This window comes from Puma concolor, chromosome E1 (genome assembly GCF_028749965.1).
Source record: "Puma concolor isolate L17-30 chromosome E1, mPumCon1.1.hap2, whole genome shotgun sequence".
Taxonomy (NCBI): Eukaryota; Metazoa; Chordata; class Mammalia; order Carnivora; family Felidae; genus Puma; species Puma concolor.
The window spans coordinates 18,394,270-18,516,165 of NC_141680.1; the positions used below are offsets into that span (position 1 = coordinate 18,394,270).

General features: G+C 52.3%; 4 protein-coding genes across 13 annotated transcripts; all 4 read left to right on the forward strand.

Annotated features, from left to right (window-relative positions):
• Positions 1-4,659: 4,659 nt before the first annotated feature.
• On the forward strand, positions 4,660-50,586 carry SEZ6 (seizure related 6 homolog). 4 transcript variants are annotated; one of them, XM_086686476.1, is made up of 17 exons: positions 4,660-4,896; positions 26,071-26,718; positions 27,170-27,303; positions 37,363-37,558; positions 41,810-41,995; positions 44,834-45,002; positions 45,145-45,311; positions 45,888-46,082; positions 46,330-46,468; positions 46,579-46,775; positions 47,368-47,562; positions 47,969-48,160; positions 48,266-48,463; positions 48,732-48,770; positions 49,021-49,138; positions 49,223-49,325; positions 49,489-50,586. In XM_086686476.1, exons 1-17 carry the CDS (start codon positions 4,842-4,844, stop codon positions 49,519-49,521), a joined length of 2,964 nt encoding a protein of 987 aa, XP_086542602.1. In that variant the 5' UTR covers positions 4,660-4,841; the 3' UTR covers positions 49,522-50,586. The 4 variants fall into 4 exon arrangements, with proteins under 4 accessions (XP_086542602.1, XP_086542603.1, XP_086542605.1 ...); XM_086686477.1 differs by having other exon boundaries at positions 49,505-50,586; XM_086686479.1 differs by lacking the exon at positions 48,732-48,770.
• Positions 50,587-53,727: 3,141 nt separating this feature from the next.
• Positions 53,728-94,797, forward strand: PHF12 (PHD finger protein 12). 2 transcript variants are annotated; one of them, XM_025916634.2, is made up of 15 exons: positions 53,728-54,364; positions 55,009-55,190; positions 75,889-75,961; positions 78,523-78,916; positions 80,210-80,330; positions 81,579-81,711; positions 83,585-83,749; positions 86,749-86,907; positions 87,482-88,277; positions 89,529-89,654; positions 90,309-90,452; positions 91,532-91,630; positions 92,375-92,457; positions 93,041-93,179; positions 93,526-94,797. In XM_025916634.2, exons 1-15 carry the CDS (start codon positions 54,299-54,301, stop codon positions 93,858-93,860), a joined length of 3,015 nt encoding a protein of 1,004 aa, XP_025772419.1. In that variant the 5' UTR covers positions 53,728-54,298; the 3' UTR covers positions 93,861-94,797. The 2 variants fall into 2 exon arrangements, with proteins under 2 accessions (XP_025772419.1, XP_086542601.1); XM_086686475.1 differs by having other exon boundaries at positions 53,770-53,789.
• Positions 94,798-97,134: 2,337 nt separating this feature from the next.
• DHRS13 (dehydrogenase/reductase 13) lies at positions 97,135-101,687 on the forward strand. Of its 2 annotated transcripts, none has more exons than XM_086686483.1 (5): positions 97,135-97,420; positions 97,518-97,636; positions 98,653-98,776; positions 98,946-99,269; positions 100,864-101,687. In XM_086686483.1, the coding sequence occupies exons 1-5, from the start codon at positions 97,294-97,296 to the stop codon at positions 101,304-101,306; spliced, it is 1,137 nt and encodes a 378-aa protein (XP_086542609.1). In that variant the 5' UTR covers positions 97,135-97,293; the 3' UTR covers positions 101,307-101,687. The 2 variants fall into 2 exon arrangements, with proteins under 2 accessions (XP_086542609.1, XP_025773156.1); XM_025917371.2 differs by having other exon boundaries at positions 97,139-97,420; positions 98,958-99,269.
• A 236-nt stretch (positions 101,688-101,923) lies between these two features.
• Positions 101,924-119,104, forward strand: FLOT2 (flotillin 2). 5 transcript variants are annotated; one of them, XM_025917377.2, is made up of 11 exons: positions 101,924-102,202; positions 108,549-108,630; positions 111,579-111,669; positions 115,292-115,415; positions 115,828-115,946; positions 116,064-116,177; positions 116,279-116,398; positions 116,488-116,702; positions 117,112-117,295; positions 117,595-117,744; positions 117,822-119,104. In XM_025917377.2, exons 1-11 carry the CDS (start codon positions 102,154-102,156, stop codon positions 117,858-117,860), a joined length of 1,287 nt encoding a protein of 428 aa, XP_025773162.1. In that variant the 5' UTR covers positions 101,924-102,153; the 3' UTR covers positions 117,861-119,104. The 5 variants fall into 5 exon arrangements, with proteins under 5 accessions (XP_025773162.1, XP_025773161.1, XP_025773166.1 ...); XM_025917376.2 differs by lacking the exon at positions 111,579-111,669 and adding an exon at positions 114,203-114,293 and having other exon boundaries at positions 101,928-102,202; XM_086686481.1 differs by lacking the exons at positions 101,924-102,202; positions 108,549-108,630 and adding an exon at positions 114,203-114,293 and having other exon boundaries at positions 111,585-111,669.
• Positions 119,105-121,896: the final 2,792 nt, after the last annotated feature.

The window sequence follows — 121,896 nt, forward strand, 5'->3', positions numbered from 1 at the left end:
GGATTCTGGATCCCCACTCATTAGCAGTATATGCAAAATAGATGCAGGGGTTTTTTGCATCTATTTAATTGTCCATTAAAATGGCCCCACGCCCATCACCTCTGCACAGGCCCAGGCTTCCAAATTGCCAACCCCTGCTGCCTGCAAGCACCATGTGGTTCCTGCGCCTGGTAATTGCCGTGGTGTTTGTTGAGCTGTATTTGCATTTGATTGTCATTTAACTTTCCATCTTTCTCCTTCAATCAAACTCGGGATTGGGCTTTTGCAATTGATTATTCATTTTATTTTCAGCCCCTTGGTGGGTTTTCAAAGAGTTTCCTTTATTAGTGCCACAAACTTGAACCTTGGGACTTCTCCGGTCACACAGAGGGGGAGGGCTTCCTCCCACCCATCGCAGGGCTCCTCCGTGAAAATAACCTAGCCAACATTGTGGATTTTAAGTCCTATTCCCAGTCTCTCTGTCCCAGCACCTGCCTCATTTCTGCCCAGCCAGTGGCATTAAACATTTATGGAGCTGTGGAGGATCAAAGGCCTTGGCTGGGGGTGGGCAGGCTGGAGGCCTTGGTTTAGAGATGGAAAGCAGCTCGCATCAAACCACTTTATGCTGCTGTCTCCATCCACCCTGGGCTCTTGCTACCAGCTGGTGTGGTCCTGCTCCTGGAGTGGGAGGAAATGCCCAGGAACCAGGACTCCCCATTTACCAGGGTAGGATTCTCCTTCTATCCCTAAATTCAAAGAATTGACTTTGGATACTCCTTGAAGCCTGGCCAGAGCATGGTATCCCACAATGTTCAAGATCCTGCCAGGTCTGGGAGCCCCCTCCGAGGAGTGGGTGGAGGCGAGCAGGCAGATCTGTGCCCCTGGGAATCTCTGCAGCCTCTTGCCCCTGTTTCTCTGAAGCCCCCAAACCCCCTTGGCTCCACAGAAGACGTTCCTCTGCCTTGAAAGCTATCTTGGAGGAGACTAATTTTCTTCTCCTCTCACTCAGAAAGCAAGTGTCATCCATTTGAAGGGAGAGACTTCAGAATAAGTCACCAGTGTGCCTGTGATCCTGCAAATTGATGGGCTGTGTGGAAGTGGGGAAGTGAAGCTGGCTTCTCCGGGGATGTGGGCTGGATGTCTGGCACTGTCTGGGCAGAGGCTGCAAAGGTCCTTGGGATTAGAGAGCCCCTCTTCCCTCTCTCTGGTCCTCAGTCCTAACATAGCCATTGTAACTCAGACCCCACCCTCCAGCCTTCTGAATCAGCAGTGAGCCCCTCTCAGTTACTACCACTTGCTATAGTGCTTGAAAACCCACCTTAATAATTCTAGACTCCCTTGTTCGGGTGCAGATACCTTTGTGATGGGGTAAACCCTTCAGTATAGCCACCAAGGATGTCCTGCAGCTCAGGTGACCACAAAGCCTGGCCTCAGGCCTGCTCCCACCCTTCCTCTCACACCTCTGCAAGGATGTACTGCTCTCCCAGAACCAGTCTTCTCACTGACCCCAAACTATCTTGCATTTTCTACCACAATGCCTCTACCTAAGCCACTCCCTCAACTTTGGCTGTCCTCCCTCTTCCTCTCCACTGACTGAAACCTAAAACTTATTTAAGACTTGTTTTCACCATCAACTGATGAATGGATAAAGAAATGTGGTTTATATACACAATGGAATACTACTTGGCAATGAGAAAGAATGAAACATGGCCTTTTGTAGCAACGTGGATGGAACTGGAGAGTGTGATGCTAAGTGAAATAAGTCAAGCAGAGAAAGACAGATACCATATGTTTTCACTCTTATGTGGATCCTGAGCAGAAGACCATGGGAGAGGGGGAGGGGGGAAAAGAGAGAGGGAGGGAGGCAGACCATAAGAGACTCTTAAAAACTGAGAATAAACTGAGGGTTGATGGGGGGTGGGAGAGAGGGGAAAGTGGGTGATGGGCATTGAGGAGGGCACTTGGGATGAGCACTGGGTGTTGTATGAAAACCAATTCGAAATTTCATATTAAAAAATAATCATAATAAATAAACATTAAAAATTTTTTTAAAAAGACTTGTTTTCAGTCCACCTGCCCACTGCCTGAAGCTTGCCATGACCTCCCCTCCCCCAAAAGGAGCACTTGTCCCCTTCTTCACCATCTCACAGCTCATTTGGCACCAATGACCTGCCTTGGCCTGTAGACACTCCCCCCCGCCACCCCCACCCCTGCAGCATCATTTATTCACAAACATCGATTGAGCAACTACTGTGTTCTAGGAGCTGAGCTTGGTTGAGAATGGAGGAGACAGATATGTTCTGTGCCTTCAAAGAGCTGACAACTAATGGGGAAAACAGACAATTAAGCGATTACATAGACTAGGGTCATCTGAGTGCAAAGGGCCAGGTGGAGGGCACAGAGAGTGAGAGAAATGAGACAAGTGAAGGGAGCCCTGCAAGTCTCCAAGCTGCCACTTTCAAACATGTGTATGACTTAAGTACACTATAAGCCTGCAGCATAGAGCTGCAGAATATCCCTTAGGGCATCTTATGGTCCTCAATTTGTGGGTGATGCTGAGCTCTGGGAAAAATGAGTCCCTTGGAGGGCATAGACAGGATGCTCGATAAAAACTCCACTGCTTCCCAGTCTGGCCCAGCCTCCACCTCAACCTAACTGGGAACCCATTGCACAGAGGCCACGTTGACCATCTTTAGGAGGGAGAGACAACCCTGGAGCATTATTCTTCCCATCATGCAGTACATACCCATCCTCTGAGCTCAGGGCAGAGTGCTGCATTCTGGGACTTCAGTAGTGTTCATTGGACCCCCCTCCTGAATGCCTACCTTAGTTTAGGAAATAGGGAAGGAGACACAGCAAGTTCCTGGGTGGCTCCACTTACCCTCCTTCTTCTGAGTAGTGCCCAGCCCAGCTGCCAGGAGGTAAGCCTACCACCAGTTTCCAAAACCCCATGAATCATCTGTCATACAAGGTTCATCCCTGGGATTCACCCCCCTTTTCCCAAGCTGCTAAGTCCAGAGAGGCCCAGAAATCAAGGAGGAGGTCAGGAATACCTTTAAAGAGAAAAGGAGGGCTCTCATGCCATTTGCCAGTATATCCCCAAACTTCCTGTGGCCACAGAACCTTCCACCTCCCTCCTCTGCTGACAACCCCTTTTCTCTCCCCTTTCCTGGCTTCCTCTACTTACCTCTGATCCTTTTGTCAACTCCTCCCTTCTGCCAATCTTCTGCTACTGCCCTCTTTTTTCTCAGCTTTTTGAAAGGACGATCCAGCAGTCCTCTCCCAGTGACTCCCTCAGATAATTCCACACACCGTCTGCCTGCTGCCTGGGATTCTTTACGATGGCTCAAGGCAACTCCCCGGAGCCCACAGGAAGAGGATCTGGAGAGAATCTGATGAGCTGAGCTGGAAGACTGTGGAGGTAGTAAGGATCAAAAGACTCTCTGAGGAATGAGACTAATGGTAGAAGGCTTGCTGCCTGCTTCTAGGACAAAGTCAGGAAGGGCACTGGTGAAAGCTTTGGGGAAAATCCAAGTTCATGTGAAGAGAACTAATCCAAAAGCTCTCCTTCTCCCTGGGGGTCACAGGGAGTTCAGCCCCCCTCTTCCTCTACAAGGAATATCATCAGTCACTGGGTCATGTCCCATTGTGTCCATTGAGGCTCCTCAAGTGAAGCTATCCATGGAGCCAGAAACCCATAGGCCTAAACATCAGTCTTAGGGATGACACAGCTATGACTGCCCTTTTTGCTGCCCTATGACTCATTGGAGCTCCTCAGCCCAAGCAGAGCCATGGAAGTTTATTTTTCCATGTCCTTGAATGGTACAACCTTCCTGGCTACTCCCCTGAGCCTCCTTCAAGTCTCTGTCTAAAATAGCCCTATGGAAACGCCCCCACCCCCTATGCCTGTCTTATTTTCTCCACCAGTTCCAGGAACCTGGGTGGGGACAGGCATGAAGGGTCTGCTCACTGGCCATGACTTTGATTTCTCTGGTCCTGTGGATGGTGGGGTAGGTGGGAAGTGGCCAAGGCAGGGTCCTGGAGACCCCGCGCTGCAAGGGGACGCAGGGTACTACCTTCAGCTGCCCACAGGTTGGCCCAAGTTGCCTCCTGCCAAGTGAAAAATGTCTTCCCAGGACGCGAGTACCACTGGCTTTTAACTATAATATCAGGATAATTAAGCTTTTCTGTGAGCACAGTTTGCTGCTGATGCAGCTGCCTGGAGCCCTGGCATTTATTGAGCGCAAAGTAATAATTTATTGTCCTTTGTACGCTCAAAAGCCATCTTCATTATCAGCCCAAGACGGAGCTGCTACAAGGGCACACGGGTCTCACCAGCTGCCTCACTCGAGGATGTCTTCCTAGGTCACCCTTGGCGCCCTCAGGTACCAGGATGGGGTGGAGTGAGGTGGAGAGGGGGTTGCTCTCTCATAGAGAATCAGGTGGGAACCCCACCTCCTTGGCAGGCTGCTAATAGGGGAGAGGGTGGCAGGCTTGTCTGGGCGTGGGCAGCGCGGAAGGGAGGGGGCCGTGTGCCCACATTAGCAGGGTAGTTCTTCCCCAGAGCTGGCGGCGGCGCGGGAGCCTGTGCTCCCGCCGCCGGGTCCTCTGCGCCTTTGCTTGAGACTTTACGGTAAACCGCTCCTCCCGCGCCCCCGCCCCCAGCCCCGCGCGGCGATCCCCGGCGCCGACGCCAGGCGCTGGCCGTGGTGCTGATTCTGTCAGGCGCTGGCGGCGGCGGCGGCGGCGGCCCCGCTCCTTCTACCCGGCAAGACCCCGCTCTGTCCCCTGCGCCTACGCCCCGCCGAGCCCCCAGCTTCCCCACCGTAGCTCCGACCCGGGGCGCGGCCGCAACCAGCACCATGCCCTCAGTAGCCCTGCTGCTCCTTCCCTCGCTGCTGGCGCTCCTGGCTCACGGTAAGGGACCCCGGCGTCCGGTGGCAGGACAGGGGCGGGGGCGGGTTCCCGAGGGTGGGAAGAGAGGACCGTACCGCCGCCCAGCTCCGCGCATCTGGCTGCCCAGCGCAAGCACCGCGCTCCGCCGGCTGCGCTGGCCCCCGCGCCGGCCGAGCCGGGCGGGGCACGGGCTCCACCGGCGGGAAGCTGCCGCGGCTCCCGCCATTCGCGCCCGGCCAAGACCTCGCCTTTAATCATCTCCCCGGATCTAATGGGATTTCTCTGCTGCAATTCATCACGCCACCCCCTTCCCGCACACACTCACGCGCTCACCCGCCCGCTACCTCGCCGCTCTCCAGGCGTCTAGCAGCGCCGGGGCGCGTGCAGGAAGGGGGAGAGGGCAAGGGGCGGTGAGTCCCGTTGGTCCTGCCGGCCGCCCGCGGTCCCGCCTTCCCTGCTGCCCGCCAAACTTCGCTCGACTTTGCTGCCCGTTCCGGGGCACCTTACGTCCTCACTGCGGAGGGACGGAGCCGGATGGCGGCCGGACCCCGGGTTGGGACGTCGTTCACCTCCCTCCACCTTGGTGCTGCCGCGCTGGAGTCGGAATCTAGAGTACAATTCCAGGGAGAAACTCGGGGGGTCCGGGGCCCCATATTCGGCTACTCGCTCTGACCTGGGCTGCAGCAGCTGAGGTCCCGGGCTAGAGACTCTGCCCTCCTCGAAGTCCTTTCTTGCACTCTCCCCTTGCACACTCCCAGAGGTCTTCCTCCCAGGCCTGCGGTCCTGCTTAGCCCCCGCCCACCCCATGGCCGCAGACTCGTCGCGGGAGGACCAGCACCCCACCCTGCTGCCCCCGGTCCTCCTCCGCTCGCAGTCCGGTCCCCAACTTCATTGGTCCCGGGTGGGAAGGTTGGCCGTGGAGTGAGCAGCAAGGGAGTGTTGGGGAGAGGATGAGGGCTCTGTGCCTAGGGGAAGGAAGGTTTTCAAGTGCCGAGGAGACCTGCCACCCGGCTTAAACAAACATTCATCAAAGCTACCGACGTCCAGGTCTTTCTTCCACTGCAGCCGGTTGGCTGGTGGGGTCGCCAGGACCTTGCTTGGAGTTGGGACCCACCGTCCCTCAAAGTATATGGTTCGTAGCCTCTGATATGGAGTGGGGAGAAGGTGGCAGGTTTTAACCTCGTTGCCTCTTTCCAGACCACGTCGGAGGTCAGGGCAGCCGAGCCGGGACCAGGCTGGGCCCCTGGACGCCAGTTTTCTGCTCTCTGCGTCCCCAGCGACGCGGAAGCTGCTCTCTGAGACTCTGGCTTGGGTCACACGGGGTCTGGCGTCCTTGCCCCGCCCCCTGGCTGCCCACGCCTGGCCCTCCCTTGGCGCCGGGAACTAAGAACCTAGTGTTCATGTTGGGGGGGGGGGCGGGGGGAGGAGGAGGGAGTCCTGAAAACCCCACCCTGCCAGGGGCAGTGAGAGGAGGGGAGAAGCCTGCATCCTGGCCCGGCCATCCGAGGATGTCCTGGGAGTTGGGAACCTGTCTTGGTTGGGGTCTGGACACATCTCGCTCTGGACATCTCCCCTGGGGCTTAGTGCCTTTGTCTGAAGCCTGGTGTGTGGGTGTGTGGGTCTGAGTGTGAACGTGTGAATCAGGGCCCGGGGTGTCTGGAATGGCGGGTCCATGAATGTCTGCACCTCAGGAGGTCTGGACGTTGGGTGAGGGTTCAGCAGTGAGTGGGTGTGAGGAGTGTGTGAGGCCGCTAGTGCGTGGTGCTGCCTCTGCCAGAGAGCTCCCTGCAGGGCTGGAGTGAGACTGCGGGTCTCCAGGAGGATGGCTGGTGTGGCTGAGAGTTGGGGGATCCCACTGAGGGTATGGGTGCAAGTGTTGGGAGGAATCTGTCCACTCTGTGGCCGCAAGTCTGTGTGCCCCTGGCCAGGGTCCCTTCCTGACCCACCTGGACCTCTCCAATGCCCGTGGGGCCATCTGCCCAAGGAGTATGTGGGGTAAGAGTCACCTGCTGGGGAAGACTTTATTTTCGCTCTCCCAGGAAGGAGGGGGAACAGCCCTGCAGGGCCAGGCCTGAGGAAAGAGGACCCGAAACAGGGCAAGCCCTGTCGTGTCCCTCCATCTCAATGGGGCTTCGAGGTTCTGGTTGTTGGGCACTGAGTTGTCTCATTGAGAAGCAGTGTATTCGGCCATCTCAGAGTTCCTGGGGGGATGGGGGGGGGGGCTCTAGCCATAAGAAGGCAGACCTGGAGCAGTAAAGGCCTCGGGCTGTGAGACTTCGCAAGCCAGGTGGCAGCAGGTTGCGGCAGCACCAAACCTTGTGGCCTGGAGACTGACCCCCCAGGGCGTTGCTCACACAGAGGTTGAGGGACACAGCTCTAGTCAGGCCCTGAGAGATGCAGCTGGGAACAGCCCAGGAGCAGCCAAAGGCCCTGGAGGTCAGAGGCTGAGGAAGTGGGGTGCAGGGAAGGGTGAGATCTTGATGGGCCTGGCTCAACCCCTATCCCCCCAACCCCCACAGCTGCGGGGTTGGGGGCAGGTACAGCGAGAGTGGCCTCTGGCTTGAGGGGCGCTGTGGGCCACTGTGGTCTTCCTGACCAAAGGTGGGTGCCCCAGCGATCCCGATACTGTGGGGGAGGAAGGCAGTTCGGGAGGGATGGCTTGTGCCTGGGCCTGCTGTGTCAGTTTAATGATTTTTAATGAGCAATTACCTTTAGTCATTCTCCTAATTTCTGAATATCAATAAAGTTAATTAAACTCTGCGTGTGTGAATGTGGCCTGGGGAGATTGCAAAGGTGGAAATGGCACAGACTGGGGGTAGGGTTGGGTCTCCAGGGACAGAGGCTGCCTCCCTGGCTGTGTGACCTTGGACCCAATGTTTCCCATCTCTAAACTCTGATGGAGTGTGTGGTAGGAAGAGGGAGGGGACCGATTCTCTCTCTGCCAAGAACTAGGGGATGGTGTCTGGGAGGCAAGGTTTGGAGGAGGAAGCAGGGAAGGAGGAGGGCTTGGCCTCCAGGAGCCCCAGTCTTGAAAGGGTTAACAAACAGGGCTGCCTTAACCTAAAATGTAATTGCTGCTTCCTGCAGACTCTGTGGTAGGCGCAGGATTCTAACTGTACCTTCCAGAGTCTGGGGGCTGCAGCGATGCCCAAGCCAGGCCCTGCTCCCTGCCCCCCAAGCCTGGCACTTCGGGGTCAGGAAGTGGCTGCTGGGGATAAGGCCCCATGGGAGGCAGTCTAGATTTCACTCAGAGCCCCAGAGGTAGAATGGTAGACAAGAGGCTCCCCTAGGCTTCCGAGGAGACTAGAGGACCCGGAGATTGCCATGGACTGGAGGGGAAGTCTGGGTTGGCTTCTTGCCCCTCATGGGTCTAAGCTCATCAGGCTTGGCAGGCTTGGCGGCGGTCCCAGCCTCCTCAGCAGGGTGGCAGCTTAAAATGCCTTGGGGACAATAATGGGGAGTGAGGCGACACAGGGGCAGGGCTTAATTAGAAACTGGGCTTAATTAGAGCTTTTGCACCCCTCCCACCCTGGCTGCCTGAATGGTGGGAGGAATTCAGAAAGTCTTCTTCGTTAGTCCCTCCCTCTACCCAGACACAGTGTCCAAGCCCTCCAGCCTGCCCCCACCCTCCTTGTCCCCATCCCTCCTAGCCCATTCTGGCCCCGTTTGCTGGCTGGTCTCAGCTCGGGGATGTTGCGCCCCCGCCTGGGCAGAAGTGTCAGAGCCGGGTACCCGCCCCCCCCAAACAAGAAAGAAGATGTGAAAAAGGGCCTGTAGGTAGGGGTTACTTTAGTGAAGGAACCTCTCAGCCCCGATGGTTAAGAGCCCAGGCCCCCTGTGTGGCCTCAGGCATGCCTCTGAGTCTCCACTCTCTGGAGCATTCAATGTAAAGTTGCACCAAACTGATGGTTGCAAAGCCTGGGAGCATATCCGGGCCTCCAAGGGCTTGCCAAGTCATGGAGATTTCTGGGTCCCCAGCCTACTGGCCTGCTCTCAGGGAGAAAGAGCCAAGATCTATAACTAAGAGACTGGGGAGTAGGGAGAGACAATGCTGCTAGCCATGGTCGGCTCTCAGGGAGGTAGGGGAAAGGCGCTAGGAGGTCTTCAAGGCCCCTTCCAGACTCATTCCAGCAGGAAGCACCAGGTCCAGGAAGTCCACTCACCCAGCCAGACCAATCAATTCCCCCAAACTATCCATGTTCTCAACAGCTGCTGGGCTCTTCCCATTCCTTCTGCCTGAAATTCTTTTCTCCTCCTGGGCCACTCTGACTCACTCCATCTCATGCTTTGGGTCTTGCCTTAGTTAGCACCTCATACAATTCTTCGGGACTTAGTATTTACGGAGCATCTACGATGATATGGTTTCTCAGGGGAAGCCTCACCTGAACTCCAGCCTGGGCCTGGGGACTCTTTTGGCCTCCCACCATCCCATGGTTTCCCTCACCAAGGTACCCATCTTGTTGGGTCACGAGTGCCTGGCTGCTTGATGTCTCTCTCCGGGAGCAAGACCGAACTCAGAAAGGAAGCAACCGAGTCTGTTTTGCTCAGCCCCACTATCTTGGGGCGATTCCAGAATTCCTATTTGGAAGAAACTTAGGGTCAGAAAGGAGAGGTGGGTGCTTGGCAGCTGAGACTGCTTTGCGTAGCAAGCACACTATTTTTACATAGATTGTATGTTAGGATTTTTTCCTTTTCCTAACAGTTGGCCAATTACCCCAACTGTAAATTATAGCCTTTACTGAGTTTTTTCCTTCCACAAATTATGCTGTCACGTCGTCAGCCTGAGGTGGCTTGGGGGTGGGATGCTGATGGCCATTCTGAGCGGGCTAAAGCCTCTCTCCAGCCACCCCTTCATGCCACCGCTGCTTGTGTCCCCGGTGGCACAGTGCCTAGCACATGACAGACATGAAATACATGTTGAATAAATTCATGAGAGTTGCACAGTAGACAGGGAGAGAGTGAAGCCCAGAGCCCAGTCTTCTTGACTCCCTCCCTCAGCACCTACCCACCTCCTCTGCCGGCTGACAGGGGTGCCCCGTATGAAATTAAGGACTGAAGTAAGGGAGGGGTCACCACATGTCATCTGGCTTCTCACCATAGCGTCTCAGCCATCTCAGCTTCAGACATCCTCACGAAGCTCAGAGGGGCCAACAGGAAACCTTGGGAGCAGCTCCGAGCCCAGCGTGTCCTTGAATGGAAAAGTGGGGGCCTTGGAGTCACCCAAGACCACAATAATTCATATCCACGAAGATTTCACATCTCCTGAAAGAACGATCCCTGGAGTACATCCACCCACAATTCATTCGTTCATTTCATAATTATGTATTGAGGTGGGAGGCCTGGCCCAGAACCTTCAGACCCAGCCTTTCACATACTTTTTCTATTTAATGCGAGAGACTAGTTATTCCCACTTTACAGATGGGAAAACTGAGTTTCAGAGAGGTTAAATCAGTGACCCTGGACTTCACAGCCAATAAATAGCAGGGCTACTCCAAAGTGCCTACCTATTTTGCAAAACCTGGGTGTAGCCAGCATTGTGTCCGCTCCCCCAGCCTGAGGCCAAGCTTTAGTACAGGCCCATGGGAACCAGGAGACTATCGCTGTCACCACCATCATCATGACAACAACAACAATAATAATAGCAACAACAATAACAGCAAACATTTCTTAGGCACATTTCTTAGTACAGGCCAGGCACTGTACTAAGTGCTTTATATACCTTAGCTCATTTAGTCCTCATACCATCTCTAGATAGAAGCTACTATCTGCATGTTATAGGCCAAGTTCAAGTCCATGTTGTCAGACCCACAAATGGCCCCTAACTTTCTCCTTGCACATTTCTGATAATGACGGTAGCTTATCTTCTTGATGTCTACCCTCAGTCCTTGCTGCTGTAGATTAGGGACGTTTTATCTTGCTCAGTTCTTAGTGGCAAGGAATAAAAGATTCTGACACTTGGGAGACCAGGATAGAGCCTGAGACTGGGAGTCAAGTGAGTCTTGAAGTCTTGGCCCAGAGGTCAGTGACCTTGAGTGACTCATTCTTCCACCCTTTGGGGGCCTTCGTGGATGAGAAGACGTGTGGTTCCTGTCTTGGCCTCTGGGCTGCCCCTCCCTACCCCATCGGCCCCTGCCAAGGCCCAGCACAACCCCCTCCCAGGTCCAGCCCCCACCCACCCACCCCAGCCCCAGGACAGAAAAGCCCAAACTTGCTTGAAGCTCAGCTCCTAGACAGAGCTGGGTGCCAGCTTCCCTCCACCTGCCCACCTGCCACCCAGCTGCCAGCCCTGGGAGGGGAGATCGATGCTGCAGCCGCCAGCAGTGTTGTTGGCCATTGATTGTTGAGATTTCTCGGCGGGCTCTGAAGCAAACAAACCTGCCGCTTCTCCAACAACAATCCGGGTTTCCAGCTGCAGAGTCTGCAGCCTTGCTGGCAGGCAGACTGGCGGGAAGGGGAGGGGGTGGGAGGTCCTGGCTGAGCCCCGCAGGGACAAGGGACTCTGCCAGGAGATGAGAAGAAACTGAGTGGTCATGGGAAATGGAGCAATGGAGAGACTGGGTGAAAATGCTAGGTGATCCTAGACCCCGTGCGTAACTTGTTTGGGCCAACCTCTCCATTTTTGCTCAGACATTTTTCCATTCCCCGAATGCCATCCTGTGTCCCTCTGCTTGTTTCAGTTCTCCCACCCCCTCTTTTCCCGATCATCCAGTCCAGAGTGCTCTCTGTCCTCTAAACACGAAATACCTCCCATTAGGAACTTAGCTTGACATCCAGCCATCCACTCTCCACTCAACAACCCTCTATTCAGCCCCTATCAGGTGCTTTGATAGGTAGGAACCCAGTTTGGAGGGGGAGTTGCCTTCTTTTTTTTTTTTTTAATTTTTTTTTTCAACGTTTATTTATTTTTGGGACAGAGAGAGACAGAGCATGAACGGGGGAGGGGCAGAGAGAGAGGGAGACACAGAATCGGAAACAGGCTCCAGGCTCTGAGCCATCAGCCCACAGCCTGACGCGGGGCTCGAACCCACGGACCGCGAGATCGTGACCTGGCTGAAGTCGGACGCTTAACCGACTGCGCCACCCAGGCGCCCCAAGGGAGTTGCCTTCTTAATAAGCCCAGTTATGGCTGCCTCCCCAGTTAGACCTGGACCGTCTGATTTTAATTAAATGAGATACAAATAAGATGCCAAGCAGCACCTATGTGATCCAACTACCTGCCTTTGAAAGCGCAGGAGATTCCTAGCCAGGGACTGCTCTGGGTCAGTTTCTCTTCTGAGACAAGAAGGTTTGCACCTTTTGGTCTTTGAGGGCCCAGTAAGCCTCTGGGACCCTTGGGCCTGGCCATCAGGGTGCTCTCCAGCACAACTCTTCCCATCTTTGCTGGGTCTGGGTGTCCTCTAGCCCCCAAGCATGGCAGCTGCAGGCAACAAGTCGTATATGTGCTGCAGAATGCAAGCGGTGGGTCTCTCCCCTCCCCCAGTGCATTCCCCGGGTCCCAGCCAGAATCCTGACACCCTGGCATCAACCTCAGCCTCTCCCTTGGTCCCCCACTCCTCCCCTCCCCACAGGCTCCTCTCTCCACCCTCAGGATCCTCCTTCCAGCTGGTCATTGGGCTGGAAGGACAGAACTGGAGAGCCCCTGTGAAAAGTGCCTGAACCACTGAGCACCCCCTCCACACAGATGCTCATTTGCATGCTGTTTTACACCACCACCCCCCTTTGCATGCTTGCTCCTTATTAAAGGCATAGAAGCAGACCCTGCCTCTCTCCACTCCTAGACCAGATCCCTCCACCCCACCCCCCATAGCTTCTCCCTCCTTCACTCCCAGCACAGCAGCTGAGCACCAGCTCCTTTGTCCCCCCAAGCAGCCACCTGCTGAGCGTCTGGCCTGGGTCCCATCAGCCAGCAGGTGCCTAGGGAGTCCCAGAGCCTGGGAGGGGGGCTATCTGGCAGTGTGGAGAGCCAACTTGTGCCTGAGGGAGGAGGGGGCATCCCCTGAGGAAGAACATGATCAGAAGAGTGCTCGTCAGGGAGCCAGGACCCCCAGGATTTAAATCCAGTACTGGCTCTTGCTGGCTTGTACAAGTTGTGTCTCTTTCTTCTGCCTCAGTTTCCTCCGGGATTCATGGTGGCTGGCCCACCCCTCTCACTGAACAGCATCGAGATCAAAGGGCATCAGAGAGAAGGTGGTGATGGAAGAGACCAAAAGCCCCGCCTGAGTTAGGGGTGAGCTGGTGGTCCTTCCTCCAATAGCCAGAGGTGTCCAGCACCGGGAGGGGCTGGTTTTCAGATTGTCAGTGGAGGAGCCCAGTGCTGGACTGTTGAGGCAGGGATGGGGAGCGAGAACCAGCTGGTGCTCCAGGTCTAACCGGGAAGGTGAGACTAGCAGGTGCAGAGGGATGAAGGTTGGAGTCAGGGTGCTCCTAAGAGCCTCACCCTTGCTTGCTGCTCTGATGGACACTGCCTGAGACATCATTTACATCTAGCAAGGGGATGTGTTAGTGATTTGAAACATCTGGTCCAGCAGCTGGCAAGCCCCTTCCTGTCATGAGGCCCTAATTTCTGGCTAGTTAGAGGAAATGGGGGAAAGAGAGTCACCTTCTTTTGAGGACAGAAGAGCCTCTGGCATCTCCAGGCAAAGGGGTGAAGCGGGGACAAAACAAGGCTTTCTTGAGACAGGTCATTAGTGCATTTATTTATCCAGCCTCGCCTTGTCCCCCCTCCCTCATTTCCCATTCACTTCCTGCTAAAGCCCTAGCCCTGCCCTCTTGGGTCCAGCACCTCCATCCCAGCCCCCTCTTGGCCTGCCAGCCAGGCTAGGAAGAGGCCTGCTGCTCAGGGTGAGGGGGTGCTCCTAAGGCTCCAGCCACCTGGGTGGTGCCCTGAGTCTGGTCTCTGTTGCACCTGTATCCCTGATGCTGGCCACTGGCCCTTCCCTGGGCCTCAAGCAGATGAGACTAGAGGGGACTGGGGAGGAGGACTTAGCCTCTCAACTCAAAGCTTCCGTACACCCAACCTGGCAGGGTCCTTGGAGGTCAAAACAAGCTTGGGACAAGGGAGAAGCCTGAAGGGTTGGGGACTATCAGCTGAGTCTATCTGGTATTTCTGAGGGTCTCGGGAAGAAAAAGCCCCAGATGTGCAGAAAGCCCTGCCTGTGTGCATCTCTACCTGGCTCGTCCATCTTTCCCTGGGTGTCCGAACGTCCTTGTGTATCTGTGCGTTTCTATCCCTGCATCCTGGGACTGTGGCCCTGGGTGTAGGCACAGCAGAGCCCAGCTGAGGCTGGTGTCTCCCCGTCCCTGCAGGCCCTGCCACTCCCTTCCTCCCCAATCTTGGGCTCCACTGACCCCTCAAGGAGACTTGTAGCTGGAGCTGCTGCTGCTATTTTTAGCAGCTCTGAACCCCACCCCTCCCCCACTCAGTTTTGCCGGGGAAGTGGGGAGGACAGGCAGAGCCTGGGGAACCCCACCGTCTGGAATGCTGGGTGGGCAAGGCCCTCTCCTGTCAGTCCTACGAGGCTGTGGAGGCGAGGGGTGCCTGGGCTGGTCCATAGGTGCAGGGCCCATGCCCTGGGGCATATTAGGCTCCATCCCGCCTGCCTGGGGCCTGGAGAAGGTCCCAGGCTGTCCTCTCCCCACCTCCTCCCCAAGTTCCTAAGAGCAGAGCCCAGGCCTCCAGTGACTCTTCCGCAAGCCGTTTGGAAGCAAGGCTAGCGCTCCTAGGTCTTCCCCACAGGAGCTGGAGAGTCAGAGAGGGGCTCAAAATGTCGGGAAGCTCAGTGTAAGGAGCACACCTGGGTGACGTGACCCCCCCAGGTACCTCTGGTACCGCACTGTCACTTCCCAAAGATGTTTCAGGCCCCTGCTGCGTCTCAACTCTACCAAAGGCCACCAGAGCTCGTTGCCCTCTGGATTCTTGGGGCTCCCCACCACTGTCGCAGCTGCTCTGGAAACTAGCACCTGCTAGAAGGGGCTACCGTACAGCAGTCCGAAGGGCATGAACTGGAGGACCAAGCAGGAAGGCACCCCTGGTTTCCTCAGAGTGGGCACCTGCCCTCTGGGCTCTGGATGCCCTTGCTTTCTGAGGCCCTTCGCGCTTATATCTGTCCTTCTGTCTGTCTCTTGAGCTTAGCAGGACAAGGGTAGCCCCCGGTGAACTTCCAGGGCCCAGCCAGACCACTTCCTGCAGCTGTCTGATCCTAGTTCAGGGATCTAGTTGGGGATGGGACCTAGTTCCCATCCTAGATGGGAAGAATTAGTCAGACAGTATAGGTGAATAGGTCAGCAGAGCCTGGCATGCCAGAGGCGCTCAAATATACCACTTCCCTCCCCGGGTACTTTTCTCACACCTCCACCCCCCAACCCCCACGTGCACATACGTGCACATTTTCATACTCACCCCCATGCACATACATACTTGCACACATGCACACACGCAGACACAGCCTAGCCCTCCACGTGCTCAGCAAATACCGACCGACAGATGGAGGTGAGGAGACTGGGGTCCAGTGCCACACAGAAGGAAAGTGGTGAATCAAAAGAGCACAGTGCCCCCCCCCACTGCCAGCCCCCCCACCCCCACGTTTATCACTGTCCAAGAGGCTCCCATCAACTCCTGAGCTTGGGCACCACCTATAAAGGCAGGGCTGTGCCTCTCCATCCGACCCACCCAACGACTCAAAAAAGACAAGTTTGGGGTGCCTGGGTGGCTCGGTCGGTTAAGCGTCTGACCGGCTCAGGTCATGATCTCGCGGTCCATGAGTTCGAGCCCCGCGTCAGGCTCTGTGCTGACAGCTCGGAGCCTGGAGCCTGTTTCAGATGCTGTGTCTCCCTCTCTCTCTGACCCTCCCCTGTTCATGCTCTGTCTCTCTCTGTCTCAAAAATAAATAAACGTTAAAAAAATTTTTTTTCAAAAAAGACAAGTTCAAGGTCACACAGCCCATCAGTGGAGAGCTACGTTAATGCTGGAGTCAGGGTTCTGACAAGGCCTCACCAGGCTCCTCTTAGCCTTCTCAGCTAAGAACAGATACTCCTGTGACTTCCTGGGCACAGAGTGCCCAGAGCCCACATCAGCATTAAGGACCAGGGCAGCCCGGGGGTCTGGGTTCAGCGCCACGCCCCCCATCCTTAGCCAACTCTCCCAATCCATCTCCTCTCAGATGCAGCTGACAACAGCAGCCACAGGACAAAAGTCACAAGGTCAGGGAGGGAACTTTGACCGTGGTGCACAGAACAAGCCCCTTCATCTGACTTAAAGACCCAAGAACCTTAGAGCTACCGTGAAGTTAATTCAGCTCGGAGGCAGACAGACGCAGGCACTGGGAGCAACCTCAGTGGTGTTGGCTTTTAAACTTCAGGGTGGGGGCTGGAAGGGGGCTGCAGCCCAGAAATGCTGGTCTGAGACTCAGGAAGATACCTGCTCTGGGGCACTGGGAGGCTAGGACCCGGCCTTGCTTGGCTTCTAGCCTTGGAGGAACTGTCCATGGTCCGTGCTGGATGGGGCAGAGAATGGAGGGGATCGCTACTCCTTCCTAGATCAACTCCTGTTCCCCAACTTCACCACTGGGCTGGGCTAAGCTGGCCCTGGTACGGGCTCCAGGGAGAATGTAGTTCCTGCCTTTGCGGCCTTCCTTGTCCCAGCTCACATTCCCAAGGTTTTTCTTTCAGAGAAATACACCCCTGCCGCTGACAAGGTGGCGACTGGAGCATTAGTGCTGGGGCAGGGCTGACCTGAGCACCCAGCTCAGGACTAAGTCCCTCTCCACGCCCTGGCCACACATTCCTTTGAGTTGGCATAATCGGGGTGGAGTATGGCAGATTGATTAGTTACCAGTCTGATGAGGGAGTTGATGCCAACGGGACCCCTGCTGCTCCTCCCACGCCTCCAGTCTGCCCCAGGGGTGGGAGTCAATTCTACTGCCCCTGTTCCAAGGCCACCCCCAGTTCCTATGCCTCTTGCCCAGCCGTGGGAACTGTGGGCAGGCAGATCTCGGGCCCCCAGGTCCCCAGGACCAGCAGGCAGACAGGAGAAGGGAGTGCAGGGCTGCAGGGGAAGGTGGAGCACGCAGCAGGTGACGCTGTAGCAGAGGCCTCATTAATCACCTCTCCAGCCCCCAGCTCTGCAGTGGCGAGACCATATTAGATTTTAAATTGGAAAGCAGAGAACATGGCAGTTAGCCGGGAGCTCCCTCTACCCTGGGCCCCTGGTCACAGCCTCAAGGGAGGGAAAGTGCAGTAGGGAGAAGAGAAGAGAGCTGACCCACCACAGTCCAAAGCCCTGTCCCCCTCCCTCCCACATACCCAGAGCCAGAGGGACTGTCCAGGTCACATGGCCCTGCAAAGGGCCAGGATAAAGTCCAAGAAGGGGCAGAGTGAAAAGGAGGGAGCATAGCAGCCACCTTGGGGAGAAGTACATCCCTTCTGGGAGTTAGTGCCTTTTGGGGCTTGAGGACTGTATGAAGCCAGGTTCCAGGGTGTGGCATCCATGAACTAGGACAAATGGTAATGACTTGTGGCCCGTGCATGTGTTTGGACCTGCATGCACACGTTCATGCATACCCACAGACCCACATGCTCATACAGGCACACACACATGCTCACAGGAAGCAGCAACTCAGTGTGGTAGAAATTTTGAGCCCAGGCTGTGGAACAGGCAGACCCAGTTCAAACCCCTTATTTGCCACTTCCTCCCTGTATGCACTAGGATGATTTACTTTGCCTCTCAGCCTCAGTTCCTCCATATGTAAAGTGGAAAATATTGATTCCAAGCACGAAAAGCTGCTTCTCTGGGTGGAAGGCAGCTCTCTAGGAGGTCCATGCCTGACCCAGTAACTATGGACGCCCTGCCATGGCTTCAAGCTGCCCTGGGGCTGCCCCAAGAGCCTTGAGGAGTGGCAGGCCAGGCTCTCTGCCCCCTGTGCTCCTGACTGAGCAGCGAGGTTGCTGGCAAGTCAACAAACACAGCAGGCATTGTCATGAGACATTCACACACCCTGATCCCATCCTGAGCCAAATCACGTGAGGCCAAGCATTCCTGGCTTTCTGCCACCCACAAAGTCCTCCTAAATTGGCTCTGCCCGAGCTCCCCAAATTGCTCATTGAACACCCACCACTCAGAACACCAGTGCTCAGCCAAGGTTGGGAAGCCAACATCATCAGTGGGTGGCACTCATCCTCCCTAAGGGGTAAGTGATGACAGGCCAATTCTCCTGAGCCTTTATGGAAAATCTAAAGAAGTCCCATGGCTTCTCTCCCTGCCCAACCCCAGACTCAAACAAGAGGAGCAGATACTGCCACGCATCTTAACTCTTCTGCAGGACCCCTGCTCCAGGCTCTTCCCTTCTGAAAGGCGGTGAATCCTGCAGGAGATAAGGTCAGGTATGAGCTACACTTTCCATCATGGTAGGACTAGCCCCACGTTGGCTATTTACATGTAAATTCGTTAACATGACACAAAACTTAACATTCAGTTTCTCAGTCTCCTAAGCCACATTTCAAGTGCTCCATAGCCACATGTGGCTACCGGCTACCATACTGGACACACAGATGCAAAATGTTGCCCTCATCACAAAAAGTTCCATTAGATAGCACTGTTCCAGGGCTGGACAACCACTGGGTTTGAATCTGTTACACTCAAATTAGTAATCTTGGGGGAACTGTGCTCCGTGGGTCCCAGTTTCTCCATCTATCAAATGGAATACTAGAAGTCCGTGTCTTATGGAGTGTTCGTGGGAATTGAAGGAGTTGATTCTGGTAAAGCACTTAGAATGGCACCGGGCATGTGGCAAGTTCTCAGTCAACAGTAGCGTTTCCTATTTATATACGCAAAGTCTTTTTTAGCTCACTGGATCCTGGTAGGTGAGAGCTGGCAGGGCCTTCAGATACTTTTCCCGTCTTGCTGGTGGGGAAATGGAGGCTTGTGTTCAAGAAGTGATTTGTGCAGGAGAACCCAGCCTGTCAGGGGCTGCACCAGGACCAGGTGGCCAGCCTCCTGGCTATTGGCCATTACCTACCCCCACCCATGTTCTCTCCATCTGGCAAGAAGATCCCAACCCTGAGATGCCAAAGCCCAGGGTTGTCTACCACCCCAACCCAGGACGGAGGGAGACAAATTTGCCCCTGCTAGCTCAGGAAGTAGTGAACTCTCTGTCCCTGGAGGTATGCCCACAGACAGTAGACAGCCCCAGAAGTTTTGGAGAGTTTACTCTTTTATTTTTTTTAAGAGAGAGAGAAAGAGCAAGCAGGGGAGAGGGACAGAAGGAGGGGAAGAGAGAGAGAGGGATAGAGAGAGAGAGAATCCCAAGCAGGCCCCACATTCAGCACAGAGCCCAACGCAGGGCTCAGTCCCATGACCATGAGATCATGACCTGAGCCGAAATCAAGAATCAGGCGCTTAACCAACTGAGCCACCAGGCGTCCCCGGAGAGTTTACTCTGCAGAGCAGTTGGGCAAGGTGCTCTCCCAGCCCCAACATCCTGAGTACCAGCCCTATCCCCCGTTTCCTGTGTGACCTGAGAAAGCCCTCTGGACTCAGTTTCCTCCTGCAAAAATGAGGGAGGGATGAGATATTCACCAAGGCTACATGGGCTCAGATTCTCGGACCCAGCGACTTCCTTGCCTGGAACCTGGCCAGGAGGAGGTGCTCCCATTCATATTTGTACTCCAGATTTTCCTGGACTGCCAGGGGTTGACCAAGAGAGGGCAGTAAGAAGGTGTGATGGGGGAAGGGGAGTCAGTAGCAGAGAAAAAGAGGAGATAGTCTGGGACTGGGGGACCCACTGGCCTGTGCCGGCAGACACTCTTTATCAATTGCCAGTTGGGGCTGTGCTGGGGAACTGCCAAGGGCTGGCTGCCCATCTTCTCCCTGTAGGACCCACCCCGGCCCGCCTCTGCCCTCCCCTGCCCACCCCTGCTGGACAAGGGCCAGGTGCTTTGGGGAGAAGGGAGGCTTCCAAGTGTGCAAACAGGCAGAGTCCTTGGGCCCACCCTGCACTGTGCCAAGCACCAGGGGTCAGCATTTGTGGGCAGAGATATGGGAAGAGAGATGCCTCGTGCTGGATTCTTGCCCACAGACACAAGTAGTACAGGGAGCGCCTGCAGGAGGTCAGAGGAGAGAGCCATTGTCATCCACTGGGCTAGCAGAAATGGCTCCCCAGAAGAAGGATAGGAGCTGGGCCTAGTAGAATGGGGCAAAGGCATAGTGAGCAAATGGGGCAGAACGGGGAAGGCACCTGTTCTGGCAGAGATGGTCCCTTTGAGTGTATTTCTGTGCCCACTTCAACCACTGCCCCTGCAGGACAGTTCCTTCCCCATACCCTGAGCTGCAGGACTCCAGGTACGACTGCCCTAGGACAGTGGGGCCAGGCTGTTGGGGAGATGGTCAAGGAGGCCCCAGTTGCTTCAGCCAAGGGCCAAAGAAAACAGTGGACGGAGCTGAGCTATGGAGCTGTCCAGTTCTGGGTTCTAGTCCCAGGCTTGCCACTCATTAGCTGTGTGCCCTTGAACAAGTTACTCAACCATTCTGGACCTGGATGTCTTTCTCTCCGGGATAATGACCCAAACGTCCTTAGAGTAAGGGGAGGATGAGACCGACACATGAAGGTGCTGATTGCATAGTGGGCACACAGGGAGCACGGAGTAATAGCGTTACCTGCCCCAGCTGCCTGGCTCCAGACCACAGGAGACAGAATGTGTCCATTCAGGCTCTGCCGCATCTCCTGGGTGACCTTGGAGAAGGCACACCCTAGTTCTGGGCCTCAGTTTCCCCATTTGTCATATGGGGCTTATATTGCCTTTCCTGTTAATGTAAGTAGTCGAATAGCAGCAAACCTACCTCAGATGTGGGGATACTGTGCTGTAATTGCTACAGTAACACATGGAATCAGAAGCTCTAGAACTGGACCCCAGGCCTCAGGGGCCTCAGGGGCCAGCTAGACTCTAGCTGGGACCTCTCATTTCAGGGGGCTCATTTCTGGGCTCAGTGGTCCTACCACTATGGAGACCAGGCTCTGGCTGGGGGGGTGGGGGGGGGGGGAGGGCAGGCACTCTCACTCCCAGGACCCCTCTCCCCTCCCTTGGGCTCTGGGATAATGAGGGTCTACAGGGGCCAGGCCCTTACTAATCCCCTATTAAAACTTGAAAGGGGCCAGGGAACCTCCAGAATAAACTCATTAACTTTTATGGGATAATAAATGTATCCCATTAAATTCTCATTCTTATGCTGGGCCAGCTTAACCTCCAGAACCCAGAGGGGTGGGTTCCCTGCCCGCTGTATCCCCAGGCTCCCCCTATACCCACCTGCTGTCATGCTCCCCCCAACACCAGCTGAGAGCTGGTGCTACCACAACCTAGGGATCAAGGCTGACCTCATCTTAGAACTCTGGGTACCCCTCCCTGTGCTGGCCTTGGCCTTGTCCTTGGGAGGCCAGCAGCTGTGGCCCTGAGGGGGAATGGCCCTCACCAAACCCAGATGTCCCCACTCCACAGATGGAGAAACAGAGACCCTAATGGGCAGCCCCCTGCCCAGGTCGCACAGCTAGTGAGGCACAGATTTGGGACTGGAACCTGAGGTTTTCTGGCTGTCTCGTGCAGAAAGATTTACAGAAACACTAGCACCAAATAGGGCAGCCCAGCTGTCCCTGAGGCAGCATCTGAAGGCTGTTGCCCCGAGCAGCAGGTCCCCCAGGTGGGGCCACTGCATAATGACCCCAATCCTTCACCACTGCCTCCACACAGACCGATTCCAGCTCCACAGCCCTCCAGCACTGTGAACCCTTGGCAGCCTCCTGGACCTCCGTGAGCCTCAGTTTCCCCATCTATAAGACAGGGACAATAACACCTATCTAGTTGGATGCTATGAAAAAAAGTCCCCAGTCTTCATGGCTTCCCCCAGAGGCTAGACAACCCACCCCTCCTTCCAATCCAGGCCTGCGGGGGCGGGGGCAGCATTGAGCCCCGGGCTCTTGTCTGTAACCTCCCCAAGCTGGGCCCCCGGGGAGGAGGGGGCAGGACCGGCGCCCTTTCCTAGGCTGCCCAGTCTGGGCCTCCAGCGGGGGTGGGAGGGAGGCCTCCATTCCCAAGAGGGGCCACCGGGGGGGCTGCGCCGGCCGGGAGGCGGGAGCGGGAGAGAATCCACCGGGGAGGCATCCTGAATGGCTCATTAGTGCCGATGAAAGCCTTTTTTCATTTCGTCTAAATACTTTAAACAGGGCTCCCTCCGATGTCTATTTGCATAGCTTAAGAGCTAATGCGGGGGGAGGGCCCAGGCGACGGCGGGGCCACACCATGGCGGGGGGGGGGGGGGGGGGGGGGCTGCCGGGAAGCTCCGGCCTTGTCTGCGCGGGGGAGGGGGGATGCGCGGAGGGGACGGGTCTTTCCCGGACCCAGCCCTCTTGGAAGAAGTGGCCCCAGGCCCTCCCTCCCTACTGGAGGAGAGGAGAGAGGGGCAGCCCCGGGAGGGCATCCCTGTGTCGGGGCAGCGGTGGGGAGCACACAGGTGGGGATCATGGGGGACCTGTCCGCCAACGACATGCAGGCCTAGAGGTAGCTGCCCTTTGCATGCTGGAATATCCTCATTTAACAGATGACGATGCTGACGTGCTCGGGGTCACACACACCGCCACACAACAGGGAACATGTTCCCTCAGAGAGGAGAGCCCACGTCCAGGGCCATCTCCTCCCCACCCCAGGCCTGCCTCAATGTTGCCCTGGCAGGGGTGGGTGGGGGCTGCCCAGCCTCTGCGGTGTGGCCTCTCCCTCAGTGCCTCCCTTGAGAAACTACACTTTAGAGCACCAAGTCTCATAAAACCCCTCCCAAGGGCCCGTTTTACACCTGAGGACACAAAAACCCTGAGAGGCAACTTGCCTGGGCTCCTGGGAAGGGGGCTCACGTGGCAGAGCTGACCCTTGAACCCAGGTATGTGGGACTCTGGCTGCGCCCAGAGAAACCGTGTTATTGTTTCTGGTTTGGGCCCCAGATTCAGAGGTGCTTGGGGCACCGGGTGGGTGCTCCCTGAGTTCCAGGCAGAAGGCTTCCTGAGGGTCCAGACCAGGCTCCGGATGCCAGAAATTCTGGCCCTAACTACTTGCAAACTGCACCAGACCTTGGACAAGTCCATTATCTCTCCAAGCCTTAGTTTCCTCACCTGACTAGAGGCTTCTCCACTGGATAGCTCGGCTCTCCTGTGAGGCAGGCTAGTATCATGGGAAGACTAAGGCTTTGAAGCCAGATCAGCATAGTTTGATCCCAGCTCCACCACTGTGCCACTGGGCAGGTCCTCACCCCTCCCCTCTAGGCTTCAGCTTCTTTATAATTCCCCTCTCACGGAGTTGTAGTATCAATTAAATAATACAAGATCCGGGAACAGCCTGACTCAGTGACTGGAAGACAGTAGGCACCTGATGAGACTGAGCATCTGGGGTCCTGACACCCCCTTTCACCATCCCCTGCCTCACATTCTCTCCCTCTGTCAGTCTCTGCACCTTTGAACTCAGCCCAGGCAGAAAACCCCAGGAACCTGGCGGCAGGAAGGACAGGTCACAGGGCCTCGGGCTTCCATCAGAGTCAACCAGGATATCGGGAGATGCCCTCTCCCCAGAAATGGCTTGTCTCCCAGAAATGTTATCTTACCCTCTCTGACAGTGGGTAGCACCCTCAGGGACCAAGTGGCAGCTGATTACAGAATCAATTTGCTCGTTTGATATGCTATCTCGATCCCATTTAACCAAGTGCTCAGTCCCCCCAGATAACACAATCAGTGCAATCGACAGTGACGGGAGGTGCCCATTAGCTCCGCTCCATTGCCTGGTACCCACCTGGCAGCCAGCGGGAGGAGCTGGGCCCGCTATGGTCCCTTCCTGAGTTAGAGGATCTCCTTGTCCTCCCTCCCCCAGTCAAGAATCCCACAGGTACCTGCCCTGGGAGCCACGGGCCACATGTCTTATCGGGCAATCCCGGAAGGGGACACTGGTCTTCAGTCTACGTGATGAGAGAGGGTCCCATTCCTTGTGCCATGTTAAGATCAGTCTCGGCTCACCTGGCAAAGACTGTGTGGCATCTGGGAGGTGGGCAAAGAGAGTAGCCCTGTCCTGGCATGTCACAAGCACTGCCTGGCCCCTCCGTTAGTGACTCAAATGAAAGACACGGGGCACTGGCCGACCATCTGCTCTGGGGGGTACGGGCCTGGCTGGGCATTGAGGTTGGGCATTGTGTCGTCAATGTCTGGCACGGAATGCCAAAGCACAGATGAGCTGCTTCAGTGGGCATCTCAGGAGATAAGGGTTGGTCCTGTTTTCTCAGGGTCTCGGGGCACCAAGGCCCCTCTGACCTAGAACCATGGAGAGCCCTCTGACCTGCCCCTACCTCTCCCACCCCGTCTCCTCCCTCCTCCCATTTGTCTGACACATCAGAGCTGCTATGGGCTCCTGAACAGAATGTAGGCCATCTGCCACTTCCTCACGCCTGCCAATCCGTGGGGTGGGTGTGAGCCTGTGGAATGACAACCCCACCATCAGACATTCAGAGGAACCAACCTTCTCCTCGCAAACTGTTAACTCGCTCTGGCTGTGTTTCCCTTCAAGTGCTCATGCAGCCATTTTGAGAGCTGTGAGAACCAGAATATCCTCCTGGCCTTCTCGGAACTGGCAGAATTCTATATGAGCTGAATCTGGAGCCAGCATCCATTGACCTTATCCCGGCAGTTAAGGATCTGGAGAGCTTAGTGGCCCACAAGCAGAATATGCATCATCTGTCCAGCTCTGTGGTTCAAAAAGTCAAAATAATCGATAGCAGAGCAACCTGTACCTCGAACCAGCGAGAGCAAATGAGTTGCCTCTTCCGCAGCCTTTCGAATTGATTAGTAGTGGCTGCCTGGATAACTGTGTCGAGAAGGATTCTGAAGTCCCATGCGGCTCAGCAAGGAATACTCCAAACTGGCTAACGATGTCTGCCATGGATTGGGGCTAAGCATTCTATCCCTGCTTTAGACCCTGCCCTAGATAGTCCTGGCTAGTATCATAAGAAAGATCACGGGAATTTAGAGACACATATCAAATGAGGAAAAGAAGTAGTATGATCTCACTTAATCCCCCAAGTAAACCCCATTTTACAGATGAGTAGACTAAGTTGCAGAGAGTTTAGGTTATTTGCCCGAGGTCAACAGCCTCAAAGCAGAATGGATTTGGGGTTTGAAGCCACATATGCTTTACTCTAGCTCTTGGCTCTTCCTACTCTGTTCACATCACTGTTCTAAAAGGATCAAAAGAAAAAAAAAAAAGACGAAAGAAACGATTTTTTGAGAAGCGAGAGAAATAAGACCAAATGGGACCCTAACAAAGATGCTATGTACCCGTGAGGGAATCTAAAACAAAACCCCACATATATGAAGCGTTTCCTGAAACTAATGACTAGCAGCTTCACTGAGAACGGAAAATGAACTTGGCAGCCCTATAATCTCAGGTGGAAAAGTCACTGTGGTGGGGGGATCGGACTCTTGAGAAGGGTTTTTGGTGTGTGACCCGGAGCAAGCCACTTCCTTTCTTTTTTTGTTTTCTTTTTTAATGTGTATTATTTTTAAGACACACACACACACACACACACACACACACACACACACAGAATGAGCGGGAGGGGGCGGGTAGAGAGAGAGGGAGACACAGAATCCGAAGCAGGCTCCAGGCTCCGAGCTGTCAGCATGGAGCCCGACGCGGGGCTCGAACTCACGAACCGTGAGATCATGACCTGAGCCAAAGTCAGATGCTCAACCCAGACGCCCCCACTTCCTTTCTTTGGCCTGTTTCCTCCCCTACAAAATGAAGGCCCCAATTAAGAATGGCAAATACGTATTTGTCCTGTCGGTCTGAGTTATCAAGGCTGGTTGCCGGGCATCTTGTGTTGAGAAGGAGTCTGAGACCGAATCTGAGAACGGCAGAAAATAGTGGACAGATAGAGTAACCGCGTCCACCTCTGGTGTCAGAGGGGAAACGAGGGGACATCACATATCTCAAGGCTGTCACGTGAGATATGTGATGTCCCCTCATTTCCAGCTCTCAAACTCTGTAGCTCCTGGTTCTGGACATTGAGCACACTCCCCAAGTCTCTCCGTCAACAGAGAGATGGATCTCCTGCTGTGTGGACTGGGGGTGACGCTGTTCACGGTGGGGCAGGGGGGCACCTCTGATGATTCGTTATTATTTCAGGACTCTCCTCAGAGGCCCCAACCACGGGGGAAGGGCAGGCCCCAGGCATCGAGGAGATGGATGGGGAACTGACAGTGGCCCCCACGCCTGAGCAGCCGGAGCGAGGCGTCCACTTCGTCACAACAGCCCCTACCCTGAAACTGCTCAACCACCACCCGCTGCTCGAGGAATTCCTACAAGAAGGGCTAGAGGGGGGCGAGGCAGGGCTGAGGCCGGCGCTGCCCTTCCAGCCGGACCCACCTACACCATTCACCCCGAGTCCCCTTCCCCGCCTGGCCAACCAGGACAGCCGCCCTGTCTTCACCAGCCCCACTCCGGCCATGGCCGCGGCACCCACTCAGCCCCAGTCCAGAGAAAGACCCTGGAGCCTGGAGTCAGAGGCTCCTGTGCTTCGTATCACAGCTCCCCTGCCTCCAGTGCCCACCCCAGGCCCAGGGGAAAGGTCCAGTACTACACCCCCTAGCAGAGCATGGACTCCAACCCAGGAGGGTCCTGGAGACATGGGCAGGCCATGGGCTCCAGAGGTTGGGCCCCAGACCACGGGACTTGGGATGGAGGGAACTATCGCCACCTCTACAGCTTCAGGGGACGATGAGGAGACCACCGCCACCATCATCACCACCACCATCACCACCGTCCAGCCACCAGGTCAGCTGCTCGCTGGCTTGCAGATCTAGAAATGGGGATCGGGGAAATGCGGGGCCCCCGCGTTCCTCTGTCGCTGTCACTGTGCCACCCTGCCTTGCCCTTTGGCACCAAGGGCCAGCACGTAGGAGGCATGTGGATGGGAACCAGATAGACCTGGGTTCAAACCCTGATTGGAAGTGACTACAACAGACCCTAGGAATTTTGCTGAACCTCTCTGAGCCTCCTCTGTTAAATAGTGGTAAGAAGACGGACCTCAGTGAGCCTTTGTGAGAACTGAGCTAAGATTACATATAGTAGGTGCTCAAGAAAAGGTGGTCCGTTCTGTCAACAGGGGAATAGACGTCCCAAGAGGCGGGCTTCACCACACACACACACACACACACTGATCAGCCTTGGTTGAACCAACTTCACCAGAGCTGGGCTTAGCCTTTTGTTTCCTCCTGCCTCCCAGGCCCTTGTAGCTGGAATTTCTCAGGCCCAGAGGGCTCTTTGGACTCCCCCATGGCCCCCAGCTCACCTATTGATGTCGGCCTGGACTGTTTCTACTACATCTCCGTCTACCCTGGCTACGGCGTAGAAATCAAGGTAAGCAGCCTGGATCTGGCGGAGACAAATCTGGGGCTGGTGTATTATCTTTCCAGAAAGGTGCTGGCTATCGGGGGAGGTGGGGATGCTCAGGGGCATCAGTTGGAGGGGGGCCTAGAGCCAGGGCTGGACCCAAAACTTGGCCAGTTTCTGCCCTATGCACCGGGGACTAAAGAGCTACTGTGCCCAACTAGTAACGCCTTGGGTTGAAAGGGGCTGCAGGCGAGCCCATGCTCTTCTTCCCCAGGAGCTCAGGAGAGCTTGAGGAGGGGCTCTACCCTTGGAGGGGCAGGGGATTGGGTGAGTCTCTGAATTTATGTGACTGAGTAGCAAGAGCTCAGGGCTGTGTGGTTGGGCTCGAGAGAGCCATGCAGCGTCAATGACTCACTTATTCACTCACTCACTCATGCCTTCAGCAAAGACTCCCTGAGCAGCTCCTCTGGCCAGGTCCTGTGCTGACTCCTGGGGTGCAGAGGTGAGGGAGACAGACGTGGTGCACCATCAGCTGGTGGGCGAGTCAGACCCACAGTCCCAGCTTCCTGCCACCTGCCCTTTCCGGGCCATCTCATCCCTCCCTTGGATGAAGACTCTTTTAATCCTCAAACCTGAGCCCGAAGGTCCTCAAGGATATCCCATAGGCTCTTCCACCCCCATGCACCTCAAACCCAGCTCTTCCCTTTTGCTCCCCCAAACCTGCATACCGCACCACTCCTGACCTTAGAGATGGACCCTAACCCATCAGAAACATGGAACAGGGCCACCACTGTGCAAGGTGGATGGCACCTGGAACTGCACGGTGAGGTCAGCCTGGCCCTTCTTTCTCCCTCGTCTCTGGGTCCTGTCTACCCCTGCGCACATTCTATCATAACATTCCCCAAAACTCAGATCTGCCTGCTTCCCCTTCCGTCCCCAAAACCACCACACGGTCCAGCCTCCATCATCCTTCCCCCAGATGATGCAGTGGCTGCCTCACTGGTCACCCCACTCATGCTTGCCCCCACTGTCCTCCACCTCCACTGCAGTCATTTTTTTTAATGTTTATTTATTCTGAGAGAGAGAGAGAGAGAGAGAGGGCACCTGTACATGCGTGGTGGGGGGAGGGGTTAAAGAGAGAGGGAGAGAGAGAATCCCAAACAGGCTCCATGCTGTCTGCACAGAGCCCGATGAGGGGCTTGATCTCACAGACCATGAGATCATGACCTGAGTTGAAAGCAAGTGTTGGATGCTTAACAAATTGAGCCACTTAGGTGCCCCTGTAGTCATCTTTATTTTATTTTATTATTTTATTTTGTTTTGTTTTATTTTATTTTATTTTTTATTTTATTTTATTTTATTTTATTTTATTTTATTTTATTTTATTTTAATTTTAGTAAGCTCTTATGCCCAATGTGGGGCTTGAACTCACGACCCTGAGATCAAGAGTCACATGCTTTTCCAGCTGAGCCAGCCAGCGCCCTCCACTGCAGTAGTGTTTCCCATATGAAATCAATCCTCCCCCACCACACCTCCCCAGGGGCCTCTGAATCATGGCCAGTCCCTCTGACCCATGTCTAGCCACTTCCTCCCTCATTGTCCACTGCCCCTTTGCACTAAGCAACATGCAGCTAACTGGGTGGGCCAAGCCCGCTTTCCTCACAAGCCCCGACTGGATGTGCTCGTCCCTCTGCCCAGAAGAGTCATCCTACTGTCCCCTCCCAGGACTCACCCTTGGTGTCACTTTCTCTGTGAATTCTCTCCCAACGCCTTGTCCTGTGGGCCTGTTTATAGCTGGCCAGCTCCCCAGCTAGACCGTGAGCTCCTGGAGGGGTACCTTGGAGTATAGGGCCCGCCATGAGGTCTCCATGGACTGACTGACTGGACAGATGGATGGAGAAAGGAAGGAACGTGGTGACATTGGCCTGAGTCTGGAGACAGAATGGAGGTGGAGAGAGGCATTCAGCCTAGCTGAGGGAACCAGGCAGGTGACTGAGGAGCACAGAGAAGGGGGCAGAGGAGTCCAGGAAACAGGGCGGTGCTGCTTGCTCCCAGCTCCTGGCCTGCTCCCCACACATCCCAAAGCCTCTGGATCTGGGCCGGCTACACCTGTCCTGGAGATGTCAGGTCCAGGTCTCCGAGCCAGGGCCGGAGTGGCGGGGGGAGGGGCCCCTCTCCCACCACGGGTGGGTCCCTCCCCTCCTTTCTGTAACCGTTTGCTCCTGCTCTGCCAAGCCGTGTGCCCCTCGCTCTGGGCTGACTGGGAGGGTAATTAGGAGAAGCCACCACCACCCCCCTGAGCCATTAGCACTCAGTGCCGCTTAATTAAGGTAATTAATGTAAAATCATCACCTAATGAGAGGTGGCACCGGCTGTGGCTCACCGGGTGGAAGGCGCCAGCTGCAGGTGTGGGAAAGGGGATGGGAAGGGGCAGATGCCAGGCTGGGTGCCCTCCTGCAGGCCCGAGCTAGCTGCGCTTGCCCCCCGAGCCTACCGTCCCCACTGAAGCCCGCTGGGCCAGGCTAGGCCCAGTCCTGGTACTCTCCACAATGGAGCAAGACGCTGGCTTTGCCTGCCCCCGGCCACGCCACGGCCCCGGGCACGAACCCCACCCTAGACGCCCACCCCGCCGCCATATAAGCCCTGTGTCTGTTGTCTGGTGCCGCCACATTTTTTTTTTTTTCATCAGAATGCAAAAGCTGTTACCAGGCAACCTTGAGATGAAGCCCTGCCACAGCCCTGGATCGCTGTGTGGAAATGTGGCAGGCAGGTACTGGCTGCCTCACCACCTCTACCTCACCACCATGGGGCAGAGTCCTTGGGGACCCTGTAGGCCCCGGTGGTCTGACTTAGAGTCTGAGGCCACGGCAGGAAGGGCCAGGAAGGAAGGGGCAGAATCAGCCAGGGCTGAAGCGAGAGTTAAGGTCCGTCTCCTTCCAGGGCGAGTTCTGGCAACCTCTACCCCTGTCTGGGCCTCCTTGCCACACCACGCAGGTGGCTTTGGAACCTGAAGAATTACGGATACTGCAGACCAGTACCCATGGAGAGTGGGAAACACTGAGGCTAGCAAGGACAGGGAATTGCCCAAGTCACTCAGTCAATCAGTAACTAACGTGGTTTGGCGAATGAATCCCTTCTCCAAATGTAAACTGAGCAATTACCGTGTGCCAGACCCTGTGCTGGTGTTAGACACAGTTCCTGGGGGAGACAGAAGTCCTAAACAGAATGCTCGGCGCCGTCGGGATGGAGTGGGAAGCACAGGGGACTGTGGGAATGTCAGGATGGGGCATGCTTCACCGGCCTGGAGGGCCGGAGAAGGATTTCTGGAGGCAATGAGACCTGCTCTGGGGCCTGACAGATGAGAGGTCAGCAGACAAGCCTGGGCTGAGAAGCAGCGGGTATGTCAGACTGGCCGTTTGAAGGTTGCCAGGCAGTTTGGGACAGGTGACTTTATTGCACAGGAACAGAAGGTGAGCTTAGGGGCTTCTGGGTTGCACTCCTGCCAGGCGCTAGGCCTGAAATCAGGGCTCTTCTGCCCAGGGCAGTAGGGGATGAAATGGGTGAGACAGCCGGAAGGCCTAGAGGGTGCCTGTGGCTCCTTGAGACTGGGGAAAGGCTTGTGGCTTCTCTCCATTGTGGGTAAGTCCCTGCCTGCCCCTCCATGAATTCACAGGGATGGCTCAGGGTAGGTAGAAGGGATGGAATCCAGGCAGGAGGGATGAGAGAAACCATGAGAGGAGAAGAGCATGTTAAGGACCCACAAGTCACATCCCTGACACCATGCTGAGCCCCTGCCATGTGGCCACAACCCTGGCTAAAGTCCGGGGCCCCAGACAAGACCCTTTGCATGAGGAACAGCCTCACGGGTTCCAGAATCCCTAACGCCCAAATTCTTCATGTCTTGGACCACAGCCCCTCATCACCCTGCTTCCCTCCCTTCGGGGTGCTGCAGCTATTGGTGAGGCTGGACGTCTGAGCCACCCACAGAAAGGAGACAGGCCAGGCCCTCCGTAATCAGAGGAGGTTTTCCTGTGTCAGCTGGGGTCAGGCACTGGGCTAGGTTCTTTCTTGTGAGATCCAGAGAAGCCCCTTCAGGATGGCCCATGTGGGTCCCATCCCTTCTCCGGGCAGCCGGTCTCCCCCGAGGGCTCCAGGCCTTTCTGGGCCTGGCGTGTGCCTCTCATTGCACTTGGCATTCCAAGAGCCTTCCCACTGCCAGCCTCCATCTTGGCTTGGCTGTTCTCTGTACCAGCTGGAGCCTGGGCACAGCTGCTCATAGTCCCTACCCTCGTGCCCCAGGTGGCTGCACTGGAACACAGCTCTCCCGTGCCAGGTCAGCTGCCAGTATGATAGCCGGAACACTGGGACCAGGCCTGATGTGGACACCAGTAGGGTAGCCAGTCAACCTCTGGCCCAGGAGGTTTCTGGGCAACCTCCTCTTTTCTGGATCCTGGAAGGCTAATCTGAGGGGGGTTTCAGGGGCACAGGCAGGTCTAGCCCCACAGATTTAGGCCATTCTCCCCATCCCCAAGGCAGACTCAAGCTCCTAAGAGCTTGCGAACAGGCATCAGTTCCGACAAGAGCACAGAGGCTGTCATGAGGGACCAGTCCTGCCTCTGCAGCCCATCTCTTGGTACCTGAGCAGAGCCCCTGGCCTTTTCTGGACTGGTTTCCCTCTCTGTAAAAGGAGATGAACCAAATGATGCAGAAGGGCCCTCCCAGCCAGTCCCTCTGAGCACGTCTCCTTTTTTGGGTTCAGGAATTTCCCTCATAAGCCCCACTGAACAGTAGCCCCTCCAGCTCTTGACCCTGCTTCCTGCTTCCTCGCAGCTGTAGAACCTGAGCCAGAGAGAGGGTGGCTCCCAGGTCCAGTGCCTCCTAGGCAGAGCCTGGCAGACCTGAGGCTAAGGGTCTTTTGGTGACAGCTGTCACCATGGCAAGAGCCATGGTCTTACCAAGGTAGGGCCCAGATCTCCCCAGGAAAGGGGAAGAGGACTGCTAAGCTGTGCTTGTTCTGTGCTAAGCCCCTTACAGGTAGGATCTAACTTAATCCTTACAGCCCTATCAGGTTGGTACAGCCATCCCATTTCACACACAAAACTGGGGTTCAAAAAGGTCACGTGACCTGCCCAAGGACCTTTCAAGTGGTCAGTGATGGAGCCAGGGTTTGATTCCAGGACTTAAGAGCACCTGTTCTTCCCCCGGCCCAGGCGATTGGGCAGGTGTGGTGAATCTAAAAAGGGAGTTCAGCTGGGGACTGTTGGTGGGGGGCTCTACCCAATCCCTTTTCTCAACTCAGCCCTGCCTGCTCCTGTAAGACACCCACCTCGAATTCCTCCAGTTTGGGAGCAGGGCCTGGGGTGCTGTGCATGAAGACAAAGCACTGGACCAGGAATCGGAGGTCCTGGCCTGGAGTCCTGGCTTTGCTTTGGATTTACTGGGTGACCCAAAGAGGAAGTCTCAACATCTCTGATTACAAGATTCCCTTATCTATAGAGTGGAGGTAAACGCAATCTGCTCTGCCTCCCTTGTTGAGATTTTGTGAGATCTGAGAGGATAATGGATGTGAAAAAGCTTTGAAAACGGTAAAGGGTCTCATGGGAAAAATTGTGATTATCATAATATTGTTTGGAGTGGAGAGGCACAGGGATGGGTGGAGCACAAGAGTGTGAGGGAGCACATGGGTGTAGGGGAGCATGTGGGTGTGAGGACACACGTGTGCCAGGCCGAGTGTTCGAGGAGGCTGTGTGCATCAACTTGGGTCTATGTCAGAGTATATGCATGGGTGTTGGTGACCAGGAGGGTTTAGTGGAGCAGGGCCTGTGGCCAACTTCTGGGGGCTGAAGGCTCAGGTGCCAGGGGTGGGGCTCACACACCAGAGTCATCCTTGAGCTCACCTGCCTGTGCAGGGTTTTACTTGGGGGATGGTGGCACCATCCCATCTATGAATCACACCATCAGGGCATGTTCTGGAGACCCGACTGGCGGCTTCCATGGGGACAGACAGGCCAGTCAAGGCTGATGGTCTGGGGTTGGCAGAGCACAACCTAAATCCTCCCCACCTCCCATTCAGGAAAGAGTCAGCCTCCTCAAAGTGGCTATATTTCCTCCCTTGAACTGACCCCATGGTCTGCTGGAAGCCGGGCAGTGCTAGACAGGGTCCTGGGGGAACTGTCCTTGCCTCCCTCAGCTCTATTTTCCCCCTGCCTGGCCCCCAGCTCCCACTCTTGTCACCAGCTAGGGGTGTGGGAAGACAGCCCTTGTGAGCAGAGCTGACATTTCAATCGGTCTCCCAAGCTCTTCAGATGCCTGCAAATTGCATCAAGACTTCATCACCCTCCTTGTCCAACACTCAGCCCTGTCTGGCCCCTGTCAGGCCTGGCCTTCAAACAAGTGACAAATTACATTGCAGCTACTGCAGCAGGCCTGCAAGTGGGTGCTGGGAACCCAAGGGACCGGGGCTGCCCAGTTCTCGCGGAGTGAGAACAGGGTGCCTTCTGGATGTGAGCCCTGGGCAACCCAGGCCCACTCCCTTCTGTGATCTCATGGCAACCCTCACTGCCAAGCTGGGCTGAAAGCCAGGCTGGCTGGAGGGGGCTATGCCTTCTCTTGATCAGAGGGGACCAGGGCCCTCAGTTCCCAGTTTTCCCAGTTTTACCCCGGGCTTCGGGGGTGGGGTCGAAGGATGGCTCTTGAGAACATAAATCTCAACATCTTGGAAAAAGCCAGATCTGGCCAAGACCCACCCCACACTAAACCCGGTGGGCCTGGGGTCTGGGAATACAGATGTATGGACATCTGGATGTCTGGATGGCTTTCTGCAGGTAACACCGCCATGAGGTGGGGAGGGAAGGAATTGCCTTTGCCTCCAGCAAAGCAAGATTCTGCTACTTAACACTTTTTGTGACCTTTTGCTGAGTTCCTTAGCCTCTCTGAGCCTATGTTTACTTACGGGGGATCTTACCACCTACCTTATGGAAGTGTGGTGAGAACGAAATCCTATCTATAAACAGAACGAGGCTGGACACATTGTAGGTGCTCCATAAACGGTCATTGTTATTGTGGGGCTGCCTCCGCTGGTGGCAAAACAGCGGGGTCAGGAGCTGGAAGCTGTAGGTCAAGGGACGTTTACGGGAACTAGGAAAAAGGCTACGTTCATTTCCCTGCAACGATGTCCTCCCTTCCTCCTCCTCCCCAGGACCTCTCAGACCCACCTGCTCCACGCTCTCCCTGAGCCTGCAATCCCTCCGTTCCCCCCTAGAGGATTCCTGCTGCATGCATTCAGTGCCACTTAAGTCAGAATTATATGCTGCCTGGCGTCTCTCGATAATTACAGATTCCACGTGTGTGAGTCTTGTTTGCCCAACTCTAGAATCACAGAATCTCCAAGTTTGAAGGGACCTCATCCAGCCTCTGCCTGCAGCAGCAATTCCCTGAGGAACGTCCCCGGCAGATGGTCAGGCAGCCTCCACCCGAACGTGCCCTGTAAGAGAGCGCCCCGCGGAGAGGCAACACTGCTGGCCCAGCACCTCGCCTTGAGCCTTCTTTTTGGCCCCAAAGACCCACTAGGTCTTTTCTCCCAGACGGAGGAGTCCCCGGGGCACATCTGTCCTCAGCACCCACAGTCTGAGGGGCCCAGAGCGTGACTGTCTCCTTGGATCCGGCTGGGCTTGGCATCCATCATCCTCTGTGCTTCTCAGCTCACAGGGATCTGGCGAGGAATGTACCTCCCCTTGTCCACACAGTCACTCTCTCCACACAGATTTATTGCAACTGGCCGTTGAAGAGGGCATTGTGACCCCGAACGCCACCCTGGGCTCTAATGGAGAGGTACAGAGAGGTGGGGAGGCCCTGAGGCAAAGGAACGGACTGGCCTGGATTGGGAGGCAGAGGGTGGTGGTTCCGAGATCTGAAAGAATGACCAGCTTCAGCAGGAGGGCAAGAAGAGAGGGCATCCCCTGCGCAGGGTCCTGCGTATACAAATGTCCCGAGGGGAGGGGGGAGGTGTAGCCTCTGCTCACAGTGCCGGTAAGCGAGGCTGGCAAAGCCACCGGGGCCAACTGTGAGCTGGGAAGTTTGGACCTTGTCCTCTGGGCAGTCTGAGGTCGCAAACAGGGTAGGAGAGAGACATAATCTGATCTGAGCCAGCCAGGACCCAGAGATGAGCTGGGGATGGGAGGGGGCAAGGCCATTCTCCAGGTGAGAAAAAATGTGCAGGAGGTGATCAGAGCTAAGGGATAAAGAGAAAGGGCCAACTGGGACATATGGGAAGGAACAGATCTCTGGGCTCCTTGTGCCAGGCCACACTGCCACTTCCCCTCTGGGCAGTCTATTGCTGTCCAATCCTTGTTTGACTGAATGAAGGCATGGAGCCCAGAAGGATGATCCAGGGATTGAGGGCCTGAGGATTGGGGTGGTGGCAGAGAGGCCTGGGACAATCAGAGGGAAGACTGGAAAAAGAGGCCCAGAGGAGCACCTGGGTGACTCAGTCGGTTGGGCGTCCGACTCTCGACCTCGCAATTCGTGAGTTCGAGCCCCGCATCGGGCTCCACGGATAGCGCAGAGCCTGCTCGGGGTCCTTTCTGTCCCCTCTCTCCGCCCCTCCCCGACCCCCTCTAACAAAATAAATAAACATTTTTTAAAAAGAGAGAGAGGCCCAGAGAAGAGACACTGATGGCCGAGAAGCGAAGGCGCACAGCGTAAAGCCTGGCTGCACAGGCCAAGTTGGGCAGGGCCCTGAGGGCCACGGCAAGGCATCAGGACTAGATAGTGGGGGTTTGGCGGGCTCCACGGAGCGCCACCAGAGGATTTCAGCAAGGAAGCACTACGACGGGCCACAGGTTGGAGCTATTAGCTGGCTGCAGTTCAGAAAGTATTGATGCAGAGGGAGGAGTGGGTGAAGCCCTGCAGGCAGAGAGGCAGCCGCAGTGATCCCAGTGAGTAATAGTTGTGAGGAGCTGGGAAGTGGCAGGGGGATGAAGAGTAATAAGAAAATTGGGGTCCAACAGACAGGATTGAATGACTGATCGGAGGCAGAGTATAAGGGAGGAGGCCAGATGCCAGTTTCTAACTTGGGCATGCACATGGACGGTGAGAGAAGCTGCTGGCTGGGTGTGGGGTGGCTCAGTGTGGGGCAGGCTGGATATGGGGTCCAGCAGGGGGTGTCCAGGGGAAGGTGGGCACATGGATCTGATGCTTAAGACCTCACATGGCTGGCCGGGCCCTTGGACACCTATCTAGTTCAACATACCTACTCCACCCCACTTTACAGAAGGGAAAACTGAGCCCAGAGAAGTGAAGGGATAGGAAGCAGCAGGTGTCCTGGTGTCATTGAAAACCTTTGGAGATGGGGCGCCTGGGTGGCACAGTCTGTTAAGCTTCTGACTCTTGATTTCAACTCAGGTCATGATCCCAGGATCGTGGGATGGAGCCCCGCATCAGGCTCTGCACTGAGCATGGAACTTGCTTGGGATTCTCTCTCTTTCTCTCTCTCTCTCTCTGCCCCTCTCCCCCACTCACACATGTTCTCTCTCTCTCTCAAATTAAAAAAAAAAGAAAAGAGGGGTGCCTGGGTGGCTCAGTCGGTTAAGCATCTGACTTCGGCTCAGGTCATGATCTCACGGTTTGTGAGTTCGAGCCCCGCGTCGGGCTCTGTGCTGACGGCTCAGAGCCTGGAGCCTGCTTCGGATTCTCTGTCTCCCTCTCTCTCTCTGCCCCTCCCCCGCTCACATTCTGTCTCTCTCACACACAAATAAATAAACATTAAAAAAATTATTAAAAAAAAAGGAAAGGAAAAGAAAAAGAAAAGCTTTGGAGACAGAAAGGCATGCTTACAAATTCCAGTTCTGCTAATAATATTTATGTGACCTTGGGATATGAACTTCAGATCCAGGCTCACGGGGTTACTGGGAAGTGAAATGAGCTTCTCCTGCACTCAAGAGCCTAGTTCAGGGCCTGAGGGCTCAAGTAGCCAAGCGGCCCTGAGGATTGGCCATGCCTGGGGCCTCTGGGAGCCTGTGGGCAGCAGGGCTCAGTCAGCAGGAAGAAGCCTGACTGCTCTGCTTTGCTGTGTCTATCCCACCACAGGTCCAGAACATCAGCCTCCGAGAGGGGGAGGTGGTGACTGTGGAGGGCCTGGGGGGGCCTGACCCGCTGCCCCTGGCCAACCAGTCTTTCTTGCTGAGGGGCCAGGTCATCCGTAGCCCCACCCACCAAGCAGCACTGAGGTTCCAGAGCCTCCCACCACCTGCTGGACCTGGCACCTTCCATTTCCACTACCAAGGTAGGCCTGGGCAGCAGAGGGAGGAACCAGCCCAGAGTGGGTGCCCTCCTCGGGATCTCTGGTGCTATTATAGTGTGTATAGGGGGTGGAGGGGAGACGGGGGACAGGCACAGATGCCCAGTGAAGCTCTGTACGACTAAAGGTGATTGTTTAGTTGTACAGAGACACATCAGACACCTCCAGAACCTTCCTTCTTCCACCTACTACCCTGTAAGGAACTGGTTGTGAAGGGGGCCCGACACAGAACCAGGTAGCCTCAGGGGTGCCCCTTGCCATCTATTCATTCATTCATTCGTTCATTCAGTAAACTTTTCCTAGGCATCTGCTCTTTGCCAGGCCTGTGCTGGACGCTGACAATATCAAGATGAACTCTCCAAGTCCTTGCCCTCAAGGAATTCAGAATCTCTAGGGGAGGCAGACCCTTAAACAAGCAGTAGCAATAAAAGCCATCTCCCCCAAATTCAAGGGGGCCAAGGTCAAAGGGGCTTGATAATGACCAACGGGAGGTCCTTTGCTACCAACCTGGCCTTCCTGAACTGCCTCATTCACCCGAGACCTGTCTCAGGCCCCAGTCAGCTCAGAACACCTCTGGAACAAGGGAGTGGCAAGATATAATGGGAAAAATCACAGACTCAGGAGATGGGAAGACCTGTGTCTAAATCTCCTTCCCATTGGTTGACCTTGGACAGGCCATTTGACCACTGTGACCTTCTTTTCCTCCGCTGTACAATGTGACCAATATACCTACTCCATAAAGTCATGATGAGGATTATACAAAAGGGTTCATGTGAAGTGCCTAGCACTTAGGATGTTCCATGAACTTAGTATGATCCACGAAGGAACCGAAACAAGTATTAAAGAGCTGGCAGGATGGGAAAGGAAGGAAAAGGGGCTTGCCTCTGCCCCTCTTCCATCAGCATCTCTCCTGGCCCCCTTTCCCCAGGCAAAGTCTTCTTGACCCCTTGTACTGCTGTAACAGGGTAACCGGTTCAGACTGGGAGTGCTAATGGGGAAATAATTGGTGTGAACAATTACGGCATTGCCCTGCATTATCAATAGGGGCCCACTTCTGCAGCTCCGCAGGGTCCACAGTCCAGGGAGAAGGACAGGCGCTGGAGACACAGATGCTGGAACCACCTAAGAAGCACTTGCCCCTCTCTAGCCTCTCCACCCAAACTGGGAGAGCAGTCTGGTGTGGCAGCATGGAGCCTGGCGGTGGGCATGGGCTGCCCAGGGTCTTGGCAGAGGCAAGGGGCCAGCTGAGGCAAGGGCCAGGCTCCCTAATGGCTCATCAATCCTCCCTAGCAGTGGGCATAATTTCACGCCACGGTAACCTTCTCTCTTGCCGCAAATTCCTTCGCACAAAACCCTGGACCTTCTCTCTGTTGGGCCAGACAAAGGTGGCTGGAAGGCAGGGAGCTGGAGGCCTGGCAAGGGGTGCAGACCCCAAGGAGGGGCTAGGAAAGCTGGCCCAGCCCTGCCTCCTGCTCGGCTCCCAGAAGCCCTCCCTCCTCGGCCCAGTTTTTGTCAATGATCAGCTCTTTCCTTAATGAGTGTAATTCCCCTAATTATAGGCTGTAATTAGCCCTGATCCCAGAGATGGGAACAGGAGGAGCATGTGCTCACACGCGTGTCTCCCTGGGCTGGAGAAAGAGGGTGCCAGAAGAGGGGGCGAGGGGACTAGTACCCACATCACTGCCGGAGCTGTCCAAGATAATGTTGGAGATCACAAGCATGGGCCCCCACAAGGGCTTCATCTGCAGAATCCAAGTTCCACCTCCCCTCCCACAGCCTCAGGCAGGGTGAGGAAGCAGAGGGCCCTGCCAGGCATGCCCCTCCTCCCTCCTGAGCATTCCTGGCACCGGACTTGGCCCCAGAAACAGACGCCAGGGAGAAAATAGCTCAACAGATTGCAGTCATCCAGGCTCCCTGGGAACGGTAGTCATGGCAACAGGAGGAAGCTCCTCCCGGGAAGTGGCCTCTCTGGAGTCTGGGGGCTTCCTCATCTGCCCCCCGCCTCCTGCTATCACCTCATCCCAGCCCAATTTCCTAATCTGTAAAATGGGGGACCTCCCTTCCCAGAGTTGTGATAGGAACTCCCAGGAAAGATTTAAGTACATCTGACTCGTGGCCTAGACCTCCCTGGGTGTCACCCCTCTCTTCTGTGCTCTGGGTGGGGTGCCCCACCCTCTTTTCCCCATCCCTCCCCAGGTCTGTCCCCAGATCATTGTAAGCGGCCACCACAGTAACCAACCACCCAGGGCAGGCTTGTCTGTTGCTCACAGGTTTCTCTGACTCCTGAGCCCAGGTTTCTACTTCACCTGGGGAAGCAGGTGGGAGAGGGGACATGGAAGGCTCTAGAGGGAGGAGCTTCACGTGCCCACCCTACCACTCACTGGCTGCATGATGAGGGCAAGTCCCTCAGTCTCTCTGAACCTTAGTGTTCCCTACCTGAAAATGAGTTACTAACCCATAGCTTGCCTTCCTGCCTCCCAAACGTGTTGTAGACATCAAGCAAGAAGAACATGAAGGCATTTTATAAACTGGAAGGTGCCTGCAGATGTGAGGTGCTTGTATCAATCAAGATTATAAACAATAACAGCAGGCTGGTACATTTGGTTTTTGTTCTGTGCCCGGCATTGCACACAGGTCCTCTCAGTTAACCTCTCACGTAACACTGGATGCAATACTCTAAATGGGTGGGTAAACAAGGAAACTGAGGCATGGAGAAGTTAGGCAGCTTGCCCAAGGTGGCACAGCAAGTAGGGGAGCCTATATTCAAACCCAGGCAGTCTGACCCCAGAACCACCCCCTAAGTGCCACCCTGTCCTGCCTTGCCAATCACAAGTAACCACTCGTTGGCCATGAGACATGGAAGAATGTGAATCATCCTCTCTCTTTTCACAAGCCCAGTAACTACAACCAGGAGAGGTGAAAATCACAAAACTCATTTCTGGATTCTGTTCTGCCCAGAGGCAACCCCCCTTTTTCTATTCACACAAATCACACAGAGGCCAGCAGAGTTCCTGCCTCAACCTCTCTTCCCATCCACCTAGTGACCAGTGAGGGTGGGCCCCTCCACCCAAGATCCTCAGTCTAGACAATCCCCATCCCTCTCACGACCCCCAAGAGTTTTCAGACTCTGTAGCCCAAGGCTTCATTCAGCCTGTCTCCTTGACCCCTCTGGCCTTCTTTCCCACCTCTCCGACCCAAGCGCTGACCTCCATTTTTAGCTATCACCCCAGCTTGGCTCCAGGTTAGGACTTGCCAGGTTGTTTTATAGGATTTGCTGCCACCATCCGGTCACACTTGGTATGACAATTCCAAAAGTTCCAAGTTTCCCAAGGCAACTTGTCCTTCCCCCAACTTCCAAGAAGGCGTTCCCTGCCTCCCCACCCTCGCCCCATCCTGTTTTTAAAAGAAGTCCACAGCCCTTGCCAATGAATACTGGAAAAGCTTTTTACTGTCTGACTTCAATCGTTCTGGCTGTAATTCCTATTCGTCCCCTATAGGAAAAATAATATCAGTACATCAGGATAGACTTACTATTTCAAGTGCTTTCATATCTATAAGTCATTCAATAAACACTTCTTTTTTAATTTTTTTTAATGTTTATTTTTAAGAGAGAGAGAGAGACAGAGTGCTAGCAGGGGAGGGGCAGAGAGAGAGAGAGAGAGAGAGAGAAGCAGGCTCCAGGCTCCAAGTCACTCAGCCCAGAGCCTGATGCAGAGCTCGAACTCACAAACTGTGAGATCATGACCTGAGCCAAAGTTGGACGCCCAACCGACTGAGCCACTCAGGCGCCCCTTTCAATAACCGTTTCATAAAGATGTGCTATCAGCTACATTCCAGGGATACCAAACTGAATAAAATACTATCCCCTTCATTCTCTTAATAACCCCATAGGTAGGCTGGCATTTTGAATCTCATTTAACAAATGAGGTGGGACACAGAAAGGCTAAATAATCTGCCAAAAGTGTCAGAAATCTTGGACCAGAACCCAAGCCTTCTAACTTCCAGCTCTGTGCTTGTTCCGCTAACCAGCCTAGGCTGCTGGACATTTCACTGGCACCTTCTGGGGAGGGGATCAGAGTCTTTTCTGGAATTCCTGGTGCTTCCTCTGGCCCAAGTGACGCCTCCAGGCAGGCTGTGGCAGGACCCTTTTGCCCTAGCTATGACTCAGCCCCACAACACACACACACACACACACACACACACACACACACAGTGTCACTCATTTTCTCTCTGCAGCCTATCTCCTGAACTGCCACTTTCCCCGGCGTCCTGCTTATGGAGCTGTAACTGTCACCAGCCTCCACCCGGGAGGCAGCGCCCGCTTCCGCTGTGCCACTGGCTACCAGCTGAAGGGTGCCAGAATCCTCACTTGTCTCAATGCCACCCAGCCCTTCTGGGATGCCCAAGAGCCTGTCTGCATTGGTAAGTGGCTCCAGGAGACCCAGTGCTCAACAGGGAAGTAAGTTGCGGGGGGGGGGGGGGGGGCGTTGGAGATCATCCCTGCTCTCTGCTCCTGCCTGGAACCTTCATTTGGTCTCCATAAGAAAGCCAGACAATGGCCACACACCTCAGTAGCATTTATCCAACCACCCTCCTTGAGCACTTCTGACATAGAGGCACCACCAGTACAGAGCTAAATTAAACAGGTACCGTGCCCTCAAAGAGCCCACAATTCCAGGAAGTGGGAGAAGAAGGAAGCGCACGGATCACCAATTTCCAGAGCAGGAAGTAAAAAGCACCAGTGAAGAACAGCAAACAGACCTGGGCAGGGAGGAAGCAATCATTCCTAGTTGGGTATTTAGGAGGCTTCCTGGGGCAAGTGACATTGAAGGTTTAACACTTCAATGGAGGGAACAGCGCAGGCTTTGACAACAGAGGCAACAAGTTGAGGGAGTGTTTAGGGACTCAGAAAATAGCCAGGGAGGAGCTCAGAACTATTCCTCAGGAGAGCCAGCCAGATGGTGTCTGGAGGCCAGGAGGCCGGCCAGGCAAGAGGGTCTGAAATTAGTGACTTTGGTAATGGAGAGCAGGGAAGAGGTTCCAGAGACACAGATGAGGGAAGAGGGGCGAGCGGAAGGAGACTTCCTCCCAGGTTCCAGTCCTGGATGATCAGGAAGTCTGAGGTTGCTGTCATTGGAGAGGGGCTTGTTGGCAGAAGGAAGATGGAGTGTTCAGTCTGCAGTGTGAAAGTCAGCTTGGACGTCTTTTTTTTTTTTTTTTTTTTTTTTTATTTTTGAGAAAGAGAGAGACAGAGCATGAGCAGGGGAGGGGCAGAGAGAGTGAGAGACAAGAATCTGAAGCAGGCTCCAGGCTCCGAGCTGTCAGCACAGAGTCACATATGGGGATCGAACTCACAAACCGCGAGACCATGACCTGAGCTGAAGTCGGACGCTCAACCGACTGAGCCACCCAGATGCCCCTTTTCTTTTCTTTTCTCTTGTTCTTCTTGCTCTTTTTTTAATCGCTTGGGCTCTTGAGGCTTCTCTCATTTTATAAGCTCTTCCTGGGTGCTAGGCACAAGCAGAAGCGAATAAGCCAGATGTGGTCTCTGCCCTCAAGGAGCTCTCTGGCAAGTGGGAATTCTGGCACACAGCAGGTTCTGCGCAAACAGGGCTGTGACGGGGTGAATTCAGGGCATGGGAAGGATCCAAGGGAGGGAGAGCTGCTCCAAAATGAGGAAGGAGGAAAAGAAAGCTTCCCAGGGAGAAAGCATGGAGGGACTACAAGAATGTGAGCCTAGGGAAGTGGGTTGGATTCTTGAGACAGCACATGCAAAGGTGTGGAGGCAGAAAGCAGCACGGTGGAGTGAGGAAGTGCTGAGGCGTGCCTAAAGAAGGGAATATATGGGATGGGGCTGAAGCTCGAGTCAAGAAAGAGCTGGGTTGGTAAAGGTTTGAATGCCACCTTGGGCTTGCATTACCTGGGGGTCACAGGGAGCCACAGACAAATTTAAGTGAAGGGTGGGGCATGATCAGATTTGCAGGGCAGTTCTGTTCTGAGACCAAACAGAAAGGTGGGTCTGCCCTCTCTGCGGAGAAGCAGAAAATCAACGCAGCCCTCTCTCCAGCTTTTTTTTTTTTAAGGTTTTATTTATTTTGAGAGAGAGAGAGAGAGAGAGAGAGAGGAGGGGAGGGGCAAAGAGAAAGGGGTGGCAGAGAATCCCAAGCAGGCTCCGTGTGCCCGATGAGGGGCTCAAACCCACAAACTGGGAGATCATGACCGGAGCCAAAATCAAGCGCTGGTCGTTTAACCAGCTGAGCCACCCAGATGCCACACCCCCACCCCACCCAGGAGCTTTATTAAAAAAGATTCTGCTCTCTTGAACATCTGGAGACAAAGGCGCTGTGTCTTCGCCACGGCAGCCTGGTCTCTGAGAGCAGGCAGGGGCCAGAGCTGTGTGTCTAAGAGAGGAAAGTGCTGCCTGGAACCGGCCTCACTCCGCTTGCCTTTGAAACCCCTTCTCTGGCCCCACTCAACTGCCAGGAGCTCATGGCCAAGTAACCCAGAAGTCCTCAGTGATGGGGCCAGGAGAGCTACTCAGCCTCCCCTTGGAAAGAGGACAGTCCCAGGCCAGAGGAGTCAGCCCAGGAACAACGGGGGTAGTGATGCTATTTCAGAAAGCATGTGAGGCCAGGTCCTGGCTAGCAATGTCTGCTGAGGGCACAAGATTAGGAGGCGGATTGTGCGTCCACCAGATGTCTGTCAGCCCAGATTCTAGTCCTGCCCTCTTTTTTATATGCGTTCACTCATTTTATTCAACAAACACTGAATACCAACTCTGTGCCTGCCCTGAAAAGACGTGGCCCTTGCCCCAGGGGGTCCTAGTTAAGGGACATATCCAAACAATAACTGGAGCCCCGGGTAAGGGACTTTAATAAAGTCTGCCTGGGGGGAGTTGGGGAAGACCTCCCAGAGGAGTCAGCAGAGAGAGGAAGTGACTCACCCAGGACCCCTTGGCTAGGCCATGGCAGATCTACCACAGTCAAAGGGATTGCACATGAATGGTCCCAGAGGTGTGAAAGGTTAGGAGGAAAATGTCCCAGAGGTGTGAAAGGTTAGGAGGTAGGGAGTCCGGGCTGCCTGGGGCTGCAGGGTCACAGGGGCCAAGGACTGACCTTCAGGACCATGAAAGCAAATACCCCTGCTGCCCCATGCAGAGGACGCAAGAGCTGGGGTGGGCAGGCACGCTTGGCAGGCCATCCAGAATCCAGTGGGTCTAGGATCCGGGATCCAGCCCACAGCCCTGGCCGTGTCTCGCAGCTGCCTGCGGTGGAGTGACCCGCAACGCCACCACCGGCCGCATCGTCTCCCCGGGCTTCCCGGGCAACTACAGCAACAATCTCACCTGCCACTGGCTGCTCGAGGCTCCCGAAGGCCAGCGGCTGCACTTACACTTTGAGAAGGTTTCCCTGGCGGAGGATGACGACAGGTGAGGGGAGGTCCTGGCCCGGTGTGGGACAGGAGTGCGCGGCCTGCTAATGCCCCGCTGGCAGGACGGGGACCCGAGCCTGGGCCACACCCCAACCCGGGACAACAGGACCAGCCGTGCAGCCGCTCCTCTCCTGGCCCAGGCTCATCATCCGTAATGGGGACAATGTGGAGGCCCCTCCAGTGTATGATTCCTACGAGGTGGAGTACCTGCCCATCGAAGGCCTGCTCAGCTCCGGCCGACACTTCTTCGTGGAGCTCAGTACTGACAGCAGCGGGGCAGCCGCAGGCATGGCCCTGCGCTATGAGGGTGAGCCTGCTGGGGCCTCGCAGGGGTGGAGGGCTTGAACCCAGGGCCTCTTCTCTCACACCCTCCCCCCACCACCTCCATTCCACCATCCCTCCTTCCAACTTAGCCCTTGCTCAGCTAGCACTTAGCCCCACCCCCCATCCCTCCCGTCCAGTTTGGGATTCCTACCCCATTTTTGTGGGAGACCCTTGCCTGGACCCGGGCCCTCCACAGTCCAAGAGAATGAATCCTCTCGAGTCTGAGGAGCAAAAAAGGCCCCAACCCTTAGAGACGGAAAACTAGAGACATTCTAGAACCACTCATGCATGCATGCCTTCGTTAATTAATCCAAAAAAGAAACATTTATTGAGTGCCCTGTGTATATGAAGCACAAAACTAGGTGCTGGGAATGCAACGGCGATCAAGACGGCCTCCCAAACATGACAGGGTAGGGTGCTCTGGGCATCCCGCCCCTGCTGCAAGCCTAGGACACGCATTTGTGGTCAAGAACATAAAGGCCTTGGGGCGGGAGGCAGAAGAACATCTGCCCCATGTCTGCCCCGGTTGCGACTGAGCTGGGCTGGGCCTGGTTTGTAGCCTTCCAGCAGGGCCACTGCTATGAGCCCTTTGTCAAATACGGCAACTTCAGCAGCAGCGCCCCCTCCTACCCCGTGGGCACCACTGTGGAGTTCAGCTGTGACCCTGGCTACACCCTGGAGCAGGGCTCCATCATCATTGAGTGCATCGACCCCCACGACCCCCAGTGGAATGAGACAGAGCCAGCCTGCCGAGGTCAGTAGGTACCTGTGGATGGGTCTGCCGGGAAAAGGGAGCAGGGTGGGGACGGGAGAGCCAGCTGCAGAACCTGGGGTCATAGGGCCCCTGTGACATGTGTGATTCAAGCTTCCCCTCGAGGAGGAGGTGGGGGCTCCCAGCGGTAGGTATTCCTGCGGGCAGGAGGCAGCCCCAGGACATAGCGCTGGGGGTGTGAGGCGGGACACCGAGGGGACGCACCTCCGGGGCCTCCCCTGCCTTCCAGCTGTGTGCAGTGGGGAGATCACAGACTCAGCTGGTGTGGTGCTCTCCCCCAACTGGCCGGAGCCTTACAGCCGTGGGCAGGACTGCATTTGGGGCGTGCACGTGGAAGAGGACAAGCGCATCATGCTGGATGTCCGAGTGTGAGTGCTCACCGGGCTAGGCCAAGCCAGCTCCTAAGCCCTGGGGCCATTTCTTGCCCAGCCCAGCCCGGGGTCCCGGGCCCACCCTCCCTGACGGTCCTCCTCCACAGGCTGCGCATAGGCCCTGGTGACGTGCTTACCTTCTATGATGGGGACGACCTGACAGCCCGGGTCCTGGGCCAGTACTCAGGGCCCCGTGGCCACTTCAAGCTCTTTACCTCCATGGCCGACGTCACCATACAGTTCCAGTCAGACCCTGGGGCCTCGGTGCTGGGCTACCAGCAGGGCTTTGTCATCCACTTCTTTGGTGAGCTTGCCCCTGCCCTGCCCTGCTGCCTGGGGGAAGAGATCGTGGCAAGCCAGAGAGGCCAGTGCCATGAACCTGAGAGCTCTTATCTGACAAGGGAAAGCTGGACACTTTCCCAGGTGTCACCTGAAGGAAGCCAGTCTTATTCTCAGTCTTCCCCGAGGGCACAGTGAGAGGGGGCCTTCTGTTGCAGCAAGAGAGATTTGGGTAGGCAGCAGGAAGACCTTCATACCAAAAATAGGAAACTGAGGAAAAGTGTTGGTTTCTGCCTTTCTGACAAGCTTTAACAGCAGTGACAATTTCCCACCCTACCCGGCCCCTCTCTCAGGACTGAGGAACTGGCAGATGTCCTTTAGAAAGCAGAGCCAAAGCCTGCCTACATGATAACCCAGGAACCGAAGAGACAGAATGATGTCAGGGGCAGGCGAGGAGGGGCCCCCGGGCAGGAAGGAATGCATTGCTGAGGCTGCCCAGGCCAGGCTAGGCCCAGGACAAACTGGCAGGCGCTGGAGTGGCCGCACGGTGAGGAAGGCAGGCACAGACAATTTAGTGCCCGCTAAGGGCCCGCACCTTGCTGCCCCTGTGCCCCCAGAGGTGCCCCGCAATGACACCTGTCCGGAGCTGCCTGAGATCCCCAATGGCTGGAAGAGCCCGTCTCAGCCTGAGCTGGTACACGGCACAGTGGTCACTTACCAGTGCTACCCCGGCTACCAGGTGGTAGGATCCAGTGTCCTCATGTGCCAGTGGGACCTAACCTGGAGCGAGGACCTGCCCTCCTGCCAGAGAGGTGAGTGCACCTGTTCCCTGCGTTCCCTTCCTCAATGGAAGCTACAAGCCCCTCTCCTCCATTCTGAACCAGACTTCGGCTGGTATTGGCTGGTACCCTTGAGCTTCCTCCGCCTCTCATAGCCTCGGTTTCCTCACCTGTGAAATGGAGGAATGAATACCTTTTCAAAGGGTTCTCCACCAAGTACTTCAAATATTTCCTTCCTGGGAGACTGCTAGTGTCTGTTGATTCTAGTGGATGGGAAGAGGAAAAATAAGGGATACACCAGCGAAATGGTAGGGACAGACGAACAGGCGGCGGGGCCACGTGTCATGAAGATACTGGCCGACCTGGAATAAAGCCAGGGCGGGCTGGCTTTTGTGGAGTTCTACCTGGGCTGCTCTCCCCCACCACCCCCTACCCATAGTGACTTCTTGCCACGACCCCGGGGACGTGGAGCACAGCCGACGCCTCATATCTAGCCCCAAATTTCCTGTGGGGGCCACCGTGCAGTACATCTGCGACCAGGGCTTTGTGCTGACGGGTAGTGCCATCCTCACCTGCCACGACCGGCAAGCCAGCAGCCCCAAGTGGAGCGACCGGGCCCCTAAATGCCTCCGTAAGTGTCAAACGGGTAGGAGGGAAGCCTCCGGTAGGAGATAAAAGAAGCCACCTCTGGAGGCCAGGGGCCTGGCATCCTCACTGGGCTCTGCCTGCTTTGCAGTGGAACAGCTCAAGCCATGCCATGGCCTCAGCGCCCCTGAGAACGGTGCCCACAGTCCTGAGAAGCGGCTACACCCAGCAGGGGCTACTGTCCACTTCTCTTGTGCCCCTGGCTACGTGCTGAAGGGTCAGGCCAGCATCAAGTGTGTGCCCGGGCATCCTTCACATTGGAGTGACCCTCCACCCATCTGTAGCGCTGGTGAGTGTTCACAACTCCTGCCTGTTCCACAGGGCTGCTCTGGCAAAGATGCCAAATGCTGAGAACCAGAACTCCCCTGGCCCCACCCCCTTCACGTTACCCTTGGTCTCCCCAGCCTCTGCCAGATCCTTCTGACCTGGTGACACCAAGACAAATGCTGGGGTGGGCTCTCCTTGGACAAATCCTTCCCATGATCAGCCTCTTCCCTGCCTTAGTGGTTTGGCCCATTGGTCTCACCTCTGCCCTTGGCGCCCCCCTCTTGTTCCAGCCTCTCTGGATGGGTTCTACAGCGGCCGCAGCCTGGATGGTGAGCCCCCCGCTGAGGGCCTGGGAAATAGTCTCCCTGCCCTGGCTCTCACAGCTCCCAGGCCATGGGTTGCCCAAGCAGGGAGGGAGGAGAAAGAGAGAGGTCTGGGACCAGCAGAGCAAAAGTTCTTTCCCTGCCCCTAGCTAGCTAGAGGGAGCTGGTGGCTGGATTCTCCTGGGCAGAGGTGAGGGCAGATATGGGCTCTGGGTGACAGGGACTTCTGCCCCAATCCCGACCTCTGTGTTTTCAGTTGCCAAGACACCTGCTGCCTCCAGCACCCTGGATGCCGCCCACATTGCAGCTGCCATCTTCTTGCCATTGGTGGTGATGGCGCTCTTGGTGGGAGGTGTGTACCTCTACTTCTCTAGGTGAGTCCGGTTTCCCTTCCTGCCCTACATACCTGACTCACTCCTGCCCAGCACTTCTGACTCACAGGATTTTCTGTCCCACAGGCTCCAGGGGAAAAGCCCCCTGCGGCTGCCGCAAACACGACCCCGCCCCTATGACCGCATTACTGTGGAGTCAGCATTTGACAATCCAACTTACGAAATTGGAGTAAGTATCTATGCCATTCTTTGCACCCTATCCAGGACCTCATCTATGCTCCCTTGGGCAGGTACCCCTGAGGGTCCCTCCAAACCCTCTCACTCTTTCCCTTTTCCTGGGGAAGGTGGATTATGGGCTGGCAAACCTTATACAAGTTTCCAACTCCAAGCAGTCTCTTTACTTTGCAGGAGACGAAAGAATATGAAGTCTCCATCTAGTTGGGGCAGCCTGGAGGAGTCAGCTCAGCCCAGCATCACAGCCCAGCAGCAGAGTTTCCAGCCTCCTGCTGTCCCTACACCTCCTGTACATACCATCTGGGAAGAGACGCCACCAATCCCTCAAGAAGCTGTGCCCTTCCCCACCTGTAATGCCCTCCAGGGCCCATTTTCTTGGTACCACTGCCCACATAGGGCCCTTCCTTGGGTTCAAGTCAGGGGGCATCTGCCTCTGGGCAGAGCACAGCTGGAGCACACGCATCAGGAACCAGCATTCTCCTGACTCTCCTTCATGCCCTGGACCTCTAGCCTGGAATCCACAAGCCGAGGAAGAGCACTTCTCTCCAGGTGACCACCATCCAGCTCGGCATGTGGCACCTTGCAGCGGGGTTAACTTGATGGTGGTGGAAACTGCACCAGGGTGCTCCTCACAGGGCCATCACTAGTGGCCAAAGCTGCTGTCAACAGTGACCTCTGGGTAGTCCTGGCATGCTGACATCAGCCCCTCGGGCGGGGAGGTCTCTAGTCCTTCTCTAAGGCCCCAGGAATGGACAGTTCTGCTTCCTGGAGGCAATAATTCTAAGGGATCCTAAGGGGCTTAGGGACCCTACCCGAAGCTCAGGTTGGGCTTCCCTAGGCACTCATGCTCCACACCAAAGCAGGCCACCCCACTGCTGCCCTGGCAGCCCTACACCCTGAGGAGAGGGAGATCTTCCCCTGATGTCAGTCTGGCTTTACAAACATCTTCTTTCCCACTAGTCCCTCCTCTAACCCCAGCCACTTGCCAGTCTCCCCTCCTGGCCACTGTGTTTTGGGATAAGGGGAGTGGGCAGGCATATTCTGGAGAGGAGCAGAGGTACAAGGGCCCAGGAGTTTGGCATGGAACATGGGGTCAGAGACCCAGGGAAAGACCCAGGAGTTGGCTACAGGCCACTTTGAACATGTAATGTATTATATGGGGTCTGGGCTCCAGAGAACAATCTTCTATTTCTGTTGTTTCCTTATTAAAATGGTGTTTTTTGGAAAAAAAAAAAAAAAAAAAGCAATGGCCAGGTAGATGGTACTTTCTTGGAGGGAAGGGAGTTGGGAAATAAATGAGATGTGGACATCAAGACCAGAAGGCATGCTGGACCCACCAACTGATCACTCCCAGATTTTATCAAACAAATTACATGCAGTACTCCAGGGGCTACTGTTCCAACAAGGTCAGTGCAACAGATGGCAGGTGAAATAAGAGGCCCCAGTAGGTGGCCCACAGCGGTTTGGAAGCCCAGGAATCCAACCGCTCATCTACCCCCAATGCTTCCTTTCTTCCTCTTTGCTAGGTCCAGAACTACAGTCTGGCATACTCCTAAGCTGCTCCTCAGTGCCACTGTATTGTTGGCAAGGCCCAGGAAGCCTGATGCCTCTCTCCTTCCCCTTCTTTCCCAACAAGCAATGTTTAGAAAATTGGAACCGGATTCAGAGACTGAACCCCTGAACATGAGGCCCTAGTCTGTCCTGGCCTCAGGGAACATCCAGACTATCAAGAGGAGGGGCAATGCAACTTAGGGTAGGGACTTGGCTCCTGTTTTAGCAAAAGCTCTATCCGTGGGCTCCAGAAAGAAGTTGGCTGGAGAGAATCTGCTTAAGGTTGCCATGTTTGGTCACTTGTAGCACCGGTACCCCTTCCCTATGGCTTTCCTATGGCTCCCAGCACCTCCTGAGATGAAAGTGTTAGCCCAGCCCTGGCTCCCAGCATGCATACCCACGCTTAGAGGTGTCCTCTGCATGGCTGCTCCCCAGAGTAAGAGAAAGAGGCAGGCAACAGAGTTATGGACACTTCAGAAGCCAGAAGACAAAATCCACGAAGGAAATAATGGCAGCAACCAGCACCTTCTACTTCCACAGTCTTCCAACAGAGAGGTCTTGATCACTTATGGCTTCCCACCTCCCAGCTCTACCACAGGCCTCCTCGAAGGCTGGAGAAACTCCAGCCGGTGTAGAGTGCAGTGCCTATATTAGCCACAAGAGGTCACTTCGGAAGACATCTGTATCCCACCTGCTTGCTAGCTCTTCTCAATTCCCCTGGAACAGCCAGGGCTGGAGCTCTCCAAGGTGGCACCAACTTCCAACCTCTGGGCTGACCTCACCCTCCAAGGTCTAAGAGGAAGGTGTGTAGAATGATTAGTTCCCCTGGCACTTGTCAACAGAGCCAAGTATTATTTTCCTCTCTAGCCCACCACCTGTTCCTGTCCTCCACTGCAAATGACGATGTTGATCAAAGCAAAGCCTTATTCATTTGCCATATGCCAATGGACTTCTCTGCCCCATAATGCCTTCAGGCTGACACAGCAGCACAGCTGGGTCCTGAGCAGTAAGAAGGAATCAGTGGAGAGGGCACATGTGGTTCCAACTTCTGAGGGCCTGTGACATGAAACAAAGCCCCAGCAGAGATGAAGTCTGGCCATTTTCATACATCTAGCTCAGCGCTATTCTCTCTGAAGTCCACCTCTCTGGGCCATAGCCACTAAGATTTCTTGTTTGCTGAGGCTGGGAGAGGGCAGAGAGCGGCCAGTCTACATGACATCTACACACACACACACACACACACACACACACACACACGAAAGATAAGGCCTATGACCTTATCATTCTTCCCAGGCACCAAAAGAATCATCAGAAAAGTCAGACAAACAGAGCCCCAAGACCACACACAGACATCCCTACTATCTAACTCAACCTCCTTAATATCCCAAAAGAAGCAGCAGCAAGAACTCCATACAGACAATTAGCATGGTGTAGGGGAGAGTGTCCTGGCCTGAGAATCAAATCTGTTTCATTCATACATAAGTCTGTCATAAATTCACTATGCGAACTAGGAAAATCACTGCTCCTTTCTATGCATCTTGAAATGAGATTCACACAGATGGTCTTTAATCCCTTTCTAGTTTTATCCTTCTTCAAACGTTAAGTACCCCCTTAATATCAGAGGTGAGCTGGACACAATTACCTGGCAACAATGCCAACTAAACGCCTAGTGGCAGGCACAGTAATGCCATTCCCTTCGCCACCTCTTCCCCTACCGTCAGGCAAGAGATAACTGGCCATCTCTGAAGACGACACCAATGAGAGGGAAAGGTGCCGTGGGGGGTGGGGAGGGAAGCCCAGAATTCGAGGTGAGGCCTTCAAACTACAAATCCCAATACACAACACTGCAGCTCTCAAAAGCATCCCCTCCCAGCAGGCAAATCACTCTTCCCGAGGCCATCCCACCATACAGTGCACAGCATGCACACAGAACTACGGCTCCCACAATCCACCAGATCCCTCGCGATTCTTGAGCCCAGGTTGCAATGCGCTCGCGTTCGCCCTTTGGCCCTCTTGCGCATTGCAAACTGGGAGTTGAAGTCTTCTATAGGCAGGTAGCTGGGCGTTGTCAGCGTTACTAACTCTTCGCTGTTGGCCTCCTCTGGAGTCGTTCCCAGGGACAGTGATCAAGAGAGGATAGTAACGAGCAGGCGGAACTCTCCATGGTGTCATCACTACGCAAGGCAGAGATTCTCAGGCTAAAATTTAGTGTCGGGAGCGAGAGGGAAGTGTGAACAGTAGCCATCCAACCCCACACCAAAAGAATAGTTTTCCGTCGCGGTGGCTTTTCTTTTCTCTTTACCAATATGGCGCCTAGTCCAGCCACACCTGACGCTGGGAACCAAACGATCCAGTACAATAACCCTAGGAGCACAGCTGTCACCGACAGCCTACCAGCTCCAGCCAACACCACACCTTACTCCTTCCTGTTCATGCCTGAGGACTCCAAGGACATGGTAGCCTATATCCCATTACCAAAATGGCGAAAGTAGAAGCATTCTTGTTAGGGCCTGCAGGTGACAATACGCTTGCGCGGAAGGCGGCTGTGTTGTGGGGAGGGAGGGGAGCATTCTCAACACGCCTGCGCAGGAACAGAGTATTCTTGGTTCTATACACAAACACCAATGGATGAAGAGCCCCCATGTTCCTGCGGCTGCGCTGTGACCCTTAGAGGCTCTCCCAGGCGCCTGCGCGAGACCTCAGGTCCCGCCCTCCTCTTCTCAGTACGCTGGCGCAAGGCAGAAAGGCGGGGCTTCGGCGCTCCAGACGAATGCCAGCGCGGCTGCGCGCTGGGGGGTACCCCCTCACTGCGGCTGCGCGGGAGCCCGGCCGCCGGCTGTCACTGCGGTTGCGCGCGGCGAGCGGCGATCCCGGGGCGCCTGCGCGGGTGGCTTTGCGGGCGCTCGCGGTAAGTTTGCGCCAAGTGCGCGGCAGCCGGGACGCAGACGGCGGCGGCGGCGAGAGGCGGAGCCCGGGGACCACCCCCCATCACCCTCCCCGCAGTCACCTCACGTACCACAACCTCACCTAACCTCTCACCCCCCCTCCTATCCCCCCAACCCCGGGATGGCAGCGCCCGCCAGCCTTCCCGGCCGGACCAGCGGTCGCCAGCGCCGGCTTTAGCCTGTGGGACTAGGCCCCGCCGAGGCCTGACCCCCGGAGCCGGGACCCACCGTGCAGCCAGCCGCCGGGCCGGGGTTGAGGGGCCGCTCCCCCCTCACGGCCCGTGGGGAGGACGCTGCCGTCCCGGGGACTGGGGGCCGGGGGGTGGGGGGGAGCCAGGGCGAGGAAGTCGGGACCCGTGTTGGGAAAAAAGAAGGGGGGCCGGGGTCAGGAGCGCCCCCTCCCCCCGCTTCCCCCCTCCCCCCGGGGTTGGGGGGGCCGGAGCAGAGAGCGCCCAGCCCGGGAGGTGGATGAATGTGGGAGAAAATGGAGACCAAGACGATCGTGTACGACTTGGACACGTCGGGGGGGCTGATGGAGGTAAGAGTGGCCCTCCTCATCCCCTTCCCCCAGCGCTGGGAGGGAACCTCCGCCCTCCGCCCCACAAAGCCGGTCCTGAGCTCACAGCGCAAAAGGGCCGGGGGAGGGGGATTCTTCCTCACCCAGATTCTCCCTCCCTTCTTTGCAATTCGAGGGGCTGAGCTTAGCCTCCGAGGACGTTTGCAGCAGTTTCACCTACCCGCCGCCCTGGATTCGCTCTCCCGAGGCACCAACCCACTCCATGTCGTTGCACCGGCGGGCCTCCCCACCCCCTTCTTGTCGGCCCCTTTGTGCTTCCCCCAGCACGTCCGGGTACCGGGTTTCAGGCCTCTCCAGAGCCTGGCTTTGGAGTCCCCCACTGTCCATACAAGGAAGTGGCGAGAAGGGAACCGCGCACCCTCTCCCCATCCCCCTACCCTGATCCTCCCCATTTGGAAGAGGCTGTTCTCGTTGTGCTGCAGGAACGCTGTTAGGGTGGGCTCCCCCCGGTTCCGGGGGGCTGAGAGGTTCTGGGAGCAGCTTGGATGGGAGGAAGAAGGACAAAAGGGGGGAGAGGGGTGGGTGACGGAGAAGCCCTGCCGGGGGGGCGACGGACCGCCCGGGAGCTCCGAGTGTGCACACACGCCGTTTATGTGTGTGTGCAGCAAATCCAAGCTCTGCTGGCTCCCCCCAAGACGGACGAGGCAGAAAAGCGGAGTCGGAAGCCTGAAAAAGAGCCCCGGAGAAGCGGCAGGGCCACCAACCACGACAGCTGCGATAGCTGCAAAGAAGGTGGGGATCTCCTGTGCTGTGACCACTGCCCGGCCGCCTTCCACCTCCAGTGCTGGTAAGGTCTGGGGACCCCTTTGGAGCTCCTTCGCTGACCCTTCTCGGCACATTCCTTCACCCGGCCTACCCCTGGCTGCCGAAATAACGGGCGCTTGCAGCCGCTAGCTGACTTTCTGCAGCCGCTGGGGCGAGCGCCTCCCCGCCCCCAGGTGTCTGCTGGGATCTAGCCGTTTGGGGTGGGGGGGGGGGGGCGGAGGAGCAGCAGTGTGTCCGGACCCCGAGGTGGGGGTTGGGACGAGTGAGGAGAGCCCCATCTGGGATTGGAAGTCTCTGGGTAGCCGGGACAGAGCCGGCAGGGCACGGCCGGCGGTGGCGGGGGAGGAAGGGGAGGAGCTCCGGGCCCGGTGCCGCTCGCCTGCCCGCGCGCCCGCCGCCCTCGGGGTCCTGCCGGGCTGGGCTCTCCTGCTGGCGGGTGCGTGGGGCCTTCGGCCGCCGGAGCTGGCCTGGTACGGACCCGGGGGGCCGGACGCCCGGGCGCTTGCGACTGTGGAAGAAATCATGGAGGGTGTCTCTCGAGTCCGCCTCTTCTCTGCTTCTCTGTTTACAATATGGCGACCTGCCTTTAAATTATATTTTTATTCTCAGCGCCATTTTGGCTGCATATATGATTTGCAAACGTCTCCCGGGGAACGGTGGGGGTAGAGGCTCGGGGCCCTTTCTGCAGAAGCTCCTCGGGGGCCAGGGCTAGGATCTCGCCGCTTTGGTCCCCTTTCTCTGGCTCCGCTTGCCCCCTGTTGCCTCTCGGAGCTGCCTCCCTCTTTCCCTCCCCGCGCTGCCGCCTCTTAGGAAATCGGGCCGGGTTAGACAATTAAAATTGCCCTTGGGCGCCGATTTCACTTCGCTCCGGATCGGCGAGCCCTTCGCGGCAAAATTCTTTGCTGCTGGGTCAGGATTGTGTGCGGTTGGCTCCGCGAGGGCATTTTTAAGGAGCAGAGAGCTGAAAAGCTGAGCGCTTCCCCCCGCCCCCGCCCCCCCTTACTGAACGCGAGAGGAGGGGAGAGACCGGAGAGAGAGGGAGGGACCTGGGTTGATCGCCCGCTGCGTGATCCTCCTCAGCAGCTCAGCCCAGAACAATCCGGCCAGGAAGAGTTTAAATTCCAGTTTCTGCCTGGAGAAATCATCTCTGCCCTCCACGAAAATCCTCCATCAGCGCAGGGAACCCAGATTGCGTCGTGTTCTGATGGGTGTTGTTCTGTCGTTCAGCAACAGTTGAGTGAAACAGGCGTTTGTGAGAGAGCGGGAAAGAGAGGGGCTTCTGTTTGTGTCCCCCCCCCCCCCCCCCCGTTTTTGATATTGCCTTTTTTTAGTCCTCTGGAAAAAAAGGTTTTCCTTCTGTTCTCTACAGTGTTCCATTCACATTCTGTCTCTCTGTGGAGTAGTGCTTACTGTATATTTGTACTAATTGCAGGTTTTGGAACACTTACGAGACAGATGACTGATACCGGGCAAATTAAGTCTTGTGGTCAGAAGTTATGTAGGAAGCTCCCATTACCATTCCCAAGATGCTTTTGCCCAGGAGGGCACCCCATCTTCGCTTGTAATGTTGCAGGGACAGAAATGGTTATCCTGGAGGAAGCTTTGTTGCTGGCTTTAAATTTTTTATTATGTAGTGACTAATACCAGCAGGAAGGGTCTGTGGTTTTTAGCCTTTGCTTCCTGTAAGGTGTGATCTACCTGGAGAAAATCTCTCTGGTCAAGTTTCCTGTGCTGGTCTTGAGCAAAGAAGAGATTTGTACCTGGATATGTTATGTTGTTTATCAGTTTTTTCCTGTTGCTTGTGTTTTTTATTGTGCTTGTTTGATACATATACCCAGACTGAATTGTAGGCTTCTTGATTTAAAATGTGGGTTAATGTTTTACCTCTAGGAGGAAGCTATTGTTAACCAAGAATGATGACTCCTGTATTGAGTGAGAATTTTGTAAGCTCATTATCTTTTTTTTTTATGTTTATTTATTTTTGAGAGAGAGAGAGAAAACATGTGAGTGGGGGAGGGGCAGAGAGCGGTGGGGGGTGGGGGGGGAGGACACAGAATCCCAAGCAGGCTTCAGGCTGAGCTGTCAGCACTGAGGGATGCGGGGCTTGAACTCACCAACCACAAGATCATGACCTGACCTGAGCGGAAATCTGATGCTTAACCGACTGAGCCACCCAGGTGCCCCTATAAACTCATTATCTTTAGTCTCATTTGTTTAGTAAGCTGAGATTGTTTATTAGAAACTTTAGGTATGGAAAAACTGTTTTGCCTGACTTTCGGCTTTGAAACTGTAAAACCCAACCTGGATCTTCTAATTAGAGGAGTGTAAGTCTTGTCAAGTTGTAACAATTAACAGTTTCTACTTCAGCTAGGAGAGAAGGAGGTACTTTGAGCTGTTGGTGAGACTCGGGTTTGCCCAGACTGCATTTCATTGAATACTTTTCTTTTTTTCTTTTACTTTTTTTTTTTTTTTTAAGGCCCATGAATGGGAGCTGGTAATCAGAGATTCGAGAACCCTAGTAAATGAGGCAGGGTTTGTTTCACATTTCCAGTTCTCTCTTTGAAGATGCCAGTACTGAATGTACCATTGACTTATCTGAGTTATTATATAAATTACAAAACCTTCTAGATACTGGTACAAACGAAGGAAGCTTTCTTTTAAGTGAGGCTTATCCCACTTTCCTGCCTTGTATTCCACTCTTTCCAGCACAAGTGAAGTACTTCGTCAACCGTCTCCACCAGAGTTTAGGTCAAGCAGTTGACAGTCTCAGAAATTTTGATTCCTGAGTGTGCTGGCTTTAATTCATGCCATTACTGCTTACTTGTGCCATGTGGGAGTGCAGTTAGGTATGGCTATATTTTCTCTTGCTTCCCTTTTTAACTTGCTAAGACTGGATTACAGTTGACCCTTGAACAATGCTGGGGTAGTTTAGGGGCACCAACTTGCAAGCATTAAAAAATCTGCATAACTTTTGACTCCTCAAAAACTTAACTACAATAGCCTACTATTAACCAGAAGCCTTACCAGTAACACAATTAACACCTGTTTTGCATGTTACGTGTATTGTACACTGTATCCTCATAGTAAGGTAAACTGTAGAAAAGAAAATGCTATTAAAATCATAAACAAGAGAAGATACAGTGCTGTACTATAAAAAATCTGCATGAGGCGCCTGGGTGGCCCGTTGGTTAAGCATCTGACCTTAGCACAGGTCTTGATCCTGTGGTTCATGAATTTGAGCCCTGCATTGGGCTCTGCACTGACTTTGCAGAACATGCCTGGGATTCTGTCTCTCTGCCTTGTCCCACTCTCTCAGTCTCTCAAAAAAAAACAAAACAAAACAAAAAAAAAATCCACATACAAGTGGACCTGCAGTTCAAACCCATGTTTTCCAAGGGTCAGCTGTACTTAGATAAGCAGCGTAATGTTAATTTTCTTAATATTCACAATGTACAAGAGTGAAGGTGGAGGTTTTACAAATCCTGTAGATCCTAATTTCAGTGCTGCTGTGGGTCTTCATTCAAAGCTGTCTGAGACAAGTTCTTTTTTCAGTCTAGTGTCCCTTGCCAGCTTGCCTCAGTGAAGGAGATCTAGTAAAATGTTCCAGAAGTGATTCTAGGCAAACTTTACCTCCTGGGCGTAGTGACATAGCCATAACCACAGGGGATTTTTCTAAGATAAACTGCTGGAGGAAATGACTGGTCAGATAAACTGTTTTAATTGTCTTTTCTTTTCTCAGGGGCCAGTGCTTTGTATGAGGAACAGTTCTCTCTTCCCAATTAGACTGGAAGCCCTATAGCTGGGTTTTCTGTAATGATCCCCTGGGTTGGGGAATGAATTGCTCTGTGCTCAGCCCCATGACCTCTCTAAAGAATTAAACTCGAGGAGGTGATTTTTTGTTTTTGTTTAAGTGATAGTGTAATCATTTTATCTAAGTTGAACTGGTTTATCAGTTATTCAGAGTGGTAGTAGGGGTTACTAAACCTGCCCCAGGAGAACTGGAAAGAGATATGGGTTTTTTTTATAAGTGTTTTCTGGTGAACCTGACCTCTCTATCATAATCGTCATGGCATTCATTGGACTTTCGGAAAATAGTGGTCTCCATGGATTGGTCCCTAAAAACTGGTTTACAAAAATTACGATAACTTGTGGAGCTCTAGTTGCCACTGGCCCATCTTTGTGTTTGAAATGGATTGGATTGTTCTCACTGATAAAGTGAATAAATACCATAGGTCTTCGGTAATGAGGCTGCCTGGAAACTGGATGTTTTCCTCTGATTGCTTTCTCATGGCATTTTGCTCTAGACGACCGAGGGACCAAAACGGTCTGATTGAGAAGTGCATCTACCTCAGCAGACCTCAGCATGGTTGCTTCCCGTCAGACAGATTTCTGTAGCATTTGCCTCCGCATGTTATATTTGGAATTGTTGGCCGGCTTTCCTCTCTTTGGTGTTGGCAGCAAGATCCAAAATGAGGTTTTCGAAGAATGAGAGTAAAAAGGTCTCTGTGCACAGGCAAAACTAAGCTCAGCTTGGAGTTTTGCATATTTAATTTTCAGTGAGTCATAACAAGAAAGGTTTCACACATAGAGTAGAAAACTGCCTTGCAGAAAATCTTTGCCGTTTGAGCATTTAAGAAGGTGATTTTTCTGATTTGTTGTGTTTGGCTCCTCATGAGAATAGTATTAGTCTACTGATGAATTAAAGTACATTCTTTTTTTTTTTTTTTTTTTTTTTTTTTAACGTTTATTTATTTTTGAGACAGAGACAGAGTATGAACGGGGGAGGGTCAGAGAGAGAGGGAGACACAGAATCCGAAACAGGCTCCAGGCTCTGAGCGGGTCAGCACAGAGCCCGACGCGGGGCTTGAACTCATGGACCGCGAGATCATGACCTGAGCCGAAGTCAGCCGCCCAACCGACTGAGCCACCCAGGTGCCCCTAAAATACATTCATTTTAATATTACCTTATGAATCTGTTGTTTCTGACATTTTAAGTGCTTAGAAGCTTAGCACTGAAGACCTGGAGGTGACAGCATCTGGCCTTCCTCCCGTCACCCTGCCCCCTCAATAGTAAAATGATTCAACAATAAACAAACCTGATTTGGTTTTATGTGTATTTTCCTTATTTTTACATTTGCTGCATTGCATTGGAATCTGGGTGTGTAGTATTGTTTTTAAATGTTCCACTCAAACAGGGAGGGTCTGATAACATTCAATTTTAGCTCAATTTAACATGCATGCTTTGTAAACTTAATGTGGGGCTAAGGGACTAATTCTTGTGATAGGAGTGCTTTGGTTCATAGATAAGACGATAATCACTGTTTAATAATAATAATAGTAATAATATTTCGAATGAGTTGTTTACTCACAAAATGTTGGTGACCTAGATGGCTGTGGTTAAGACAGGAAGTGTGAGAGGGCACCTGAGTGGCTCATTTGGTTGAGGGTCAGACTCTTGGTTTCAGCTCAGGTCCTGATCTCATGTGGTTAGTGAGTTCGATCCCCGCATCGGCTGGCTCTGGGCTGTCAGTGCGGAGCCTACTTGGGATTTTCTCTCTCTGCCCCCTCCCCTACTTGTGCGCATGCACGCTCTAAATAAATAAACAAACAAACTTTAAAAAAAAATGAAGTATCAAATTTTTTAAAGTGAAGGAGGAGGTAATGCTCTTCAAAGGTAACAGTGTTTGTGTAACCTAAGGCAAGTAGTTAGTGGTCCTACTGTGAGAAATTTTTCATTTTGGGCCTATCCCCAAATTGATTACCATACTTAATGAAAGGTAGGATGCAGTTGTAATCTCATCAATTTCCTGCTGCTCCTTAAGGCTCTCAAAGTACTTTACAGATGGGCTCCACTAACTAAACTTTGTAAATGACTAGTGTATTTTTTTGTGTGTAAGTATATAAAAGACATGTTTAGGTACTGTCTTCTTTTACATCTGGAGATGGGATTCATGTTGGTCTGTTTCAATTTCTTAAGTATATCTCCAAGATAATTTTTTAAAAGCCAAATCATAAAATGAGACAAATAAATTATCTAATTTGAACTGAAAAAGGATCCAAATAGTCACGACTGTGTGTCAGATGAAACACTGGTTTTTACTGAGCTCTCAGTGAAAAGACCAGTAATACTCAAAAGGGCTCAGTGAGATTTCAAGGTTCACGCTTGTAGGATTTATCAGTACTTCATCCCTTTTCATGGCTGAATACTAGTCTGTTTATGGATATACCACACTTTTGTTTATTCGTTTATCAGTTAATAGACATTTGGGTTTTTTCTCCTTTTGGCTATTGGGAATAATGATGCTGTAAACTTTTGTGTGCACATTTTGTGTGGACATCTGTTTTCATTTCTCTTGGTTGTGTACCCAGGAGTGGAATTGCTGGGTCAGAGGGTAACTCATGTTTAACCTTTGAAGAACTGCTAGACTGGTTTCCAAAGTGGCTACACCATTTTGCATTCTTACCAGTATAGGAAGCTTCCAATTTCTCCACATCCTTTCTAATACTTGTTATTATCTTCTTGATAAAAACCTGTCCTGTGAGTGGGAGTGCTGTTTTTTGTTTTGTTTTAACTTTTTTAATGTGTATTTATTCTCGAGAGACAGAGACAGTGTGAGTGGGGGAGGGTCAGAAAGAGAGGGAGACACAGAATCTAAAGCAGGCTCCAGACTCTGAGCTATTAGCACAGAGCCTGACGTGGGGCTCAAACTCACAAACTGTGAGATCATGACCTGAGCCGAAGTTGGATGCTTAACTGACGAGCCACGCAGATGCCCCTTGATTTGCATTTCCCTAATGGCCAATGATACCAAACATCTTTTCATGTGCTGATTATCCATTTGTATATTTTTTTGGAGAAATGTCCATTTTGATCCTTTGTCCAATTTTAATTGGGTTACTTGGGTTTTTTTTACTGTTATTACTAGGTTGTAAGAGTTCTTTGTATATTCTAGATGCCAAGTTCCTTGTCAGATACATGATTTGTAAGTATTGTCTCCCATTCTATGGGTTGTCTTTTCACTCACCCATTTTATTTTTCTAATTTTTGAGTCTTATGTAGAAGAAAGGTAGTTGATTTAAGCGCACTTTAATGGCTGTGCTTTTATTATCAATGCAATGACAGTGAGTAAAAGGTTTCTTCTGTGAACTCCAGTCAGGATGGTGCGTCTCAGTGGAGAGAACCTTATCTGCCACCTGCCTTAAGGCACCACTAGTCACAATATAAAATTTCTGTGTATAGAAATCCCTCGTACTTGGAGATTCCTAGTTTAAGGAGGACAATTTTAATTTTCTCGCTTTGATTGGTGGCAGCTTGGGATGGAAATAACTCCAGATCAATTGAGGTATCTTTTGAACTCCATTAACAACAAAAATTGTACGCTGCGGTGAACTCACCTGTTTATATGTGTCTTTATGTAGGCCCAGATAGCAATAAATAGGGAGACAGAGTGAAGAGAATATTTGCCTGAAGGTTTTATATTGCTTATAAAAACAAACAGTCTGTTTTGATGCCCCCAAGAGGAATTTTGCTACCTAGAAATGCAGGTGTCCAGCTTCTTAACAGAAATGGGTACATCTTTTCTCCTACAAGTGCTAAGGCAATAGAAAATAGATGAAGCTGAATGTTGTTTGCTTTTGGTATACATAAGAGTGTTAAAATCTATCTCTGAACCTTCTTGTCCCACCCCCAGCACATACACAGTTCCTTGGCGTGTAGTTAAGCAGGCCACCCTAGTCAAAGATTCTGGTTGGGGTTTTGATGATGCTCTCTGGGTTTTGATGGTTATATTATTATGATCATGCAGCACAGGCTCCTAGAAATGCATTCTTATTTTAAGGTGCCAGAATTTTAAATCACCACAGCAGGGGGAGGGGGGCAGTTTGTTTTCCCACCTCGACTTTGCTCTTCCTTTAACTTAAGAGTCCCCAGGGAGTACAAACATGGCCAGCTGCATTGCCATTCAATGAGTGACACTTATAAGAGCACCTCTGCATAATGCTAGCCTCCCAAGAGACCGGACAGGAGTACAGCTGTCCCCCTGCCAGTTTCCTGAAAGAGGAGGACATTGTATTCAGTGCAAGTCCTAGACCAAATTTCAGAAAGGCACTTTGGTATTGCGGATTTGTCACCATGCCCAGGACGCATGCACAGGTCACTAGCTGACTGCTTTTCCCATGACTTGGGAGCAGTTAAGAAGAATAAGAAGGTGACTCCTTTTTATGCCTGCCATTTACAGATGTCAAAGTCTTCATCCTTTAAAGCCTAATACTATTTTTGAATCTAGGTCTCAGCAAATAAGAAAAAAAGATGAAGTTTTAGCACATTTGCACGGGAGATGGAAGACACTTGAGGGGTACAATAGACACTGATAAAAGGAGAAATCATTGCTTTGACCCATCAGCAAAAAAGAATTTGTCTGCTATGTAGAGCTGTTGTTGAATTCACGGTAAACAAATTCCGAGCACACCTTACAGACTGATGAAATTTCAAATAATGTAAAACTTGACTCACTCATTCAAAAGGCTACTTTCCCTTTTGCAACCGTGTACTAAATGCTCACTAAACTACTTAAAAGCCAGAGGCTGACCCGTTTCCTCCACTCACTGCTGTGCAATACCTAGTAGTATTACAAATGAGAGAGACACAAAGATAAGCACTGGTTGGGGAACAGAAACGATGTCTAGTTCTACCAAGTGGGTGGTACCTTTGTTAACAAAAAACAAAAGGTGACCATTCCTTTCTCCCTAATTACATTTGCTTTCCTGTATGTTAATAGTGTTGGTTTTTAAGTCTTTGCCCTTCCCGGGTTTTTTTGTTGTTGTTTTGTTTTGAGACAGAGAGAGACAGAGCACAAGCCAGGGAGGGGCAGAGAAAGAGGGAGACACAGAATCCGAAGCAGGCTCCAGGCTCTGAGCTGTCACCATAGAGCCCAATGTGGGGCTCGAACTCACGGACTGAGATAATGACCTGAGCCGAAGTCGGGACGCTTAACCGACTGAGCCACCCAGGCGCCCCTCCCTGTTTTCTGATAAACTGTACGAGATATATCTCCCAGGAAATGTTTCCCAGTCTTGAAAGGACAAAAGACAGAGAGTGTAACAGCAGGGCGGGGACTCCATGCCTGAACCTACCTTCAGTCTTTCCCACTGATTCGGGCTCTGCGTGAGGCTCTTTTGAAATAAGCTTGAGTGAGCAAGAGGACTCTCCGCGAGGTTTGAATTTAACCGTAGCCCAAAGACATCACTTTACCACCCGGCCACACAAGGCTGAGGGAACCCCTCAGAATTACTAGCAAGCTTGAGTTCCAGGGTGGAACCCTGTTTGTAGCAGCATAAACACATTTACAGACTTTCTATCCAGCTGTGATCCTTAGAGGGATGTTGAATATTATTTTTCTCTGCTCTGCATTTGTGCAGAGAACAGAGCAGAGAAGCTAATGAAATGCATAGAACTTTAAGTGATTGTAGGTACGTTACAAAACTGGCAATGAGGAGCTACTGTTGTTCTTTCCACCAGCCCTGGGGTCCTATGCTGAGCTGGGAGCTTTTTAATTCTCACATGCATTAAACCATCAGATAGCATTCTACTGATTTTTGGTTTTAACGAAGCTTTGGAAACATTAGAGGGAAACTCTACAGTGAACTTTTTCAATTGACAATCCTCAATTACTGGTCAAAATGCATTATGAAAATTATACTTCATTAATCTTGTTAAATGTGTCCAAATTTACGACTTTTCCTACCTAGTCCTTTCTTTAAAATTTTTTTAAGATTTTTTTTTTGAGTAATCTCTGCACCCAACATGGGGCTCAAACTAATGACCCCAAGATCAAGAGTTGGGTGCTCTTCTGACTGAGCCAGCCAGGTGTCCCTTATAATTTTTTTTTATGTTTATTTATTTTTGAGAGAGACAAAGCTCGAGAAGGGAAGGGCCACAGAGAGAGGGAGACACAGAATCTGAAGCAGGCTCCAGGCTCTGAGCTGTCAGCACAGAGCCCGATGTGGGGCTCGAACTCAGGAACCACAAGATCATGACCTGAGCTGAAGTCGGATGCATGACCCACCGAGCCACCCAGGTGCCCCTTATAGTTCCTTTTATGCATAGGCTGGCTATATTCAACTTTCCTGGATCTTGCTTGCCATTTTTTGTTTTTGTTTTTTTAAGTTTATATATTTATTTTAAGAGAGACAGAGCAAGAGCTTGAGCAGGGGCTCGAGAGAGGGAATCCTAAGCAGGCTCTGTGCTGTCAGCGCAGAGCCCAATGTGGGGCTCGAACTCCCGAACCGTGAGATCATGACCTGAGCTGAATCAAGACCCTTAACTGACTAAGCCACTCAGGCTCCCCTTGCTTGCCATTTTTTGAAAGCATCTTAAATATAGGGAGTATTCTGTCAGTGATTTTGGCCTTTTGATAAACATTGTTTGGCTTTATCATTTTTTTTAATGTTAATCATTTTTGAGAGAGAGAAAGAAGGAGAGAGTGTGAAAGGCGGGGGGGGAGGGGTGGTGCAGGCCGCAGAGAGAGAGGGAGACACAGAATCTGAAGCAGGCTCCAGGCTCTGAGCTGTCAGCACAGAGCCTGACACAGGGCTCGTACCCATGAACTGTGAGGTCATGATCTGAGGTGAAGTCGGACGTTTAACCGACTGAGCCACCCAGTTGCCTCTCATTTTTGTTTTCTTTATCCTTTTTACTCCTCATGGTTTTGCCTGGCTTAGATGACACTTAGCCGTTCTAGCTTAACTTAATTCTTATAACACCTCATTCCACGATATCAGACATCTTTGACTGCAGGCTTCAGTTTGTTGGTGTTGAAGTAAGCTGTATGGTAAGAAAAGTAGCTGCAGTTTATTGAAATTATGGGAAAGAACTCATGTCCAAGATTTGTATGCTTGCTGCGTAAGAGCTTTCCTCAAATCTTATCGTTTATGTGCACACGATCAGATCTTTAAGGGTGATCATTCTTTGGTTAGGGATCATCTGAGAGAAAAGTGGGCCAAAGGGAAAAAATTATGGTGCTCTCTCTCTGAGAAGTATGTTCACCTCCTAAATAGGTCACTGGGGGTATAACTGGAAGGCTTCAGAAGCTCAAGTCAGCACTTAGCTGTGGCATCAAACCACGACAGCATAGTTTGACAGTATGCCCAGGAGATTACTTCAATCATGTAGGGTGGGGAGCTTTAAGGTTTATGAGTAAAATTGGGGGGGGGGGGTGGTAAAAGAGGGAGGGAATAGGCCCTGTGCTGCTTTGGTGCAAATTATTATTATTCTCTATTTTTCCTTTTTTTAAGGAGACCCTGTCAGAGGAGGGTAAATTAAGCAGAAATTCTCCTTAGGGAGAAGCAGCTGGGTCTTAAGTAGAAACCTGCTCCCTGTATTTAGTTGGATTTCAAATAAAGACATTGCTAGTGTTTTTAGTTTTCCCAGCCTTTATAGAATTTGAGGTCCAGTATCTCTAAGATGTAAACTGATCCAGATTTCCTGAGCTGTGTGTGCAAAAAGAATACGGCCTGGTTATTTCCTTGTTCTTGATAGTCCAATAAATTTGGCTACGGAACAGTACCCAGTTTTCCATACCTCTGAGACTCTTCTGGAATACACAGTTATGATTGTGGATTCTTCTTTCCAATGGAACATTCCCTAGGAACATCAGAAAGTGTTGAGGCCAGAATGTTGACTTCCAAAACAGGTGGGGGGCTCCAACATCTCTGATGAGGTGAATGAATGAAGCACATTTTTAAAATGTCTGTAGCCAGCTCATTTGCCATTGTGGAGAAGCCAGGATTGACAGAATAGCCAAACTCATGATAGATAAGGCCCTGTGGCACCCAGTCTCAGCTTGTAGAGAAGTTAGCAGAGGGAAAACACCTGGTGTAACTGTTGGTGTTCTACCCTCCCACCCTCCTTTTGCTGCACTGACTTTATAACCCTGTTCCCCAGGTGTCCTTCACTGGGAGGATGCCACAAACCAGCTCTGCATAGAAGGCAATGAAATTTGGGGGCACAGTCAGCTAGTTTGAAAGGACTGTATGCCTGTGGAAGTGACGCAACTAGCTAAGTTTCTCAATGGGGCATTTGTAATGGCCTGGCACTTCATTGGTTTCCTTGTTAACACTGCTACTGAGGCTTTGCATGAAAAAGCCAGCGGTCCTTGTACTTTTTATGTACTTTGTGGCATTAGCTGTGCTTGAGTCAGTAGCTAGGATGAAGGAGGGCAAGGACCCCTGAACTTTGTTTTTACCTCCATTGCCTTTCAGTATGGCCATCTTCCCTGCCTTTGAAAGGTAGGCTATATTGGAAGATAAAAACTGATGCCCATACAAGTGTCCAGAGGAAACTTACTGTTTAATGCTGACATTTAAATTTCATTAGATTTTGTTTCTTCAAAACTTAGACCATTAAATTTGGATATGTTAAGACAGCTTTTAAGTTTTAAAAGATATTTTTAAATTAAATTTTACCTGGCACCTCTTCGCTTTTCTAGAACAGAAGCTGGTTTCAGTTTACAAAAGGCTTGTTTTCTCTGCTCCTAGGTTCCTTTGTAGATCAAGATGGCTGCCAGGAGGCTGAGACGTGATGGTGGTCCTGTCAGTGATCACCTTCGCTCCCATTTTGGCTAATACCAACATATTTCCTGAGCTGGCCAAGGGCAGCAGGGCTGGTCTGAGGGAGAGTGGGCCTGTTCTGAGCATGTATTGTCTTTTGCAGTCACTCTTAGCACAATGCCGTTAAATATAATTGCAGGATTTTTATCTGGTAGTGGACCTCAGATGGATGGATGAGACCCATGAACTGTGAAATTAAAAATCAAAACTGCTCAATGCTATTGTTTGCTGGTTGAACACCCCACCACCACCCAAAAAGGGGAGGGGACATATAGATGGGGGGGGGGGCAGTGAAATCTTTCTTAGTCTGATATTTTAACTGAAACTGCCACATATGGCTCGAGAGCTTCTGATTCTTGGTGAATGATGGGTTCTGACAGGAAAGACCCTAGCAGTTCATGCGACTGACCTCTTTTAGAAGAGAGCCCGAGTGGAAGGCTGTTGGTGTATTGTGTACAGATATGCTGTCTGCATAGTGTTCCTGTTCAGCCTTTGTATTAAATAGAATATTTTGTCAGTCTAGGAAAAAAAAATGAAGTGTCTTCTTTCTTAAATATTGTTCATCCATCTTGCTTCCTTTTGTCCTAAGACACATACCAAAGCTTTTAATTTGGTTAAGTGATATTTCCATGTCTCCCCAGCTGCCTTTGGCTCAAGTTTTAAAATGTCAGTGTCACTTAGCTGGATGGACAGTTGCAAACCATACATCGGTAACCTAACGTATTTTTTAAAAACAAGTCCACAGCCCAACACCATTTTTATCTGCATGTTTTAATGCAAAAAAATAGGTCTCTGAAATAAAAGGCAGTCTTTCTGCTTCCTTGTCTCCCTCTCTCTCTCTCTCTCCACCTCTCCCCTCCTCCCTTTGTTCTCTTGTTCCCCTCCCCCTTCTCCTTTCCAGTTCCATATTGAAAAACTGCTTGCGCTGGATGGATAATTAACGCAGAGCTGTGGAGCAACAGGTCCCATCGGTGGCGACTAAATCTGAAGTAAATGTTAATATCGTGCAGGTTCATATGTATTAATAGGTGGGGGAGATGAGTGAGGTTAGACTCAGATCAGCCACACTGGTATATGACTTGAAATAGATCCTCTTAATTAGAGAGCCAAGAACCATGACAACTAACGTCTTCCACCTGCAGTGGTGGGCTGCAGCCTCATTAGTGAATGAAAGAGGCATTCTAAATTAAAACTGGACTTCATCCTTTGGCTGTGAGTTGGGATCATCTGGCTCTGGGCTTTGAATCTTTGACATGGAGAGGTCTATCAATGCAGGCATTACAGTTAGCTGAGGGGTGCAAGTTTGTGGTTTTCTCTTTGAGGACTCCAGAAATAGACTTTTTTAAAGTTGTATTTATTTTTGAGAGAGGGAGAGATTGAGCCTGGCACAGGGCTCAGTCTCACAAACCATGAGGTCATGACCTGAGCCGAAATCAAGAGTCAGACGCTTAATGGACTGAGCCACCCAGGTGCCCCAGGCCAGGGCTTTTTTTTTTTTTTTTTTTTTTTTTTATTCCTAAGTTTATTATTTACTTTTTGAGAAAGCAAGTGGGGGAAGGGCAGAGAGAGAAGGGAGAGAGAATCGCATGCAGACCCACACTGTCAGCACAGAGACTGATGTGGGGCTCAAACTCACTAACCATGAGATCATGACCCGAGCTGAAGTTGGACACTTAACCTACTAAGCCACCCAGGCACCCCTGGGCCAGGGCTTTTTAATAAATGATCTGGGAGGAAACATCTAAAGCAGTGAAGATGGATAGTCTGCAAAAGCTCTGTCCACAGGGCACTCTTTAAAGAGCTACCAGTTTTCCAAGACAAGCCAGCTCGTGTACATTCTGGGGCTCACCTTCCTTTCTATGACTTGGACAGTTCTCAGAAGGAATCTAAAGGTTCATATGCTATTGGGTTCTAGATGGACATAAAACACCCATTCCCAGGAAAATGTCCTCCCTTCCAGAACTTTCCTTCTTTCAGGCAGTTTTTCAAAATACAGAAATACACCTGCTTCCAAAACTATAGTTTCCTCCTGAACCCCTCAAGATCCTTAATTTTGCCGTCTTTGAAGGATCACTGACTGACTTACCACTTGCTGAATAGTTCTGAATTATGGAAAAAGAGTAGGGAAAAGGTCACTGCCACCTTCAGGTACCAAATAACCAAATTTCTGGGGCTCTTTGAGTCCGGCATCTGTGCACAGTTAAGTCTTACATAGCTCTGTGTGGCAAGGATCAGGGTGTATTCGATTGTATGAGGTCTCATTGTCAACTGTTCTTTTCATGATGTTCTAGCCTGTGATCCCTGAGAGCAGGGACCATGTCTGAAATTTCACCACTTAGCACATTGCCTAGCATAAAATGATTGTCCATTAAATGCTTGAGAGGACAAATGACTTTGGTCCTCTCTCCCCAAAGAAGAGTAGTTTGTTTCTTGGTGGGGTAGATAATAACCACTTGTCCCTCCTCCAGTGTGGTACCTCCAGCGTGGCATTGGTTAGTAAGCAGTGGGAACTCAATAAATGTTGACTGATGTCGAAGGAAATGCTCGACCTTGAGGGTTGAGGAAGATATTTTAGTGAATGTTCCACTGTGTTCCCCAGAAATAAGAGAACTACCAAAGGTTTTTTACAAACAGCTTGGGCTCGAGATTTGAAAGAACCAGGAAACTGATTCGAGTTCTAATTCTGCAACTTAACTGGCTCCATGGCTTCAGATGAATCCCATTTCCTCACCTGTATGACGGGAATAAGAATTGTCACAGTGTGCTGGTGAAGATCAGATAAGAGCATCTGTGAAAACACTTTGTGAACTGTAATATGCTATGTAGACGTAAGATGAGATTGTCACTCTGCTGTTTCTGAGCTTTAGTGACTAGGAAGCATACTGATGTCTTTACAGGCAGTACTGGCTCATTATAGTGTCCTCATGGTTTTCACTGCTGCACAGCAGAAACTCTAATAGAGCATTTCCAACATTACCTGACTTTTAACTTTTAATGATTTCCTTTTATAGAGAATGGCTCTGAGCACCTTGTCTTCGTTGATATATAGGGATGAGCGGGAGCTGAGACAAAGCCTTGCTTTTCTTGACAGACATATCCTGATTTAAAGACTCTGGTAGGCGTGTAATCGTTTCAAAGTTGCACACTAAACTTATGGGAACACCATTCTTATGGGAGAAAGAGCTTTAAGATGGGCAGCTGAGATGGGGAAGTCTCCAGAATGTGTTATGTACATGGGTGTCTTGAAGCTGCAGAATCTCCTTTCTCCCTGGAATCCTCTCCCTGTTGGCAAAATTTCTGATAGCGAATCAAACCAGTCTGTCTGCACAACAGCCTCTTTCGGAACTAGTTCCTGAGCTTATTACTCCAGTGACAGTCTGTCTTTCCTGGATCCATTTCATGAATCCCTTTTGCTCTAGATATTTGAGTTGAAAAACTGCCTTCTAAATATTAGCTTGAAAGGACTTATTAGGGGCAAAGAGGAAACATTGTCATGAGAAAGCTTTATCGTGGGCAGTTTCTGTATTCCGGGTGTACCTGTGATGTTCATTTTCTAGAAACATAGACTTTCCTTCCCTATCCATCCTATCATATATTACTGCCTTCTCTCAAGATAGCACATTTTCGGGGCACCTGGATAGCTCAGTCGGTTAAGCAGCCGACTCTTGATTTCAGCTCAGGCTCAGGTCATCGTCTCACAGTTCGTGGGATCTAGTCCTGAGTCCAGCTCTGTGCTGACAGCCTGGAGCCTGCTTAGCATTCCCTCTCTACCCATCCCTGACATGACTCGTGCACTCTCTCCCTCTCTCTTGCTTTCAAAATAAATAAATAAACATTTAAAAAGATGCCACATTTTCAAGTTTATTTCAAGATGCGCATTCTGTCTTTGAGAAAGCAGCAAAATCTCAACAAGGTCTCACTTTTAAATGTTCTGTGCTCATCCTGGAAATAACATTCTGACTTCTCTGTACTATTCCCTAAACTCACAGCCCTTATCACACACTTTAGTGCAGACAAGAGGAGCCTGTGCCCATAATCTAGAATTCTGAGAAACAAGTGTTCTTAAGGTTGGTATCTCTAAAATCGATCCTTTAGAAACCAACCAGGAGCTACTTTTAAGAGCCCCTTAATACAGACTTTAAGCAATTTACCCCTGTGTTAAGAAAAAGAACCAAGAAACCAAATTGTTTAAAGAGGATTTAAATGAGTCAGGTTGGTTTGCAAGTGTGGACTTTGACTTTGATATCTTACCATTTCGTGACTTAGAAAACAAATTATTTTGTGTGCGATTTAACCACCAAAACAAGTGCCTGCCTAACTGCATTGCTTTGCCTCATTTGCTTCCTAGAAGCCTATTTTAGTATTCCCCAGTTCTGTGTGTGTGTGTGTGTGTGTGTGTGTGTGTGTGTGTGTGTGTGTGTGTGTGTGTTTACTTGAGAGAGAGTGTGAGCAGGGGAGGGGCAGATAGAGAGGAAGAGAGGATCCCAAGCAGGCTCCACACTGTCCGTGCAGAGCCCAATGTGGGGCTCGATCTCATAAACTGTGAGATCATGACCTGAGCTGAAATCAAGAGTCGGATGTGCAACCAACTGAGCCACCCAGATGCCCCAGTGTTCGCCAGTTCTCTAAAGCTTTATTGAGTACTTCGTGTATGCCAGGCACCTCGCAGAGTGTGGAGGTACAAAGGTAAATCATAGAGAAGGGGGTTCCAGTGCATAATAGTTTCAGGACAGTGTGGTACAGAAGTGCTATAGGGAATCAGGGGCTACCAGAGAAGGCGTCCTGGAGTTGTAATATCTGACTTGAGCCCCAAAAGATAAAGAATCCACTGGGTGAAGGAATGAGGGAAGGGCCAGCTTTTGTGGTTGTAAGTAGCAGCTCCAAAATGAACAGACACACAGACTAAAGAAAGGGTATATAGACTGTGTGGGGAGCCACCAGGTTAATGAAGCTAGAGAAAGAGGCAGGATTCTGGCCACAAGGGTCTTAACCTACAATACTGAGGAGTTTGAACTTTATCCTATAATGGATAGGGTAGGGGTGATACTGAAGGGCTTTTTAATAAGGAGGGTGATATGATCAGAATTGTGTTTTCAATAACTCATTCTGCCAATAGGGGTTGGGGCTAGATTGAGGGAATCATGAAGGGTGGCCAGGAAGCCATTTACATCTTAGTAAAAGGTCTCGATTCAAACCACCTTGCCTTGCCCTTCTCTGCTTTACATGTTTGGTAAAGAGTATCTTGGTACAAAGCCAAATGGGCAGATGAAAAGAAATGATGAAAAACAGAATCAGAAGTGACAGCCTTTTGAGGGTTAATTTTAATATGATGGTTGCTGAAGCATAGCAGAGTCTGTAAGCCTTTGCAAATTACATGCATACATTTCATTAGTTTGGATGTAGCCTATGCAGAAATCCATTGGTGAGAACTAGGGAAGACTTTACAGGTGACATTCACCTATGGGCTTGAAGACCTGTCACAACAGGCCAGTATGCCTCCAGGTTTTCTGCATCCTACTAAGGATCTCCTGAGATTCCACCAGTGAAACAGGGAGGAAAGGAAGCAAAGAGCTGTGAGGACTTAGTGGATATCCTGACATGTATATTCAGGTCTCCAGGGAAGCGTGGCAAAGCAGAAGCTAGGAAAATTTGCCAAGCCAAGTGCTCTTGTAGATAGAAACAGTAGAGAAGCATAATATTAAGCCTTGGGACTTCAAGAAGAGTCCTTATATATTCAGCCCTCAATTATTTTTTTAGTATTTCTTTTTTTTTTTCTTTTTTTTTTTTTTTTTGGATGAAAAACTCCCTTCTGACTGCTAGAACCAGATATAAGAATTTCTTTAGCATAAATGTATCCTCATTCTCCATAACAGAATTTCTGATTCTGTAGGCCTGAAGTGAGGTCTCAGAATTTGTGTTTCTTTGCTAATAAGTTCCCTGATGACACTGATGCTTGCTTCTGATCTGGGAACCACACTTTGAGAACTGCTACTGTACAGACTTAGAAATGTGACTCTCAAGAATTTAATAAAGTCTCCTACATATGGTTCTTGGTGTAACTTTAGTGGAAATCAGTGATCTGGAGGTTCAGTAAGGCCAGCCCTATACAGCTCTAATTTTGATTCAGTATTGACTGAGTGACTACTGTATGCACAACCTCTGTATTATAAAGCTACAAGGTGGGAAGAGATTTAGTCCTTGTCTTGGTCCCTCTAATGAAAAAAATAAGAGGGGCACATGGCTGGCTCAGTCAGTAGAGCATGTGACTCTTGATCTCAGGGATGTGAGTTCAAGTCTCGCATTGGGCATAGAGCTTAACTTTTTAAAAATTGGATGGGGGTGCCTGGGTGGCTCAGTTGGTTAAGCATCTGACTTCGGCTCAGGTCCTGATCTCATGGTCCCTGAGTTCGAGCCCCGCGTCAGGCTCCGTGCTGATAGCTCGGAGCCTGGAGCCTGCTTCAGATTCTGTGTCTCCCTCTCTGTCTGCCCCTTTCCTGCTCTCTCTCTCTCTCCCAAAAATAAACAAACACTAAAGAAAAAAATTGAATATACGGATGGATGGATGGATGGATGGATGGATAGATAGAGAAAGAAAGAAAAGAGAAAAGTAAAGAAAAGGGAAAAGAAAGAACTGGGGCGCCTGGCTGGGTCAGAAGAGTGTGCAACTCTTGATCTTGGGGTTGTGAGTTCAAGCCACACTTTGGGTGTAGAGATTACTTAAATAAAACTTAAGAAAGAAAAAAGAGGGGGTGCCTGGGTGACTCAGTTGGTTAAGCATCCGACTTCAGCTCAGGTCATGATCTCACGGTTCATGGGTTCAAGCCCCGCATTGGGCTCTGTGCTGAGAGAGAGCTCAGAGGCTGGAACCTGCTTCAGATTCTCTGTCTCCCTCTTTCTCTGCCCCTCCCCTGCTCATGTTCTCTCTGTCTCTTTCTCTCTCTCTCAAAAATAAACATTAAAAAAAAAAGAGAGAACTGCCACACAAGGGAAAACATGAGAAGTCGCAAAAGAGAACTAAATCATACAATCCACATATCCAGGAGGTCCCAGTAATCCAGGCAGAGCACATGGAGGAGCTGTACTCAGTTACATGTTGCTGTGTAACAAACTACCCAAAACTCAGTGGCTTAAAACAGACACTGGTTATTCTCTCTCACAAGTCCATGTGGTGACTTAGCTCAGCTGGGTGGTTTTTCTGTTCAGCATTGTGTTGTCTGGGACCACAGTACTTTAGAGGCTCTACTAAGCTGGCATGATCTAAGACAGCTTAGTCACATAGCAGTAATTCATGCTGGCTTTTGGCTTGGAATTCAGAGGAAGCTGTTAATTGGAGCGCCTTAACTCTCCTGAGTGTGGCCTCTTGGCGTGACAGCAGGGCCCTGAGATGGAACATTCCAAACATGAAAAAATGGAATCTGCAGGTCTCTTAAGAGCCAGCCTCGGAAGTTACAACATAGGTCACCTCTGCTGCTTTCTACTAGTCAATACAAGTCACAAGTCAAGCCTAATTCAAGAGGAAGGAAATGGCCTACCTTTAGATGGTAGGAATAGCAAAGAATTTGCAGCCATCTTTAATTAAGCCTTACAGGATTAATAGGGTTTAAGAGGCATAGCATTCTAGTGGGAAAGGGCTCTAGAGAAAGAAATATCAAGTCTTCAATTTGACTTGGCGAAAGCGTACCTGAAAGGGTCCTGGGAAGGTAGAATGGGACCGTGCTACACAGGGCTTTGAATTGCAGATGAAAGAGCTTATACTTATACCTACAAACTTTGAAGACTGTAGAGAACCTATCAATGATTCTATTAGCATGATATAGTTGGGGGATGATTCTCAAGGCTCCAGACTACTTCTGTCTTTCTCTGTAAAGCCCAATGTTGAGAGCTCTGGATTTGGCATCTCTTCCTAAGATGTGGGAGTAGGTCCTCACTCTTTAGGTTATTGTAAACCATGCCATGTTAGCATCTTGAAAGATGAGAGAAAGAGCCCTGGCAGTGCTACAGGACGGGCCAGAATAGGAATCGAGGGACAGGTAGCTCTGTGCCAGACCTACCTAGGCTTTTTCCTGCTGCATCAAAGGTTAGTACTTAGTCTTGCCCTTGTCTTTTCCCCACAGTAATCCTCCACTGAGTGAAGAGATGTTGCCTCCTGGGGAGTGGATGTGTCACCGGTGCACTGTTCGCCGAAAGGTAATAATGGCACTTTCTGAAGGCTTTGCTCAGAATGCCAGATCTAGAGCACTGATATTCTAGAGCTAAGACGGCCTGGCCCTGAAGGCATTTTCGTCCCTTCTTCTTGTCTTTTCCAGCCCTGGAATCACCCTCACTCTCCCCATGGTGACTGTTTGGAATCCAGTAGGGCCTAAAATCCAAACATGGGCTGCTGAAATGGGCAGAAGAGGTGTGTTAATTTATTGAGCCATGTTCATTCACTAGTGACAGGAGTAGACTGAGGAGTTGTAGACCTCCTGAAAAGTGGCCTGAATGTGGCAGTTCTATCTCTGACTGAAAGTAGCTGAAGAAAAGCAAGGCTGCTTCTCCAGCTTGATGGAAGAAGGATGCCCCTCACCCCAAGGCAAATAAGGCTTGGCTGGGTGTGTGGGAGAGTACTCGGAAGCCTTTTGTACCCCAGGTTGCCTAATCTCTCTTTAGCTCCCCTTCCCTTGGCTTTGGTAGTTCAGTACTGGCTTTGAGAACATGATTTTCTACTTTGAGAACTTTTGTGGGGTGCGAAAGCTAAATTCCTCTTTATCAAAAAAGGAAGTAGGTGTTTTTCCAGTCAGAATATGAGAGACCCAATCCTCAAATTAGAGGCTGTGAATTAGAATCTGTCTATGAACTGTAAACCATCCACTTCCCTCCCCCCACACTAATCACACACCAAGCAACTTGCCTTTGTTGTGACATCACTTCTGTTTTCCTGGCCCCTGAACATGATGTCACAATGAATGATGATTTCCTTGGTTGCAGAAACAGGATGAGATGATTCAGAGATTGTGGTTTATGTGTGTAACAGTTTTCAGCCTTTAAGAAGGTAAACAGACTTTTAGTTTTCAACATCTGCGCACGGGTTCTTATTAAAAGGCAAGGCAAGGCCAAGTCAGCCAGTTAGCCCCAGCTATGGTTTGATTGCCCCTGAAGTCCACAAACCAGGCTGTCCTCCAGCCTAACCACCTGTCCGCATCTCTTCCTGTGCATCCCCAGTTAGGTTAGAGCAGAGCCAGTTAGAAGCACATACCAGCCAGGAGGCCTTTCAGAAACCTGCCACTCCAGAAACTGGACGTGAAAGAAAAAGTAAAACCAGGAAAAGAGGGTGGAGAAGAAGAACTAACATTATTTTAGTGCCCGTCAAATGCTGGGTATTTTACATATGTTCTCTCATTTAATCCATGCAGCCGTTTGGGGTGCCGGTGATAGTACCTCCATTTTAGAAAGGAAGAAACTGAGGCTTACAAATGTAGAATGAGGACTCCAAAGAATTAACAGAGCCAAATTGTCTTACTCCAAATTTCTATTACCTCTTCATCAGTTTTCTAGAAACAGAGCTGCTTGATAGGGATTATAGTAGCCTTTTTCTAACGTAGTGTGCTTTCCCCGAAATGCCACAGTGACATGCTCTCAAATGTCCCACATGGACTTTTTTGCCTACCAGTGCCAAATCTGCCTTTTCCACCACCACTACCTCTATCCCTCTTCGGCCTCCTGTAGTTACGCTGAAGTGGACTGAAATGATTCATCCTTTGGGCCTCATTAACCTTTGATGTTCAGGTCCTGTTCCTAGTGGAGGCTAGATCTTCCCCCAACTCAGCCATCCCTTTCACATATGTCACCCTCTGTCTCCACCATATCTTTGAAAGGAGGAGAAGAAAGGTTTTACTAGTCTTACTTTACAGACAGGGAATCTCCTGCCCACCAACCTGAGTCATCCAGGGTCATAAGCAATCATGGCAGAACTGGGACAGATCCCGGGTCTCCTGATTAGAGACCAGTGTTAAACCTTCATTTGACTGCTCTTTGGAGTCCTAGAGGAAAATGTAATACCAGTCGTCCAGTCCTACTGAATAAATATAGTCTTTTTCCATTTCCCCACATTCCCATTTGAAGAAGTGTCCTCTCCAGAATCCTAGTAAAACTTGAAATACTGAAAGCCACCATTCTCAGACACTGTGGTCCCTGGGTGGCTACCTTCCACACACAACCCCACCACCTTGCAGTGTAGTTACTTTCCCTGTCAGCACCCAACCTCCCTGGACAGGGACCTCTGTTTGCCTATCTTACCTTTGCTTTTGCAGACTTTATTTTGAGCAAAATTCTTAAACCCATTCAGGAGGTCAGGATGCTCCATGGCAAACTACAGTGATGTTGAGTCCTGCTATATTTTTCTCACCGTTCTCACTTAGCCTCACTAAATTTATTCTCGCTGTGGTAACTTTTAATCCCTTTACCCCTGTACTTTGTATAGAGATGGTGTGCATCAAATGGTGACTTCAAGTAAATGATGTGTGATAAATGTGCGTAATTGTTTCTAACTTTCCCTGCCGCCTGGTGATTCTCTGCTGCAGTTTCGCCAGCTTTAGTTTAGTTCAGCTGTAGTTTTGTCAACTTGGACAGACCAGTGTTCCAAGTCCCCAGGTGGATGAGTCTGTAACATGTTGGAGAATTTCATAATTTTGGCTAGTGGTCTTTGTAGTATCCATCTCTTTCTGTTTTGTGGTACTTTATGTGATGGGCCTACCTGTTCATTTGCACAGAAACGAGAGCAGAAAAAGGAGCTGGGCCACGTCAATGGACTGGTGGACAAATCCGGCAAACGGACTACATCTCCCAGCAGTGATACCGACTTGTTGGACAGATCAGCCAGCAAAACTGAACTCAAGGCCATTGCCCACGCCCGGATCCTGGAGAGGAGAGCCAGCCGGCCTGGCACGCCCACATCCAACGCCAGCACAGAGACCCCCACCTCTGAGCAGAATGACGTCGACGAGGACATCATTGACGTGGACGAGGAGCCAGTGGCAGCTGAGCCGGACTATGTGCAGCCCCAGCTAAGGCGGCCCTTTGAGCTGCTGATCGCTGCCGCCATGGAGCGGAACCCCACCCAATTTCAGTTGCCCAATGAACTGACTTGTACCACTGCACTTCCAGGTTAGCCAAAGTGTCATGTCCCCGCCCCCCACCCCAGCCGCCCCAAAAGACTACTGTCCAGCCAGAGGGCAGCACTGCCTATGGGATCACCGGGCGAGTAGCCACTCTCATGTTCCTGTTCTTTGTTCTTCCTGGACATCTTTGAAGGTTTTAGCCTTGACCGTGCTTATTCAGTTTTCTATTTTCTGCCCTTCAAGGTATCCCCTTTTTAAAAATATAGGTAATATATTCACATGGTTCAAAAGCCGAAAAATATAAAAAGGCTTAAAATGAAAAATTTCCCTTCCACCCCTGTCTGCCATTTGCCTGATCTCTACCTTCATATCCCTCTCAGATAACCACTGTTTGGTTCTTGTGTATCTCCTTCTGGAATTTCTTTGTGCGTATATAAGCAAAGAAATATAATATGCTCAGTATTTTCCCTTTAAATAGCTTATTTGGTATACTGGTCTACATCTTGCTTTTTTCACCTCACAGTATGCTCTAGAGATCTTTCCATATTAATGTAGACATTCCTCAGTTTTTATTAATGGTTGCATAATAGTCTATCATATAGACATGACATAATTTATTTCACTGATCTCCTATTAATGGACATTCAGGTTGTTCCTGATCTTTTGTTATTATAGATGCTTCTTCAAATAATTCTGTAAATATAACATTGTGTATCTGTAGGGTAAATTCCTACTGTTCGAATTGCTGGGTTACAACTATGCATTTATAGTTTGATAAAATGTTACCAAATTGCCCTTTTTTTCCCCTTTAATCATGTCTTCTACCTGATGCCACAAAGCTTCCGGATGTTATTTTCTTTTTCCCAGAGAAAGTGAAATTGGCAGGCTTAAGAATGCTGTTCAGTCAGCAGGAGGTATATAGAATCAAAACTTTTCTGATTTCTATAAAAATGCAGTAAAATTATAGTCTTTTCTTCAGCCACCTCCACAGAACAGTCTTTGTTGACCATTTGACTCGGGCATGTGTATTTCTTAGGTTGCAGTATCTAACAGCCTAAGCTTCTGACCACTTCATGTTTGCAAAACATAGATGTGTTTCTGCCACAGAACAGGTGACTTCAGACCATGGTTCTGATTTATGTCTCAGTGTTCCTTTTCCTCCCTTCCTATTCTTTTTTCTCATTTGAAACCAGCCGAGGGGGTCTCAGAAAGAGACCTGTGTCTAGGCTGTGGCACATGCTTTTACGGAGATCTGTTCCTTTCACTTATTGTTGTTTCCATATCCCACACTAGGAACTCTGCATCCAAGAGAGTTCAGCACCATCAATTTCTCTTCTAGGTTCTAGCAAGAGGAGAAGAAAGGAGGAAACCACGGGAAAAAATGTTAAGAAGACACAGCATGAGTTAGATCACAATGGTCTTGTTCCCTTACCAGTCAAAGTATGCTTCACATGTAACAGGTATTTTTCGTCCATACTAAAGACTCTTCCCCATATTCAGCAAATGAGGTTTTTTCTCTCTTCCATCACCTCTCCCAAACTCTGTCTGTTAAATGTGGATAACCCATATTCTGATGGTATGAGTACAGAGACTGAGTGACTAATTGACCAGAGCCTTGACTGTCTTCACAGCAAATTCCCTTAAGTACTGTAGACTGTGTTTATAGAGGCTTGAATAGGAGGGGTTGGACTTAAACAGAAGCGTGAGATATTTTGACTAGCTAGCAGGAGGAACCGTGGCCAGCAGAGACACAGGTCCCTGGAAAGGGCAAATAACTTTTTAAATCACCAAAGATGAGTTTAAAAGCAGTACAAGTATCCATGGTAGCTAACATGCATCAGACTGGATGACTTCCAAAAGCCTCCAGGCTGCCCCAGTTGTAGCTTCCCTGAGACACTGGTTTCCTTCAAATAGGATCTCCTCAGTGACGGGAACCAGCTGCTTCAATTACTGACGCTGGACTTACTGGCCTGGGTATCTTAGAAGGGCAGGATAGCAGGAGAAAATAGCCATCAAAAAGAAATGTTCCCAAAAAAAGGAAAGAAAGAAAGAAAGGTTCCACAACAAAAGCTATAGGGAACTAGATAGTAGGGCAGCAGAAAGAACTCTGAGCCAGGCCCAGACTGAGGCTCCAGTGCATCTCAGGGACCCAGGGAATATCATAGTTACTTGCTGAAGCCCCTCCCTTGAACTGTGCATATACATGAATACATCACAGAATTCTTTCCCAACACAACTCTTCCTGTGTCATTTTTGCTGGGTGCTTCACGCAGAAGAGAAATCCTTTCTTGCTGTAGTGTAAGACTCTAGAAACAGGGCTAGAGGGATTTTTTTTTGTTGGGTTTTTTTTGTTTGTTTTTTTAAATAAGGTAGTTACTTTCTTTTAAGGAGTAGAAAAATCAGAGCGGAGTTGGCTATCTTCCCCCCTGTGGGCACTAAGCATTGATCATTCCTGCTCTGACAGCCACTTTAGCTATACTCCAAATAAACATTCACTTCCCCACAAGACACATTCCTCTTAGAGAATAATGGAGAGCCTGGTGGTAGCCCCCAACTTCATCCATCTTCCTAACTGAGTGTAACTGATCACTGGGGGAGGAGGCCCTGGGAGAACGTTGTGAGGATTAAGGAGAGGCTGTTCCATAGTGCACAGTTGGTTTGAATTCTCCCATCTTGCCACAGAAATGGCCTACATCTCTTTTTTGCAGGAGCTGCCGTGTGGCCCCTCTCATCCAGTGTGACTATTGCCCCCTCCTGTTCCACATGGACTGCCTCGAGCCACCGCTCACTGCCATGCCCCTGGGCAGATGGATGTGTCCGAATCACATCGAACATGTGGTGGTAAGCACAGCATTGTCCCTTCTGTTCTCTCTGGGCACAGCCAGGGCATGGCCTGATTCAGTAGAAAGCATAGTAAGGTCAGCTTTGTACCAGAGTTCGCTATATATATAATCTCTCAAATACGGATTTCTGTAGACCATCCTACTCAGTTCCAATCATTTTGACATGCCTCAGCTGTGCGTTTTGCATTTTCCCACAATGCCTTGTTTTAGCTGTACAGGCAGACTTGATTGTTTATACATAAATTTATTCCATGGTGAATTGAGCAGTTGATGTTATAGCCATGAAGGGGGGGGCGTATATTCTATCCAACTCATGGGAATAAATGTTCTCGTGGTAGCTGCCTCTGTATTTTCCTGTCTCTTATTTTTAGAGGGAGCAAACTAGAAATTCTAAAACGTTTATTCTCATATCTCAGGAATGACAGACAGTCAAATCCCACTAACTTGGGAGAATTGAAGAACTGACATGGATGACAGTGTTCCAAACAATCAGCCATTATTGAACACTAACGTGTCCTAGGCGTCACATGGAGATCTTCCCCTTCTCTTTAGTTTTTGACCCCCACCTTATCACGGTGCATGATAGTAAGTGAGTTGTTGAATGAATGACTGGTGTCAGGGTCCTTTTATCTTATCTCCCAGGAGTCTTGGGTACATTTTCCAGACGCTTCCTGGGGCTAAAACAGAACTGTAGTTTGCTATCTCCAAAAGAGGCCCTTTCCTTCTAGGCACTAAGAACAGCCGTTTACAAGGTTGAATGGGTGAGGGCTTCAGAAGAGCAGCTCCCTTATAAGTTCAGCCTTTCCAGATTAAAAAGATTATTGCTTAAGACGTTGTGTATGAGACGGTAATGACCACGGAATGTCTTTTGACCCTCAGCGTGACAGAGTGTTCCTCGCATCGCACTGAGGAGCCTTGGTTATAGACTTGCACACATGGGGCAAAAACGTTTGCTTTGGCCTCTTCATTTGGCTAACACTGCTCAGAAAGGTTTATGTAGGAGGAAGCTTCTCTCCAAGCTCAGTTACGAGTGTTTCATTTTGCCTCCTGCCAAACCAGAAAAAAACTACCGTCAGCTATATGCCCAAATATGAATCTTAAAGAGCAACTTTCCAACAGATGAAAAATTATTAATTAGATAATTTATTTACTTAGCCACTTAGGGGTTTTTCCTACCTTACTAATCATGAAGCTTCTGAGCAGATCTTTTTTGCATTAAAGTTTAGAGGGAAAGTGGCATAGTTTTTATATGCCTTCTGGATGCTGCTGCGCAACATTCTTTCTTCCCTCCCTTCGGCCTCTTAGAGCAGCCCAGGTTTTCCTCCTCCTCTAGAGCAGGACTGTGATATCCAGATGGGCTCACTAATGTTCCCTGGTATGTTGGAAGAGGAATAGAGCAGAGCACACAGGATTCTGGTGCTGATCCTTGCTGTTAGCCAAGCTCCTATATAGGAAACCGTCCTGCTTCCCGTGGGAATGAGTGCCTTGCTAGAAAGGGAGTCTGGGTCTCGAGGGCCAAGGCCCGCCTGTCCTCTGAAACCTGTGCTCTGTTAGGGTCCACTGGCAAAAGGTGGTCTGAGCTGTCAGGCTGGATTTGAAGGGTACTTGTGACTAATTTCCTATTTCCTGTCCCCCTCAAGCCTCTCTAGGGAATAGGAACATACCAGTTTTCCCTCTCTGGACCAGGCAGGACTGAGGGAGAAAGTCTTACCGGTGTCCCCTAGCCCTCTGACAGGGGTGTTGACGTATCAGCCCCTGACAGAAGGAACCTATTTGGCCAAGGGCTTCTATTTTTCAGACCTAAAGGATAGTTAGTTGGGAGGGGATGCCTTTTGAGGGTCATTGTAAAAGTGTGTCTGCTTTGTTCCTAGCTGAACCAGAAGAATATGACGCTGAGCAATCGGTGCCAGGTGTTTGACCGTTTCCAGGACACCATTTCGCAGCATGTGGTCAAAGTGGACTTCCTGAACCGAATCCACAAGAAGCACCCTCCTAACCGCCGAGTGCTCCAGTCAGTCAAAAGAAGAAGCTTGAAGGTGAGTCCCAACCTGGAGCAGGCAGGAGAGTGGGCTCTGATTGCTTTCATGGGATAGACAGAGGATTGTGGTCCCAAATTTATAGACAGGGAGACTGAAGCCCTGAGATTTGTCTGTGGTGTCTCAACAAGTGGTGAATGTGACCACACATTTTAATACTTGAGGGTGGTGGTCAGGATTACGAAGGCCAAACCCCAAACTCTGCAAGTCTTCAGTTCTCCTGATGAGTGCTCGTTAGCCCCTTCCGCCAGACGGATGTGCTCTGCTATTGCCACCCCTGGCCTGGTACTCATGCTATCTGTTCCTGGGAGGTGGCCCCTTTCCAAGAGCTGTCTGGCGGGGTGAAGGTGGTGGTGATGAAGCAGAGACCCATGTGGAAGGGAGGAGCTATCCCAGCTGAGAAACTTAAGAGGAAAATGCCTAAAGGAGAGTAAATCTGTTTTTCCAAGGTGCTGGTAATATATAACGAATATTCCAAGTTGTGCCAAGTTGTGGCCTTGCCATAATAATATCTAACATTCTTGTATGCACTTGACAGTTGCTAAAATGTCAACTTTAGCTGAGATCGGCTGAGATCAACAGAAAAAATGCCTTTATTGAAAAGCATTTGGTGGTGTTGAGGCTGTTTCTCAAAAGCCATTCAGTTTCCTCATTCATTTAACCTAGAGAGCCCAACACCGTGGACCCACATAGAAGCTTGATTTTTCTCTTTTTGGAATAATCCGGCACACAGGCTGTGCTGTGTGCCAGTGGAGACCAGCAATTCTCAAATGTGGCCACTTGGTGGCAGCAATGCTTTAAATCACTCACCCCACTCCCATCACTTCCAGTAGATGTCAGCGCTAGCAAGCTAGCAAGATGTTAACTGTTGGAAATTGTATAACAATCTCTTAAGTGTGTAAATATTTATACTTCAATATAAATACCGGTTTCTAAAATTAAATCAAGGTGTTTTCAGTTGGGGGTATTATAGAGGTGGCATGCCTCATATCTCAGTAAAACAAATCTGAAAGTAAACTAAACTGTGTAATTCACCATGTGGATTTGGAAGAGAGCCTGGCGGCTGAAGTGAACAGTCCCAGAAAGGCTTGAGAAAATTCTGTTTCACAATGCCCTCTCCCCTTTCAAAGGTTTCCCTATTCCCCACCCCCCCCACACCCCCCCCCGCCTTCATGTTTATTTATTTATTTTGAGAGAGAGAGAAGCAGAGCACAAGCAGGGGAGGGGCAGAGACGGGTGAAGGGGTGGGGAGAGAATCCCAGGCAGGCTTTGCACTGTCAGTGCAGAACCAGACACGGGTTCATCTCCTGAACCATAACATCATGACCTGAGTGAAATCAAGAGCCAGATGCTCAACCAGCTGAGCCACCTGGGTGCCCCAAGCTTTCCCTATTCTTGAGGAAAATCCAAGGGCACGAGTTACCTGAATAGCACTTTTTTTCCCTTGCAGGGCAGACAAGTATTTTTGTTATAGCACGGGGACAGGACACGTGGGCAGAAAGAGCTGCCTGCTGAGCATTCCGTACTGGACAATTTGAGAGTGAAGTGAGGACTGTGGTAGCACAGGACTGTGGTGGACAGTGTTCCAGCTCTGACCTGAACCATCCTCATTGTTGGTATAGAGCAGGGCAGCAAAATTGGCTAAGAACTTGGTGTTAGGGATTCCTCTTCCTGCTGCCCCTTCACTCTTCACCAAGGGGGGCAACCTTAGGCTTGCCTACCACTCCACTCCTCCCCCTCCCATTCCTGGCTGACTTTGGACAAGCCCATGGCACCAGCCACCACCGTTAATGGTGCTGTCTCTCAGTTCCATATCTCTTGACTTTCTCCTCATGTCTGGATTCATATCTGTCTGCCCATCCCACAGACACTTCAGTCTCAACTTGCCCAAGACCGAAAGTCTTCTGCCTCCAAATCTGCTCTTCCTCTTATATTTCCTGTTTCAGTGAATGACCGCAATCTCCTCCCGGTCCTTCAAGGCAAAATTCTGGGAACCGTTTTCAGTTCTTCTGTTATCTTCCATAGGGACTCGGTCACCAAATCTGTTCTCCAAATGTTTTCCAAGTCCGTCATGTGCTTCCACATGTCTATGCCTTATATGCTGCTCCCCTACCCTTATTTCCCCTTTGTCTGCCTGGAAGTTCTCAACTTCCAAGTCTCAAATACTGCCTTCCTATAAAATCTGTCCTTGTCCCCCAGACAGAAACAAGCACTCTCCTCCATATTTTTAATAGTTCCTTAGCCATGCCTCTATTCTAGGACCCATTACACTGTATTGTAATGTTTATCTCCCCCAACGAGACTGTGAGCTCCTTGAGGGCAGAGCTTAAGTTTTCTTCATCTCTGGATCTCTAGGACTGGGTACAGTGTCCAGACTCAGGAGGTACTCAATAAATGTTGGTTGAATGTATGAATGACTCTTGGCTTGTTGTGTGGCTCTTTCATCCTTACATGGCGTGATTCAGAACGTGTCTTCTGTCTTTGTACAACAAAGAGGTCTTCAGTTGTTTCATGAGTCATGAATGAGTGGACGAAGAAAACTGACATTGACTGAGTGCTTATCACAGGCCAGACTTCATGCTGAGCATTTCCACTGTAAATGTGACCTCCTTTGACGTTTTACCTCTCAGATACGGCTTACTCTCCCAAACTTGATGCTGAGCAGTAAGAGCCTAGAGAGTACCACTCTGAAGCTGTGTCCAGTGTCAGCCCTACACTTCTTTAGGCCAAAGCAATGGTTTCTGGCTTCTGCGGGCCGTAGACCTGAATGAAGAAAGTGGGGGACGGGGCGCACGCCTGTCATTTCCAGCTCTGTGCCTTCTCTAGCTAATGCGTGTGTGTCTGAGGCACAGAGCAGTTGCAGCCCACTGAGCCTCCTTGTCTTAGTGGACCCAGAGTGCACGATGGTCCCGCGGGCATCAGCACCGCAGACAGAAGAGGCAGAATCAACTGGACGTGTCGGCACTATCTCCGTCTCCTCCTCCTTCTATACTAAACAGGTTCCCGATGCTATAAAATCTCAGTACCAGTTTCCACCCCCTCTCATTGCACCCGCGGCCATTCGGGATGGGGAGCTGATCTGCAACGGGATCCCCGAGGAATCACAGACGCACCTTTTGAACTCTGAGCACTTAGCCACCCAGGCAGAGCAGCAAGAGGTGAGTGAAGGCAGGGCTGGGATTCCAAAGCCAATCTTCCTTCCTTCTCACCACAGCTGTTACTGGAAGTAGCCTCAGTGCCATTCCCATCCCCATCTTCTGCAATCCCACCGACCCCCACTCTCCAGCCCCCAATGGTTGAATATTCCAGAGAGAACCTCTGGCTGATATTCTGAGGCAAGTAAAAGAAATACAGTCAAGCAGTCTGTTTTTCTCCATCCGTCCCCCAGTGTGCTGTGAGATGAGCAAGTCTGTCTGGCAGAAAGAGACCAGTAGACCCATAGAGAGGTTAGCTGATAGGGCTGGACACACAGCAGTTGCTTAGGGTACGTGCTGGATATTGGTTCACAAGGTGAGCTCTGCCGACCAGGGTGTTGGCTGCTGAGTATACCAACAAGTCTTGCTTGGGAATGGAAATGGAATCTTATCAGAAGTCAAGCACACCTTTTCTGGGCATTTGCAGTGGGACCTTGGAAACAGTGTTTATCAGCTGTGCTGTAGCCCTGGCCTCTGGGGCAGGAAGGACCAGCGCCTCCCAGGCATCTCACCCTCCTCTCCTCTCCTTCCATTGCAGTGGCTCTGTAGTGTTGTTGCGCTCCAGTGCAGCATATTGAAACATTTATCTGCTAAGCAGATGCCTTCGCATTGGGACTCTGAACAGACAGAGAAGGCTGATATTAAGCCTGTTATTGTGACTGACAGCTCAATCACCACCTCCCTGCAAACAGCTGACAAGGCACCTACACCTTCCCACTGCCCCTTATCCTGCCCCTCAGGGATTAGCTCCCAGAACTCCCTGAGCTGCTCTCCACCCCACCAGCCCCCAGCCCTAGAGGACATCAGCTGCAGTTCCTGTGCGGAAAAATCCAAGAAAGCCCCCTGCGGGACTGCCAACGGGCCAGTGAGCACAGAGGTGAAAGCCAATGGCCCACACCTCTACAGCAACCCCACCGATTCCACGGACCCCCGGCGACTTCCAGGCGCCAACACCCCCTTACCAGGCCTCTCCCACCGGCAAGGCTGGCCCCGGCCCCTCACGCCACCAGCGGCTGGGGGGCTTCAGAACCACACCGTCGGCATCATTGTGAAGACAGAGAATGCCACTGGCCCCAGCTCTTGCCCCCAGAGGAGTTTGGTTCCTGTCCCAAGCCTGCCCCCTTCCATTCCCAGCTCTTGTGCCAGCATCGAGAACACCAGCACTTTGCAAAGAAAGACTGTCCAATCACAGATAGGACCTCCGTTGACAGATTCAAGGCCACTGGGCTCACCCCCAAATGCCACCCGGGTGCTCACTCCCCCCCAAGCAGCAGGAGATGGTATCTTGGCCACAGGAGCCAACCAACGATTCTGCTCACCAGCGCCATCATCAGGTGAGTGGTGCTCAACCTGGGGGTGATTTGGAGTAGTTTCATGCTCTTTCTGGGAGTTACACTTCAGAAAACACTTACGTTCCTGTGCATATTTCAGAGGACTTTGATCTCGGTCTTATTTGTCCTCTCCCCATTTATGTGATAGAGGAGAAAGCATGTGTTAACTTGTCCCCCGTTTTATTGGTGGGGTTGCTTAGGCTCTGAAAGTTTAAGTGATTTCCTCTAGGTCACCTACCGAGTCAGTGGTAGGATCGGAACCACGGCTGGGTCTCCTGACTCCACCTTCCCATTTCAGGCCTAGTCTTCTGCTTGTTTTGTTCCATCACCTTAGAGGAAGGCAGCATGATCTCTGGAACCCCTGTGGCCAGCCTGAGGTTCTAGGTGATGGCCTCCGTGTTTCATGATCCACACCAGAGACCAGGTCACACCTGATCCAGATTCTCAGAGCCCCCTGGTTTGAAGGAGCTTCCATGCCAGGGAAGGCAGAGTTAGAAAGCAACACCACCTTTCAGGGTAGCTGCAGAGTGGCATGCCCAAAGAGGTTGATCCGGCCCAGAAGCTCACCCTTGGGCCACTTGCAGAAAGGCGGTCCCCTACACCCATACTTGGCCTAGTGTGGACCTGCTCTCTCAGCTGTCCCCAGTCAGCACTCTGGACCTCGAGATTGCTGACCCCAGCATCTGAACCAGGTTTCAGATGCTGCTGGAACCCCCTGTGGTCTCTCCCGTCTGAACTGAAGCTGGCCTCCTAGTCAGCTGGGAGTCTCGGTAACCAGGTGACTGTGACTTCTCTGCATGGGGGCCCCTGGTCCCAGGATGGCCCCTACCCTCAGGCTCTTTTCCTGTCTCTGTTTACCTCTAAATACCAGCCTGGATAGATCTTGCATCCTGTGAGTCGAACTTCAGGAGGCAGGAAACGCAGGGGCAGGCACCACTTAGTTGAATGACTGGAGGCAGCAGGGAGGTAGTCACGGCCCAGAGAACAAAGCCACCCTACCACATTTCCCAGAGCAGTAGATTTCACTGGTTCTCCGTGCTCTGGAGACTCCTGCGTGCCCGGGTGCGTTGTCGTTCCATCTGCCCTTCCTCACCACACATTTTTAGCTCTAGGAGTTCCAGAGCCTATGGGGTGAGAATCAAGAAGGGAACATCACCTTGGGTCCGAAATCCAGACCTGTCTCGGCAGTGGGGGATTGGACCGGTGGGTTTCCCTCAGGCGACGTAAGTAACAGTCTTCCTGCTCCGTCCCCAGATGGCAAGGTCAGCCCCGGCACGTTATCCATAGGAAGCGCTTTAACCGTACCCTCTTTCCCAGCCAACTCTACTGCCATGGTGGACCTCACCAACTCATTGCGAGCATTTATGGATGTCAATGGAGGTGAGTGCGTGAGCTGCTGCTCTCCCACCAGCTGCTGCTGCGTGAAGGTGCTGTCCCTGCGCGGCATTCGAGCTCATTTCAGAAAAGGAACAGAAGGGATGCCTGACCTCCGAGGGCTGGGGATGTGGGTTAAGAAAGAAGGCTCCCTCCCACCTCTGCCTTCTACACGTGCTTATACACAGACTCCAAGGTGAAAGGAGAGTGGGACCAAGTTGAACCTGTGAGAAGAGAATTACTTGAGGCAGAATAAAACCAGGAGGGCCTTGTTCCCAAAGTCGAAGAGAATGGAGGCAGAGCTTGACCTCTGAAGAGGGTGGGTAGCAGATCTAAGCCTCCATGTCGGACATCCAGGCCTCCTCCACAGGCAGGCAGGTGGTCTATTTTGTTCTACCTTTCCAGGACCACTTAACCTAAAATGAAGCTGCCCACTGCAAGAGGCATCTGCACAGGCTGCATTGGGGTCCATCTCACTGCAAACGGCCAGTGAGATGCTGAGCTCTGGATCCTTAGGCCACTTTGTACTCTTGCCTGTTCGAGAAAAATCACTTGGCTAGATTTTAGGAATGCTTAACTATTTGCTCTGTGACCCTCACCTACTTCCACATTCCAATTCCTCCTCAGCTGCTTTTTTTCATCTCTCTCTTTGGTTAATAGAAATCGAGATAAATATGCTGGACGAGAAGCTGATCAAGTTTCTGGCCTTGCAGAGAATACATCAGCTTTTCCCCTCCCGGGTCCAAGCTTCACCGGGCAGTGTCGGGGCACATCCGCTGGCTTCTGGAGGGCACCACACAGAAGGTGCGCACGCACACCCCTGCCGCCGCAGCCCGCCGTCAGGTCTCCCCTGTGCATGTGAGCGGCCGTCTCCCCTCCTGAGGAGTCTTGGCTTTGACTATCTCAGTGTTCCATGTGTGCCTTTAATGGCCTTAATGAAGTGCCGTGGTTTCTTTTCCCAGAAAGCTGGAACAAAATCGCAACCACAGCTTTCACGTCAGACTCGGGGAAGTCTGTTGTAACTTTCGTGCTCATCCGCTTTGAGACACACAAAGCAGCTACGAATGCCTTTGGGTATATGTGGTGCACTTTCTGCTGAACTACTTCCAAATATTTGGGTTACAAAGGTTTCCCAAAAGGGAATTTTTCAAGTTCAAGGTGAGAAGCAGAATAGCAGTTGATCTAGGGGCACCTGGCTGGCTCAGTCAGTAGAGCATACAACTCTTGATCTCAGGGTCAGGAGTTCGAGCCCCCTGTTGGGTGTGGAGCTTACGTTAAAAATAAGGATGATGACGATAATAATAATAATAATAATAAATAAAGTAACATTTGGGCTAGTCTCCTGAAAGTTTTTCCCAAGACATTTAACTGCTTTGGATATTCCTTTGAGCATTAACCATTACTGAGCCTTACTGGTTGAAATTGTGTGGTCCCCAGACCAGCAGCATCAGCATCACCTGAGAGTTTGTTGGAAACGCAGAGCTCAGGCCCCGCTTCTGACCCACAGAATCAGAATTTGCATTTTGACAGGATCTCTAGTTGATTCGTATGCACATTAAAGTTCGAGAAACACTGGTCTGTGCCTACTGTTGTTTTGCTTGGCCTCCCTATAGTACATCTGGTATATCCCTGATAAACCAGTCAGCCCAGGAACTTAAAGTACTTTCATCTTTGAATTCTGTGACCACTTTCAAAGATGGTCTCTCTTACCCCGTGTTGGAAATGCTGTGGGTGGGGGGAGAGAGTGCCACCCTGAAGCAGCCCAGTGTCCAAGGTGAGTTTTGAAAGATGACTCATCTAGTGGGATTATTTTCTCTAGACCGTGAGCCAAAGGTCCAGGTTCTGAGTTTCTGAATGATCCTGTCCCTGTGTTTGTCTTGTAGTGCAAAGAAAGGAAGTACAGGCCCGAGCTGTGTTCTACCCTCTCTTGGGTTTGGGAGGAGCTGTGAACATGTGCTATCGAACCCTCTACATCGGGACAGGTGAGCCAGCTGGGGGCAGGGGGGGCACCGCATCTGTTCAGCCCTAGAAACTACCACCTCTTCCCGCGGAGGCCAGGAAGGGGTGAGGGAAACCCTCCCTCGGGCCGACTGGTTTAACCCAGCAGATATCTGGGCAAGAGGGACTAAGAAAGGAGACTACCGGTTGCTTGTCTTCCCTGCCTCAAGCCCTTTTGCTTTGGGCCCGGCGTGATATCAGGAGAGGGGAAAGTCAGCCGTGACTGCTGCTCAGTGAGGCATTTTAAACAAGCAGATAAAACCGGAGGAGAGGGCACATACTTTGTCCCTGGAGGTCTTTGAAAAAGTGATGGTGCTCACACACCCATAACCTTCAGTTAGTCCTGCATCTTGTACAGAGGGACAGTCAGATTAGCCTTTGGCCTAGAAATTTCCTTTCTTTCCAAAGATAGGATTTATGAGCCCCGCACCCCATGTTGTGCCCTCATGGAAATAACCCACCCTCTTCAGGAGCTCACTGTTCCCTTCTGGGCAGCAGCCACATGTTCTGAAGGAGATCAGCTGGCAGGGACACCTGTTCTTCAGAAGGGGAGTGGAAAAGACGCTGGTTTTTGTTCAAATATACAAGGAAGGGGCCCTGAGCTGGTCTCCCCCTAAGGTCTTCCCGGTGCCCGCCCAGAAGCTAACTCCCTGCCCCCCACCTTCCCATGCATACACCTTACCGTCTGTTCTCTGCCTGCCTTTGCCTCTACTCCTGCCACCTTACAGGAGCTGACATGGACGTGTGCCTTACAAACTATGGTCACTGTAACTACGTGTCTGGGAAACACGCCTGCATATTCTATGATGAGGTGAGGGGTGGGGAAGGGGTGGGAGAGCTCTCACAGCCTGAGGCCTCTCCCAGGCACCAGGGTTTTTGTTCAGTGCCCTGGGTGAGGGGAAGGGAGGTGGGAGGTCTTCTTTTCTTCGCTCGCTGTCATTCCTGGAGTAGAAGGGTCTTGGTGTGAAAGGGCATCCTGCCGTGACTAACGCTCCCTAGGAGCGGTGCTACCATTTCTCCTGAGGTTGGTCACGGGCTCAGCGGGGTGCGGGGAGCCCACCCGGAAGCAGGGGAGGGGACCTGCATAGAAGGAAGCCAGGCCCTCTGTGCCAGCGAATAGCATTTATACAGGAGCCAGGACCCAGGAGGCAGAGTAGAGCAGTGGTGGGAGAGCGGGGGCGGGGGGGGGGGGTGAGGGCCACTAGGAAGGTAGGCTTCCCTGAGGAGGTGAGTCTTGAGCCCCATTCTAAAGAGACAGGGCAGGGGGGCTTGACTGGGGAACAAAGAGAGCTCCCCAGGTAGAGCAGCACAGCCTTCTCCATGTGTCCTCTCTCCCCTTAGCCCCAGGCCCCACGCAGCAGACCACACATCTTATCTTCCCTCCTCCTCCTCAGAATACCAAACATTATGAGCTGTTAAACTACAGTGAGCACGGGACAACGGTGGACAATGTGCTGTATTCATGTGACTTCTCTGAGAAGACCCCGCCAACCCCCCCAAGCAGTATTGTTGCCAAAGTGCAGAGTGTCATCAGTAAGTCGGAGCCTGTGGCCACGAAGCCGGCCATTTTTTCGGACGTGTTCTCTTAAGGCCCCCTCAGGGTGGCTCTGGCTTTCTGCCGACGGCCTGCTCTCTTGCCTTCCGGGTCGCGTCGGCCAGGCTCTCCTTGCTCGCGGGCCCAGGGAGACCACAGAGAAGCGAGTGCTGGGCACACACCTGCCTGGGGACTTCAGACTCCCCTGGCCCTTTCCGGGTGTCCCTCAGCCCTAGTCACCTAGCAGCTAGAATGGGGAGGTGCAGGGGCCCAGCGCTGGCAAACCGCCTTGGGTGGGTTGGCTGCTCACTGTTCCTGTCCCGTGACCACCCTCCTTGTTCCCAGGGCGCCGCCGGCACCAGAAACAGGATGAAGAGCCAAGTGAGGAGGCAGCCATGATGAGCTCCCAGGCCCAGGGGCCACAGCGGAGACCCTGCAACTGCAAAGCCAGCAGCTCGAGCTTGATTGGGGGCAGTGGGGCCGGCTGGGAGGGCACGGCCTTACTGCACCACGGCAGCTACATCAAGCTGGGGTGCCTGCAGTTTGTGTTCAGCATCACTGAGTTTGCGACCAAACAGCCCAAAGGCGATGCTGGCCTGCTGCAGGATGGGGTCTTAGCCGAGAAGCTGTCTCTCAAGCCCCACCAGGGCCCCGTGCTGCGTTCCAACTCCGTTCCCTAGGACTGGCGGCTACCCCGTCACCCGCCCGTCCGCCCGACCCGAGACTCCTGCAATGCAAAAATGTACACAAACCAAGCCCGGGTTTTTTCTATACTCCACCAGAAACCCTCCAACTACAATCTTTGCATGAAATGAAGAAAACCTTTTGACTGTTTTTTAAAGATCCTTTTTCTTTTCTCAAGTTCTAGGGGGCATTTGCACATATATTTGTACTCGACATTTCATGGGAAAGCGGCAGACCCGAGCTGAGGAACAGCGTGGGCAGGGAGGGGAAGGCCGATGGTCTGGACACTTCCTCCAACACCAAACCGTTCCCCACCCGCCTCCTGCTCCCTCCCCCTCGCCCGCCGTTGTAAAATAATCAGAAACTTGTTCTATTTTGTGGCAGTGACAATAGTTTTATATTAAAAGAAAAAAATACAGTTTTCATACAGCAAAATCTATACAATATCATTGTTTTATTTAATATAAAGATCGCTACCCACCCGACTTCCGTGGTTCCCACCCTCCGAGTTATTTTCCCTTTCTGCAGCGGTTGCACTACAGGTAGCTACTGTGTATTATGGACAAATGAGAAATGAATTCTTTTTCTGGCTGTCCATCTATTTTATTTCAAATAAGGAAAAGTGTATTTGGATTTTGTGTAAATACATCTAGTGATGACATTTTTTCAATGTTTTTAAAAACTGTACAGTACTACATGTGGTAGAGCGTTTTCTTCAAATTGTCTATTGTAGCAAAAACGTTTTTGTCGTAAACCTGTTTCGTCTCCTTTTTTTGTTCTCTTGCCACTTCTCTCCTGTTCCTCCCACCCCTGGCTCCCTCCTCTCCCCTTCCCCCAACCCCAAGTAGTACCAATGTACATAGTAATTGTAATGTTTTAGACTTTACAGAAACTTTCCTGTATTCTGTATATAAAAAAACAAAAATACTTCAACTTATGTTTTCTGCCTGTCTGTCCTACCTGTCATCACCCTCAGAGGGGACCCTCCCCAAGATCCTGTTCCCAGTCTCAGTGAACTAGTCTCATTCCAAGACACTCAGACCCCAAGCGAGGTCAGGAGAGCAAAGGTCTTGGAGAAAAGTGAGCCCCTGGTGGATGTGGGAAAATGGAGGGGTCGGGGTGCATCAGGTAGGGCGGGGCTGTTGCCTGGCTTCGTGGGCAACTTGAGAGAAGCCTTTGACATGACCACATACTGCAAGAATCCAAGTGTGTGCAGGTCCCTGCTCCTGTTGACTCCAAAACCAAGATACTAAAACAGGACCTGTCGGGAGACGTCTGCATTCTGGTCTAAAAGCTTTAGCCTCGGGAGTTCCGGCTGCCTCCGATTGCAGTTGTTCGCTATCGTATTTGATAGGATACGATCATCTCCTCTAGGAGTCTGCACCTGGTTTTTATCCTTTCCCTGTCAGCCTTAGCTGGGCAGGCAGCAATTACTTGTTCGAGTATCACTTGAGTTCCCTCCTCTGTGCATGGCCTTTGCTAGGACTTGGGGGTTGGGCTAGGGAACTTGATGTGAGCAATCAACAGGACAGATACGGCCCCAGCCTCTTGGAGCTTAGAATCTAGTGTGGAGCAGGTTGTCAACTCAAACGTCTCTGGGGAGCATCATGAAGCAGAAGGAGAGATCCGATCCCTAGACCCAGTCGAGCCGCAACTCACGCGACTACCAAGCATAATAACTTCCCTACAATTGCAGCTTCTCATCGGAAGATGACTCAACTGCATTACCTTAATCCTAAGGTCCTGGGAACCCTCCCATCGAACCTAGCTCCCATCCTTTTCCTCCTCTCAGACCTGACGTGAGAAACTATCCAGGACGTTTTTCCTGAACACAGGACACAGGGATCGCCTGTGTGTCTGTCCCACAAGGGTTCAAGGAATTGGTACCGGTTAGCAGGTCAGGACTTTGCCTTGAGGATGGAGTATGCATCCATTTTTTCCATTAATATTCCATTCCCAGCCTCTTCCTACAGCATCTGCAACTGAACCCCGAATCCCTAGTGCAGCCAAGTAGAAAACTTCCCCCTGGAATCTGAGGTCTGTCCCTGGCTTCCACCTACCTGCCTCGCTTTGTCTCCACCACTCTGCTCCCCCTGCCCTGATGGGCCTCTTGAACTCTCCAAGGGCAGAAACCTATTGTTCCGCTCAGTATCTCCAAGGCTGACCGTACCATGGGGCACACCACACGTGGGAAACAGTGGGTGCTAAGTTATAATGGTTTTCTCAGGCAAGTCCTTGTCCTGGCCAGGAATACCCTCATCTGTGCCTCCCTAAGCTGTCACCACCCACCGTGCTGTCAGAGTCACTTCCTCCATTGAATCAGGGAGCTTCTTTACCTATTTATACCACCTGTTAGGACCATCCCAGAGAAATTTTCTCCTGGAGGTCAGGTAACATATGACATTTCAGTCTCTTCTTGCTTCCCGTCGGAAATGGAGGGGATGGGCGGCAGAGGCACGGGGATACAGCTAATTAAGGAGTGACTCCTAACAGCCCTGGATGGGTGGTGCCACCCTGGCCACTGTGCCATCTCTCTGGCCTCTATAGGAAGAATAAGGAAGCATTCTAGAAGCTGAGATCTGGAAGTGAGGATAAGGAATTGCAGGACTTACTTATGGAGGGAGGGCAAGGCATCCAGGGCTGGACTCTCTCTCAGACATAACAGCATTCATGTGCACACATCCCTCCAGAAGGGAAGGACTCTGCTTCGCACAGATGACACCCAGAGGGCCCCCCACACACACACACCTTGTGAGCCCCTCCAGCAAGTCCTCAGCTAAGGGGCATGTGCACAAAGGACAGACACGTAGATGTTCATTCAAGTGCACACACTGGCAGAGACTACAGAGGCATGCACACACCTGGAGGGGCTCTTGGCCCACATGGGCACAAACACGTAAAAGGTACACACCTACAGGGTGTGTGCCTGCACACACCTACAGGGTACTTCCTGGGCCTGCAAGTACACACCCACAAGGAGCTCACACACAGAGGATCCAGAGGCACACACACAACCTGAGGGGCAATCCCAGAGCCCGTGGGCACATTACACACTCACAGAGTCATTCACACACTCAGAGTGGGTGGATTCATGTACATAGCCAGGGTGCCCCTGCACACGATCACACATCTGGAAGGAGCTCATGCAGGCACACACCTAGAGGGCGCTGCCAGGGCCCCAAAGCACACGCGCACCTAGGTGTTCCACAAGCACACACCCAGAGGACGTAGACGCATGCCTAGGGGGCGCTCGCACGGCCCACGCTCCCACGCACGCACACACACCCCTGCCCTGCCTCCCACCCGCCTCCGCCTCTGCCTCCGCCTTCTGGGAGGCTCGAGCCGGTGCGAGGCGGTTCGGCAGCCGCCGGACGGGCTCCGATCCAGGGTGGTGCGGGGCCTGTGCGGGAGCCCGGAGGCGCGGCCGGCATGGAGGCGCTGCTGCTGGGCGCGGGGTTGCTGCTGGGCGCCTACGTGCTTGTCTATTACAACCTCGTGAAGGCCCCGCCCTGCGGTGGCATAGCCAGCCTGCGCGGCCGCACGGCTGTGGTTACGGGTGAGTGCCGGAGGCCGGGCGCGCTGGTGGCGGGGAGGCCGGGCGGCGGGGTCAGCGGCCCGTCCGCCTCGGCTCAGCTACCGCCCGCCCACCGCAGGCGCCAACAGCGGCATCGGGAAGATGACGGCGCTGGAGCTGGCGCGCCGGGGAGCGCGCGTGGTGCTGGCCTGCCGGAGCCGGGAACGTGGTGAGGCGGCGGCCTTCGACCTCCGCCAGGTGAGGGGGAGAGGGTGAGCAACAAACGAACACACCCGGACACGGAGGGGGTGAACAGAGCGGCTTCCTCAACTCTGGTCGTTAAGTGCAGAAAAGAGGGTCTGCTGGTGCTCTGGCCACACAGGGAAGGGACACCAGACGAGAAAGCTAGGAGGTGGGCTTTTTGAAGGAAGTAATTGCGCTTCCTAAGATGTTTAAGGATCGGTAAGAGTTACACTAATGAAAGACAGTAGGGAAGGGAACAGCAGAGGGAACAGCATATGCAAAGGCCCTGAGGCAAGAGAGCTGATTTGATTTAGGGGGGAAAAAAACTGAAAGAAAAGATTTATTGAGTCTGTATGGAGCACGAAATATGGAAGAAAAGAGGCAAAATGAAGAGGCTGGAGCCCCTGAGCCAGGGCTAGGTTCTGGAGGCACTTCTAGATCCTATTGAGGACCTCGGATTTTATAGGATGAGCAGTGGAGATACAGTGAAGCATTGGATCTGTCAGAATAGCAGGGTGTGGACTCAGTAGGGTATGGACTGTCAGAATAGCATTTTGAAATGAAACCCTCGGTGGCTATCAGAGCCTGGACTGGAGAGGACAGGAGTGGATGAGGGGAGACCAATGAGAAGTCTGTTGCAGATTTTAGGATAAGCAATAATGGGAAGAGGGAATGATGATAATAATAACAGCAAGAACTACCTACACAGTGCTGACTGGGTGCCAGGCACTGTTCTAAGCGTTTTACATTATATTAACTCATTGAATCCTCACAACTCCATGAAATAGGTATTACATTATTCCCATTATTCAGGGAGAAACCTGAGCCCTAGAGAGGTTAATGTCACACTCTATCTAATAAAAGGCAAAGTCAAAATTTGCATCCAGAGTCCGCATACTTGTCCACTACATTCTAAGGCACAGGGGCAGATCTTAGTAAAAGTAGGGGGTGGACTCTCACAATTTGGTACCTGGGGAGAGGGAAGAGGAGAGAGGTGCCTGGTGACAAGCCCAGCCCTTGCTGCCCCACAGGAGAGTGGGAACAATGAGGTCATCTTCATGGCCTTGGACTTGGCCAGTCTGGCCTCCGTGCGGGCCTTTGCTACTGCCTTCCTGAGCTCTGAGCCACGGCTGGACATCCTCATCCACAATGCCGGTGAGGGGCAGCAGGTCCTGCAGGGGGGCAGAGGGTGGGCAACCGTCCCCTCCAGCCAGGCCTTACCAAGGGGCAGTGGATGTATGGAAAGGGTGCCCCCTACCGCTGTCTCACAAATGGGGACACTGAGGCCTTCGGGGATCCCTCTGGAGCAGTTGCTCATATCTAGCCCCCGCCCCAGGGATCAGTTCCTGTGGCCGGACCCACGAGCCATTTAACCTGCTGCTGCGAGTGAACCACATTGGCCCCTTCTTGCTGACACATCTACTGCTGCCGCGGCTGAAGACATGCGCCCCCAGTCGCGTGGTGGTGGTATCCTCAGCCGCCCACCGGCGAGGGCACCTTGACTTCACACGCCTGGACCGCCCAGTGGTGGGCTGGCAGCAGGAGCTGCGGGCATATGCCGACAGTAAGCTGGCCAACGTGTTATTTGCCAGGGAGCTCGCCACTCAGCTTGAGGGTACTGGTGTCACCTGCTATGCGGCCCACCCAGGTAAGGCCTGGCTTTCTGACTGCTCTGCTTTGCTTTGATTCCCCCTCTCCCGTCCTCAACCCATCCTGTGCTCCCTCAGCCTCTCATTGAGCCACAGAAGCTCAGAACAGGAAGGAAGCACGGTACAAGGAGAGACCTGTTCCTTGCTGATCTTGGAAGGAGGCTCTCCTTGTCTGGGTTCTTCCTCTCACACCACTAATTTGGATGCTGACTCCTGGGTAGGGTATGGCAATGAGTAAAACCCAGGTTCTCACCCCAAGAACCCATCCATATGACTGAACTCAGCATACGATGATGGTGATGATGATGATGATGATGATGATGATGATAGCTAATAATTATTCATTCGTTCAAAAAGCATTTACTGAGTACCTACTATGTACCAGGCATTAATCTTGGTGCTGGGAATAGAGCAGTGAACTTAAAACAAAGACCCTTTCCTTGTAGAATTTACATTCTAGTTTGGGGAGGGGGAGACTGCTAATAAATAAATATTTACAATGACAGGTGATGATAAAGTGCCATGGGAAAGATAAAGCACAGTGACGGGGATATGAAATGACAGGAGGTGCTGCTTTTTCTGCGGCAGGCAAGGAAGAGGTATCACTGAAAAGGTGACATTTGAGTAGAGCCCTGAAGGAGATGAACCAACCATGTGGCTTTCGGGGGAGAAGAGTATAAAGAACAGACTGATAGCAAGTGCAAAGGCCCTGAGGCAGAAGTGCCTGGTATGCTTGAGAAAGAACAAGAAGCCCCATGTGGCTGGAACAAAGTGAGAGGAGGAGAGTGACGAGAAATGAGGTATAGAGATGGGCTGGGTCATCCAGGGTCTAGAAGTCCACTGTAAGCATTTCAGCTTTTAGTCTGAGTGACTTAACTGGTGAATAAAACCCATCTCTGCCTTACAGAACAGATCACAGGATAACAAGATCTGTCCTACGCATTTTACCATACTGCATTTTATTTTTTATTTTTTTCAGAGAGAGCGTACGAGCAGGGGAGAGGGGCAGAGGGAGAAAGGGAGAGAATCTTAAGTAGGCTCCACGCTCGGCACAGAGCCTGATGCAGGGCTTGATGCCACGACCCTGGGATCATGGCCAAAATCAAGAGTTGGACACTCAACCAACTAAGCCACCCAGAAACCCCTACCATACTACATTTTAGATGGTCTTTGCCTAAGGCTCACTAGTAATTATAATAGTGACAGTAATAATCACAACTAACATTTATCAAGCTTTTATTACACTCCACATCTCTAATGTCCAAAACAGTGGCTGGTCTACCATAGGTGTTAGTTAATATATGTTTGCTGGCTAAACAAAGGAGCGGGACTTGAGCTAGGAAAAAAGATGTCTCCTCAGGCAGGGGACACAGCATGAAGAAACTGGGGCATGAGGAGGTACAGGAGTTTAGATGGAGAGGAGGAAGCTTGCTGTTGAAATGAGTGAGGTCACCCTGTGGGGGCCCTGAATGCCCACCAAATACTCTCCTGGTTTCCCTGGAACTGGACTCCATTCCCCACTCCCTTGTAGCCTCATTCTTATTGCTCTTCTCCTGGGTCCTCACCCACTCCTTCCTTTCTTCCCGTCCACAGGGCCTGTGAACTCAGAGCTATTCCTGCGCCACGTTCCTGGATGGCTGAGCCCACTTCTGCGCCCACTGGCTTGGCTGGTGCTGCGGACGCCAAGAGGGGGTGCCCAGACACCCCTGTACTGCGCTCTACAGGAGGGCATTGAACCTCTCAGTGGGAGATATTTTGCCAATTGCCATGTAGAGGAGGTGCCCCCAGCCGCCCGGGATGATCGTGCGGCCCACCGGCTGTGGGAGGCCAGTAAAAGGCTGGCAGGGCTTGGGCCTGGCCAGGATGCCGAACCTGATGAAGACCCCCAGCCTAAGGATCCAGGGACCCCATCTTCCCGGAGCAGCCCCCTCTCTGAGGAGCCCACAGTTTCTGACCCCCATCCCATCCCTCACAATTCACCAGACTTGTCTAAGGTCACACACCGAATTCAGGTTAAAACTGAACCTGAGCCCTAAATCTCCTAATCCCCAGGCTGGGGTGCTTTCCTTGGCACTTGGTGACCCTTGAAAACCTGAACTGCATGCCAGGCCACGCCTTGGGCACTGAGGGGTTTGCAGGTTTTACCCCCATGGTTCCTTTCTGGAGCTGCAAGTTGTGTTCTTCTGAGCGGCTCTTTTCCTGGTGGAAGGAAATCATGGGCGATGATTTCTTCCTGAGAATAACAATAATCCCAGATTGAGAGGTGAGGGTGGGGGCGTGGTTAATGTGCCAGACATTGCTTCTCAAGAATTTGAATCCCCTGTTTCTGGTCCCCACTCTGGATGATGCTGATCGGCTCTGGATGAGGACGTGGGGGGTTGTGATTTGATGCACTGCCAACACGGAGGTTTACTGAACTTGGGCCCGTTGCAACCACGTAGCCAGGTAGTTAAGTGACCCCCATTTGCAGAGGCGGGATTGGGCTGCATTGGTAAGGGACTCGCCCAAGGTCTCCCCGCGGGTAAGAGCAGCAGCGGCGGGACAACAGGGCCCCCGGCGGTAAGGTGGGTGCGGGGAGGTGAGGCAGGGCCGGGAGGTCGTTATGCAGGCGGCCGGGGGGGAGGGGAGTGGGGGGCGCCTTCCCGGGCGCTGTGGAGCTGGGCCTTGGGAAATGAAGCGCGTTGACTGCCGCCTCTCGCCCGCCGGCCCCGCCCTCCGCCGCTACACTTCCGGTGGGGCTGCGACCGCGGAGGGGCGCGGGCGGGCGCGCGGGCGGCCGCTGGGGGTGGCGGGATAGGCTGGGCGCGGCCGGCGGTGCGGGCGGTGCGGGCCGTGCCGTACAGGTCTCTGCGTTCCCCGCGGGCCCTCCGTCCCACCGGCGCCATGGGCAATTGCCACACGGTGGGGCCCAACGAGGCGCTGGTGGTTTCAGGTGAGAGGGCGGCGAGGGGGTTGGGTCTGGGGCGCCGGGGCGGAGAGTGTTGGGACGCGCGGGCTGTGCCCGCGAAGGTGGGTGAAGAGGGGGCGCGGGGTGGGTGCGGGGCTGGGGAGCTAGCGGGGACGGGCTAGGCCGGGGAGGGGCTCAGAGGGCGCAGGGCAGTGTGGAAGGTGGGGGCGCGGGTGTTGGGCCCGAGAACCTTACAGGAGGGGACCCCCATTCTCACAGTTGCGGTGTTCCGAGCCCTCGAGACTCTCCCTACCACTGCGTGTTTTCCCGTGTTTATTCCCTCTTGTCTCCGCCTCCTCCTTGGGCACGGTCTCCTCCCCTCTACTCCACTGTGGCCTAGGGGGTCCCGAACTGAGGCCGTGGGGAGGGGACCCGTGGTTCCCAGAACGTAGCGGTTTGGCTGGATTCCAGGGCCCGGCCCTTGGGGTGGGTCTCGAGGCTTTGGAGGGCAGGTGCCTGCCTGGGGATGGGGCCCTGGGACGGGGATCCTTTTGTTCCCGTTAATTCTGAGCCGGTTAGGGCTTGCTGGGGTTTACCGGCACTGCCCACCCCCGGAGATGCGGGTGCGGCCTCTACAGGTTGAGAAACCGGGTTCTGGGCTGTGTCGCCGCGGTTGCAAAATGCTACAGACTCCAGAATTTCTGGGAGCTTAGGTGGGGCTTGACTGCTGTGCTGGGGAAGGGAGAGGTATCTTTGCCTTAAGGCTGCTTTTTAAATTGTGTATTTGGGTATCTTGAGAGGTGGCTGAAGCCTTTCAAGCCACCAGTTTGTGCAACCCCTGGCTGGCTCACAGGTGCTGGGAAGGGTGGTTTCCTGACAGCTTGGAGGCCTGTGGCTGCAGGAATCCTTCAGGTCTTACTTGCTACTATCAATGTCAATTTCCAGCCTGTGTGCCGAGTTGTTAGGGCTGGCTACAGAAGTGGGTAGAAGAGGGTGAGCTAGACCAGGGTTTGTAGCTGCCCCCTGGGGAGGTGTGATGAATCCACTGGGAACTTTTACCCCAGAACATGGCCTCTGGCTCGGTTTGGATCTCAAAATCAGTCTCTCCACTGGGACAGGAAATCCCGGCCCTCCCTGATCAGGACCCTCCTACTCTTGTAGGGAAGAGCAGACAAGACCAGAGGTGGCCTTGGGATTTAGGAGGGAGACCCCCAGAGAGCACTGAGGCCAGACTTGCACCTGTCTCCCAGACCCCAGTCCTAAAGAAGACGTTGAGAACCTGAAAATCTGCATGGCACTTTCTCTTGTAGACTTTTCTTTCTGGAAGTCCAGACCCTGAGCTGAGGAGACAAAAGCTCCAATCCTGTCCCTGTGGAGAGACTAAGGGATGAGAGGAGCACCTGAGTTAGGCTGCTCTGTACCTTCCACTTGCCGGAAATCTGGTCTTCTGGCCAGAGGCCAATGCAGTGGCCTCCCTCCCCTGTTTTAGGAGGGAGCGGAGGCCGAGCCGAGAATTGAGGGCGCTGTAGTCAAGGAAGGGTAGGAGAGAAGAGGGAGGGATAAGGCTCAGGATAACAGAACCTGGGGATTTGAGCCGATCAGACGGATAGAGATGCAGCTCTCCCTCACAGAACTCCCAGCAGAGCAGGGCAGAGCAACCACTCCCAGCCCTGCCCCCCACCTGGTTACTTAAGCCTGCATCTATCTAGGTCTGGAGGCATCACATTCAGCCCAGTTTGAGAAGGATGCCGTTAAATCTCCTGGTCATCTTCTGCACCTGAAAAGGCTGGAGGATTTTTCCTGGTTGTCTAACCTCCCTTCTTCATTCTGTAATATCAAACCTTTTTGTCTCTCTCTCTCTCTCTCTCTCTCTCTCTCTCTCTCTCTCTCTCTCTCCTTTCAGCAATTTTAAAGGGGGAATCCAAACACCATACATCTTTCTCTCATCTCTACACTAGGTCAGAAGTTCTTAACCTGGGGTCCGTGGGTAGAATTTAGAGGTCTGGGCGTTTGGATGGGGGAAAGACATGCTCCCGACCTTGTCACTAACCTTAATTGAAAGTTAGCCTTTCTTCGGATTATAAATGTCAGCCACAATCCATGTTAACATTAGCAGGTATTTTCCTACCATACTGCCATTGTAGCAGGTACCTTTGAAGTCATTTATGCTCTCACTGAATTCTGCTTCTGAAACCATCACTACACTGTATGTTAACCAACTTGGATTTAAATAAAATTTCTTTAAAAAGTGAGTAGTTTTAGCATCCCTAAATTCTACTCCTGAAACCATTACTACACTATATGTTAACTTAGATTTTTTTTTTAATTTTTTTTTTTAACGTTTATTTATTTTTGAGAGAGAGACAGAGCATGAACAGGGGAGGAGCAGAGAGAGAGGGAGACACGGAATCTGAAACAGGCTCCAGGCTCTGAGCTGTCAACACAGAGCCTGACGTGGGGCTCGAACTCACAGACCGTGAGATCATGACCTGAGCCGAAGTCGGACACTTAACCGACCAAGCCACCCAGGCGCCCCTATGTTAAATTAGATTAAAAAAAAAAAAAAAAAATATTTACACTCATCAGTACTTGAAGTTTAGCTAGTTATTAACCACTAGATTTTATTATTTATTGTGTTACTATTTCACACCTATTACTATGTATTACATGTCACACATTTGGTGGTTTTAATAATTATCAAATTGATAAATAATTTGATAAATTATTTTATTTGACAAATAAATTTTTATTTGACAAATAAATAATAAACTTTCAATATAATTATTTCTTATGTATTTTATGCATTTATCAACATTCCTGCATTGCTGGACTACTAACAGGGGCTGTGGCTCAAAAGAGACTAAATCCCCCTTGTAGAGTATGGTCTTCTGGAGTAGTGGGAAGAAGATAGAAGAGAGGCAGGAAGGGAGCAGAATATTCCTGAGAAGGTAGAGGGATGGACTGGGTCTGGAGGGGGTAAGAATGGAACAGAGGTTGGCGTGTAATTCTTCAGCTTGGATACGGACAGGGCAAAGGCAAGTAAGTTGAGTTAGAAAAAGTGAGATAAAATTAGAAGAAACTTCCAGGTGTGAAGAGAGTGAAAGCTAGGGACGTCAAGGAAGGGGCACCTGAGTGTCCTCTCTTGGGCGTGGTGCTCAGGCTCAGTGTGACCAGGAATCTGGGAGGGAGATGCCTTTCAGGGCAGGAAGCCGCTGGGGGTGGGGCAGACTGGCAGTACGAGCTTCCTGTTGTTGCTACCCCCGGGAACTTGGCCATGTTGCCCTTGGCCAAGGCCCAGCTTCGGCTGTGGCAGCCTGCTCTCAAGGTCAAAGAATAAGTTAAAGGTATAGGGTGGACACCCCCTTCCCCCACGCGATCCCACCCCACCTCTACCGCTTCCACCCCCAGCACAGTGAGAAGTGCCCTGGAACCCGCTGGAGGCCCCAGCCCTCATCAGGCCCAAAGTGAAACAAGCTGTGATTTTTTGACCCTTTCAGTTTCTCCAGATCCCGAGATGGCTTAGGTTTCAGGTTGACTGCTTGTCCTTAGAGGCCTCCCTTACCCCACTCCCCAAGGCAGAGAAGCCTACGCTAGCTTCCCTTGAGCAACAGCCTTGTGGACAGTTACTTCCCCCCCCCCCCAGAGAAACAGGCCTCTTTCCACCCCTACTCACACTGCGGGGCTGCGCCTTACTCCCTGGACTTCTGGCTCAGCTCCTTGCACACTGTGCACAGAGGCAGGCCCAGGAAACTGGGTTGGCTCTCGGGGAGCAGTCTCGGACACCAGTTCTTTAAGATGCCAGGCTTTCTGCACTAGTGAGGTCTTTGTCCTTCGCCTCCACCTGTCCAAAACTTGTCTCCAGTTCTCTGTTCTCTGTGTTGTCTCTGGTTCCGTTGTTGACTTCACCACCCACTCAAACCTGTACTCTGGAGGTGCACCCATGTGGTAGCCAATAGCCACTTAAATTTAAATTAAATCAGAGGAGAGCCTGGGTGGTTCAGTCAGTTAGATGTCCAACTCTTGATTTCGGCTTGGGTTGTGATCTTGCAGTTCATGAGGTCATGCCCTGAGTCCGGCTCTCTGCTGACAGAGCGGACTCTGCTTGGGATTCTCTCTCCCTCTCTTTCTTTCTCTCTCCCATGTGTATGCGCATTCTCTCTCTCAAAATAAATAAACTTTAAAAAAAAATTTTTTATTAGAAATTCAGTTCCTCGGTTGTACCAGCCACATTTCCAGTCCTCAGTAAGCACATGTGGCTAGTGGCTGCCATATTGCACAGTGCAGCCATAGAACATTTCCACCCTCTCAGTTCTCTTGGACAAGACTGCTCTAGAAGTTACTCCATGACATCAGCCACCATGTCTTGCCTAAGTCACTGCAAGAGGCTTCTACCCAATCTCCTTGGCCACCCTGCCCCCTTCTTCCACCTTGTGCAAAGTGGTGTTTCTTAAAGGTAAATGTAATTTTGTTGCTCCTCACCTTAAATCCTTGTGTGACCACCCGCCCCCCCCCCCCCCCCGCCATCTCACACACACACACACACACACACCCAGCTCTTTGGCCTGATACGTGAGACACTCTATAATCTGGCCTCTGCCCCTCTACCCTGCTTGTACCCCGCTGTGGGTCCTCAGAGACACTGTAACCCAGCTACATGACTACCCCTGACCCTTGACCTTTGGAGGCACACACCCTAAGGCTTTCCTGGAAACTGAAGTCTGTGAATACAGAAATGATGACACCCACTGGCTTTTTCCCAAATCCCATTTCCTTTGAATCATCTGTTTCCTGCACATTTTTCTGCACTGCAAGGAAACTGCCCCTCTAGCTTTTACTAAAGCTTTCTTGAACTCGGTGAATAATTTTGGTATTATCAGTTCACAACAAGAATTTCAGGAATTGGTTCTTCTCACTTCTGCATAGACATTATGCCAGCATGCTGGACATGTCTACAGCTGGATCCGAGTTGGGGCCCGATTCAACATTCTGTTTAGTTGATATAGTTTTCAGGAACCACTTCCTTAAACAAAATTTTTTTTTTTTACATTTGTTTATTTTTGAGAGACAGAGAGAGACAGAATACAAGCGGGGGAGGGGCAGAAAGAGAATGAGACACAGAATCTGAAGCAGGCTCCAGGCTCCGAGCGGTCAGCACAGAGCCTGACACGAGGCTCAAACCCATGAACTGTGAGATCATGACCTGAGCCAAAGTCGGACGCTTAACCAACCGAACCACTCAGGCGCCCCATAAGAATGAACCACTTCCTTTTTAGGCCTTTTCTCTTTGTCTCCACTTCTGCCACTGGTACCACAGGTTGGCCTTTGTTTTGAGGCCTTGCCTTCCCCATTCACTCCCATAAGAAGTACACAGTCACTCTGAAGCCCTGGAAGTAGAGAACCAACCTTACTGAGATGTGTCTGCTGGGCATGAGCAAGGATCCCATCTTGGCTCCAAGACACCTCTCTCCCTTCAGCCTCCCAGTGCCCCCCCGCCCCCCGTGTGCCCTGTACCCCTTCTTGTTCTGCACACTCCCTGGCACATGGTATTACAATTATCTCAGGAAAAGTTCCCACCTCCTTCAAGATAGAAATTGTAGGGGCACCTGGGTGGCTCAGTCGGTTAAGCATCCAACTTCAGCTCAGGTCATGATCTCACGGTTCATGAGTTCAAGCCCCACGTCGGGCTCTGTGCTGACAGCTCAGAGCCTGGAGCATGCTTCGGATTCTGTGTCTCCTTCTCTGCCCCTCCCCCACTCGTGCTCTGTCTCTCTCTCAAAAATAAATTAACATTAAAAAAAGATAGGAATTATAAATTAAAAAAAAAAAGATAGGAATTGTATCTTCATCTCTTTATTCCTAGCACAGAAACAGTCTACTTGTTTGCTGAATGAATGGTTAAATGAAAGATGAAGCTTTTCCTGCTCACTCCTGCCCACTGACTTCTGTTCTCTGAAAGTACTTACATGCGGAACCACTCGTTGGATAGCCTTCTTTCTATGCAAATTGTCTACCAAATTGTCTGTCTCCCTTTTTTTTTTTTATTTAAAAATTTTTAATGTTTATTTATTTTGGGGAGAGATCGAGAGCAGTTGAGGGAAGGGCAGAGAGAGGGGGAAAAGCAGGCTCCAGACTCTGAGCTGTCAGCACAGAGCCCAGTGCAGGGCTGGAACTCACGAATTGCGAGATCATGATCTGAGCTGAAATCAGAGGCTTAACCGACGGAGCCACCCAGGCACCCCTGTCTGTCTCTCATTTTTGTGTAAGCTCAGCACCCAACAGTGGGGTTTGTCAACTGTCAGAGTGAGTAAAGGCCCAGAGTTGCTGTTGGAGGGATGGGGGGTAGACAAACCCAAGAACTGACTGACCAGCAGTGGTTTGCTTTGCTCTCCAGGGGGCTGTTGTGGTTCTGACTATAAACAGTACGTGTTTGGCGGCTGGGCCTGGGCCTGGTGGTGTATCTCCGACACTCAGAGGTAAGGGCCCAGGGGCTGGGGAACCTGGCATCCTGGTGGGCAAGGGAGAAAAGGGTTTCCAGCCTTCCCCGCTTCACCCCCCGGTCAGCTAGAGCATCCTCCCTTGCCACATTCCCATGCTGGGGGCCTTCTAAGAAGCAGGTGAGATGGGTTGCACAGGGACACAGGGGGTCTGTCTGCGGGCACCTTCTCCTTAGTGGGTATGCTTTTTCCACTGGAGACGTCACTTCTGTCCCAGAGAATCCAGGGTCATGCCCAAGCAGAATCCTGACTCCCTGAGCCTAACTCAGTTATTCTTGCAGCCCTATTCCCTGTGGAGAGGAAGGGCTGAAGAGACCCACACACGCCCTCACCCGTGCAGGCCTGGACAGTGTAGGCAGGGCTAAAGGGCAGAGAATGACGGATGCACATTGTGAAGGGCTCCATGATAGCCGCAGCTTACCGACAGGGGGTGGGGATCTAAGGAACTGGTGCCGGGCTGGGCAAAACAGGTCTGGACCTCCTCAGTCAGTCTGGAAAGACTCACCAGAGGAAGGGACATTGCAGCCCCCCAGAGGGCCCACCATCCGGCTCTCCCTGGGGCTCCCCCAGAACCCTCAGCGGGACCAGACTTGGCCTGGGCCTCTCCTGGCTTCCTCACTGCCTACCCACAAGGAGAAGAGGTGTGCCAGCCACTTTTCCACCATCACCCCCTTCCTGACTATGCCCAGATCCTTCCAGGCCAGGACCCACGCAACAGGGAGGGGAAGTGATGGCCACCCCGGAGGGAAAACAGCAGCGATTGCGGTGGAAATCCCCCTCTGGCCCAGCCCCCCCAGTCAGCAGAGAGAGGCCCTCCGTGGCTGCGCCGAGCTCTACGCTTGAGACTCCAGGGGGACTTGAGGGTGTTGGCCAGGGTCAGGGCCATGGGGAAGCAGGTCACCTTTTTAACTTCACTGATTTCCCGTAACCTCCTCTGCTCTCCCCTCACTTTGTTCTGCCCGAGTTGAAGAATCCTGGGGGACTCTCCTGGCTCAAGGCCAAAAGTGTCCGAGAGTATAACCAGTAGTGATCACAACTTCTTCTCAGGAGGACACGAGGCCCTCCTGAGTGGGCCAGTGGCCTGTCGGAAGCCATGGGGTGCCCTCTCCAGAGGTACTGTCACCCCACCCCACATGCCTTGCAGTCCTGGGATGACCAAGTAAGTCGTCCAGACACTGTGGTACAGCCAGTCCTGGAGAGTTTGCAACTTTACCCAGAGACTTGTCCCACGCAGGCATCCACTGCTAGGTTGACCCGCCTGCAGCCCTTTCTCTACGTTCTTGGCACCCCCTCCTGCTTTTTGCTCCAGGCAGCAGAGCCCCAGGACAGGAGAGCCAAGCTTCTCTGACAGTACGTTTGGAAGTAAGGAGTGGAGGGCCTTGTACGTCATCCTGGGAAACTGACCTCACACACCCAGGCTTAGCATTCTCCCTCTGGTGCCACTTGCTGGGTGGTCTAAGCCTGGAGCCCGCCCCTTCCTGGGCTCTGTGTCCAAGGGCAGTCCCTTCCCCGACCCCTAGCCTACCTGAAGGACGTCTCTACAAGCTGGGGCTTCTATTTCCCTAGGCCGGCAGGAAGAGCCCCTCAGGTCAGAGTAGAGGCTTCTAACCCAGCCTGGATTCTAGCCTCCCTTCGAGATACTTTCCGCACACCGCCCTCCAGGTCCCCCACCTCCGTTGTCAGCCGTTCTTCGCCAGGCTCGATGAAACCCTGCCTGCTGCACTTTGCCGCCACATCCTGTGCTGTCCTGAGGCCCTGATGTGGCAGCTGTCTCCCTTACCTGAGTGAATCCTCCACCTCTGGCATCTGAGCTGCAGCCTCCTGTCTTCCCTCCTTCCTTCCCTCCTTCCCTCCCTCTCTCCTATCTCCCTCTCTCCTCCTTCCCCAGAAGAGAGCTTAGTGGGTTCCTGTCTGAGTCCTCTCAGGCCAAGGAGTGCCAGTATCAGGGGCTCAAATGAAGGCAACCTTTCCACACCTGCACGGCCAGAGCCCCCCCCGGGCTGGCACTGTGCTGGGTGAGGCGGGGCTCCCATCCCCCACCCCCATCCCCCAGTCCGCCTGCCTCTGCTCCTTCAGCTTCTGCCACTGTCCTCCCTTCTTCTGGTTGAAGGAAACTGTCCACACTGTCAGCATCCCGGCTTCTGCCTGGCCTGCCACCCTGCACTCACTCGCACACACGTGCTTCGCGAGGGAGGCCCAGCTAGGGTGGCCTAAACAGCTTCAAGACGCTTCATTTTCTTTGCCATGACTCTCTTTGCCTCTGCCCAACTTTGGAAATCCCAAAGTGAATTACCCCGTCACCTCCCAGTTGTCCCTGTGAATATTGTGGGAGGGACACACTTTCTCCTCCAGCCTTCCTTGACACCTAGCCCCCCAAATCAGAAAATCCAAGGTTTTCTTTGGGCTTTCCTGGCCCTAAATTGCCTACTTAGTGATATGTAACACAAACCCAAGCAGGATTTGGTATTTGCTGTGGTTCATTAATCCCCAGAGTGGCCTCTTCTGTCCAATCTCTGGAAACACAGGTTTGCCTGTGTTTGGAGAGTAGAGCTGACACTAAGTCTCCCAGACTCTCCTGCCAGGAGTCTGCCAGGAGTTTCCTGGGAAAGTGAGGTGGTGGGCAACCCAGGTGCCCTGTGCACAGGCCTCCCGACCTCAGGTCGTAGGCTTTTTCCCCAGCCCAGCCGCTCCTCCTTAGAGGAGTATGGGAAAAGAGACCCAGAGGCCTCAGGCCAGCAAGGGGCCTTACTCTGTCCCCCTACAACCCTAGGCTGAGCTGGCAGTAGAGGGCTAAAGTATTAAGAGCAACCCCGCCCTGCCCCAGGCATCCGGCATCGTTGCTTGTCTGGTAACCACTGTGTGTGTTTGCTGTGTCCCCTCCTACCCCTTCCTTTCCCTACCTCTCCCTCCCCCTGGCTGCTCCTCAGACTGTCTCTGGAGGTTATGACCATCCTGTGTCGCTGTGAGAATATTGAGACGTCGGAGGGGGTCCCGCTATTCGTAACAGGGGTTGCACAGGTAATAACCCACCTGCTTCCTCCTCTGTGTCTAACCTTCTCTCTTCCTGCCCAGCGGGGCCTGGCAGGCAGGAGCCAGGTGGACTCCCCTCCGAAAGTGTGCCTCCCTCCCCTCTGTTCCCGCCTGTGCTGCCGTGGGTGCCAGGATGGACCCCTAGAGATCCCCAGCTCCCTTGCCCTCACTGACCGGGGCTGCTAGTGGGGAAAGAGCAAGGGATTCTGGAACCCCTCCCAGGTCCGCTGGTGAATGTCCTTGGATGCCAAGGGGTAAGTTGAGGCAGGAGACACAGGCCCCTGTGTGCCAGAACTCGGCTGTCTGGACAGCAAGGGTTCAGTCCCAACCACTCCAGGTCCTGCGGAGCCCGTTGCCAGCCTCCCGTCCATGCTGACACCCCAGTGTCGAGCCCTAGCCCTCCTTCTCACAAGGCCAGAAAATGGGTCCCATGAAAAGTTCTGTTCATTAGGCTCCTCCGACCTCCTTGCCAGGCATCAGCAAAATGAGCCTTGGCCATTCCCTGCTCCTAGTTTTTGTTGAGAAGGCTTTGAGAAAATCTCTTGTCACTAAGATTTTAGTTTCCCTGTGTGCGAAGTAGGGGAATCATGTCCTCTACGTGTTCTGTAGGGATATTGGAAAGGCAAGTAAAACAACATGAGGGCTTTTTGAGATTTTTGGAAAAGAAGTGCTAGAAAAACCTAAGCTTTTATTATTAATCTGGTCTCTGTGTGTGTGTGTGTGTGTGTGTGTGTGTGTGTGTGCGCGCGCGCGCATGCGCACGCACATGGGTGTGTGGTATTTTTAAAGTTCATTTATTTTATTTAAAAAAATTTTTTTAATGTTATTTTTGAGAGAGAGAGACAGAGCATGAGTGGTGGAGGGGCAGAGAGAGAGGGAGACACAGAATCAGAAGCAGGCTCCAGGCTCCGAGCTGTCAGCACAGAGCCCAGTGCGGGGCTCGAACCCACTGACTGTGAGATCATGACCTGAGCCAAAGTCAGACGCTCAACCGACTGAGCCATCCAGGCACCCCAAGTTCATTTATTTATTTTGAGAGAATGTGAGAGAGCAAGCAGAGGAGGGGCAGAGAGAGGGGAAAAAGAGAATCCTAAGCAGGCTCCACGCTATCAGTGCAGAGCCCAACACAGGGCTGGATCCCACCAACTGTGAGATCATGACCTGAGCCGAAATCCAAGAGCTGACCGCCCAACCAACTGAGCCACCCAGGTGCTCCCCAGTCTCACTTTGAAAAGCAAGTGGCCCGATGTCTCGCTCTTCACTGCCATGCAGCTGTAGCCAATGAAACCCATTCCTGAGCCAAGGTGTTCGGTAACTCCCAGCGCTTTCTTTGTAATATGCAGGTGGTCATCTTCATTGCTTCCCTCAGCAGCTCCCTGTTGAGCGCCTTCCCAGTTCCAGGTACTGCGGTGAGCATCAGAAAGCCCCTGCCCCCTCAGAGCCTGCATGCTGGGCGCCCAGACCGGAAGGGCCCAAACATCATCTTACCAATCCCCTTACCTTGCTGGAAATTGCCCTTCCGGCTTCTCAGGCACAACCCCGCACCACCTCTCCCTTCCTCACCCAGCCTGCCGGCTCTAACGGGGAAGGGGACTGTCCCCACCTTACCCACTCCTTGTAGCTGTGCGCAGGCAGGCTTCGGCACGGAGGCCTGAGAAACTCAGAGCACTTTGTGTGGAACCGGTAGGGTCCCAGCCTCCCTCGACACCCTTGGCTAAAGAAACCCCGCTCTGCCTCCAAACTGCTACTGACTTGAGACAACTGCAGATATCTATGTCCCTTTTAAGCTGGGTGATGTGGACCCTGGAGATTGTCTGGGCCAGGATGCCCTCGTGTGACCTCAGCCCCGGTTCCCCACTTGAGCCACCTGGGCCCAACCCCAGAGGGTAGGCTTCAAGTCCAGCCTGTTGCCAGGTGGAGGGACCAGGCAGGACTCCCCTGGCCAGGCGCAGACGCAGGGTCACCTCTGTCTCGGACCAGCAGCGGGCATACTCCTAGTATGCCAGGCTAGTAGGCAGGGCTCTCTGGGCAGCCTCCCAGGGTGCCTTGAGGACAGGTGAAGGCCCCTGGGGGGACATTCAGATGGCACCCGTGGATGACCCACACAGCCCAGCCCGGGGTACCAGCGCTTACGTGTTTTTCCCAGGACACACACACACACACACACACACACACACACACACACACAGCTACACCTGGACTCTCCGCACTGGCCCAGACCGCCCACAACCACTGCTCTACTTCCTTTCCCTACTCTGCAGGCCAGGCTCATCTGAGCAGACATGTGTGCCGTGGGCAGAACACTTACACTGCTTCCCCCGGAGCCACCCGCACCCACGCTGCTCTGCCTTCCCACCCATCTCCCCACAGACTCCTGACTACGACCCCTCAAAGCGCCCACCCCACCCTCTGCAGCAGGACCCCTGGCCTGTCCCAGTCGGAGCAGTGAGGTATTGGACTCTCCCCACACCCCAGGCCCTGGGCCCCCAGACCCATGCCCCTGTTTTGCATTTCTTGGCAGGATTTCCCTAGAGATTATGACGTTGCAGCCCCGCTGCGAGGACGTAGAGACGGCCGAGGGGGTAGCTTTAACTGTGACGGGTGTCGCCCAGGTATAGTAACTCAGCAGCCCCACGCATGTCCGTTGAGCTGCCTCGTCCCTGTGCCGGGGTTTGGGGGGAGGAGGAGAGGACGGCAGCCAGGGGCAGTCTCCCTCCAGTGCCCCTTCCCCTGCCCCCCTTCCAAGAGAGGGTCATCGTCACCGGAATGTGCTCACTCGGCCTCTTGGCCACTCAGTAGGACTAACAGACACCCCTTCTCTCCTCAGCGGGCTCGCAAGAGACAGAACCAGTGCTGAGGGCTCCTGGCTCACTAACCCCACCCCATTCTTTGCAGGTGTTGGAAGTGCCACGCCCCAGAATCCAGGCCTTCCCTGTTCCCTGGGGAGGGGGCTAAAGGGGACCAGAGGGGAGGCCACGTGAGGCAGAGGAGTTGTCGGAGGCTGCTTTATGTTCCCAGCTCGGGGCCAGGGTGAGGGGCTTCCTGCTCCAGTCCAGTTCTCAACGTCACAGGGCAGCAAGGTGCAACCATGCTATAGGCTCCTGGTGAGGGGGTGGTTGGCTTAATACCTCGGGTATGAAAGGCAGGTGGATACCTACCCTCGGTGGCATCCCCCTGGACCTGTCTCCTGCCCTGTCCAGGCTCTCTTCCCTAGTCTGTGTATCTGTGTCCCTATCACTCATTTTCCTTTTTGCCCTCTCTGCCCCTCAGCCTGCAGGTCTCCCACCTGTGGGGAGACTGCATGGGAGGAATTGGCTAACGAGGGAATAGTGAGTGGGCTGAGGGTGGGGAGACGAGCCCCAAATGCCCAGCAGAGAGGCCGTGTCAGGGCTCGAGGCTGCCAGTGAAGATAAAAATTGTCAGTGTAAGAATTCCATGTGTGCTCTCCCCACCAGAGGCCTCAGACAGACTCTGTCCCCTCCTGGCCCCTAGGCCTCCGGGTCTGAGAAAAGAGGGGAGGGGCACAGCCACCATCCTCCACATCTCTGGGTCTGGGGACTCCATCTGCCCCCCTCCAGCCTGGTTCAGGCGCCTCTGTGACTACTGGCAGGTGAAGATCATGACGGAGAAGGAGCTCCTGGCAGTGGCCTGCGAGCAGTTTCTGGGCAAGAACGTGCAGGACATCAAGAACGTCGTCCTGCAGACCCTGGAGGGACACCTGCGCTCCATCCTTGGTAAGGCCCTGCCCCTCCCAGGGACCCCTCTGCTGCCTTTGAGGAACCTCGCAGGCTCTCCAAGCCAGGGCCAGGGAGGGGCGTGGGGCAGGGCAGGGAGGTCTGTCAGTCCCACCAAGGTTTCCTTTCCAAACTTCAGGTGACTTGAGGGAAAGGGGAGGGCATTGGGATGGGGAGGTGAGGGGCCGCCAGTCTGGCCAGGCTCCTGGTGTTGCTTGAGACACTTTTCCTCATCCAGCCTGGACTCTGCAAGAGGAGGCTCAGTGTTAAATACTGTGAAGAAGAAACCCCGGGAAGACCCAGCTCAGACTGCACTACGTGGGCATGCAGTCAGACTGCTGCTTGTATGCCTCGTCCCTTCTGCGGTGGGCTGGGCCCCCAGGGAACCAGCCCATGATCCCTCTGTTCCCAGGGACCCTCACCGTGGAGCAGATTTATCAGGACCGGGACCAGTTTGCCAAGCTGGTGCGGGAGGTGGCGGCCCCTGATGTCGGCCGCATGGGCATCGAGATCCTCAGCTTCACCATCAAGGTGCAGTGCGATAGGAAGGCTGCAGCCCCCCACGTCCCCCTGGGAGGGGGGTGTTGGCAGGAGGGGCACCTCTGTACCTATGACTCTTCCCAAGGATGACTCCCCCTTCCCTCCCAGGACGTGTACGACAAAGTGGACTATCTAAGCTCCTTGGGCAAGACACAGACTGCCGTGGTACAGAGAGATGCCGACATTGGGGTGGCCGAGGCCGAGCGAGACGCAGGCATCCGGGTACGTGGGCTTTCCTTCCTGCCCCCAGGGCCAGGGATCTCGGGGGGGTGGGACCATGGTAGGTTGAGGGAACCCTCAGCACCTGCCCCTCCTTCTGCCAGGAAGCCGAGTGCAAGAAGGAGATGCTGGATGTGAAGTTCATGGCAGACACCAAGATCGCCGACTCCAAGCGAGCCTTCGAACTACAAAAGTCAGCTTTCAGTGAGGAGGTCAACATCAAGGTGAGGAGCCGTAGGGCATCCCAGGTTGGGGCTCAGGGCTCGGGACCTGGCAGCCAGCCTCTGACGTGCTGCCCTTCTTCCTGCCGCAGACAGCCGAGGCCCAGCTGGCCTATGAGCTGCAAGGAGCCCGTGAGCAGCAGAAGATCCGGCAGGAAGAGATTGAGATTGAGGTTGTACAGCGCAAGAAGCAGATCGCAGTGGAGGCACAGGAGATCCTGCGCACAGATAAGGAGCTCATTGCCACAGTGCGCTGTCCTGCCGAGGCTGAGGCCCACCGCATACAGCAGATCGCCGAGGGTGAAAAGTGAGCGCCCCTGGCTGAGGGGGGGACTAGTCAGGCTCCTCTCCCATCCACCTCTCCAGCCCCAGCGTGGAAGCCGCCTCTCCCAGCACCTGCTGACTGAGGTGGGGGTGTGCCGCCTTCCCAGTGGGATTGCTGTTGGGAAGGCTGAACTAGATAAAGGAGACCTGAGGGCCCGGTATGGTACTTGGCACAGCGGGCATCCTGGCCAGTCCCTGGCTAGTCTCTCCCATTTGCATCTGGCAGCTGGTGGCCTCTCTCTGCCAGAGCCTGAAGAAGGCACCTCCCTCCTTAGGTACCCAACCCCTGACACCCGGCAGAGCAGAGGGCTTGAGGGTTTGCTGGCCCCCAGGCAAGGCTTGAGGGCCCCCTGGCACTTCGCACTGATGCTGCCTGGCCTGAACTCCTGCAGGGTGAAGCAGGTCCTCTTAGCACAGGCGGAGGCTGAGAAGATCCGCAAAATCGGGGAGGCGGAGGCAGCAGTCATCGAGGCGATGGGCAAGGCAGAAGCTGAGCGGATGAAGCTCAAGGCTGAGGCCTACCAGAAATATGGGGATGCAGCCAAGATGGCCTTGGTGCTGGAGGCCCTGCCCCAGGTGAGGCCTTTGCCCCGGGGTGGATCCGGCTGGGCCTTGTCAGGAACACAGCGACGGGCTGGCTAGAAACATTAAATGTGAGAGCGCTCGGCGGGGGGGGGCGGTGGCAGGAACCCTGCAACAGGCACAGGCCCATCCCCGGCCCACTGGGTCTCACTGACCGTGGCTTGCAAATAAGAGCCACCCAAGCTGGGGTGGGGTTTAGGCGAGGTGGAGAAAGGAAGGGGAGATGCTGGACGGGGCAGGGCAGGAGGACAGAGCGCACCAAACCGAGCCCTCCCCCCACCTCCCCCACCTAGATTGCTGCCAAAATCGCCGCCCCGCTGACCAAAGTCGATGAGATTGTGGTCCTCAGTGGGGACAACAGCAAAGTGACATCGGAGGTAAACCGACTGCTGGCCGAGCTGCCGGCCTCTGTGCATGCCCTCACAGGCATGGACCTCTCTAAGGTGAGTGCCGGCCGCCTGCGGGTGGGGCAGTCACGGGCCGCAGAGCCGAGGCCTCACGGCGCCTCCCTTCCTTGCAGATACCCCTGATCAAGAAGGCCACCGGCGCACAGGCGTGAGGCTCCCCAAGACCCACACCCGTCAGCAGCCGCCCGCCTCTCCCTCCAGCTCCCGTTTTCCTACCACAGCGACAACGGGAACGCTACTGACTCTGGTGCCTTATTTTGTAGGGACCAGAAGTGCTGCGTGTTCAGGCCTTCTGTGGCTGTCTTCCCTTCTGTCCTGTCTCTAGCTGTCTCCTTCCTCTCCTCCCCCCACACCTTCACTTTCACTGCCACATTCATCTCGTTGGTCTCTTCCACCCTCCTCTCCCTGTACGTCTCCTCCTTTGTCTGTCTTCTTCTGTCCCTCTCTGATCCCACCCTCTACACACATCATGTAGTTTAAGCTAAAGACGTGTATTATAATCACTGTCTGTCTCGGGGGGCAGTAGCCCTGCTGCTCCTCAGAATCCTGGTGCCTTGAAGTTCTCTGTGCATCTGTCCATCCTCCCCGTGGCCCTTGCCAAAATTTGGCATGGGTGCGGAGGGTCTGGGTAGGATGGCCACCCTCCCTTCTCTTGGCTTGGTCTTCCCAGCCCTAAACCCGACCCCAGGAAGTCCCCAGCCTCACCTGCTCCAGACCCCCTCGGCCTAGCCGGGCACTGCCCTACTTCAGCCTCCCCCAGCCCCAGGCCTGCTCTCCTACCTTAACCTCTCTCTCTCTACCCAGGGGCAGAGGCAAGGCCTCCTGTCTATAGCAGCTCCCTCAGTTTACTACTGCCTTAGGAGGCCCCTGCTTGTGCTCAGGGAAGTCCCCTTCATGGACATGTCCCTACTAGGTGGAGTGGGGCTTGGTCCCAACTCTGCTAAACTCTTTTGGGATCAGGGTCTAGCCCCACTGGGGACTAGAAGGTGTGTAGACCGTCTTCCTGCTAGGGCTGTGCTGTCCTGGGTATTGGGCCAGGCCCTTCCAGTGGGCAGGGCTGTGCCAACCCTATACAGAGTTGAGTGCTGTAGACTGGCCAGACTCTATCATATCCCCCGTGCCATCTTTCCTTCTGGCCAGAGTGATAGGGTTCCAGCCATGGGGAAGGAGCCCAGTCCTCTGTCTTCTTGCTCTAGTGGAGACAGAAGAGCCCGGGGCCCAAGCATCCTGGCAGGGATGCTGTGGGTGTCCAGCGGTCCCAGTGTCCCACTTCTGGCTCTGCCCCAGCCTGTGTAGCTGTTCCTGCATGTGGATGCTGCATGTCTGGTCTGGGGCTTGGATGCTGCACTGCCCCATTGCCTGTCCCTTCTGGTAAAATAAAGATCTGTTATGCCTATGCCCTGTATCGTCTCTTCTGTGAGAGTGGAGACTAGGAAGCAAGAACTAACCAGGGGACATCCCCTGCCCATATGCCCATTCAGCCTCACAGTTACACTTTGTCTGTTCTTCCCCATGGTAGCCACTGGAGGGCATCAGCACACTGGCCTTGCCCCCAGCAGCATCCTGGGGCAGGGTGGCCATTGGCCCAGGTGCTGTGTCCAGATCTGAGCCTTGGGAGACCTGGCTCCATCGCAGGCAGAAGATGGAAGGGGCTGCCGGGCTCATCTCCCCACTGTGTCCACCCTGAGCCTCACTCAGTACTGGAGCCCGTTTCTCAGGCGTTAAGAATGTGAACTCTGGAATCAGACTGCGTGGGTTTAAGTTTTAGCTCTATTGTTACCACCTGTGTGATCTTGAGCAACTATCTTTATCTCTCTGGGCTTTAGTATTTTTCTTTTTCTTTTTTTTTCTTTTTTTTTTTTTAATTTTTTTTTTTAACGTTTATTTATTTTTGAGACAGAGACAGAGCATGAACAGGGGAGGGTCAGAGAGAGAGGGAGACACAGAATCCGAAACAGGCTCCAGGCTCTGAGCTGTCAGCACAGAGCCCAACACGGGGCTCGAACTCACGGACCATGAGATCATGACCTGAGCCGAAGTCGGACGCTTAACCGACTGAGCCACCCAGGCGCCCCTTCTTTTTTTCTTCTAATTTATTTTGAGAGAGAGTGTGCATGAGCAAGGAAGGGGCAGAGAGAGTGAATCCCAAGCAGGCTCTGCACTGTCAGCACGGAGCCTGATGCAGGGCTCAAATTCACAAATTGTGAGATCATGACATGAGCCAACATCAAGAGTCAGACGCTTAACTGACAGTCATCTAGGCATCCCTAGACCCACATGTGTTTTGTGACAGAAGTGGCAATGCAGAGCTATGGGAAAGGACAGTCTTTTCAATAAAAGATACTAGATATCTGTGGGAGGGGAAAAAAAAAGTGGTTCTTGACCCTGAACCTCACATTGTACACAAAATCAGTTCCAGATGGACTGTAGTTCTAAATGTGCAAAGTAGGATAATAAATGTGTAGAAAATAACAATATCTCCAGGACTTTAGGGTAAGCAAACATTTTTTTTTTTATTTTTTTTTTCAACGTTTATTTATTTTTGGGACAGAGAGAGAGCATGAACGGGGGAGGGGCAGAGAGAGAGGGAGACACAGAATCAGAAACAGGGCCCAGGCTCCGAGCCATCAGCCCAGAGCCCGACGCGGGGCTCGAACTCAACTCACGGACCACGAGATCGTGACCTGGCTGAAGTCGGACGCTTAACCGACTGCGCCACCCAGGCGCCCCAAACATTTTTTTTTCAAATGTTTGTTTATGAGAGAAAAAGAACACAGCAGGTGAGGGGCAGAGAGAGAGAAAGACACAGAATCTGAAGTAGGCTCCAGACTGTGAGCGGTTAGTGCAGAGCCTGACGCGGGGCTCAAACTCATGAACTGTGAGATCAGATCATGACCTGAGCCAAAGTTGGACACAACCGACTAAGCTACCCAGGAGTCCTGGAGTTTACTTTATTTATTTATTTATTTAATTTATTTTTTAACGTTTATTTATTTTTGAGACAGAGACAGAGCATGAATGGGGGAGGGTCAGAGAGAGGGAGACACAGAATCCGAATCAGGCTCCAGGCTGTGAGCTGTCAGCACAGAGCCCAACCCAGGGCTCGAACTCACGGACTGCGAGATCATGACCTGAGCCGAAGTCGGCCACTTAACCGACTGCGCCACCCAGGCGCCCCTAGAGTTTACTTTAAAAAAAATAAATAGAGGGGCGCCTGGGTGGCGCAGTCGGTTAAGCGTCCGACTTCAGCCGGGTCACGATCTCGCGGTCCGTGAGTTCGAGCCCCGCATCAGGCTCTGGGCTGATGGCTCAGAGCCTGGAGCCTGTTTCCGATTCTGCGTCTCCCTCTCTCTCTGCTCCTCCCCCGTTCATGCTCTGTCTCTCTCTGTCCCCAAAATAAATAAACGTTGAAAAAAAAATTTTTTTTTAAATAAATAAATAAAATAAATAGGGGAGCCTGGGTGGCTCAGTCAGTTAAGTGTCTGACTCTTGATTTTAGCTCAAGTCATGATCTCACTTCGTGAGTTCAAGCATTGCATCAGGCTGTGCACTGACAGCAGGGAGCTTGCTTGGGATTCTCTCTCTCACTCTCTCTGCTCCTCCCCTGCTCTCTCTCTCTTTCAAAATAAATAAATATAAACTTTAAATAATAAATACCAGAAGGAAAAAAAATATTTGTTGTTTATTATTTTGAGAGAGAGAACATGACAAGGGGAGGGGCAGAGAGGGAGAGGAGAGAGAATCTCAAGCAGGCTCCCCACTGTCAGCACAGAGCTTGATGCAGGGCTCAAACTCACAAACCATGAGATCATGACCTGAGCCGAAATCAAGAGTCAGATGCCTAACTGACTGAGCCACCCAGGCGCCCCGGGAAAAAGGTTTTAATTTAAAAAAAAAAGAATATTGGGGCGCCTGGGTGGCGCAGTCGGTTGGGCGTCCAACTTCAGCCAGGTCACGATCTCACGGTCCGTGGGTTCGAGCCCCGCGTCGGGCTCTGGGCTGATGGCTCAGAGCCTGGAGCCTGTTTCCGATTCTGTGTCTCCCTCTCTCTCTGCCCCTCCCCCGTTCATGCTCTGTCTCGCTCTGTCCCAAAAATAAATTAAAAAAAAAGTTGAAAAAAAAAATTAAAAAAAAGAATATTATGGGGCGCCCGGGTGGCGCAGTCAGTTAAGCGTCCGACTTCAGCCA

Bases quoted from the DNA above. Each gene is read 5' to 3' on its own strand.
- PHF12 (XM_025916634.2), top strand. From the start codon at position 54,299: ATGTGGGAGAAAATGGAGACCAAGACGATCGTGTACGACTTGGACACG. The intron at 90,453-91,531 runs GTGCGCACGCAC...TTTGTCTTGTAG, and splicing joins TGGAGGGCACCACACAGAAG to TGCAAAGAAAGGAAGTACAG. The intron at 92,458-93,040 runs GTGAGGGGTGGG...CCTCCTCCTCAG, and splicing joins CCTGCATATTCTATGATGAG to AATACCAAACATTATGAGCT.
- FLOT2 (XM_025917377.2), top strand. From the start codon at position 102,154: ATGGGCAATTGCCACACGGTGGGGCCCAACGAGGCGCTGGTGGTTTCA. The intron at 115,416-115,827 runs GTAAGGCCCTGC...CTCTGTTCCCAG, and splicing joins ACACCTGCGCTCCATCCTTG to GGACCCTCACCGTGGAGCAG. The intron at 116,703-117,111 runs GTGAGCGCCCCT...GAACTCCTGCAG, and splicing joins CAGATCGCCGAGGGTGAAAA to GGTGAAGCAGGTCCTCTTAG.
- DHRS13 (XM_086686483.1), top strand. From the start codon at position 97,294: ATGGAGGCGCTGCTGCTGGGCGCGGGGTTGCTGCTGGGCGCCTACGTG. The intron at 97,637-98,652 runs GTGAGGGGGAGA...GCTGCCCCACAG, and splicing joins CGGCCTTCGACCTCCGCCAG to GAGAGTGGGAACAATGAGGT. The intron at 98,777-98,945 runs GTGAGGGGCAGC...GCTCATATCTAG, and splicing joins CATCCTCATCCACAATGCCG to CCCCCGCCCCAGGGATCAGT.
- SEZ6 (XM_086686476.1), top strand. From the start codon at position 4,842: ATGCCCTCAGTAGCCCTGCTGCTCCTTCCCTCGCTGCTGGCGCTCCTG. The intron at 45,003-45,144 runs GTGAGGGGAGGT...CTCCTGGCCCAG, and splicing joins CTGGCGGAGGATGACGACAG to GCTCATCATCCGTAATGGGG. The intron at 46,083-46,329 runs GTCAGTAGGTAC...CCTGCCTTCCAG, and splicing joins GACAGAGCCAGCCTGCCGAG to CTGTGTGCAGTGGGGAGATC.